Source organism: Equus caballus, chromosome 22 (assembly GCF_041296265.1).
Source record: "Equus caballus isolate H_3958 breed thoroughbred chromosome 22, TB-T2T, whole genome shotgun sequence".
Classification (NCBI taxonomy): Eukaryota; Metazoa; Chordata; class Mammalia; order Perissodactyla; family Equidae; genus Equus; species Equus caballus.
The window spans coordinates 34,631,502-34,746,857 of NC_091705.1; the positions used below are offsets into that span (position 1 = coordinate 34,631,502).

Here is a 115,356-nt window from a genome sequence, read left to right on the forward strand (position 1 = left end):
TATTTTTTCACAGTTCTGGAGGCTGGAAGTCTGAGATCAGGGTGCCAGCATAGTCAGACTCTGGTGGGGGCTCTCATCCTGGCTTGCAGACGCTGCCTTCTCACCACGTCCTCATACGGCAAAGAGTGTGTGTGAGCTTTCTCATGTCTCTTCTTATAAGGACACTAATTCTATCAGATCAGGAGCCCACCATTATGACCTCATTTAACCTCAAAGGCCCTATCTTCAAATATAATCACATCGGGGAGTGCAATTCAACTCCCCCATAGGGAGTTGAAGATAAGAATGTTCAGCCTTCAACATATGAATTTTGGGGGGATACAATTCACTTCGTAACAGTGAGTATGTTTGTGTATGTGTATAATTTCTGGAAATATATGTAAGAATTTGTTTAAAAGTTCAATAGAGTGAGATATGGAAACTAAAGTAGAAGGAAGGCTTATATTTCATTATATACTGTTTGTACAATTGTCATTTTTAACACGTGGAATGCATTACATCTTTGTTTACAAAAGTAGTTTGTGACACAACTAGAAGGACCCACAACTAAAATATATGCAACTATGTACTGGAGGGATTAGCGGAGAAAATGTAGGGGAAAAAAAAGTAGTTTAAAGCAAAAGGAAAGATCACATCACACAAAGTTAAAAAAGACTGACAACAAGTAGTAATGAGGATGTGGGGGAAATAGGAGCTTTCTCACCCTGCTGGCAGGAATGCAAAATGGCGTGACCACGTTGGACAACAGTGTGGGAGATTCTTATGAATTAAACATATACGTACCATATCAACCAGCAATTCCTTTCCTAGAAATTTAACCAAGAGAAATGAAAACATATGGCTACACGAGGACTTAATCCGTGAATATACATAACTACTTAATTCATAATAGTCCAAACTAGAGACAACCCAAATGTCCATCACTCGGTGAGCAGGGGAGCACATGGCAGTATATCCATTCAGTGGAATACTACTCAGCAAGAAAAAAGGACATGAACATGGATGAATGTCACAAACATCCTGAGCAAAAGGAACCAGGCACAGAAGAGTAAATGCTGTCTGATTCTGTTTATTTGACATTCTAGAAAAGACAAATCTAATCTAGAGTGACAGAAAGCAGACCAGGAGTGGCCTGGAGTGGGAGGTGCTGGGAGGAGTGACTACAGAGGAACAAGGGGAACTTTTGGAGGGTAATGGAAATGTTCAGTATCTTGATTAGGGTTATAGTTACATGGGCGTACACATTTGTCAAAACTCATAAAACTGTACACTTTAAAAGGGTCCATTTTGTTATATGTAAATTATACCTCAATAAAGTTGATTTTAAAAGTCTAAAGAGGGAGAGGTTGAATATACAGGAGAAATCACGCTTGGTCATGTGGGGCTCCTGAGCCGTGGGAAGAAGTAGAACGCAGACCCAGGTGGATCCGGACGAAAGGAGGGCGGCGAAGTGCAAATGCGGGTGAATTTGTGTGGGGAGTTGAAGCAGGTTCAGGTTTCAGGCTTCTGTTTTCTCTGTGAAGAAGTTAAAGTCCCATCCTGCTGAGGATGAGAATGGAAAAGCTTTGAGGGGAGAAAAGATTTGAAATGGATGTATGGAATACCAAAGCAAAGAGAAGCAGGGTCGAAGTTCTGGGCAGTGTGGAGGGATCCGTCAAAGCTGGTGATGGGGGATCCACGGTGGCCCCCGTCTCTCCCACTAAGTTACTTATTTTCCAGCAGTGATTGGCTGCTGGCATGTGGGCAGGGAGAAAGCAACATACTCAGGTTCATCCAGGCTTGGGTTTTTGTCAGGCGGTTAGAATGAAAGGAACTGAGAGAGAAGCAAGAGAGAAACTAAGATAATCGACTGTGGGCTTTAAACTGGGCAGAAGGAAAAGGAAGACAGGAAGCTTCAACAGGTAGGGAGAAAATAGAGGGAAGAGAGGACTGGAAACAACCCCATTGTCCATCAAGGGGACAGGAGGTCCCCTTGAGGTGGCTGAGCAAGCACAATGGGACAAGGGGACTATGGACAGAGAGGAATGTACCAATTAGCTATTTTAGAAGTGGAGCAAACTGTGAGGTAGGTGCTACTATAGGGAAATGAAATAATTTACCAAAAACCATACAGCAAGAAAATGGTGGAGCTCGGGTTTTCTGATTCTTCTGAGTCTCACGTTTTCCTGCTTCTCATTTGAGCTCTCTCTAACATGATGGAGACCTTGATCTCAGAATCCCAAATCAGGCCATGAGAGCCAACACTGGGACAAAAGAAGTGGGACTGCTCCCCAAAAAGCCAGGTGGTGGGCGTCTAGTATGCAAGACGCTTAAAACTCAGGAGGGCTCTGCATTCAGAGACCAGGATGCAGATTTCAGCAGTAGCTTGCATTCTGAATGGAGACGAGGACCAATGGGCCAGTGGAGGGAGCAGGCAGAGTGCCTTGGGCCCATTCGCCTGGACTCAGAACTGGTGTTTCTCCATCCGTCACAGCACTCACTAGTTTGTAATCATATCTTCGAATGATTATCTGATTAATTCCATCTCCTCCATTAGTCCACAAGTTCCGTGGGTGCAGGGATGATGTCTACTTTGCTCAATTCTATATCACTGGAGTCTAGCACAGGGCATGGTATACAGTAGGCACTCAGTAAATATATGTTAGATGAAGGGGAGATTGTGGTTGGTAATTCCAACTCCTCTGTGTACCAGCTGTGACTCTCCATGGAAGCAACTTCCCCCTGTGCGTCAATTTCCTCAGCTCAAGATTGAATTTAAGCATGACAATGCCTGTATGCAACTTCCAGCATCCAGTAGGCACTAAATAAATACAGTCCTCCACCCTCCTCCTTTTCTCCTCTACCACTCCCTGCTGCTTCATGCCACACCCATTCTTTGGAGCCATAAAACCCAACCCTGATTGGACTCTCACCTTCTCATCCCCTCCTGGCCAGTCCCCTCCCTCAAACGGAGAGGGGGGCTGGTGTCCCCAACATCTGGCTCCAGGTGCCCCCAACCCCAGAATGCAGGACTGGGGCCCAAGTGGACCTCGGGTCTGGCCAGGTCGCCATTGCCATGGCAACAGTGACAGTCCCCAGCCGCAGGTTCCCTAAGTGACTGGTTACTCTTTAACATATCCACCCACCTTAGGTGATTAGAAGAATCAATAAGATAACCGGGCGGTGGCAGCTGGCTGCACTCACTGCCTTCCTGGTGGACTGGCTCCCACTGCCACTGTGTGTGGGGCCCCGGCTCCTCCATGCCCCCGGGTCTCCGGCTGGGTGGGCTCAGCCATGGTCAGTATGAATGCACCCCTCAGCGCTCCAGTGGAGAGTCCTTATGGTGAGTGAGGCTAGCCGTCAAGGCTGGGGGAGGACTGACAGGGTGGGAGCACAAAAGTTTGGGAGACCCTTGGACACCCTCGCATGTGATCCAAGGGGACCAAAGACCCTCCAAGGGCTCCTCTAGAAGGGCAGGAAGCCCAGGCAAGGCATGGGATTTGCTTCATTAAGCTCCCAAATGGAGGCCTGGCGGATTTGGTATGGAAAGTGCTGGGAGGGGCTGTGGCAGTCCCAGGGTAGGGGCTGGGCTTATTTTGCCTGCCTGCAGAGCCCACTTTCCTGGAAATGCATCCCAGGGGTCTTTTCAAAATTCCACCAAAGGTGGAGCTGGAAGCATCATCCCCACTTTGCCTCAGGGGTCGGGGGTCGAACTGAAGCCCACAGAGAGCCTTGCTGGGCCTAGGTCTTTGAAATGGCTCATGGTCTATGTGCGATGGGACTCAGGGGAGAGCTGGCCGGCCCCTCTGTTGAGGGCTGTTAGCTCGGATAATGCAGCAGGGGGAAGCCATGTAAAGCAGCGCACCGTGTGGGGCGCTGGAAAATGAGAACGCTCTTGTGCTAGAAGTGTGAAACTTAGATGCAAAGCTAGAGAAGAGGGTGTCACTGACGGCGAAGGGCTCCGGCTCTGCCGCTCGGGGGACTCCAAAACGGGAAGGAACCCAAATGTCCCATAGTACAGGATGGGTAAACAAAGCACGATGAATCTTTAGGATGGAATGCTATCCTGCTGATGAAGGAGGAAAATGCAGATCTGTGCGCAGATAAAGACTTCTAAGTTACATCAAGTGAGAAAAGGAAGCAGAAGAACGGTGTGCAGCATCTTACATTCTGATAACAAAACGGATATATGCATGTGTATGTACACACGCTTGTGTTTGCATAGAACATAAGTGGAAGGCCACAAAGAAACTGCTATCAGAGTTTTGTTTCTGAGAAGAGAGGTTCAAGAGAATGTTTCTTTTACCTTTTTTGCACCTTTTGGATTTTTAAAGATTAGGTGTACTTTATGGACTGACTTAAATCACACACGTGCACAGAGCTTCCCTCTGGAATCCAGCGGATCTCGGCTCTAGTTCTGTGATTTTAGACAAATTACTCAACATTTCTGTGTCTCGGTTGCGTTCTCTCTGAAGTGGAGGTGGAGTGTCTTAGGGTCTTCTTGGAGGACTAAGGGAAAGCAAGGGGCCGAGCCCTTGCACCACGCAGATTGTAAGGACTCAAATATTACTTAATGTCATCATCAGCTGAGGATGGATGGCTCGAGGAATCAGGGACTGCTCTCCTGACTGGCCCAGGAGATCTTCTTTGAGCAACCATCAGGCAGGAGTATGTGATGCAGTGGGAACAGCAGAGGCTGAAGAACCAAAGACAGTGTGGGAACCCATCCCTCACTGAGCTGTGTGACCTTGGGCACGTCACTTCCCCTCTCAATCTATTTCCTCATCTGTAAATAGAACAGGACCTATCTCACAGAGGGTGGTGTGATTATCAGACAAGATAGCATTGCTAAAGGGCTGGGCCTGCCTTAGGTGCTTCTTCCAGGGTTAAAACACAATTGTAAGACTTGATTAACCCTGTGGCCAGAGAAAGACTCATTGTTTCCCAAAGGCGTCAGACAGTCAGCTTCTGGGAAAGGAAAGCCCTAGGCGACAAGCGTAGGCTGGGGTGAACAGAAGGCCCCATAGAGCTCCTCCCAAGGGATAATATAGTAATAATATAAGCAGACAGCCTTTCACGGTATCTTAGGTCTGTCCACTTTGTAGGATGTCCTCTCATGCTCCTTCATCCCAGCCTCTGTGCAGTACTCATCATATAGCAAGTATTCAACAAACATTTGTTGAATGGTTGGATGGAGAGATGATGGAAGGATGCATGGATAGTGGATGGATGAATGGTTAAATGGATGGATGGATGGATAGATCGATGGATGATTGGACGAATGGATATTCCATGCCTATTACTTCATTTAATTGTCACAATAGTAGTCTCAGATAAAGAACGTTTTTATCTCCACAGCTGGAAGAGAAAACTAAAGTCCAGGATTGTTAAAAAAAAAAAAAATCATCTGACTCCAGACCCGACACAGTCCATCTGTGCTGACTCTCTTGGCTAAGCTATGGTTATGGCTGGGCGGAGAAAGAAGAGCTCCCATGGCCAGATTTGCAGCACGTGTTAACAAAATAGCACACTCTTATCCTCAGAGAGTGGGGCCTTTGTTGTGTGTGTGTGTGTGAGAGAGAGAGAGAGAGTGAGAGAGTGGCTAAAAGACCCTGCCTTTTTTTTTTTTTGGAGGAAGATTTACCCTGAGCTAACATCTGCCGCCAATCCTCCTCTTTTTGCTGAGGGAGACTGGCCCTGAGGTAACATCTATGCCCATCTTCCTCTACTTTATATGTGGGACGCCTACCACAGCATGGCTTGCAAAGCAGTGCCTGTCCGCACGCGGGATCCAAACTGGTGAACCCCGGGCAGCCGAAGCAGAACGTGTAAACTTAACCATTGCGCCACCGGGCTAGCCCCAGACCCTGCCTTTTAAATAAAATAGATCTAGGTTAGCATCCTGGATCTTCCCTTTTTCTTTTTGGCTGTGTGGCCCACCGTCTCTGAGCCTCAGATGTTTTATCCGTAAAATGAACTAGGGAAGTCTGCTGGGAGGCTCTGGGAAAGATGCACTTTCTGATCAAAGAAACAAGGGCTTCGAGGAAATTCCCTTCTCCTGGAGTTCTCTAACAGGGATAACGAGCCTCCTAAGGTTGCAATCACAGAGGCAAGTTGCTGGGTAAGGAACATCGTACCTAGCGAGACTCAGGAGAGGCGATGGAGGGCCAGGTTGTGGTTGGGATCACACGAATTAATACACAAGTGCTTAGAACAGTGCCTGACACAGAGGAAACACGAAATACATCCCAGCTGCTGTCTCACGTTTCTGAGCCTTAGTGGGACAGTCTTTATGAGCTGATCTTGGTGGGGTGATACTGGGTGAACTCACCCATCCCTGGACTTGCAACGCATTCCTGGCAGCCTGGATTCTGCTTTGTAGTTTTCATCATTACTCTGATCAAATAGTTGATGTGCATCGTGGTGTCTGTCTCCCCCACTAGACTATAAACTCCGTGAGGCCAGGGATTTCAAGGGTTTGTTCAGCCTGGCGTGCCTCACCCAGGGACTGGCACAGAATAAATGCTCAGTAAGCATTTGTTGGATGAGTGGTTTGAGGGAGGTTTTAAGAAACAGCCAGGGGCCGGCCCAGTGGCGCAGCGGTTAAGTTTGCACGTTCCGCTTCTCAGCGGCCCAGGTTCGCCGGTTCGGATCCCGGGTGCAGACATGGCACCGCTTGGCATGCCATGCTGTGGTAGGCGTCCCACGTATAAAGTAGAGGAAGATGGGCACGATGTTAGCTCAGGGACAGGCTTCCTCGGCAAAAAGAAGAGGACTGGCAGTAGTTAGCTCAGGGCTAATCTTCCTCAAAAAAAAAAAAAACAAAAAAAGAAAGAAACAGCCATATGACAATGGTCAACAATGTCCGCCAGATCCATGCTCTTCCCTTCCTCTCTGCCATGCTCATTGGGTTGGCTTTTGGTTTTTGATATGCCCCATTACAGACAGCAGAAGGCATCATGTCTGCATGTAAGTGTCTGAAGCTGGAAGCGGTTTTCCTCAAAGCACTTGTTTCTTTTATCGAAAAGCAAAATTTTCCTGGAAACCTCCTAGCAGTCTTCCTCAGTTCAAGGAAAGCTGGGAAGTCAAGTAGCTAGAGGAAAGAAATGGAAAAGCCAGCCTAGACCAACCAGGTTCTTTTCCTGGGTCTGGCACAACGCTGCTCCAAACAAAATTGGGGTTCTCTTATGAGTTTCTCAACTTCGGCACTAATGATATATCGGCTTGGATAATTCTTAGTTGTAGGGGGCCTGTCCTGTGCATTGTAGGATGTTTAGCAGCTTTCCTGGCTTTGACTGACTAGGTGCACAACTCTCCATCAGTTGTGCCAACCAAGAATGTCTCCAGATTTTTCCAAATGTGCCCTGAGCACTACTGTTTTTTAAAGAAGCAGGAACAGCTGCTGGATAACGTCTGCTACAATTGAATATACTGTGACTCTTGTGTTGTAGTATTTGCTTTGGGTGCGGGGATCTAGCTCAGCACCAAATTTGGGGCTGCCCTTAGCAACTGTGAGGATAAGATGCTATGGTGTGCATGTCCATGTGCTAACCTGACTCCTGGCTTTATTTTCTTACCCTTGTTTTCCTTTCAACAAGCTTCTCTGGATTATTTATTTTGGTTCTTTGGGAGTCTGTTATTTTTATAAGCATCACAAATCTCTTTGAGGGCAAGGTCTGTATTTGTCTGACTCTTCTTGTTATACTCCAGGCTACCACAGGACCTGGCCCCATGTAGACTTTGATGGAAGTTTATTTAATGAATGAGTAAATGGGAAGATGGATGGATGAATGAATGAATGGATATCTCGGTGGGTGGATAGGTAGATAGTTTGATGAATGGATGTGATGGGTTTGTGGGTAGATGGATGAATGGATAGGAATGGAATGGAATCAATGGAAAGAGAGATGGATTGATGGGACAAATGGATGAAGGAGTAACTGAGAAGATGGGTAGGTGAGTGGATGGGTGGATGGATTAATGAATAGATGTGATGGGTGGATGGGTGGGTATGGTGGGTGGATGGATAAGTAGATGTATGGAATGGATAGAGAGATATGTGGATGGATGTCATAAGTGGATGAATAAGTAACTGGATAGATGAGTGGATGGATGGATGGATGGATGAATGAGGTGATGAGTGGGTGGGTAGATGAAAAGATGGATGGATGGATGGATGGATGGATGGATGAGATGGGTTGGGCTGGGCTAGGATAGCAGTACCTGCAGGTGCTCAGGACAAGTAAGGAGGCAAGGAATGATTGGTCACTGGTCAACAACCCTCCATCAGAGCAGGTATCTGTTGCTAAGTGCCAGATGAGCCTAATTTTCTCTGGGTACATAGGCCTAGTTCCTTCGACCAGTGGCATCAGCCTCAGGCCAGAGCAGAGACTGTTGTCAGAAGCAGTTTGGTTAAGTGGCTCTCCCACTTAAAGCTGTGTGATGGTGGGCACTTGGCTTCAGCTTTCTAATCCTCAATTTCTTCATGTATCAAATAAACCTTGGCTGATGTGAGGATTCCATGAGCTAATGAAGGAGAAAAGGTATCATAAAGTGCTTTGTCTCCCTGAAGGGTTGATGGACCTAAAGTTGCGTCGGAGCCCAGATGCTGGCCAGCTATGGGACCATGTCGGATATCAGGCATGACTGTTCCTACCCTTCATTCCCAAAACATAGTCTCCCCCACCCTTTTCCCCTTTCTCCTCCATCCACATCATCTTCCCATCCCACCTCAATTCTATTTCAGCCCCTATGGTTCAATGGTTCACAAACCTGGCTGCGTATGGGAAACTTTCTTAAACTGACATATTTTGGGGCCCCACCCCAGACCAGGTGAATCAGAATCTCCTGAACTGTGTTCCAAGCTTCAATTTTTCGTTAAGTTCCTTATGTGATTTTGGGGATCCACGTCAGCTGAAGCACAGAACCATTGCCTTATCTTGTCCCATTTTATAAAGGGAGGATATGGATACCCGGCATGCATCCTGCCTCCACCTGGAAGTCTCCTGCATTCATTAATTCCTTGTTGGCTTGTTCATTACTTCAACAAACGACTACAGGGGGCTTATGGTACACAAGGCATTCTACTAGGCACTGGGGGAATGTGGGAGAATAAAACTTGGCTTCAGATCTTGGAGAGCGCCCAATCTGCTGGGGAAGATGGACAAACCAGCAATAATCAAAGACAGAGAGCCACAATATGAGCAGATAGGGCACTATGGGAACACAAAGGACTTGGGAGGAGGGAAGGGGGTCAGGGACCTCTTGACCCTGGAGGAGTGGACTGATATCCAAGCTGAAACCTGAGAGTTTAGCAGGAGTCAGCCGGGAGAGGTGAGGGAGGGGAAACAGCATATGCAAAGGCCCAGAGCCTAGCCATAAACTGCACTGATTTTACTTAACGTTCGATTGCAGTTAACTCCATCCTTTATTGAAAGTTATCTTGGGACTTTTCTCATTGTTATATGAATGATTTATTTTGTTCCTAAAAAGATTATGCGGTGCTGAAGTGGAAGAACTGTGCCTTCCATATTTCCTGACTCACACACCTCTAGCATAAGGGTGGGCCTGGGAAGAGGAACGAAATTTGTTTCCATATAAGCTGCTTCTATGTAATGGGTAGGATGCTGGCTACTTTATGTTTTCCCCCTTTTAATCCTTACAATAACCCATCAAGCTGGGAAGTACTATCACCAGTTTATAAACGGGGAAATTGAGATTCAGAGTTGTTGAGTAAGTTTCCCTGCAGCACACAGCAAATGAATGATGAAAATTTAGTCTGTCTGACCAATCTTCACTTTTTTTAGCTACACTTGTTACCCCTTATTACAGCATCTGAGGGGCTGTATAATTTTGTGGTTAGCAGATTAGACTCTGGAGTCAGACTGCCTGGGCTCAAATTGCTACCTACTAGCTGTGTAAATTATTTAATTTTCTGTGCCTCAGTTTCTTTATCTGCCAAATAGGGTGATAATAATAGCGTCTACCTCGTAGGGTTGTGAGAATTAAATGAGGTCAGTATCTGTAAAGTGCTACCTATCTGGCACATAGAAAGTGCTATGTAAGTTGTAACTATTGCTGTTCTAGTATATCTAAATTTCAGCTGTTGTCGTTATTATCGTACCTGTAGAGTGTGCGCCTACTATGTGAAAGGGACTGCATGCTTACTAAGGGCTAGGCATGTTTTAGCTGTTGTGGAACAAACAGAAATGAACGAGGGATAGGTAACCGGTTGTTCCAGGATGCAACTGTCTGGCTGGAGAGTCAGGACAAAGCTTAGTCCGAAGCCTCTGACCCCTGGGGTCTGTTCTCTGGGGCGTGGTTCGAGAGTCTGGGCCTGCGTGGAGCAAATGGGAGCCATGGAACTGGAAGGAACAGACCTGCCCTGGCCACAGACCTGGAAAATGGCTCTGGCCCTGGGTGGCCATTGTGACTCATTCAAGTGCTTCTCCAGCTGGCTCTCCGCCTCCTCTTCTGAGAAACGGAGGCATGACCCTGGCTCAGTGGGCATCACATGATATTCACTGGCGCCCTAGGAGTCAGGAAAGAGGCCAGGGGTTCACTTTGAGGCCAATGGGGGGAGTTCAGATAGACCAGGCTCTTAGCCTCCCCCACCCCACAACTTCTGGTTCAACCGGAGAAGCTGCATTTTGACTTTTTATTTTATTTTTATTATTATTTTTTCTTCTTCTCCCCAAAGCCCCCCAGTACATAGTTGTATATTCTAGTTGTCGGTCCTTTTGGGTCTGCTATGTGGGACGCCGCCTCAGCATGGCTTGATGCCATGTCCATGCCCAGGATCCCAACCGGTGAAACCCTGGGCCACTGAAGCGAAGCCTGTGAACTTAACCACTCGGCCACAGGGCTGGCCCCTCCATTTTGACTTTTAAATGAAGCATTTAATGAAAGGACTCCACTGTTCAAAAAATGTTTGGAGAACCAGAGGACCAGACCAGCATGTTTCAAACTGCAATCTTGACCCATTGATGGGTCACACAATTTATTGGGTTGTATAAGTCAGGGCAATGCTGGCTGATGCAACAAACGAGCCCAAACTGTAGCTTAGAAGTTTATTTACCTCTGTCACATAGTCATCCAGGGGCCCCAGATGTGGCCCTGGCCCAGGGTGACATTTATCATTTCCACTCATATTCCATTGGTGAGAACTAGTCATATGGCCCTGGCCAAAAGCAAAGGAGTCTGGGATATGTGGTCCCTAGTGAAGCAGCTATTTTCCAGAAATAATTCTAAACTATGGAAGGCAGAGCATGAATTTGTTGCTACACAGTTGACCACCTCTGCCATGGGTCATGTACACACGCACACACACACACACACACACACAGAGTCAAATACATATAGCAAATATGAATACACGATCTTTTACATCAAATATTTCAATAAAAAGTGCACAGATAGATACACAGATAGCAACAAAGTGAACGTGACAGAAAGTTACCAACTGGTGAATGTAGATGAAAGGTGTGTCGCTGCTCACGGTACTGTTCGTTCAACTTTAGTAAGTTTGAAATTTTTCAAAGCAAAATGCAATTCTTAAAATTTGCTAGACTTATGAATAGAATAAAATAAGATATAAATAGAATAAAATTTAATTTAAGCTTAAGGGTTTGGAATTGTAACTTTCGTATAGGGGTTAGCAAGCTTTTCCTGTGAAAAGCCAGATAGTAAATATTTTAGGCTTTGCAGGCCAGATGCGATCTGTGGCAACCGCTCAGCTCTGCTCTTGTAGCACAAAAGCAGCCACAGACAATGAATACATGAAGGAGTGTGGCTGTGTTTCGATAAAACTTTATTTACAAAAATAGGCAGTGGGCCAGATTTGGCCCAGAGTTGTAGTTTTCTGCTTTAATATATTGCATGTTATTTTTTAAAAGCCTTTGAAGCACATAATTTTGGTTTTAAGCAGATATATTATTTCTAGAGTACAATTCAATAGTCTTCATTAGAAATTATGGATTGGCAGCGTCCAAGCTGTTGGGACCCCAAATTTGTTAATGTACCGCATCCCACAGCCTCACGATGCTGGCCAAGCAGCACATTTGCTGTTCACATAATCAACTGGTTTCCTTCATTTTCATTTCTTGCCTTTTCTTTGAATAAACGTGTTCTATTTTCTAAAATATTTTTGTTGAATCTAGTGTTCATATAGAAAAGAACATGAATTACAAATCACAATTAGTGAAATTTCACAGATGACATTGTGAATCTAGTGTTCATATAGAAAAGAACATGAATTACAAATCACAATTAGTGAAATTTCACAGATGACCATTTTTTTTTAATGAAGTGAAATAGAACAGAAAACACCCTAGTGTGTCTCATGGAGTAAGAGTAAATGTGTGTGTGAAATTTTCGTTTCATTTCTATGTTTATGGATGTCGGGGTGGGGGCGGGTTGTGATCATAGCAAAAATTTATAGAGCACTTTCCAGGGCTTTGCACATATTAACGCCTTCTCTTCACAGTGACCCTTCTCGGAGGTGCTGTTATTGTCATTCCCATTGTACAGATGAGGAAACGGAGGCACAGAGAGGATGAGGCACTCGGCGAAAGTGACATGGGCACTCAGAGGGGACGCTGAGTTTCCAGCCCAGGCACCTGGGCTCCCGAGTCTTTGTTTTGACTGCCACCCTTTATTGCCGCTGTATATAAAGTATGTGACATAAAATGTTTTCCTTACTGAGGGTCGTGCTCAAAAGGGTTTAAAAGCCACTGGGTAGAATGTTCCCAAAGGTCCTTTCCTCTTCTTCTTCTTCTTCCCAAAGCCCCCCGGTACATAGTTATGTATTCTAGCTGTGAGTGCCTCTGGTTGTGCTGTGTGGGATGCCACCTCAGCGTGGCCTAATGAGCGGTGCCATGTCCGCGCCCAAGGTTCGAACCGGTGAAACCCTGGGCCGTCAAAGTGGAGCGCGCGAACTTAACCACTCGGCCATGGGGCCGGCTCCACCAAAGGTTCTTTATAGACTTAAAAATAGCATACTTTTCCTCAGGTGTACCCACAGCGTAGAGGAGCTGATTTTAGGTAGTACATGGACAAACACTTTTAAATCTTATTGAATTCATTTTACTGCGTGTTAGAAAAATTTATAACTAGCATATTAAAGCAGTAATATAAAATATCCTTTAATAAATTAATGTATTCTTCAAAGGAAAGAAAAATATCAAGTAAATAACAACAGAAAATAAAGGTACGGGTAATAGGCAGATACAGGAAAAATTGTAAAGAGGAATGCAAATGTCCGGCGCTTTGGGCCAGATGCTTACATTGGCATCAGAAGGCCCGGATCAGGGTCCTGGCTCATTCATTTCCTAGCTCTGGTTTATTTGATCACTTACATAGGACTTACCACGGGCTAGATGCTGTTCTCGGCACTTTATAAAGATTACTTCTTTTAATCCTCACCATTGCCCATTGCAGTAGGTGCTGTCATCATATTCACTTCTCAGAAGAGGTAACAAAGGCCCAGAGAGGTTAAATAACTTACCCCAAACCACACAGCCTAGGAGAGGCAGAGCTAGGATTTGAACCCAAGCATTATGTTAGTAAGGGCAACACCAGTTGATGTAACAAACTAACCTAAAATGTAAGATAGGAGAGTTAATCTCCTTCACACAGGGACCCCAGCTCCTTCCACCTTGGCTGGAAGATGGGTTTTTTTTAACCACTGCACCCCACTGTGAGAGGTAGAATTTTCTTTGTCATACTGGGCTCCACGTCCTCCTCCGAAAATGGGGTTAATAATGCCAGTTCTGCTTGCCTCTCAGGATCTCTCTGCAGATCAAGGGGGTGGGTGCAAGGGTCTTCCGCAAACTGCCAACGGTTACACTGGATGCAAAGTGTTAGTGTGATTGTTATGTTGACCAACACTTACCGTATAGCGTGATTGTGAAGAGTAACTGAAATAACGCACGGAAAGGCCTTGGTTCCTATACAGCCCGTGTCAGCTGTGAATAACAGTAATAACAGTAATGTGCTTAGACAAATGGAAACAACAAGTATTGAGTTATCTCCGAATTGGGAAATAGTTATACAGGATCGTTCCTATTAGCAAGTTAACACATTCCATCTAAAACGGAGAAATCAAGAAGTAGCAGTATAACCATGATATTTAGAAATCCAGAGGAAAACCCCAGGGAGGGGAACAACCCAACTAAAACAGTTGTAAGTAGTTGCCTCTCATTGGTGGGAATCAGGTTCAGAAAAGCATGGGCAGGCGACTACTGCTATTTATCATCAGCTTCGTAAAAGTATTTGATTTTTGCTATTGCATATCCATACAGCTTTGACAAAACTTTTGAAAGAATTTTAAATTAAAATGGAAAAGGGAATAATTAAACACTATTTCAAACACCCTCAAATGTACTTAAGAACAAATTCCTGGGACAGAAAGCCAGAGAGGGAAAAAGCAGAGTTAAAGTTACAGGAGAAGTTCAGGATGCAATCACGTTTAAAATCTGTGCTGGACATCTTCTGACCACTGTGTGTCATACAGAAAAGAAAACCCCAGCTCTTTTCCCTAAAAGGCCCCATGGGATCCGACTCCTGTCTGCCTCTCTGTTGGGTCTCCTGTCTTTCTCCCTTTTGCTTGCTCCACTTCGGCCACACTGGCCTTTTTACTATTTTTCAATCAGGCCAAGCACATTCCTACCTCAGGGCCTTTGTACTTGCTGTTCCCTCTGCCAGGAACCTCGTTTTCCTAGCTCTTCCTATAACTGATTTCTTCTCATAGTTGGGGTCTTAACTCGAATGTTCCCCACTCGGAGCAGCCTTCCTTGACCACCCAAATCTAAGACTTCTCTGCCTCCACCCATCATTATGGGTCCTGTGATCCTCTGCAGCCCTGGAATTGTGCCTGCCTTGATCTGTTTATCATCCGTCTCCTCCACGCCAATGTAAGCTCCATTAGAGCAGGGAACCTGGCCACGGTGTTGCCTGCTAGAGCCTCAGCATGTAGGACGGCGCTTGGCACACAGTAGGCGCTCCATAAATATTTGTGGAATGAGCAAATACAGAGGGGGACGGCTGAGTCAGTACGCTGAGCAGCTGGATGGGCCGCTGGTTGGGGAGGAAGCTGCAGCCTCTGCTTGGGCCCTGCCCTGGGTAAACAGGCCTCCCCCTGCCCAGACGGCCGCTGTTTGACAACTGTCTGCCGTGGGACCGGCCAAGCCTGGGCCGCCGCATTGCCGAGGCCCAGGATCCTCTGGGACAAGCGGCAGAGGCAGCCACACCTCAGGGGGAGCTTGGGAAGGAACAGGTCAAAAAGTTATCCAAACAGGCGTGAGGAAGGGCGGAGCAGGTAGAGAGACGCAGAGAGAGCCCAGAGGAGCCGGAGGGGCCCTGGCACACCCAGCGGGCCGCTTCCCAGGCAGGCCCGGGCCTCCAGGACCTGCTTCTGGTCCCAGTTCTGGTCCTGACTTGTAGAGGGAACTCAGGCACTTGCCGCCTCTGGTCTGGGCCTCAGTTTCCTCTCCTGAGGGGCCATAAGCAGATCAGTGGTTTTCAAATTAAAAAAAAAAAACAACGGGAGCGGCGTTCTTTCTTCAAACAAAATCTTGCCTGGAAGCCAGTTCACAGGAACGATACAATGGAAGCGCTCCGCGGAAAGCAAGCATGGAGGTGAGGGACGCTGCCCACCCAGGCCCCGGGCGAACACAACCAGCTTCCTTGGTCTCTGAGGTTCTTCAGGGAGGGGGTAGCCAGAGGGAGCATCTAGAGTCTTATAATCAAACACAGACCCAGGTTCAAGCCCCATGGTGGGATCTTAGGCAATTTACTCCACCTCTCTGAGCCCTGGTTTCCCTCTCCAAAACCGGCATCATAAATAGTACTTCCTTCTTGGTGCCATATGTTCAGCACAGAACCTGGAACCTAGTAAATTCTCAATAAGAATAGTGAAAAAACAAATGGTTATTAGCAGAAGTAGCAGAAATGACCTGAAGATCCAGTTGTCTTTGCTGTGAGTTGAGAAAATATTTAACCACTCTGAACCTCAGTTTCCTCCTCTGTAAAACATGGTCAAGGGTTTAAAGGAGATCACAGTTTGCAATCCAGACCACTCAATTTTGTTTTTTAATAAAATTGGAATTAATTACTAACTTTTAAATATCCAGATTTCCAGCTTCCTTTCAAAAAAATGGGAAGCTGTAGCAACACTGATTCTCTATACCCGTGAGGCAAAAACTCCACTGGAGCTAATTTAGACTGTATGTGCTTTCTCTAATTTGCCACAGTCCCCACCATTCCTTAATGTCCTACACTGAAGTTATACTAATGAACATAAACCATTATGTTTGCTGCTTTGTCTTTCTTACAGGAAAGTGTGAAATTTGCTCCATATACTTATCTTGGTATTGTGGGCCCTTGAGTTTGGGACCCCTGATGGCTAAGACCAAGGGGAAGCTCATTATTTGTGAGAGCAATCTCCTCATTCATAGATTTACTATTGTTTAATGGGACTATCAGAACAGCTAAAATCACCTGTGTGGCTCACGTTATACTTCTGTTGGGCAGTGCTGCTGTAGCCCCTTGGTTTCGACAGCAGTGACCAAGCTCACGGCTACGTAGGCAAACTCCTGCCTCCCTTTCCCATTCTGAACAGACAACAGTTCTTGCCAAACCTCTCCGGCTTATGTCCCTCGCTGGGTCTTTGCGCGACCCCACTATTATCTCTGGTGTCCCCACCCTTGCTGCCTGTGTGTCTGTCGGGAGGACCCAGGCTCCAGAGCTCCAGGCCTGTCTTCTGGAACTCTCCACTTGGGAAATCTCACCTCCCAGCCCCCATCTGGCAGCCATTGTGTTTTCTTTATCAGATAGTCACATAAAACAATAGTCAAGTTGAAACTTTATTACATAGCCATTCTTCTGTCTCCAGCCCCTCAGAATTGACCCCAAATCCGGTGATTTGGGGGGTGGAGTTGAGGTGGAGAGAGGCTTATTTTTTCCCCTTTCTCCAAGCAAGTCATGGTTTTTCTAGAGATAACGTAGACTGACTCTCGAGGAGGGACATGGGTCCTTGTATGGTGAAGGGGCTCACTTTGTTTTCAGAAGAGAGAACGGCTACAGCTTCTCTGGGGAGATGAGAGAATACTGAAGGACTTAGGGAGCCAGGAGGAAAAGGAATCTTGACAGTGATGGAGACCCGGTTCAAATGGTGGGGCCTTTATGGCAGTGGCTGAGAACTTGTTTCGCAGAGCCAGGAAGATGTGGGTTAGAGCCACGCAAGTTCTGTGTTGTCGGACATGACTTTACCTCTCTGACCCTCAGTCTCTTCATCTGTAAAACAAAGATAAGACTAGAACTATACTAGCACAGTGCTTTGCACATAAGTGCTCCATAAATGCTAGCTATCACCATACCTGTGGGAAAAGGGCCCCCAGCGGCATGTGGAGTAAATTTAATTCTTTTTTATGTTGCTTCTGTGCATTTTGCTAATTCTTCTACCATGAACCTGCTTTAGTCTAATAAAAAGTTAATTGAGGGGCTGGCCCCGTGGCCGAGTGGTTAAGTTCGCGCGCTCCGTTGCAGGCGGCCCAGTGTTTCGTTGGTTCGAATCCTGGGCGCGGACATGGCACTGCTCGTCAGACCACGCTGAGGCAGCGTCCCACATGCCACAACTAGAAGGACCCACAACGAAGAATACACAACTATGCACCGGGGGGCTTTGGGGAGAAAAAGGAAAAAATAAAATCTTTAAAAAAAAAAAAAAGTTAATTGAGAGAGGAGATAAAAAATGAAGTGGAAATGTCATCCTTACACTGGGCTCCAACATGGGGTTTTAGAGCTGGAAAAAGGTAAGAGATCTTAGAGTCTCACCTTCACGCACCCATTTAATATCTTAATAAGCCAAGGACCCCAGAGGAACGATGATTTGGCCATCAGAGCCAGAACTAGAAAGGTGACCTTGAGAATCGGAAGGCACCTTGGGGGTCCTTCGGTCAGCCTCTCCCAAGGCAAGGCCACCCGGGACATGATTCTATTGTTAGATGTTTGAAAAATGCTGGATTAAAGAAAGCTCTGCAAATTCCGTTATCAGAGAACTTCTCAGAGCCCTTAACACATGACAGTGCCTTGGGCACTCCGAGAGAGGCTGCCCTCAGCCCACATCAGCTCGTCACAGAATGAAAACATTAGCACTGATTAAATGTCTCCCTGTCCTCAAAGAAATGCTACAGCTTAGATACAGTCCTAGAGTTAAAGAAAAAAAAAGTTTTATAGATATTTTAAAATTACATTACTGAATTGTCAGTTGCTGGAATATAGAAACACAGTAAATTTTTTTCATAATCTTTCTCCTTTTTTTTTTCTGTGAGGAAGATTGGCCTTGAGATAACATCTGTTGCCAATCTTCCTCTTTTTGCTTGAGGAAGATTGTCGCTGGGCTAACATCTGTGCCAGTTTTCCTCTATTTTATGTGGGATGCTACCACAGCATGGCTTCACGAGCGTTGCTAGGTCCACACCTGGGATCCAAACCTGTGAACCTTGGGCCAGCCCCTCTCCTTTTTTTTAAAAGTAGGAAAGGGGCCGTCCCTGTGGCTGAGTGGTTAAGTTGGCACGTTCTGCTGCGGTGGCCCAGGGTTTCACTGGTTCAGATTCTGGGCACAGACACGGCACCGCTCATTGGGCCACGCTGAGGCAGCATCCCATGTGCCACAACTAGAAGGACCTGCAACTAAGATATACATCTATGTACCGGGGGGATTTGGGGAGATAAAGCAGAAAAAAAATAAAAATAAAAGTAGGAAATACTACAAACATGCAGAAAAGTACAGAGAATAATACCGTGAACATTGATGTACCCACTGCGCACTTTTGCCAAATCCTACCACGTGACCCTATTTTCATCGGGTTCACTCTTTGTTTTAATGAGAAACGAAACATTACGCTTAGAGTTGAAGCCCCTCTGGACCCTTCCCTGATCCCACCGCCCTGCCACCCTTCTCGGAGGTGACCACTGTCAACATTTGCTGTTTATCGTCACCAGACATGTTTTGATACTTTTACTATATGTGGCTAGGTAAACAATATATAATATTATTTTGCATATCTGGAAAATTTATTCAAATGGTATGTCGCCCGTATCCTTCAGCACCTTCCTTTTATTCGCTCCTGTAACAGCTTGAGGCATCTTCCCAAGCTGGTTGCCGCAGCACCAGCTGAGTCATTGAAAATGCTGTGTCGGAATATCTCAAGTACATTTATTCTGGTTTTTGACAACGGACTTGTTGCCAGATTTTCACTATTTTAAACAATGCTACAAAGAACATTCTTACCCCCGTGAATGAGGGTTTCTCTGGGATGGCACATAGACGTGGAATTTCTGGAGTCTCGGGCAATGGGCATCTTCACTTGGATGATATCCCGGTAAGTGGCTCACTCCTGCCCACCAGCCACCACTGCCATCGGTGGTGTCTAGTTCTGGGTGCTCCACAGCCTCACCAGTGCTGGATTCAGAAATATGGTGAGGGGCCGGCCCGGTGGCACAGCACTTAAGTGTGCACGTTCCACTTCTCGGTGGCCCAGGGTTCGCCGGTTCAGATCCTGAGTGCGGACATGGCACAGCTTGGCACACCATGCTGTGTGGTAGGCATCCCACTTATAAAGTAGAGGAAGATCGGTGTAGATGTTAGCTCAGGGCCAGTCTTCCTCAGCAAAAAGAGGAGGATTGGCAGCAATTAGCTCAGGGCTAATCTTCCTCAAAAAAAAAAAAAAAGGAAATATGGTGAATGTCAAGTGAGAATTCGCATTTCCTCTCCTATTGGGTTTGTTCATATCCTTTGCCCATTTTTCTACTGCATTTTTTAATCAGTTATTTGATACAGAATTATTTATTCTTGATACAAATCCTTTTTTCAGTTATATTAGTGGAAAATATCTTTGATCAGCCTGTAGTTTCTCTTTTCACTCTCTTTGGAGTGTTCTTTGTTGTAGAGAAGTTTACAAGTGTGATACAGTTAAATTTCGGTTAAATGATAAATAAGGTCATTAAATTTAATGATCTTTTCTTTTATGGCTTGTGCTTTTCGTATCTTGGCTATAAAATCTTTCAGTGCCCTGATCACAAAGATATTACACTAAATATTTTCTATAAGTTTTAAAGTTTTATTTTTCATCTTTAGGTCTTTATTCCATAGGAATTGATTTGTGTGTGTGGCGTGAAATAGAGATGCCTTTGTACTTTTCTTCATATGGATAACAGGTTGACCCAGCACCATTTCTTGAATAGGGCATCCTTTCTTGACTGATATGCAAGGCCATCACTTTTGCCTCCCATTTTCAAATATAAGTAGATCTGTTTCTAGGCTGTCTATACGATTCCACTTATCTCTCTCTAGTAGTCACATTTAAAAAATTAAAAACAAAAAACTAAAACAGGTGCATGAATCTACAATTATACCCAAATAAAAAACTTAATTTTAAAAAAGTCCAAGGGCTGGCCCAGTGTGCAGCAGTTAAGTTTGCACATTCTACTTTGGCAGCCTGGGGTCTGCCAGTTTGGATCCCAGGTGTGGACCTATGCACCACTTGGCACACCATGCTGTGGCGGGCATCCCACATATAAAGTAGAGGAAGATGGGCACGGATGTTAGCTCAGGGCCAGTCTTCCTCAGCAAAAAAAGAGGAGGATTGGCAGCAGATGTTAGCTCAGGGCTAATCTTCCCCCCAAAAAAGAAAAAAGTCCAAAAAAGAAACAGTTAAAATTATTTAATAATATATATTATTTAACCCAATACATCTAAAATATTATCATTTCAACATCTAATGAATAAAAATAATTCATAAGATAGTTTTCTCTTTTTTTGTATTAGGTTTTCAAAATTTGATGCGCATTTTATGCTTACAGCACCTCAGTTTGAATTAGCCTCATTTCAAATGCTCAATGGCCTCATGTGGCTAGTGGCCACCATATTGGACAGTGCAGCTATAGCTTTACACACTATAGACCACGTCTTCCTGACAGTTGTTCTTTAGAATCATCTTGTCTATTCTCTTTGCTCACTCATCTAAATTTTAGGATGAGGTCAGACAGGACAGAACAGAGGTTGGAGACCAAAGGCATATCTGTCTCCTCCACTGGAATTCAATACAGACACCTACCATAGTTTGAGTGCTCGAAATTTGCAAGTATTGTGCTAAGTGGTTTTGTCTTGTTGAACTCTTAATTGAAATTTCATTGAATTTATTGATTATCTTGGGAAGAACTGACCTCTCTACCTAATGAATCTTTCAGTCATGAACACGATACATTTATATAGGTCTTTCTTTTATATAGTTCTGCTTTTATGTTTTTCAATAAAGTTTAGTAATTTTAATACATAAAAGTCTTTTGTTAGATTAATTTCTTGATAGGTTATTATTTTTATTGCTACCCTATTTTTTAATTGAATCTTCTCATTTGTTGATGTTAGTGTATACAAAACAAATGCTTTCCATATCTTGAAAATTTAACCACCAACCTTGCTAAATTCTCTTATTAGATTTGTTTTTAATTTCTTGTCTTATTGCATTGCTGGGGCCTCCAGTAAAATATCAAAGAGAAGCAGTAATAATGGGTATATCAGATAGGGTTTAGATTGTCTATGAGGAACTGAGACACCAAATAGCAATAGCTAAAATGAGATAGAAGATTATTCCTCAGTTATATAAAAATCCAGAGGCAGGCAATCTAAGAGTAGTATGGCCAGCTCTTCTCCTTAGCAGTCCTGAGGACCCAGGCTCCTCCAAGCCACTACTCTTCCATTCTCATGGTGGCTTCATCCTCATGGCACAAGACGGCTGCCAGAGCTCTAGCCATACATCCCTATTACAGGCAGAAGGATGGAGCAAGGGACAAAGAAGAAAAGGGAATAAAAGTCGTGTTCCAGCTATCTTTTAAGAAAAGTTCCTAGAAGTTGCCACAACTACATTTCTGAGTACATTTCATTGGCCAAAACATATTCATATGGTCTCACCTAGCTTCAAGGAAGGCTTGAGATAAGTCTTTTCGGGGGACATCCACGTGCCCAAATGAAAACTGGAGCTTCTATTACAGAGGAAGACAGGAAGGCTAGAGGACATGTGAGAACTCTCAGCCTCTGCCACTTTGGGCAACATTGTTTTACTAACTTTAAAGGAACACTTTGACCTTTTCAAGCATAACATCTGCTGTAGGGTTTTGGTAGGTAATATTATTAAGTTTTAAAAAGTTTCTTCTAAGTAAGCTAGAATTTTTGTTTATTTTTTAATCACAATTAATGTTGAATTGTCCTAATTGCTTTTTGAACATCTACTGAGATAATTACATTTTTTTCTCCTTTAGTCTTTGATTTTCTAATGTTAAATCATTCTTGCATTCCTGGAATAAACACAACTTGATCATGATGCCGCATATTTATTTCATACATTCCTGAAAATTTTTTAAATTGTAGTACGATATACATAACATAAAATTTACCATTTTAGCCACTTTTAAGGGTACAGTTCAGAGGCATTAAGTACATTCATTGTTATATAACCATCACCACCATCCGTCTCTTGAATTTTTTCATCTCCCCATACTGAATCTCTGTACCCATTAGAATATAACTCTCCACTCCCCCTCCCCCAGCCCCTGGCCACCACCATTTGACTTTCTGTCTCTGTGAATTTTTGTTTTTTTGAGGAAGATTAGCCCTGAGCTAACATCTGCTGCCAATCCTCCTCTTTTTGCTGAGGAAGACTGGCCCTGAGCTCACATCCATGCCCATCCTCCTCTACTTTATATGTGGGACACCTATCACAGCATGGCTTTTGCCAAGCAGTGCCATGTCCGCACCCGGGGTCCGCACCCGGGATCCGAACCGGTGAACCCCGGCCGCCGAAGCAGCAGGTGCACACTTAACTGCTGCGCCACCAGGCCAGCCCCTGTCTCTGTGAATTTGAGTGCTCTAGCTACCTCATATAAGTGGAATCATACAATATTTGTCCTTTTGTGACTGGCCTACTTCACTTAGCATAACGTCCTCAAGGTTCACCCATGTAGTAGCATGTATCTGAATTCCCTTCTTTTTTAAGGCTGAATGATATTCCATTGTGTGTACAGACCACGTTTTGTTTTTCTGTTCATCTGTCAGTTGACACTTGGGTTGCCTCTTCCTTTTGGCTATCGAGAATAATGTTGCTATGAAAAGGATGTAAAAATCTCTCTTCCAGATCCCGCTTTGAGTTCTTTTAGGTCTATACCCCAAAGTAGGATTGCTGGGTCATATGGTAATTCTCTTTGTTTTTTTAAGATTGGCACCTGAGCTAGCATCTGTTGCCAATCTTCTTTTTTTTTCTTCTTCTTCTTCTCCCCAAAGCCCCCCAGTACATAGCTGTATATTCTAGTTGTGAGTGCCTCTGGCTGTGCTATGTGGGACCCCGCCTCAGCATGGCCTGAGGAGCGGTGCCATGTCCGCGCCCAGGATCCGAACCAGTGAAACCCTGGACCGCTGAAGAGGAGCCCGTGAACTTAACCCCTCGGCCACAAGCCCCTCATATGGTAATTCCAGTTTTAATTTTTTAAGGAACTGCCATGCTGTTTTCCATAGTGGCTGCATTATTTTATGGCCCACCACAGTGCAAAGGGGTTCTGATTTCTCCATATCCTCCCCAACACTTGTTATTATCTGTTTGTTTGTTTTTTTAAAATAATATCCATCCTAATGGGTGTGAAGTGGTATCTCACTGTGGTTTTGATTGGCGTTTCCCTAATGATTAGTGATGTCGAGCATCTTTTCATGCCCTTCTTGGTCATTTGTATATTTTCTTTGAAGAAATCTCTATTTAAAGTCCATTTTAAAATCAGGTTGCTTATTTTTGTTGTTGTTGAGTTGTAGGAGTTCCTTTTATATTCCAGATATTAACCCCTTACCAGATAGACGATTTGCAAATATTTTCTCCCATTCCGTGGGTGCCTTTTTCACTCTGTTGACAGTGTGCTTTGGCACACAAAAGTTTTTAATTTCAACATAGTCCAGTTTATCTTTTTTCTTCTTTTGTTGCCTGTGCTTCTGGTGTCATATGCAAGAAATCATCACAAAGTCCAAGTCATGAATATTTTCCTCTTTGTTTTCTTCTAAGAGTTTTATAGCTTTAGCTCTTCTGTTTAGGTCTTCAGTCCATTTTGTGCTAATTTTTGTATATGGAGTAAACTCTGTCCCACTTCTTTCTTTCGCATGTGGATATCCCATTTTCCCAACTTGAGTTTGTTTCTGATCATATTTTACTTAAGACTTTTGCACCTGGGAGATGCTACTTTGATTCAGCCTCTGATCCACTGCTGGAATCCTCTCGCCATCCTCCCCGACTCTTAGCTTGAGCCTGACGCTTCCAGTGACAGGATGCTCACTACTTAAAGAAGCTTTTTTCCCGGTAGAACCACTGCATCCGACAGAAAAATCGTCCTCATTTTGAGCACAAACCTTCCTCCGTGTGGCATCCATCTGTTGGTCCTGGTGTGTCCTCCGGGGCTATAAGAATGGGTGACCGCTCTTTTCCAAAGGAAAGTACTTTGAATTCAGTAAGTAACAAAACTGCGTGCCTCATTTATAAGGTTTATCACATTTACCCCACAAAGCAATCTATGGAGAGGTCCTACGATTGATTCTTATTTTGCAGATAAAACAAAGAAGGCTTGAAGAACTTATAATTTTCACATAGTCAAACAGTTATGTAAATGACACCTTTGATATTTCAAAGGCAGTGGTCTTGACTGCTCTGCTCTGCTACTCTTTCTCTCTTCCCCAGCTGCCCACCCAGCACTCTTTCGGATCTTCAATTATTTTCCAAAGGGCATGGTGTTCTCATCCTGTCCCATCCCAGGAAGATTTTAAGTGTTCCTATTAAAATTGAAATCAAACACAAATGTCCATGAATGGTCCTTTAAGGCTGGAATACAGAGGGCTCCTTAGCTCCTTCGACCTGAGCACTACGTCCTCGCTATGGCTCAGGAGACTGGGTTAGAGGTTTGGCAGCTGCCACCAAGTAAAACTTCTAGAATTTGGTCATGTGTCCTGCTGCTAAGGCAGCTCTCCCCGTCCGCACTGTCCAGGTGACTTATTTTTAACATTTCTGCAAATCCACTTGGATCTTGATCCTGCTATAATTTTATAGCTAACACATGTCAGTTCTTTTTTTTCTTCTCTTTTCTTTTTGTGAGGAAGATTGGCCCGGAACTAACATCTGCTGCCGGATTTCCTCTTTTTGCTTGAGGAAGATTGTTGCTGAGCTAACATCTGTGCCAATCTTTCTCTATTTCATGTGGGACGCCTGCCACAGCAAGGCTTGACGAGTGGTGCTAGGTCTGTGCCCAGGATCCGAACCTGTGAACTCCAGGCCACCGAAGCGGAGTGTGCAAACTTAACCACTACACCACTGGGCTGACCCCACCTGTCAGTTCTAAGCCCTTTATATATATTAACACAAATAATCGCCACAACATCCCAATGACATACACATCATTACCATTCCTATCTTGCCAATGAGAAAATGGTCAAAGAGCAGTTAAGTAACCCACCCAAGGTCACACAGCTAGCCCATAGCAGAACCAGAATTCAACCCCAGAAAGTCAGGCTCCAGAATTTGTGCTCTCAGCCTCTATTCTGTGCCGCCTTCAAACATCTGACAATCTCAGCCAGCTTTTTGGGGTCCAAAAGGTTGACACACACTTAGGGATCTCCTTTTTTAACAAAGAGCGAGGAGACCAAGGGCCAAGAGCCTTTGAAAGGCAGCACTATTAAGTTGGGATATAAAATAACGGTTTATTTCGTTCTGTTTATTTTCCCATTGTTTTCTACTTGTGATACTGATGTTTCATTTGGTAGGAATAACATTTCCTTCTAAAACAAATTTAAGTAAAAATAAGTGAGTTGATGTAAGAAAAAAGACTAGCATAGATGTTTTTCAGATATGACAAAAATAGGGGCCAGCCCGGTGGCACAGCGGTTAAGTGTGCATGTTCCGCTTCGGCGGCCTGGGGTTCTCCAGTTCGGATCCTGGGTACAGACATGGCACCACTTGTCAAGCCATGCTGTAGTAGGCGTCCCACATATAAAGTAGAGGAAGATGGGCACAGAGGTTAGCTCAGGGCCAGTCTTCCTCAGCAAAAAGAGGAGGATTGGTGGCAGATGTTAGCTCAGGGCTAATCTTCCTCAAAAAAATAAAAAAGATATGGCAAAAATAATGGTCACAGGGACATCAGGGAAGCCTTGGAAAGACCACATTCAGTCAAGTGAGGTGACGCTATGCTGCGACGGCAAAGCAAGCCCCAAGTCCCAGCACCTAACACAGCAACGTTGATCGCTCACTTACAGAACGAGTCCGTCGTGGGGCGGCAGGGTGCTCGCCTCATCCAGGTGACCCCTCAGCTACACTTGCTTCCGCAACAGCCCCAGCGCCGGGTGGTGAAGCTTCCGCCCAGCTGTGACGCAGAAGGTTTCTGCTCACATTTCATTGGCCAAGACAAGTCACATGGTCACATCTAACTTCAAAGGAGGCAAGAAAGTGGGATCCGGCCACGTGCCTGAAAGGAGATAAGTGGAATAGCAGAACGGTCCACAGCTGGACCAGGAGCAAAGGGGCCTGAAGATGGGTCTGGAAAGGTAGACGGAGTCAAGACTCATTGGATTCGTCTGACCGTCTTTGACCACTATGACCAGAGAAGGGACTCTGGTCTCCAGAGGAGAAGGCAGTCTGACGTCACCATCCTGTTAAGCCGCTGTGTTTCCCAGGCAGCACCTCGGGGTTCCAGTGGTTGAGGTGTGTGTTTGTGTGTGTGTGTGGGGGGGGTGCTGTTATTTCATGAGTGGCTTCAGCTGAACTCTGCAGTCAGCTCTGGTTTATTCCCTGAAGGGAGAGGCAGCCATTTGGCCTTTGGCTGAGCTGGGAGTTGCTTCTGTCACTGCTTTGAAAAGCTGTCCGGGGAGGGGTACTTGAAAAGGAGAAGAATTCGAGGAGAGGGTCCCGGCAGGTCTGGTTATCAGGGAGGCTTCCTGGAGGAGTTTTCAAAGCGGGGTTGAGGGCTCTGTGCATCAGGAGCGCCTGGAAGCTCATTACACACGTGACATCAGGGCCTACTGTTGACCCTGGAGCCTGGAGGTGGGACCTGAGGCATCTGAATTTTTAGTAATGGCCGCAGATGCTTACTATGGACACTGAAAATCGAGAAACACTGAATTATAGGGAGAAAATTTCCGATGAGTCTAAAGGCCTAACACAGTGGTTCTCAGTGGGCCGATTTGAACCCCAAGGGACACTTGGCAATGTCTGGAGATGATCTTGGTTGTCATACCTTGCGGGGAGAGGCGGGTGCTACTGGCATCTAGTGGGTGGAGGCCAGAGATGCTGCTAAACGTCCTGCAATGCACAGAATGCCCCAGAACAGAGAACTACCCAGCCCAAAATGTCCACAGTGCCGAGTCGAGAAACCCTTGTTAACAATGAGAGTCTGAAGCCTGCCAAATGTAGCAGCATGTATGATTTTTAATCTGCTCTTTTTATTTTATTTTCCAAATTTTCTACTATAAGCATAAAATCATTTTCATCGAAAGCATAGTATGTACCAAGCACTTCATGTCCATTATATCAGTTTCTCCTCAAAAATCTTTTCAGGGCCGGCCCCAGTGGCCTAGTGGTTAAGTTCAGCGTACTCCACTTTGGCGGCCTGGGTTCAGTTCCCAGGTGTGGACCCATACAGCTCTGTTAGCAGCCGTGCTGTGCTGGCAGCCCATATACTGAAAAACGGAGGAAGACAGGCATGGATATTAGCCTAGGATGAATCCTCCTCAGGAAAAAAAAAATTTCAGTCATTCATCCAACAAATATCTTTTAAGCACCTATTATGAGTTTAATTTTAAACTGGTCAAGATGTCAGGTGTACCCTGGGGAATACAACAGATAAAGATCATCTCCTTAATGGGGGTGGAGGAGATAGATAATATACAAGTAATTCAACATATCTGTAATTTCAAGTTGTGATCAGCAGTAAGAAGAAAAAACAGGTACAGGGACAGAGAATAAAGGAGTGAGGGATGGGGAAAACCTGTATAAATTTGGTAGGAGAGGGGCCGGCCCCATGGCCAAGTGGTTAAGTTTGCACATTCCGCTTCTGTGGCCCAGGGTTTCGCCGGTTCGGATCCTGGGCAAGGAGTCGGCACCACTAATTAGGCCATGTTGAGGTAGCATCCCACATGCCACAACTAGAAGGACCCACAACTAAAATTATACAACTATGTACTGGGGGGATTGGGGGAGAAAAAGAAGATTGGCAACAGTTGTTAGCTCACGTGCCAATCTTTAAAAAAAAAATGTATATATATATATATATATATATATATATATATATATATATGGTAGGAGAGTCCTCCCAGACAAGGGGACAATCAAGCTGAGATCTGAAAGATCTTTTTTTGCTAGCCATACCAAGATGCAAGGAACTGCTTTCCAGGCAAAGATAAAAGAATGTGCAAAGGCCCTGAGACAAGAAAGAAAAACTAAGAAAAAGTCCAGAGTGGCTGCAGCCCCTGGGGCGGGGGTGAATGAAATGAAATGAGGATGGAGATGTAGGGATACAGAAACGAGGTCACGCAGGCCTCACGGTCCATGGGAGTTTTGAATTTTGAGTTTTATTATAATGCATAGAAAGCTGTAAAGGTTTAAGTAAGGGAGGGACTTGACCCAATCTATTTGTGCAAGATTCTCTCTGGCCCTGGGTGAAGAGTGGGTGGTCCGGGAGCCAGTGCAGCAGAAGAGAAGTGAAAAGACTTCCATAGACTTCGAGAGGTGATGGTGGTGCGGACAAGGTTGGCTGTGGGGGAGATGAAAAGATGATGAAAATTTGAGATGCTGTTGGAGGTGGCGAGAACTGGACTTTCTGATGAGTTGGGAGCGATGGGAGGAAGGACACAAAGATAGTGACTCCCAGGATTTGGGCTAGAATAACTGAGACGGGGGTGGGGTGATGGAATATGACGACATAGGTATTATCGGTATTATTATCACTCTCTTTTAAAGACTGAGGGATGGGAAGCGAATGCTCCTACTTCACAAGGCTAGTAAGTGGACTGTAATTCAGGTGTGTCTAACTCCAAAGGTCATACTTCCCCACACATTAACTTTTATAATGAGGGGAGGATATTTAATGATATTACTCTCATTAAACATTAAGATAACATAAATGGCCCCGAACGCAAACGTGGGCCTCCACATGGAGCCAGCACAAAACCTGGGACCCTCTTCAGAGGGACCTGCACGCTGGGCTCGGGCGTCGGAATATAAATTTCTTAGACGGTGGAATGGGAGCGAGGTACCCGCCTCTGGGAACCTGTTTGAAAATCCTGCGTTCTGATTGGTGCAGCGGCCACGTACTGGCATGTGATTGGAGGGAAGTGAGCCCGCCGGTAACTCAGCCCAGCGAGTTGCGGCTGGTGACGGCGCGGGGCGGTCCTCTCGGGCCTGGAGAGGCGTGGTCCGTCCGGGCCTGTGATTGGTGAGATCGTAATACGACCTCCGCCGTGATTGGTGGAGCCCGTGCGGTCATTTAGAAGTTTCCGAGCGCCAGTTCCCGCCTTGGCCACTAGGAGGAGCCCGGGACGCGCAAAGCGAGGCGCTCTGGGGCGTCTGGACCGCTTCCTCCAGGACGCCCTCGGACTCTGCGCGCAGCGCTGGTTGTGCCCTGCGCCCTAGGGCAGCCGCGGGGACGGGGGTTGGGGTGAGAGAGGGACGGTGTCAGGGCTCCAAGCTCCGGCCCTGGTGGCCACGCTTCTCTGCACAGCCCCTTTGGCCCCTTCCTCTGGCTCCCAGCCCCGCGGAAAACATTGGCTGACCGAGGGGTGGGGCTGCGGGTTCGCGAAGGTTTGTGACGGCCCAGATCCAAATTGCAAAATTGTGGAATCTCTCAAGCGAGACTCAGCAGCCCCCTCCCCCAGCGGCGCCCTCTGCCCGCCTTGGAGCCCTTCTCTCCAGTTTTACAGCCTCCACCGCGCCCTTTAAGATCCTCAAAGGACTTTTACAAATTCACATCTCACTGGAGCTTAGAACTGTTCCATGCAGGTGAAGGCCACCAGCTCGGAGTTCACCCTATCCAAGGACGCCCCCTACCATCCCCAGGCGCTACCACATCGTGCTGTTTCACTGTCTTCACTGCACTTAACCACTATTTGAAATTTGTTTCTATTTTATTCATGAATGTCTGTCTCCACTGTGCCTCCCCACCAAAATATAAGCTCTGAGGAAGGGAATAGGTGGCCAGATCCAATACAGAGCGCCCAGTTACATTTGAATTTGAGATAACAAGTGTTTTTTTAAGTATAATTGTGTCCCATGAGTTATTTGGTACATATACTAAAAAAAAAAAAAATTCATCGTTTATCCAAAATTGAAATGTAATTGGACATCCTGTATTTTGATTTGCTAAAACTGCAACTCTGTAGAGGGAAGATCTTGCCTATTGTCTTCCTTCCTCCATCTCCAGCACCCACAACCGTGCATGTGGAAGGTGTGAATAAATGTTGAATGATGGGTTGGGTGAGTTCATTCCGTGCCAGTCAGGTCCTGGGAATAGAAGGGTCAACAGGACACAGTCCAGTGGAGGAGGCAGCCCGATAGCCGGTCACCACCGTTGGACTAAACCGTGATGATGTAAAGTGCTGTGAGGTGGGGGAGCCCCGACCCTGCCTGAGCCTCAGGGCCACCTGGCGGAAGATGACAAAGATGGGACTTGAAGGATGAGGAGGCGGAGGGGGAGGTGGGACAGCTGCTCTGGGCAGAAGCCTGTGCAAGGCGAGAGACAAGGGAGAGGCTGTGGTCCTCTGAAAGCTGCGGTGGCTGGAGGACCGTGTGGCCGGGCCGTCAGAAAGAGGCGAGAAGGAGACTCACATGCACTGAGCACCAGCACCCCCAGTCAGACAGCAGTGACGCCAGGGTGGTGTTATCGTGCCCGTTGTAGAGATCAGGAAACGGAGGCTCAGAGAAGTGAAACCTCGGGCCCGGGTTTACGGTCTGAGTGGGAAAAGCTGAGCTTCACACTCAGGTCTGGCAGACTCTGATGCCTGCACGCTCCTAGGAGAGCTCCTGGTTAAGGGTTATCACCCCAGTGGGAGGATGAAGATACCGAGGCTCAGAAAGGAGGCGGCTCTCCCTGCGGATGTGGCTCTGTCCAGTTTAACAGAACACTGAGGCAGTGCAAGGGTATGGTTTGTCACAAGCCCTCAGGGGAGACGACGGGAGGCCAGAGCAGGACCCAGGAGTCCAGGCTACTGTGTCCCCCATTTCTGTTTGGGTTGGGGCTCTAGGACCCCCTTGCTGAGCCCTGTGGCTAATTCTTTGCATGGGTCCTGCTCGAGTTCGCTGTTTCCATGGAGACCGCCTCCCACCATCCCTGAAATCTCATTGTGACCAGTATTAAGAGATTAACTCTGCCGGCAGCCCTTGCCGGGTCTTGGGTGCCAGTGTGGCAGCAGGAGCTCCCTCAAGGATGAAGAGCTTGCCCACTGTGCGGGACCCCATAGCACCAGGAGGAGGATGTCAGACTGGGGCCAGGGCTTCCCCCAGGACCCCCCAGGTATGGTCCTGACTCCGCATCTACCACGAGAGGAGGACGGGGTGGTGGAAGAGAGACACAGGACCAAGGGGAGGAGTCCAGATTTTGGAGCAGTGTAGAGACTTTGTCCCCCCAGCCCCCGACCCAGGAAGGCCCAGGGCCCTGGCAGGCAGATGCCATTCTGACCAAGGCAGGATCCAGACCTCAACAAGGTCAGGGGAGCCCACAGAGTCTTTCAGGGGTGCTCCGAGTAAACCTAAAGATCCGCTACCTAATCTCCTTCATTTTACAGTTGGGGAAACTGAGGCACAGAGAGGGAAAGTGACTTGCCCAAAGTCAGTGAGTCAGTGAACTGAAGCAGGTTGAGAGTCCAGAGGGAGGCCTGAGGTGGCCTGAGCAGGACACATTTGGTTAAACTGTCATTGCCACGTTGGCCTTGAATTCCACATCCTCCTCCCTGACCTCCAGGAGTGAGGTCCCCTCCATCTTCCCTCCTGGGCCTGTCCTGCCCACCCTGCTTCCCCTGCTCCCCACCCCCCCACCACCCCGCCCTCCCCTGCCGCCCGCACAGCCTGAGGCTGGCAGAGAGTTCCTGGCAGGCTCCACTCTGCTGGAGGGCATGGCCACCAGGCCCTAACTGTTCCATCCAAGGGACGTCCTCTTACTGGGTCACTATCTGGATGACTTTGGACAGTTTTTATTCCACGCTTCAGCCCCTCTGTGACTTCGGGGCCTGGACGCAGTGGGCACCCTGACAACCCCTCCACCCCACTCCTGCCAGGCTTGCCCTGCAGAGCATTAGGCCGGGCTCCAAAGCTCACTGGGCCAGGCTTCCTGGAAGGCCACCCTGGGGCAGGGGACAAACACGGGCTGTGGAGCCAGGTCGAGAGAGTTCAAACGCCATTGACTCAGCACTCAGAGCCTCAGTTTCCTCGCCTTTGAAGGGGCCGCATCCCCTCCTTCCTCGAAGCTCTCAACTCAGTGTAATAATCTGCAGGCCATGCTATTCAACGAACAGAGCAAGGCGTGCAGCAGTGGGCGGGGAGGGGCTGGTCAGACAGCATCCTCTGTGCTGCTGGGCACGGAGAGAAACCTTGGCAAGCATACGAGAAAGTCAGAGAAGTGCTTCCCTGTGGTGGAGGAGACCGGGTGGCACAAGCCTGCTGACAGCGCGCCTTTTCTATAGTTTTGATTTTTGAACCATGGGAATGCAGTACCAATCCAAAAATAAATTTAAAATTTTTAGCAAATTAGATAAAAAATCTAATAATAATAATCATTGCACATACCTCTATAATACGACAGGTATATAGCCAAGATTGAGAGCCACGTACTAGAACTTGACTCAGGAACAGAGAAACCCTGGCTCTGCGACTGAATCCTTGACCCGGAAACGCCCTTTATTTTAGGCCAAGCTCATTTTGCCAATAGCAAAAGAATAGTCATGGGTACCAAGAACCAGGGGCTGCCAGCACGCTGGCCACAGTGCCGAGCACTTTCAGAATACCGTCTCCTTGAATCGGCATTCTGACCTCACGCAGAAGCCATCACTGTTCCCATTCTACAGATGGGGAAACCGAGCCTTGCTCAAGTTGTGACTAGGAAGTTGTTGAACTTGGGTGCACATCTAGGCCTTTCCCGCTCCGCATTTCAAGCCCTCCTCCAGTGGGTCTCAGTCTTAGCTGCACATCAGGGTCACCTGGGAACTTTGAAAAATACGGATGCCCAGCCAGCACCCGCCCAGCCCTCTGCCCAGATTTAGTCATGGGTCTGTGATAGGGCCTGGGCACCTGTATTTTTTAAAGGTCCCAGGTGATTCTAATTCACTGTCTGGGTTGGACCTCTGCTTCAGCCTAGACAACTTTTTAGATGGGAAACCAAGGCTGGGGGAGGGGTGGGGAATGACCTTGCCCAAGGTCACACAGTGGCTGGAAGCAGAGCTAGGGCAGGTCTCACCTGGAGCTTTTGTGAAAATGAGTAAAAAGCGCCCCGCTCTGGGCAGGCAAATCTCCATAGGTGCTTGGCTGGGTAAGTGGAACAGAGATGGATTTCCGCCTCCACCTGCCCTCTTGGCCAGAGAACCTTTGTGCAGTGAGCCACCTGTACAATTGTATGCAGTGACCCTGGCCTGAGTCTCAGGACTCCCAGACACTTCACCTCAGTGATGTCCAGGCAAGTCCCTGGGGCCCTTCAGAACAAGGGTGGTTCCCGGGATGTGGGTTCACCCCTCACCCCAAGACCAGGGTCTGGGCCAGGCAGAGACTCTCCATCCTCCCTCAGGCCCCACAGGGGCTGAGCAGGCTCCATCTATCTCCCAAGGTCACTTCTGCAGATAAGGTCGGGAACATAACCGGGAGGGGGGAACATAAACAGGAGGACAACAGCCTCAGCCCAGAAGTCACAAGCCAGCTGACAGGAGGCAGTGCACAGGGAGGCCCCGCCCACGCAGGCCCAAGTCCTCCTGGCTTCCTTCCTGCTCATTCTCCAGACCATCCTCTCTACCCTACCTCTTGAGCCTTGTGGTCAGCATCTCCCACAATGCTCTGCTCTCCAGCCAGAGAGGCTTCCATGCCCTTCCTCCATCACCCACTGTGTTCTCCACTTCTGGACGTTCCCTCTGTCCAGGATGCCACCTGCCACCTCCTCCAGGAGTCCATCCCTGGTCATTCTGGCTCAGAGGCATGTCTTCCTTCTTGAGCCTTCTCCAGCCCTCACAGACCACACACAAAGCCCACATGTGCCTTGGGATGGAGCATATTTTGTCAGCAGACTGGCCAGCTTGCATCGAGCACTGACTGTGTCTCGGCCCTGGAAGGGCAGGGAAGCCTCAGGGTTAGAGTACAGGCTCTGGAGCCAAGCTGCTCAGGTTTGAATCCCAGCTCTTGTTTCTTGTAGGCTGTGTGAGCTTGGGCATATGACTCAACCTCTGTGTGCCTCGGGTCTATAAAATGGTGATGACAACATTGCCTGCCTCACAGAGTGGCTGTGAGGATCAATGAGTTGACACACGTAAGGCCCCAAAACTGCCTTATAAACATTGGTCATGGTCATCCTGCCATGTCCCTCACTCCATTTCATCCTCATGACAACCCTCTGAGTTAGGTATTGTTATTCCCAATTTACAGGTGAGGAAACTGAGGCTCCAAGAGGCGAGAGAGTCAGGGTTGGGCACTGCATCTTCCTCTACGGCCTGATGCCTCCAGAGAGAGGATGCAGCTGACACGGGTTACAACGGGAGCCTCTGGTTTGCAGCTCGTGGCTGCTCCTCAGAGGGCCCACAGGACACAGGCCAGGTGAATTCCTATGACTTGGGCCTTCCAGTGGCTCTCAGGCACCTCTCTGCCCCCAGCAGCCCTGGGAGGGAGGGTGGACGGTAGAGGAGGGCGTTCTGGTGCTGTCCTGTTCACTAATGTCCCGAACACGTCGCGGAGTCCCAGAGAGAGCCCCTGTCCTCCCCAGCCTCCCTGGAGACCCAGGACACCTTGGTGACCTCCTGTCCCTGGAGGAGTCACACCCCACCCCCCAATCTCCCCATCTGTACAGTGAGTGAGGGGAGGAAGCTGGACCAGTTCGCCTCATCAGCTGCTGGCCCCGCCTTTCAAAGGAAACATTGAAGAAGAGCACATCTGAGAGGCAGACACGGGGTGACAGGGTCCGGGTATGCGCTCACTTGGCTCCTGGAATCCTCAGGACCCGGTTTGAGAGGCCCTCCCGGCTCTGACACTGCAGGATTCTAGAATCCCAAACTCAAAGCTGCCGCTTCGCATCCCTGTTTGGAGAGCTCTGCCCCCAGCTGCCTTTATCTCTCTTTGGTCACAGAGCAAATTTGCTCAGGACCCGGAGCAGGGGAACAAGCCGACTGTTGACTCTTGAGCAAAACCTGCGCGCTTTGGAGAGCAGAGGAGGAGGCCTGGACGTGCGTGGGGAGGCCAGCGGCCTCTTGCATAACCCGGCGGCCTCCTGCGCACCCGGGCCTTTTCGGGGTTAGGGGTGAGGCAAACCGCAAACTCATGCCCGGTTAATTTTTTAAGGCAAAATCAACAGGCTCAGCAATGATTAGCAGGCAGGTAAGTTCGTCTTAATCATGCCGAGGAGAGAGAGGAAGGAGGTTTCTGGGAGCCCAAGGATGAGGCTCAGTTATCAGTTAACCACATGAATGTTCTTTCCTTCCAAACCCACTGGCCTTCAGCCCCGAGCTCCCTCATCTTCCTCTCGGAAGTGCTTCCGTGGCAACCAGGGGCTGTCAGTCATTGAAACAAACACTGCACCATCCGGGGTCTGTAGAAGGCACTGCCAGCATCCTCGAGGGCTGCGTTGGAGCAGAGGGGTCCTCACAGAGCTGCGGTCTTCTTGTTCAAAGAAAGCTTCCCTAGCTACTGCTGCATGGCCTTCAGCATGTCCCTTCCACCCTCTGGGGCTCAGTGAGGGGCCCCGGGTCTATGCCGCAGGTTCAACCCGCAGCCAGCTGCCACTCCCCTGGGGCCCGCAGTGTCTGCATCCACCAAATGGCTGGGTTGGCTGAGACACCCTTTCCAGTCTTGAAGTTCTGCGAGGTCGTGATTGAATTAAGCCAACATGGCTAGTGCCCAGGGTAAGGAGGGTGGTATGAGCAGCATTTTAGGAGTTCAAGGGGGAGAAAAGATGCCCAGGACACAGAGGAGGCCTACCTGGTGTCTTCCGTCGGTACCAGCAAGCGTCAGATCCCAGCTCCAGGAGGAGGGCTGCCCTCTCGGGAGGCAGGGGGCCCTGTGGGGTGGGATGGGGCTGCAGCGATGGCCTGGCAGACCCCACTTGGCCCAGGACCCTTCCCCCTGGAACTTGAAAGCTGCCAAGGGAAGCAGCCGACCCCGCCAGCCCCAGGCCTGCTGGCTGTCTGGACTGGAGTTTGGTCAGTGGTTGGGGACCTATATTGTGGGAAAGTTAGGACTTTGTCCACAAACTGGAATTTGAAATTTCAAAGGGGCGAAACTGAAGGGCCCTACCCCAGAGTGGAGATGGCTCTTGGCTTCTTTCCCCCACGACTTTTGTTCTTTGTCTTGATAAGTCCCGGGTTCCTGCACCGCTCCCCGGTGGGGGGCGGGGGGAGAGATACCGGCTGCTGAGCACCCAGGGAAGTGGAGAGGCCGGGCAGCCAGGGGAGCCGGTGTCTGGAGGATGCCTCTGAACTTGCATGTGGCCAGGGCCAGGCTCTGGTGCGTCTCAGAGCCCTGAGATCTCCGGCAGGAACGTGCTGGTGAACCGCCAGCCCGGTGCTCCAGAATTCTGAGGTTTTGTCTGGGATTCTGGAAGGGAGGCAGCGTCTAGGGGGTGAAGGCCTCAAGCTCGGGAGTCAGACTCGGGTTAGGTTACAGCCCCTACTTTAGGATCTGTACTGCCTTAGGCAAGTCGCTTCACCTCTCTGAGCCTCAGTTTTGTCATCTGAAAAGTGGGGCAGATGAACTGAGAAGAGTGGAAGGTTCTTAGCACTGGGCCTCGCACAGACTCTCTCGAGAAACATTAGCCATTATTCTAGTTTAAAAGAAAAACGATGTGGTCCAGGGGGCAGCTCCCTTCGCCACTGTCCACACCAGAGGCTTGAGTGCCCTGCCCACAGCTGGATCCTTGGCAGCCCCTCCCCAACCCCTGGCTGCCCAGGACAGTGCTGTCAAGACACGCTCCTCTTCCCTTCTCAAGGCCGCCTCCATCTACAACACGGAGGAGCCAGACCTCTAGGTGAGGTTGTCTGTCATCCCCTGGGAGCTGTCACATGTTAAGCTGGGGTCTGACAGCCCAAGGGGGTGGGGAAAAGAGAGAGAAAGGCCGCTGAGTTGATGGCACAGAGGCCAGGGTTTGTTCATGGCTGGGCAGGCCGTCCCTAGGAGCTCTCCTGTGCGCAGGCCCTGATTCCAATGGACAATGTGGCCAGTGGGTCAAGGAGTCAACCACCAATGACAATAATCATTGCTGTTGCATGGTATGCCTACACTCTGTCATTTAATGCCCTCACTGTCCCTGTCAGGAAGGTATCAACCCATTTATCTGATGCCAAAACTGAGGCTGAGAGAGGTTGAAACCTGAGGTCACAGAGTCTGGGAAGTTGAGAGTGCCTGGAGTTTGACGCAGGTCTTTCTGATCTCAAGGTCTATGGTTTATTGTCTCGGGGAGGGAGGGGGATACTGAGAACCTTACAGTATTATCTCATTTAATCTTCACAACAAAGTACAGGTTAGACCCGTTTTGCAGAAGGAGAAAGCAAGGCTCTGAAATAATACCTTGCCTGAGACCACAGGGCTGGTAGACCTTACAAGTGATGGGTCATTTATAGGAGGGCGTGTATCTAGAACATACTATCTGGGGTCGGCTATAGGGGGATAATAGATGGTGTATGTAACAGGTTATGCAAGTTATAATTCATGGGGGATAGATTTACTTATGGGGTAGGTTGTGATGGGTGGGACACAGATGGGGTATGGGCTTCTGGAACGTGCCTCATAGGTGGTGGGTCATGCATGTTGTGTCTTTGGCAAAGCATGTATGTCATGGTTGGGGTATTTAGTAGCTCATTGTGTGCAGACTGTCCACCTGGTAGCTCTTGTATGTAACGGGTCGTGTATGTGGCACGGCATGGCTGACCACAGTTGATCTCAGACCTTATTTGATTCTATCTAAGACATCCTCTACAGAGGCTGAAAAATTGTCATTTTCATTACTCATGAAATGTTGATATGCCAAAGATCACCCTCCACTTTTGGAAATGGGGAAGTGTGCCTCTGAGAATCCATGAGACCCCGTGTGTGTAGGCCAGGCTGTTGCTGGACCATGAGAGGAGTAGCTGTGCGTGGCCTGTCACAGATGCCAGGCAGGTGGCAGGACCTGGAATCAGTCCTTCGAGGCCCTTCGCAGAGCTGCCCCGCCTTCTCCTCTGCGTTTCTCCCTTAGTCGGGCCTCTGCCTGGCTCCGCACAGCCCCCAAGGCCCCTGGAGCCGCATCACACGTCCCTGGGGTGGGCCACAGGAGGAACCCGCCAGTCGTTGGAGTCTGCTCCTTCAGGTCCTTAGCAAATCCCAGGGTGTGGGCTGTGGGGGGGCTCTCCCTTCCTCCCTCCCTTGGGGTGTTGTCGTGACCAACAAACAGCTGGGCCAGGATCTTCCCCCCATTTGACAGATGGGGAGAGTGCGGCCCTGAGGGAGCTGCGATTTAAACAGTATCCAGGTAGTGACAGAGCTGGCTCCTATACCCAGGTCTCCTGGCGCCAAATCCGGCCCCTCTTCTCCTCCAGAACAATCGCTCCCCCTACCCCGGCCCCAGTTATCTGAGCTCCGGGAGGAAGATGGAGCGGGCAGAACAGAGCTCTGCAGGCAGAGAAAGGGCTTCAAATAACTGGAAGAATACACACCCTTCAAACACATCTCCTCTCCCGCTGACTGCCCACTCATTAATTCACCCACCCACTTACTCACTCACTCATTAATTCCCTGTTTCACTAATTCACCCGCTCACGACTCACTATCTCACTGATTCTCCCACTCATGCTCCCCGGTCTTATCAAATCCTTCCATCCAGCCCTTGCAGCCGGCAGAGGAGCACAGGCTCCCAGGCCTCCCAGGCCTCGGGTCCTCTGCCTCTGCCTTCAATTTCTACCTTCTACATTGCGACCTTAGCTCCCCAGCTAGACTGGGGGCTCTTAAAATTGTCTGCCTAGAGGACACTGAGGGCTGCAGGGTGCGAGAAGAAAAGGGTGAGCCGTGAGCTGAAGGCAGGCAGGACCGGCGGCATAATTTTCAGGGCCCAGTCCAAAATGAAAATGCAGGGCCTGTTGTGCAGAAATCATTACGAATTTATGCAAGTGCAAAGCCTTAAACCAAGCAAGGGGCCCTGCGTTTGGGGCTCTGTGCGCCTGCTCAGGGGGCACACCCATGGACCCCTCTGAAGCGAGCAGGTGGGTAGAGAGAAACAGGGATTCAGAAAGGGACCCAAGGGGGCTCAGGGAGGAGAAGGGTGGCACTGCCAGGCCCTGCTTGATGTTTTACTCGTGCCATCCCTTTTAATACTCAAGCCGCCCTTTGAGGTTGATTGTGCATTCTACAGAGGAGGAAACTGAGGCTCAGAGAGGAGAATCATTTACCCAAAGTCACGATTAGTAGGTGGTAGGCGCCTGGACATAAATCCACGTCTGTAGGGCTGCAGCCTTGTCTCCGCCCATCCTATGAGGGAGGGAGGGAAGCAGGCTGATGTGATGGGAAATGGGAGATGGAGTCTGTCTGGGCCTGAGCAGCTGGGCACTGTAGGGGCCGGTGGGGGCCATGATGGGGCCTTGGGGAGGAGGGGAGGGGAAGTGGAGGTGAGTCTGGCCCTCCCAGGGGAGGTGGGAAACTGGAAGGGAACTCGCAGAATGAGGATGCAGAAGATTGCTGTCTGGGGCCTGGGATTCAGGCTTTTAGTTCAGGAGCCATGAGGCAGCTTTATCTCTGCAAGAGCATTGAGGCTAGAAGTCAATGATTTGGGAAGTTACTGAATCAGGGCATCTTGGAGGTGGGCCATCAGCGTCTGCATGTCCCAGTTAGAATGCCTGACTTGGGGTTGCCATGACTTGGAGGGTGGCTGAGTCAGGGGTCCAATGAGCGCTGGTGAGTTGGCGTGCCTGCCTTACAGAATCCATACCAAACATAGGGGAGTCAGGGCCCCAACAGTTGTAATAGCACCCCGGGTGTCCGCCAGAAACCAACAAACAGCCAAATCCCGGTGGCCCCGCCCAGCCTATCCTGCAGTGGGGGAGCCGATTAACCATTAACCCCCACCCCTCCCCGGCAGAGCCTCCACCCCTTCTCAGAGGCTAGGCCAAGACTCCCGGCACATCCTCCCAGAGGACGGTTTGAAACGCAGGAAGGCAGAGAGGGCACCTGGGAGGAGGCAGTGGGAGGGCGGAGGGCGGGGGCCGGGGCTCGGCCCAGAGCCTTTGGGGTGGGCATCCTGGGCAGGGCAAGTGGCTGAGGTGTGGAGGGGGAGGATGCGCCTCTCCAAAACCCTCGTCGACATGGACATGGCTGACTACAGTGCTGCGCTGGACCCAGCCTACACCACCCTGGAGTTTGAGAATGTGCAGGTGTTGACGATGGGCAATGGTAGGTGGGGGCAGGTGTGCCAGTTGGGGACAGGTATGCCCAGGGTCTAGGAGTGGGACTTTGGCACTCAATTTTGGGTTGGGAGTAGAATGATAGAAAATGGCAGGTTGGGCCTATAGGTGAGCACAGTGTCGCCAGGTGAAGCAGATGTGCCCAGGTACAGCGCCCAGAGGTATTCTGGGGGAGGGGAGGCCTGCAAGGGCAAATCTGCAGCAAAAGTAGGTCCCAGGTATTCCTGCCAGGTCCTTGCGGTCCCTCAAAGCTGTTCCTGCTAAGCGTGTCACTGGGAGCGGGAACATGATGGTGAGCTCCCTCTTGTCATCCAGCTCCAGTAACTGGGCCCCACATGGCCAATGGGGCCCCTTCTTGAACCCCTTGGGCCTGGGTCCAGAGAGATGGAAATGTGTGTTCTGTCCCTGGAGACGGTGGGTGGAGGGGCAGCTGTGTTTCAGGGTGTCTTTGGGACTCTTCTGGGATGAACGCCCCACTTGGAGAAAGTGGAGCTCTCAGGGAAGTTTTGCTAAATGGGACGCCAATCAGCAGCGTGTGTGTTGTGTGTGTGTGTCGGTGTGTGATGGCGACCTAGAGTGCGTGCGTGAGTTTCCGTGTAAGCGTGCAGATGGGTGGTGCGCTGTGTTGCAAACAAGGGCCCCCTGGGACTATTTGCATGTTTGTGTTCATTTGTGTGTGCCAGTTCTGTGTCTGCTTCCGTTTGCATTTGTTCACTGAGTGGGTGTGTGTTTGCTGGTGTCTCTGGGGTGTGTGTGTTTGTCTTGCTCGTGCATGTAAGCAGCAGGGAGTGTGTGTGCCTGTGGATGCGGATTTGTCGGTGCGCCCTGGGCATTCTCTCTCGTGCCCTGTTTGTACCCGTGTGCACAACCCTGCGCTGGGGGTCAGGGCTCTCTGGGGTGCATGATTCTGCAGACACAATGTGCAGGTTCTTTGACGATGCCATTCGCTGAATGAGATTCCCGTCAGCGGAACGTCTGCTGTCTCTGAGCAGATTTGTCACTTGTGTGTATCTCCCGCAGGTTTATACATCTGCTCCCACATCACCCAGAGCACCTCTGAAGGGGGGTGTCTCCTCCACAGGGAGGTGGGGGAGGGAGGAGACCTGGAAGCCAGGAAGCTTCTAGAGAGGAAGGGCCCTAACTGGTCGCAGGCCAGCCTCAGAGGAGAGGTGGGTGGCAGCTGGCCGAGGTCAGCCTGCCACCTGCCTTCCTTCCATGGCCCTGCAGCATCAATCAAGGGCTGCGAAGCTTGTGTTCAGTTGGGCTCAGCCAGAAAGAGGTGAGTGCCCTGCCCGTGGTCAGTGGGCGCTGCTCGTGGGCAGTCTCACCAGCTGCCCACCTGCCGCTGCCGTCCACTCACTGGGTGACTTTGGGCACATCACCTCCCCTTTCCTGGCCTCTGTGTCTTCTACAAAATGGGCTTACTCACCCAAGGCCTGCTGGCCAGCCGGCTTTTAGGAGTGTCTGGGGGGTCACGTGAGAGAACGAAGAAGAAAACACACAGGAAATGGTAAACAAGGAGCTGCTGCCCTAGGCGGAGTGTCGTGTGACCCCACAGGGACACTGTGTGCTGTCACATTTCTGGCCACCGCCCAGCCCCAGACTGCTCCATCACCCCTTCGGAGCCCGCACCTCCAGCTTCGAGGAATCACATGCACCAAGGCAGAGGCCACGACTAGGTGTCCCAAAGACAGGACAGCCTCCAGCTCTGGAGCCAGAAAGATCTGGGCTCAATTCTGGCTTAGATGCTTCCTACCCGTGGGAACTCGGCAAGCCATTTTCCTCTCTGAGCTTCTGCTTCCTCCTCTGTAAAATGGGCATAAATAATAGCACCTGCCTCCCGGGGCCGACCAGAGGATTAAGGTAACAGTGCCTGAGTGCTCAGCACTGGTACCTGGTCCTGGCCCTCCGTGGGTCATCTCAAGAACTCCGAGCATCTGTGAGAAAGGTCTGCATCCCCGCTGGAGTTTGAAGTGGTCTGAGAGTTGGGGTTATGTTTTGCGTACATCCTGGGCTGGTGGCTTGAAGGCCCCCAAGGAGAGCTCCCCACCCATCCTCTGTCCCCAATTCAGAAGCAGCAGCAGTGTCCTTGTTTATCAGAGGCCCCAGCAGACACCCCAACAAGGGCAGCACTGGCCAGAGTCATCCAGCACACCTGGGCGGTAAAGCTAGCTCCTCTACCTAACAGCAGTGTGATGATCCTAGGCAAGTCCCTTGTCCTCTCTGAGCCTCGGTGTTCTCACCCGGAGAGTGGGGCCAATCAGCTGACACCAGGAGTGAGATGATACACTTGGCAGCACCCAGCCCATGCTGCCCAGGGAGCCCCTTCCCCCCACCTCCACTTGAATGGCCCGGAGTTGTGGGGTCAGCTCTCCCCAGGGGTCGAGGGAGGCGAGGCTGAGGGAGAAAGGGCACCAATGCAGCTTAACAATTATCCTCGTCTCCAGGAATAATTCACCAAGTGGAGGGGGCCATGCTCCTGCGCGCCCTGGGGAGTCTAGGAGATGTTCAGCCAGGTGATGGCAGAAATGAGATGCGGAGGTGTCCACATGTGCGTGGAGACTGGAAGTCACCTGCTCCAAGAGCTTTCTTCTGCAGAAAAGTTTTTATTTCACAAACGCTGATATAGTGCTTATTCTGTGCCAGGCACCTCACACATATTGACTCACTGAATCCTCATAACAGTCCTAGGGAATCATTATGCTCCCCGTTTGACAAGTGAGGGAATGAAGGAGTGGAGAAGTAAACTAACCCAGCCAGTGTCACGTGGCGAAGAAGTGGACAAGCCGGGCTTTACCCCTGACAGAAAGGCTACAGAGCGTGTGCTCTTAAGTACAGCGCTAGCCCCTCTCCAGTTCTTAGCTGGATGTTCCCTAAGAATTCAAGGTCAGGTTCAGGGTGTCCGTGAAAAAACGTGTGTGTGGATGACTTTGTGCAGTGTGCATAGGCATGCATTTTTCTGGGGAGATGGTCCAAAGTGGTTATCATCTTCTCCATGAGGTCGTGCAAGATTTGCATCCAAAAATGGGTTCAGCTGCTGAGATTAAAAACAAAAAAATTAAAAAGAACCCGACCAGTTGAACTCCCCAGTTTCACAGTTAGAGAAACCGAGGCCCAGGGAAAATTGAAGCTAGGAAAAGGAACTTGCCCAAAGTCACAGGCGAGTGACTAGCACCCAGGACTCCCCAGCTCCCGGTTCCAGATCTTTGCCACCTGCCTCTTGTCTCCCTCCTCAGGTATATATACATGCGGTAGCTTTTGCCTCTGGGACAGGAAGTGTTTGAGAAGTGCCCTTACCATGACCCTCCTAGGAGGGCAAATGGCCACTGTCCTTGGTGCAGTCTTCTCATTCCCTGGGAGAGTTTGCAGAGCCCCTGGGTACCAAGCTGAGACCCATTTAGCCCTGGTCACTCAGTGAGAAATGGGAGACGGGACCTGGTTCTGGGCAGACACTGGGGGAGTATTCCTCCCTTCCATGCCCCCTCTGCCTAGTCAATCAGGGTCTATAAGGGTTGGATGAATTCTAGGAGGTGATCAGGTTTTCATCACTTCCCAGAGAAAGCTGGGGCTAGCAGTCTCCACCACAGGGAGAAGCAGACCTCCACCAGTGACTCTGTGAAGTCAGTATCACAACCATCCCTAAGATATAGATGCAGAATGGAGGTTCCAACATGCCAAGGGACCTGCCCAAGGTCACTGAGGGAGTGGGAATGGCACCCAGGTCTGGCTGAGGCTGAAGCCCTGGGGAGATCCCCAAAACACTCATATTGGTTCCTGAATCTAAACCACCAGGAGAGGGGGGCTTCTGGGAGGTGACTTCCCGCCCCTCCCGAGTCCTCACTCTTTTTCCTTCTGGTGCAGACACATCACCATCAGAAGGTACCAACCTCAGTGCACCCAACAGCCTGGGTGTCAGCGCCCTGTGTGCCATCTGTGGGGACCGGGCCACAGGCAAACACTATGGCGCCTCGAGCTGTGATGGCTGCAAGGGTTTCTTCCGGAGGAGCGTGAGAAAGAACCACATGTACTCCTGCAGGTGAGGAGCCCCTGCTGGGGGCCTTGATTTCTCCAGCTGGGAAATGGGCCCACTTAAGCTAATGTTCCCCAGGATCTGTCTTCTCCCTGACTGGGTCCCAGAGGCATCTGCCCTTCAAGGCCTTCAAGCCTCCTCTGGTTTCTTAGGCCATGTGGATTCAGATGGGAGCAGTTATTCTAGGAACCTCATTGACTGATCATAAAACTATTGGCTGCTCTTTATTGAGCACTTACTATATGCCAGGCACCATACGAAGTCTTCACGTATATTTCACTGTCCTTACAAGCCCACCATTATTTTTCCCCTTAAGCAAATGAGGATCCATGAGGCATAGGACCAAGCCTCCTCTGAAGCCTCAGAGGATGGAGTCCATACCCCAACCTGGTGCTTTTTCTGGGGCAAATAGAAGATTGGCTCCAGGCCCTTCACCTATTCTAAGAGCTTCCCGCGGCCTTGGGATCCCTCCTTCGAGAGCATCTCCCTTTCTGAGTAACAACAATAATAAAAAAGCAGCAGTTGTCAGTTATGAGGACTTGCTGTGCTCAGACACTGTGCCCAGCCCCATCGTGTGTCAGCTCGTTTTCACCTGTCAACCCCCCTTGAGGTGGTTACTATTATTCCTGTTTTATAGATGAGGAAGCTGTGGCTTGGAGAGGGCTAGGAATTTGCCCAAGGTCACGCAGCTTGAATCAATGGCAGAGCCCAAGCTGACACTCAGGGCTCCACCCATAACCACTGAGGAGCACTACCTCTACTTATATCCACCTCTAGAGAGTGGCTTATGTGGACCAAGTACTGACTCCAGGCCATAACCCAATGCCGACTGTGGGCTCTGAGCTTTTATAGGACCTGGTGGAAACAGCAGGGCCCTGGGACTCAAGGGGCAAGGATTCCCAATTCAGCTCTCCCACCAGGCTGAGTAATCCAGGGGTGCATGTCGCCTCTCGGAGCCTGTTTATCAGGACTGAGTTGGACTCTTGGAGAGTCCGTGGCGCCTTTCTCATGGTTAGCATGAAAACTCCTGGGATGAAGCATTAGAGCAAGGAAGCTGGTGACCAGCCAGATGGCAGGGGTTCTAGTCTGGTCCTGGGACAGGGAGGGCTGTCCCTTCTCCATCTAACCATCCCAAGCCCTCCCCAGATTTAGTCGGCAGTGCGTGGTGGACAAAGACAAAAGGAACCAGTGCCGCTACTGCAGGCTCAAGAAGTGCTTCCGGGCTGGCATGAAGAAGGAAGGTGAGCCTCCGCCCCCACCCTCACCGTCCCGTGGCCCCACCTGCACCCACGGCTCCCCAACAGGCAGTCATTTACAACTGTGGCCACGACTTTATGACTCGGTGACTGGCTAATGGCTGAGAGGAGGGAGGGCCTGGAAATCTGACCATAGGGAGGGGCTGGGCTTGGTCTTGAGAAAGATTCAAAGAGATAAGCTCCCACTCTCAGCTACTCGGGTTCCCAGCAACCACCACCCCCACCTGCCTTTGCCACTACGAGGCAGCCAAGGCGGGGTTTTTTTTCTTAGCATATATTTCAAACCTTAGAAAGAGTGTGGAAAATGACATTACAAATGTCCATGTACCCGCCCCCCAAGGCTCAGCAAACGTGGTTGGAGGGGGGCAGCCCTATTCCTGAGCTTCCTGTCCTGAGGCAAGTGCCCACTTCCTCAGTCTTTATTCTCCAGTATGAGGTGATCCAAAGTGTTCATGTCCTAGGGAATGGGAACAAGGCATCAGCCTCATCCTGAGGGGAGCAGAAGGGGAACACTGGAGCACAGCACACACTGAGGTCTGGCGCGGCCTCCTGCTGCCAGCAGATAACAGTCATTGCACTGGGCTTTTCCACCACTGATAGCTCCTTTCATCCCCATGACAACCCTATGTGGCTGGCAGTACGGTTATTATTCCTCTTTTCATGGATGGGGGAACTGAGGCCCAGAATGGTTCAGCAACCTGCCTAAGGCCGCACAGCTGGTCAATGCAAGATCTGAGGTTTGAACCCAGAGCTTTGCATTCGAGTTCAGTGCTGTGTAGATGATACCTCAACGCTGCCTACATTACACCCTGCAAAGCTTAGGAACACTTAAAATTTTCCCAGTCCAAGCTCAGGAAGCAAAAATCCTTCAACTGCTACTTGAGTAACTTGAGTTCATTCTCAGATCTCTTCATCTCCCTCTCCCCTAAACTCAGCCTGCCCAGCTCTGGGCAGGTCTCGCCCCTAGACCTTCACTTCTCGCCCGCAGCTGTGGCACACCAGCCAAACCCTTGGTCTGCTACTGTACAAACACACACACACACTCCCTACTCCACCCCACAGCAGGAACCTGGGACCCAGCCCCCTAGCCACCGGAGGAGGAACTCGCCTTGGGCAGCCTCTGCTCCCCTGTCTCTGCCTCTGAGCCCCCATTTTCTCTGCCCCCTCCCTAGGGAATGTCTTCTGTGTCTGGTCCCTACGGGGCCTGGGTTTGAGTTCATGAGGCCTGATGGGAGACCTGGGCCCGCTGATCCGGATGAAGCACGGAGTGCTCTCCAAGGCCCTCTCCTGCTCTCGGCACAATTCCAGCATCCAGACCTCAGTGGTTCTCAAAGTGGGGAGGGGCTTTCTCAAAGGGCAAGTGTCCCCACCTCTCACCCAGTTTTCAGTGGGCTGGGGCCTCTCTTACCCCTTCTCACCTCCAAGTTGGGAGAAATGTTAGGAATGGCAGTGTGACACTTGCATGAACATGGGAGGCAAGACAAAGATTGAGACCTGCGGTCCGAGGCCCTGACAGTAGATGGTTCTAATAGTCAGTCACTCTGTTACCCCAACAGCCTGTGACTTTAGGTTCAAGACAATGAATCTCTCACGTTAAAATTGCAGGCCTTGTGACAGGCGGGTGGGAGAAGGGTTGGCAGCACCCCCCTGAGCAGATGGCTGCCTTCCTGGGCTGTATGCGGCCTGATCCTGCACCTGGTCAGTCTTTGTAATGTTTCTCGTTAAACACCGAGAGTCATTTTCACGTGTGTCACTTCAGGGAAGTTTCTGCCACTTCTGGACTCCAGTGTTCCCATCCATAAAATGAGGGGGTTGATAATGACCCCTTCCAGTGCTGCGAGTCTAGCTATGTACTCTCTGGTCTCCCTGCACGAGTACACGCTGCCCAGCAGGACACGTGTGTTCGCCCCCTGGTCCTTCCCCTGAGCTGCCAAGGAGGCAGCAGGCCCGCATCCCAGCTCCTGGGAGGGGAGAGAGAGTCCCAGGCCCTTCTGCCTCAGCTCAGCTTTGAAAATAGCCATTGCTTCTTGGCTCGGGGAAGGTGGCATTATGCCAGGAGGATGGGAGAACTGGCTGAGGGCGGGCGAGTGCGGGCTGGTAAATGTTGGTGCTTATGTACATGCCTGGGTTAACCGGGAGTTCATGACACGTGCAGTCACCTGGTTGCTTTGAGAGTAGGCCAGGGGAGCAATTGCCACTGTGGTCAAGGCTTGGGAAGCAAGGGTCTGGCTAGTTCTCCCTGAGTCTTGCAGTCCCAGCACCCTCCTCAGCCTGGCGGGAAGTTCCCAAAGCCAAGAGAGATGCTCATGGAAGCTTCAGTGATCAGGAGAGTTGGAAGGAGTTTTTCATTTCTCGTCCTCAATGGCCTTAGGAGGATTTGGGAATTGAAACCCAAAAGTTGCCCCTGAGGACAGGAAGTCATGGGCTACAAACGTAGGATTTGCAGACCAGCCGGGTGTATACAAGGTCATCAAATCCACCCCTTCCTACTTTACAGATGGGGAAATTGAGGCCAGAGAGGGAACACGATTGGGTCAAGGGTGGAATCAGGACTAGACTCAGACTCCCCAGAGCTGAGCAGACCCCAGGCTCCCTGGATTGAACCCGGGACTGATAAGCTTAGGAGGCATCCTCTCTGGTCTAGATTCCTGAAACTTCCTCTTGACCACAGGCAAGGGCTCCAGATCTCACAGGCCTCTAAGTCTTGGCCGCAGGATATTCTATAGTGTCCACAAGTGGGTTCCCTGAAGGGACAAAGACTCTGGAGAGAAAGCTGGGGGTCAGCGGCCCAAAAGTAGGTCGCAAATTCCTTCCTATAACAGGAGACCAGGAAGAGAGCCAGACCCAGGACCAATGTCCGGCTCCTGCCATCAGAAACCCAGCCCAGGAAGCAGGGCCGGGGTGCAGGAGGTGTGGGGTGGTGGGGGGCCAGGGGCCGCCCACCTGATGGGCCCTTCCTCAGAATCTGGCCCAGCCCCCTGCAGGCCCCCATCCTGGGTTCTCTGGGAAGACAGGCTCATCCTCCTCTCCGCCTCTGCCTGGGTCGGTTAATGTTCAATAGAAGTTACATTAGGTCCCCGACCCTGCTAATACTGAGCAAACATTTGGAAAACATCATTCCGTGACTGAGCTCGCGCCGCGCTGATAAGGCCGTCCTAACCTTGAGGAGCCCAATCCGCGGCTGCTGACAGCAGCCCTTTCATTCGGCCCGCCTCTGCCGGCGCCGGCAGGGTGCGGGGAGGGTGCGGGCCCGCGGGCGGGCGGGGCTGGGAGCTGGCCCGTCCAGGGGGGTGGGACTCAGGAGAGGAGACAGCTTGCCTGGGACTTCTTTATATGCCACCAACTCCGGGGCTCTGTTTCGACGATTTGACTTTCATTCTCTGATTTCAACAATGCGTGAAATCAAGAGAAAGTTGAACGGCTGGGATGTCAATGTCCCATGGAGACATAGAGCTTCCGCCTCCTAAGAAGCGGTGCTCTGTCCAGCACCTTCTTTCATTCACTCGATAAGGATTTATTGAGCACCGACTGTGTGCTGGGCTCTGTTCTACCAGAGGAACAAAGTTCTGGCTCTGGATCTTTCCTTCTCCTAGAGAGACAGAGAGTTAAGGAAGGAACAAAGAATTCTACAGTAAGTGCCAAGAAGAAAAATAAAGCAGGATAAAAGGCAGCGCTTAGGGAGGAAATGCCACACCAGACAGGGTGGTCAGAGAGGGCGTCTCTGAGAAGGTGGAGATGGGAGTGAGGTGGAGGAGAAGCTAAGCCGTTTGAGAGAGACAATTCCAGGCAGTGGAGCAGTGGCAGCCAAGCCCCTGAGGGAGAGCGGCCGGGTGCGTCCACGGAACGCTGGTTTGGGGCACTGGAGGGGTCTGACCTGAGGTCAGTTTCAGCCAATCCCTTTGTCCTCTGAGAGGCGCACAGACTGTACGGACAAGGCCAGAAGGACAGAGACCAGTGAGGAGGGCCCGGACCACTCCAGGGGAGAGACAGCAGGGCCCAGACCAGAGTGGGAGCCATGGATCGACTTTGTAAGGATTCCTGACCATTTGGGGTGCGAGAAAGGGAAGGATAGCAGATTCCTGTCCCTGAGATGCAAGAGGCTCCCAAGGAGCAGGTTTGGGAGGGAAAAGCTTAGAGATGGGGAAACTGAGGCCCAGAGAGAGGATGTGATTCCTACCAGCAACCACCGACAGGGAGCAGCAAGTTCCAGAGAGGAGCCCACCTCTCCTGCCACCTCGTCCTCCCTCCTTCCAGCATCAACAAAGCCTCATTCCACAGTGAGACCTCTTGGATTTTAAGGGACGAGGCTGGGGCAGCAGAAAGTCCGTCTCACATCTTAGGCCAGGACTCACCCAGATGGCGACACACAGCGGGGTGTGGGGCCCTGGTGGACAGAGGCCCCGGGTCTCTGAGTTCCTGGGACAGAGCCCGGCAGTGGGGCAAGAGGGAGACAGAGCTTTCCCTTGTTGTCCTGAGAAGGTTAGTCTGGAACATGCAGCTCCTGCTGATGGACGAGACCACCAGGGCGGGTGGGGGCCTCCAGATCTCCTTGTCCAGGCCTCTTCTTCAGAGTGCGGGAAGCCCTGGGCCATCTCCACGTCACCCAGAGCAATGCATTTTACTTACTTTACACACTTTCTTCTGGAAGAATAGGGACCCTTTTCTAAAACAGAGCTTGAAAATCTGTCATCTGGACAGATCCCCTCTTCAGTATGAGTATTGACCCACCCTAAGCCCTCTGCCAAGTCATCACCACTTTGCATGCCTCCAGTGACAGGTGGATCACTCCTGCAGCCACCCCATTGTGTTGGGGGCAGTTCTGTTGCTTGGAAAGTTGTTCCACAAGCTGGGTTGGAATCCATCTTTCCTCATTCCCACATGCTGATCTGGGCTCTGCCCCCGGCCACCCCCCTCCTACTCCCACCTCCAAGTGTGTTTTTTGCTCCAGGACAGGCCTGCCGTCTCTCTTTCTGGGTTGAACGCTCTCCCCTGGCCCCTTACCCACTCCTCATCATTGTAGGACAGCCCTCCCCCGGCGTCATCCCTGCCCTCTCTCCTCACCTCTCTCTGCCTCCTCACAGCCGTCCAAAATGAGCGGGACCGGATCAGCACTCGCAGGTCGAGCTATGAGGACAGCAGCCTTCCCTCCATCAATGCGCTCCTACAGGCCGAGGTCCTGTCCCAGCAGGTACCAGGGTGACCCCACCCACCTGGGGCAAGAGGACCCTCACGCCGAAGAGGAGTCTCACCTCCACCCCTGTCTTCCCCAGCCAGGCCCTGGAGCAGCAGCTGGACGGACCCTTCTCTATCACAGAAGGGAAACTGAGTCCAGTGTCATGCAACCAGTTTAGTAGCAAAGACAGAACTTGAATCCAGGTCTGGCACTCTGGGGCACTTTCTAGTTTATCCCGCTGCCTGCATTCTGCAGGCCAAGCAGAGTCTTGGCTCTCACTGAGGGCCTGAGATCAGCTTAGCCCCGAGGAAACAGCGTAGTGGACAGAGTAGCAAATGGGCCTCAGCCAACCCCTTGCTGTGTGACCCTGGGCAAGTCACAACACCTCTCTGGGCTGTGCTTTCTTCACCTGTCAGATGAGGATGATGATTTTTGCCCTGCTTCTCCTCGAGGGCCAAGGAGTTCCTTGGGGTTCTAAGGCGTTGATGGAGGAGGAGGTGGGGAGCAGGTGAAGGCCCAGAGGGAATGAGCCCTCTTCCCTCACATCTGCCTTCTTCAGCATCCTCCCTTCTGTCTGTTTCCGCTGAGCTTCCTCCAGAGCTGAGAAGGGACTCACAGCCCATCCCCCCTTCTCCAGACAGGGAAGCTCTCTGGGGAGGGGGCTCTGTGCGGGAGACAGAGAGTGTAGGCAGGGCCCAGCCATCCCCAGCATTTTCTTTCCTCTCCCCCAGATCACCTCCCCGGTCTCAGGGATCAACGGAGACATTCGGGCCAAGAAGATCGCCAGCATCGCAGACGTGTGCGAGTCCATGAAGGAGCAGCTGCTGGTGCTCGTCGAGTGGGCCAAGTACATCCCGGCTTTCTGTGAGCTCCCCCTGGACGACCAGGTGAGGGCGGACCTGGGCTGTGGGCAGTGCGGGCCCTGGGCAGGTGGGTCCCGCTGGCCCACCTGGGGTGTAGCCTTGGACTGGTTTGATTTTGTTTAACAAAACACACATACTGCTCCTGTGTGCCTGCAGCTGTTTAAATCACTGTACAAATATTAACTCCTTTAATCCCTCCAACAACCCTATCAGGTAGATATATTATTATTCCCATCTTATAGGCGAGGAAACTGGGGCACAGAGAGGTTAAGTAACTTGCTCAAGGTCACACAGCTAGTATCCAGAACAACTGGGATTAGAACCAGGCAGGCATGCTCCAAAGTCCAGGCTCCCGGCCTCTGTACCACAGCACCAGACGGCTCTCCCGGGGGTATGTTGACAGGGGCCCAGGGCCAGGGATCAGGAGCTCTGGGCTTGAGCCCTGGCTCTAAGACTGGTTCTCTGTGTGATCTTGGACAAATTCCTTCCTCTCGCTGAGCCTCAGTTTTCTCATTTGTAATGTGGGAATTATAATATCAGCTTCAGGAAGTTGTTGGGAGAACTGAGGACATTACCATTTGAAAAGCATAAATCGAGTCATGGAGTGGCTCCACAGAGCCAGGCCACTGCTGCCTTCCTGAATGTCAGTTTCTTCCTTGTGTCCCAGCAAGATGGTTTAACCTAGCATTTTTTTTCCCTAAAGTACCTTCTTTGGAGTACCCAAGTTGTCCCAGGGGGAGAAAAGGGGCTGGGCAGAGGGGTCTGATGACAGGCAAGTGTCTACATACTGCAAATGGCAGCTCCTGCCCAGGGCGCGGGTATTTTTGCTGTCTGGGAAAGGAGAGCTGGACTGGCCACCTTCTCAGCTCTGAGGGAGCCTCGGGGCCACCAACGGACAATTCCCCTGACATCAGCTCCTGGTGCGTTTGCTTCTCTGCTTTGCACATTTGTGCAGAAGACTGGTAATGCACGTCAGCGTGTTAAAATTTCTGAGAAGTCCCGCAGGCAAGGCAGCTTCGAACTCTGTGGACCCCGGGCTCCTCAGACTCCTCTGATGCCTAGACTCTCTGGGAGCACCAATCAGTATGCCACAGTGGGACACGCTGTGAAGACACTGGATCGGCTGGCCCTCACCCTCACACCCGGGACTGGATGGGAGGCCCTCTCACATGGCTGCCTCCCCGCTTTGGGAGGGATGACGGGGCAGGGACCTTGGCTGAGCTGCACCCGCTTTCTCCCCTGCCCCTCATGTTCTGGCCCTGGTCCCCTCTCCTGGAGAGTCTGCATTAATGTTTAATCTCTTCTGTTCCTTCTCAGGGGCTCAGCAGGGCAGCAAGATACCCCCAAGCTGAGCAATTGTTAACCTCGATTTCCCACCTGAACCTCCCTGGCTGGGGCTCAGAGCATTCTCAGAGAGCAGTGATGGGTGGCCAATAACACGGGACAATCATTAACACCCCCCACCTGCCCACCCCCAGAACAGCCGCCATGTCAGGGGGCTGGACCTGCGGCCAGGAGGGTTGCCAGCTCCCCATTCATGGTGTAGAAGGAGCCCCTCTTGCCTGAGACACAGGGGGCACACCTGGGAGAAGTGGGAGCGTGGGCCTCCAGAGGACCCCCCAAATCTGCCGACATTGCCCAAGCAACCACCCTCCAAGATTGTTTGCTTCTTGATTTGTTTTGGACATCAATCCATTGAAACCTGGAAGGCTGGGTAGCATTGGCTAAGGGGACTGAGGCCTAGAGAGGGAAAGCCATTTGTCCAAGGTCACAGGGCAAGGCAGCCACAGAGTTGGGATTTGATTCCAGGTCTTCTGCCTCTTGGTTTGAGAGCCACTGGGGTAAGTGACGAAAGCCCTGCACAGTGCCTGGCATACAGGAAGTGCTCAGTGACAGGCGTCCTTGGGCCTCTCCTGTCCTGGTCGTGCAAAGTCGACCTTTACTTCCAAGGCTGTTGGCCATCTCTGCTCTTTCCTGGTCATCCTCACAAAGTTTAACCACGGGGGAATAGACCAATACTTATTGAGGGCTTACTATGTACCAGGTGTCTTCCATGCCTTAGAACAAGTTCGCTTCCTTGGAGAGGCCTCCTCTGACCTCCCATCTAATAACAGTCGCTCTGGCCCCATCGCTCTTTGTCACATAACCCTCACCTTCCTTTCTTCCTCTCTCCCTCCCTCCCTCCCTCTCTTCCCTCCTTCCTTCCTCCCTCTCTCCCTCACTCCCCTTGCCTCTTTCTCTCTCACTCTCTCTCTTTCTTTCCCTTCCTCCCTCCCTTCTTTCCTTTTCTTTCACTGTTGTGTCCCCACTGTCTAAAAAATATCTGTCACTTAGTAGGCACTTAACATTTGATGGCTGAAAGAATGAACAATCAAAAGAATTAATGAACAAAAGCATTTTACTTCCTAGTTTAGCCTGCTAAAAACTCTCCAAACTCCCTAACCTGACCTTGCAGATAAGATCCTTGAGGCCACCAGCCTGCTGCTGTTTTTACTGGCCCGTCCTTTGGTCCTCATGCAAGCACTAAAGCAGACGGTTCTGAAAGGGCAGGTGATGTCCTCCTGTGAGCTGCCTGGGTCCCTGCCTCGGGCTTCAGTCTTCAAAGGCTGCTTTGTCCTCTCTGGAGGGAAGGGGTCTGTCAAGCTCATCCCTGCCAAGAACCAGTGCTCATACCTTTGCCTTGGGAACCAACATCCAAGTCCAAATTCTTGTCGCTCACTCTCAGAATCCTAGAATCTTGCAATGTTAAGTGGGCAGATGCCCTGGGGATCTTCCGGAGCAGTGATTTTGCAAACACAACCGCACATCAGAATCAACTTGGGGGCTTGTTAAATACGGATCCTTGGCCCACCCCATACATACAGAATCAGAATCTCTCGTCATAGGGCCTAAGAATCTGCATTTTTATAAAATGCCCTTCCTAATCTTCTATAGCTGTTCCATGGGTAGGAATTCAGGACCCACAGTTTCAGAACTTTTTGGGTCCTAGATCCTCTTGATAGTCTGATGAGAGCCTTTGAGCCTTTGCTGAAAAAAACACAGCCAGAATATTGTTAGTTTCTCCAGGCACACACACGAGGTCCAGAGGGGAGCGACAACTTGCCCAAGGACACAGCAGTTCAAGCACAGAGTCAGCCTTTGGTTTCCTGGCTCTGAGCATGTGTTTCCCATCTTCCAGGTTCCTACCGAATCTTTTCCAGGTCCCTGGTTTTATCCGTACGGGAGGGAGGCAGCAGTTTTCTGGTGCCCATTTTGTAGTCCGGGCAGGTAAAGGCAAGGGAAGCATGAAGCTGCCTTGCCTGGGTCCGTGGGTTGGCTGGGAGCAGCCTTTCTGGGGTGCAGATGCCTTCCCAGGGGTGCAGACTCCAGACACCATCCCTTCTCTTTCAGGTGGCCCTGCTCAGAGCCCACGCCGGTGAGCACCTGCTGCTCGGAGCCACCAAGCGATCCATGGTGTTCAAGGACGTTCTGCTTCTAGGTGAGGAGGCCACCTGCCCAGCCAGGGCTCTGTGGAGAACATGCACAGTGCGGAACGCACCCAGGCACAGGGGCTTCCCATGGTGGCAGGCAGGGGCGGGGGAGACGGATGAACAATGGCATTGTCCTTGGAGTTCTCAGCTGGAAACTCCACTCAGGTGCAAGGAAATATGGATACAAGGAATTAAAGCTCCCAGCATGAAAGTGAGAGCACATTCAGGGTTATGCCTGGGATTGCCGGTGTAGTCCGTGCTTTCTGTAGTAGGAGCAAGAGGCGGCCAGGAATGGCGCGCCTCCCCAGCCTGTCTCACCCATGCCCTCACGCACTTTTATTTAAATATTTATTCATCTTATTAATTTATTTTTTAATTTTATTTAAATATTTGTGTAAATACTTATATAGATCACTCTATGGGCCAGATGTTAGTCTGAGTACTTTGCAAACATGAACTCCTTTAACGCAACAACCCTGAGGTAAGCGCTATTATCTCCATTTTACAGGCAAAATAACTGAGGCACAGAAAGTAACTTATCCAAATATATCTGGCTAGTTAGTGGTAAAACCGGAATTCAACATGGTCCGTCTAGTTTCAGAATCTTGGCCCTTCACCTTGATGCTTCGGTGCCTCCCCCATGGCCCTTGAGTGTCATCAGTCTTGTGGGTCGTGTTGGAGAATGGAGCTTGGGTGATGCGAAAGGGTCCTAGAAAGCCAGGCTCCAGGCCCAGTCCAATAACTCTGAACAACTCATTCCTCTAATCTGGCCCTCAGTTTCCTTGTCTGTAAAATGGGCATGACAATCTCCATGGGGCCCTCCTCCCATGGGCACCAGCTGCACTGCAACTGCAAAGGGCAGGGTCTGTCCAAAGCTAGGGGAGAGGGTACACCCAAGGTGGCTCCCCCATCCCCTCTCCTTCCCAACCCACGCAGGAAATGACTACATCGTCCCTCGACACTGCCCAGAGCTGGCAGAGATGAGCCGGGTGTCCATGCGCATCCTTGACGAGCTGGTGCTACCCTTCCAGGAGCTGCAGATCGATGACAATGAGTACGCCTGCCTCAAAGCCATCATCTTCTTTGACCCAGGTACAGTCCACACCTCCCACCCACCCCACTACTCCAGACCCTATGTCACATGTCTCCTACTGCGTTACGTCCCCTGAGTTCACAACCTCATCTCTTTAGGACAACAACCTGGAGAGGTCATTTTTATTAGCTCGCTTTAACAGATAAGGAAAATCAAGGCTCAAAGGGTTGATGTGACTGGACAGGACACACTGACTCCGGAGGCTTGGCCTTTTTCTTCCCTTCCTTTTTCTTCTTTCCCTTCCTCCCTCCTTCCTTCCCTCTCCTTCCCTCCTAGCTTCCTTCTTTTCTTTCCTTTCATCTTTTCTTTTTTTCCTTATGTTATCAAAATAATACCTGCCCTTACTTAAAATGCAGACAGTCCTCCCCACCCCAAGGTTCCTGCTAAGACCTCATCCCCAGGGGAACCATTCCTGGTTCCTTTACCTGTTTCTTCTGGCAGTTACCTCTACAGCTCTAAATAAAATGCTAAGCCTTCTCTTTCTTGATTGATCCATCCTGGATCATATTTCCCCTCCTTTGCTAGTTGAGGATTTCACTCTTCTCTATCACCATCCCATCTTTTCTCCCCCATCCTCTTCATATATTTTTATTGCTGCTTTGGTGTCTCTATGGACTGCCTTTATAACGCTGAGTTATGCGCTTGTGCCTTTATTTCTTGTCCTATCCACTGTAGACAGTATCTCCTAACCCTTCGTTAGCAGGATGAAGACACTGCATCCCCATCTTTCCCTTCGGCTCTCAACTCTCCTCTCTCCTTTCCATCTACTGACTCTACCTGCATGTTACACAACATCTTTGTGCAAAGCTGATTGCATTTCACAATATCAAGATGCCTGGGTTCTAAAGGCTTGCTTGCTTCCTTCCCCCCCTTACATGTTAGCGAGGACCTACTGTGTGCCAGGCAGTGTCCTTAGTGCCAGGCCCCACCTGCATGGAGATCACCTGTAGTAATAATAGTAATGAAGAGGGAGATGACCGCCATTTATGGAGCTGAGCGCTCTACTAAGGCACCATTCTGAACATTTTATGGGGATTATCTCACTTATTATTTGCAACGTGGTACCTGTGAGACAGGAATTGTTATCATCCCCATGTTGCAGATAAGAAAACTGAGGCATAGGGATATTGATTAACTGGGCCAAGGTCACACAACCAGGAAATGGCAGAGCTTGGGTTTGAACTTCAGGCAATCCAGCTCTCAAGCCCACTTCTTAGCTACCGCACACTATTTCTCATTTCCTGAAGGCTAAGACTTGCAGTTCTGGTTTCCACAAGAGCCTGGCCCGGCCCGTATCCCCTGTGGTCCTCCGCACAGGGCTGCACAGATAGTAGCTGCTAGGTAAAATGGGCGGGACTAGTGATGCTGAGGCAAGGTCAGCAACCTGGCCTGGAGGGCGGGTGACCTAGTACAGCACCTGTCATGTCAGTGGTGCTCAGTAAATGTTTGTTGACTGAATAAAAAAATGCACAAATGTGGCTCAGTAGAGAGAACCCTGGAATGGAAGTGTGGGTGAAATTCTCTTTCTGCCACTTACTTTATCCATAAAAGAGGAAGTTAATGCATAACCTCCGTAAAGGCTGAGATTAAGTGCAGGGTGACCGCTTACGTCCCCTTCTAGGTTAAGGATCTAGAATTTATCCATTGATTTTTTTTTTCATTCATTCATCCTTCCATCCATCTACCCACCCCTTCATCTAGTTACCTATTCAACAAATATTAATTAGGCGTGGTGCTAGCTGGTGGATTTAAAACACCAAGAGAGACATACGCCTGCCCGCACATGGTCACAGTCTAGCGGAAGAGACAGTTACCTCCTGTGGGATCAGTAGTGATGAAAGAGCCACAGAAATTTGGGGACATGATGGACACTCATAATACAGACTTGGGAGGGCGGAATGGAGAAGGCTTCCTGGAAGAGGTGAAGCCTAAGCTGAGACCCCAAGATGACACAGGCAAGGGAGCAGGCAAGCGGGGAGACGCTATTCTAGGGCAGCAGAAGCAGCGTGTGCCGAGGTCTGCAGAGTGAGACCTCAACCATGAGTCAGGAGCCCCAAGTCCACATCATGGATCTGCTAACGACTGGATGTGTGACCTGGGCCAACTCCTTTCCCTACTCTGTGCCTCAGTTTCCCCATGTGTATTGAGGAGGTTACTAGGTGCCCTCTGGAGTATGTTCCTAAAGTCCTGCCTTCCGTCCCCTACTCCCCGCTCCCAGTTCCGCATTGTAGGAAATGTGACAGAAACACTTTACTTCCTGATACCAGAAAGCTACAATTTGCGTTAGTGTACTCTGGTTCTTGAGGACCCTGAATCCTTGTCCCGACACTGCTGAGGATGCCTTGTGTGACCTTGAACCACTAGGCCCCCTATCAGGGCCCCATGAGTCAGGGGAGATCCGGGTCCTGACTCCCCAGATGCTCCAGCTGGGCCCCGCTGCCCTCCTTTGGCCGCCCCTTCCTGTTGCAGATGCCAAGGGGCTGAGCGACCCGGGCAAGATCAAGCGGCTGCGTTCCCAGGTGCAGGTGAGCCTGGAGGACTACATCAACGACCGCCAGTACGACTCGCGCGGCCGCTTCGGCGAGCTCCTGCTGCTGCTGCCCACCCTGCAGAGCATCACCTGGCAGATGATTGAGCAGATCCAGTTCATCAAGCTCTTCGGCATGGCCAAGATCGACAACCTGCTGCAGGAGATGCTGCTGGGAGGTCCGTGCCGGGTCCAGGAGGGACTGAGAGGTGGGCGGGGGCTGGGGGGGGGGCCCTCTTCAAGAGGCAAGCCTCACGCAGACCTAGGCTCACCTCTCAGCTCCATCACTTCCTCACTCTATGGCTTTGGGCAAATCCCGTAATCTAGCCAAGTCTCAGTTTCCTCATCAGGAAAATGGCAACAGTGGTCCATTGATTCAAGAGCATAGCATGTGCCAGTCACTATCAAAAGTGCTGGAGATTCAGCAGAGAACAAGATCTCTGCCCTCCTGGAGGTTGTCTGTGAGTGTGTGTGCATGTGTGTGTACATGCGTGTGTGTATTAAGGCTCATGGGATCAGACAGTAATCAAGTATAAAAGAAAGAGAGTTTCTACAGATTTTGAAATTACCAGGTAATAGATAGAGTGTATTGGTTGGCCAAGGGAGACATCTCTGCAGTGGTGACTTTTGTGCTAAGACCTGATGGATGAAAGGAAATAGAACATTTAAAAGTCAAGAGAAAAACACTCTAGGCAGAAGTAACTAATGCAAAAGCCCTGAGACAGGAGAGGTTTGTGTGTTTGAGAAAGAAGGATAAGGTTGTGACATGGGGGTCATTGTATGAGATGAAGATGGAGAGACCATTTTGGGCAGAAACCAAATCGTAAGCATTTGGTCTTGGAGGCCATGGTCAGAAATTTGGATTTTATTCTCATTTCAACTATTGTGAGAAGAGTGAAAGTCAAACTAATGTTTTAAACAAACTACTCTGATTGTTGGGTAGAAAGTGAATTTCAGGCAAGCAAAGTGGAGGCGGGAGACCCCTGAGAATGTTGTTGTCTCCAATTAGGGGGAGGATGATAGAAGCATGGACCAGGGCATGACTGGAAATTTAGCAGCAGAGAAAAACTTGATCCTCTATTTGAAGGAGGAACCCACAGGATTTGCCGATTGATCATATGTGGGGAGTGAGAGGGAGGGACTGAGTCAAAGATGAAATTTTTGCTTTAAGTAACGAGAGTGATGGTGAAGTATAGTCACGTGACACAGAACATTTTGGTCAACGACGGACCACATATACGATGTGGTCCCATAGGATTGGTACCATGTAGCCTAGGTGTGTGGTAGGCTATACCACCTAGGTTTGTGTAAATACACTCTATGATGTTCACAAATGACAAAATCACCTAACGTCACATTTCTCAGAACGTATCCCTGTCATTAAACGACACATGACTGTAATTTACTGAGATGGGAAAGACTGAGAAAAAACAGTTTGAGGCTGGGTGTGGCGATGGTGGTGAGGGATGAACCACGAGATCTCAATGAAGTTGAGATGACTGTCAGATATCCAAGCTGAGTTATTAATGAGACAGTTGCATGTTTGAGTCTGTTGCTGAAACACAAGCGCAAAGCTCAGGATGAAATGGAGCTCCATGGTCCTCTAGTGATTAGGTACCACGGAAGGAGATGGAGAAAGACTAGCCAGGGAAAAAGGAGAAAAGCCGGAGAAATGCCAAAATTCAAGAGAAGGGTGTGTTTTAAGGACAGCGTTTAGTGGTATTAAATTCTAAAGGACAATGAGGGAGGCGTCCATCGGCTTGGCAACATGGAGGCGCTTGGTGACTGTGTTGAGAGCAGTGTCAGAGGCCATGGGAAAAGAAACCGGATTTGGGGGGGGGGGTGTTACAGATTGAGTGAGTGGGAAAGTGAAGAAGCAGAGGGGGGGAGAGTAGACGACCCTTTGAAAATGTTTTACTACAAAGGGGAGCTATGAGGGAGTGAAGGATGATTGCAAGGGCATGATTATAATGACGGGCGATGGAATCTTGGCTGGACTAAAAGAGAAATAAATATGGGGTGGGGGCCAGTGAATTGGAAGCCTCGAGAGGGTTGAAGAAGTTTTGCAGGGAAGGTACTAGATGAAGTGAGCTGGAAAAATAGGAGAGAGGATCTAAGTGAGGAAGCTTGGACTCGAGATTTTGGAGGTGATGCAGTTCCTGGTGATGTCATGGCCAAGGGCAAGGTTTCTCCATCTCAGCACTTGATAGTTAGGACTGGATAATTCTTTGTTGTGGGGGCTTTTGTGTGCGCTCTTTACCCATATCCCTGGCCTCTAACCACGGGATGCCAGTAGCACTTCTCCAGTGGTGACAACCAAAAGTGTCTTCAGATGTTGTCGAATGTCCCCCAGAAGGGCCCAAATCATCCCCAGTTGAGAACCACTGTCACATGGTAACTCATTTCATTCTCACTTCGACCCTATGAATATGGAGTTATTATGAATCCGGTGTCATTGAGGTCAGGACCAGGAAGGAGCTTGTGCTCTGTTACCAGATAAACTTGGGTAAAATAATTAGTCTCTCTGGGCCCCGTAATCTCATCTGTAGACTGGGATAATAATGGTACCCACCCTATAGAAGTGTTGTGAAGGTTAAATCATGTCAAACATGAAAAGTGCTATAAAACAGTACCTGACACACAATAGGTACTCAATAATTGATAGCTATTATGGAAACAGGTGTACTTTAGAGGCTTCTGGCAAGCCCTAAGATTCCATCATCTTCATATTAGTGACCATGGCCTATTATGAAACCACATCCTATATGGTACTATCACTCTCTGACACATTTTTTGAAGCAGTGACTGTGCTCCAGACACATTGCTAGCCCCTCAAAGAGAGAAGAAAAATATGCCTGTAAGTGTGATGCTCACAGACACAAGTGGTTATTCCCAAAAGATGGGGTACAGATAAATTACGACGGGAATTACCAGGAAGAAGAAGTTTACTTCTTACTGGAGTGGGGAGAATCAGGAGAGGCTTCCCGATGGAGGAAATAGCTGAGCCAGAATTTGGACTTGTGGACCTGGGAAGGGTAGAGAAGCCATCTCCAGTGGAAGCAACACACGAGCAGAAGTATAGAGAGAGGGAAGTACAGGAAAAGTAGATGATATAAGTAGGTCTATTTGGCTGAAGCTGCCATGTCGGGGACGAGACTGAAAGGTGAGTTGCATCCAAATGGTTGAAGGATTTGTGTGCCAAGGAGCTTTGAGAGCCATTGGTTAAATCCATTATATTAACATGCATTCAATACACTACTCATTATAATATTTAAATGATCTCAGAGCTTCCTTATATGTACCTTGTTTCTTTCAAATCACTTTTGTTCTCTTAGTTTGTTGGGTCCTCTCAATACCCTCATGAAGCCTATGGATAGGAATGGTAAGCCCAGTTTACTAACCTAGGAATAGGTACCCAATGGGTACTGTCAATATTGCGTGGGCAGTTTGATTGGGCACACCTGAGGAAGATGGTCCCTTAAGACCCCGTGGTCCTTATTCCAAACTCTCCATCCTGATTGAGTCCCCTCTCTACCTGCAGGGTCCTCCAGTGATGCACCTCATGCCCATCACCCCCTGCACCCTCACCTGATGCAGGAACACATGGGCACCAATGTCATTGTTGCCAACACAATGCCCTCTCACCTCAGCAACGGACAGATGTGTGAGTGGCCCCGACCTAGGGGGCAGGCAGGTGGGCAACGTGGGCTCTACGGAGGAAGGGGTGAGGTTGGGGCCTAAGAGGGGAGTGAAGAGAAGGTTGGGTCTGGAAGATGGGAACTGGGATACCACAGTTCTCTGTGCTCCAGGGTAGGGAATGAGGGGTGAGACTGTCCATTTGTTCAGGCTGTTTATTCAATGAGGTGATTGACAGCCTCCTCTGAATGAGGCTGTCCTTGGGATGAGGCAGTCCTCTGGATGAGGTCACCTACTGGGTGAGGATGTCCATTGGGGTGAGAATTCCATTAGGTGATGTTGTCCATTGGGTAAAATTGGTTGTTGCAGTAAGCTGCCCACTGGGTAAGACTATCCATTAGACGATTGGGTGAGACTATTCATTGGGTGGGGATGTCCATGGGCTAGACTGTCCTCTGAGGTGAAATCTCACAAGAATGTTTGTCATTGGGCGAAGTTCTTCAAAGGGTAAGATTATGATTGGGATGAGACGGTCCACCGAAATAAGATTGCATTTCATTCAGATTATTCTTTGGGAAAGGTGGCCGTTGAATAAAGTTGGCTAAGTGGGTCATGGTCAAAATTACCTTCCAAACCTGTGATGGAAATGGGACCAATGAGTTTCCATTACTTGTCTTCTTAAATATGGAAGAAATGGTATTTTTTGAGCCAGTTAGCTAGACTCTTGGGTCTCATCAACTGCTGCTCTTTCTCTCCAAGAAAGGGTATTCCTGACACATGTCCCGTTATCACTGGGGAGAGTCAGACTTGGACTCTGGTTTGGGAGAAGCCGCCCAATCTCCACGTCAAATTGTGGAGGAGGGGTAGTTGATAGGACCTGAGCACAAGGCTCTAACCACAGAACCTGGCCCAGCCGCAGCTTTCCAGACCTCACGGAACTTAGACTTTAGGATTGAGGACTCAGAAGGTTTGAGCTGTAAGAGACCTTAGACATCATCTAGTTTAATTCTCTCATTTTATAGAAGAGGAAACTAAGTCTCAGAGAGGGGAAGAACTTCCCCAGGGCTCTTTGTTTACTCCCCAAAGGGCTGGAATTCTGAGCAACTCCTGTGTGTCTCTCTGTCCCTCCAGCCACCCCCGAGACTCCACAGCCCTCACCGCCAGGTGGCTCAGGGTCTGAGCCCTACAAGCTCCTGCCAGGAGCCATCACCACAATTGTGAAGCCCCCCTCCGCCATTCCCCAGCCGACCATCACCAAGCAGGAAGTCATCTAGCAAGCTGCTGGGGGTCGGGGATTCTGCTGGCCCCCCAGCCCCCTCAGAGAGCCCCGGTGGTCACTTGTCCCAATGAAGGAAGCTGTGACAACAGGGCAGTCCCAGAGCAGGAACGGAAATAGCAAAGAACCCAAGAACTTGGGCTGCGGGTCGCATCCCATTGCCGCCCTGCATCCCCTGCTCTGGATGACGGGGCTTTGACTTGGAGAGACCCCCGGTGGAAAAATCCTCTGCTGCCTTGGACAACCTTTCTCTTGCCGAAGCCACTGCCTTCCCCTTCCTCCATATCTACCCCCAACTTCTTCACCCCCAAAGGACAGCTGCCTGGAGACGACGTGGGACCTTGCTTAAACATAGCTCCCTTCCCCTCAGATCAGTACTTCTTCTCTCCTAGTGCTGTCACAGTGTCCAGATGCAGAGCCCTTTAAGGCTGGGTCAGATCTTGGCACCTCACCCCTCCCTGTTCTGCTGCCCCGACCTCCGGTGCTCCTCTCCTCCCACCCCTGTCACCTTGCTCAGCCGTCCTAGTTTCTCCACAGCCGCCTCCCAGAGGCTGAGGAAGACTTGGAAACGATTCCCCCAGTCATCCTAGGGACATTTTTGAAGTACTGACTGTTGAGAAGGAAGACACACAGCTCTTCCCTTCTTCGGGGACTGGGGTGGAACCCTTCAGGGACCCTTGGTGGGACCTTAGGTTGGAGTTCACGCAGCTGCAGGGCTTCAACAATGCAAGAACAATCCAAGGTGGACAGCAGGGGCTTGGAGGGAGCTGCCATGGTCAGAGAAAGCATCCGGAAAGGGGCAGACTATGCGCCAGGCCTTTAGGGATGGGTTGGATTCCAACTGGTGGAGCAGGTGAGACAGGACATGCCAAGGAGGGCAAACAGCCTGGGCAAGGTGTAGAGGTCAGAATAAGGGTGTAGGAGCGAGGTGATGAAAGACAGGGTTTTCTGGAGCAGAGTGGGCACGCTGGGCAGCATGGGAGCCTTGAATGCCAAGCTGAGGCATTGAGATTTGGGCTCCAAGGCTGTGAGAAGCGGAGGAGGGATTTGCAGTGAGCCAAGCCTCAGAAGCTGAAGCCAGCATTGCGACAGAGGTTGGAAGGTTGGGGGAGAGCAGGGAGATCAGATGGGGGCCAGTGATGCAATCCAGGTGAGAGTGATGAGGCTTAGACATGGAGAAGATGGGTGGAAGAATCCTCAGGTCGGAGTGACATCAAGGAAGAATTATCCCCCGGGGCCTGTCTCAAGCTCTTCCTTATTCCCGGCACTGTCTTAAGGCACTTGACATGCGTCATCTCCTTTCATCCTCCCTATTACCCTGGGGTTGTTACAGAAGATGAAATTGAGACCTAAGAGGTTAAGTGATTTTTCTGGAGGTCACACAGGTAGTAAGTGACCAAGTCAGGACTTGATCCCAGGTCTGCCTGGATCAGAACAAGAGCTCTTAACCACGGTGGCTGAACATCTTCTCTGAAAGGACCCCTCTGTCCTCACTGCGATCAAGCTGAGGGACTTCTCGCCCCCTTCACCAACCTCAGAAGCCAAAGCCTCATTCTTCTCAGGAGCCCTGCCCACACCTAGGACAAAGATTGGCCTGGGGATGCGCTGAAGTCCAGTTAGGGTCCAGAATCCTGTGTGCTGATAAACAAGGAGAATTCCTAGTCCTTGGACCCCCTTTCTCTCTTTACTCCCCAAGTCTGTGGGAAGGGGCATCAGGGGTCTGGTTCATGGGAGACACACCAGTGTGGCCTGGCATTCTGGGGTGGGACAGTTTGGGGGGGAGGGCAGGAGAGAGGTAAGAAGGCCTAAGTTTGAGACCTGCTCTGGGGAGAACACTCAAAGTACATTCTGGAACCATTAAACCCCAGGATGGAACAGCCAGCATCTCATCCAAGCAGAATCTTGGTGGCTTTGGGGAAATTCTGGAAAATGCCACTTGCCAGTGTGAATTAAAGGGATGTGTCCTGAGACTAGAGCTGTGCTACATAGGAGGGTGAACAGTTAGACCGGTTACCCCTCCTATGCAGGGCTGACCCTGCTGAGTGGATGGGGGCAGCACCCCAGTGCCCCCAGATTCCATCATTGGTGAGTGTTCTTTTTCACCAAAGAGGCATGAAGGGTATTTGGGCAGTATGGCTAAGAGAAATCTCTAAATCTCCAGTGCTGTCAGGATGGGCCTTCCCACCGCACCAAGCCAAGTCCAGTCCCAGGAGAGACTGTCCCCTGTTCAGAGCTCTCAAGCCTTCCTCAGCCACACCTCATTCCAGTTCCCCAGAAATCCCAGCCTGGGGGCTCAAACTGGTCTGGAGCAAGGTAGGCAAGCTGGAATTGGTCCTCATGGTCCTTCCCAATCTTTGCTACTCCGTGCCCCAGTGTCGTTCAGGCCTCTGTCATGGGAGCAGTGTTGAGATAAGAATTTCCCATGGGGTGGAGTAGGGTAACAGTGTCTTTAACAATAGCAATCTTCTGGGTCAGGGGGTCAGTCCTCTGCCCAAATCAACCCTTCATGGAGGACATCCATTCCACTTTAATCATTTTGTTGCAATGCAGGAAACAAAATGAAGAGAAGTTGACTTTTCTGATTCTAAACTGAGAACACCACATTGGAAAATCTTGTTTTGTTTTGTTTTGCTACCTGAGTTGAGATCCTAAAACATAAAATCTGATGGACTTGAAAAGCACAAGCCCTAAAATTCCTCCACTGAGACAACCCCCTCTCTAGGCGGCTCTCAGAAGCTTCCAGAATCTACGTGGCTTTTCTGGGAGTGGACGGAGGAGAAGGAGGGTTGGAAATGGATGCTCCTAGATTTCTTGTGATGACCAACCCAATTACTTCTGCCAAATTGCTCTGTGATTTGCCCTGATTGGGATGAATTGTGAAATTCACGTCAAGCAATTCTGGAAGTGGTCTGCATCCCGTCAGCCTCTACCTGTAGGTGTGAATGTCATTAGGTCCCCTGCTGACCCCTGAGCTCCCGTCACTGCTGCCCAATGGGGCAAAGAAGCAAAAAACATTTCTTACTCTTATGTGTTTTAACAAAAGTTTATAAAGCAAAATAAATGGCGCCTATGTTTTCTAAGTCCTTGGATGAGTGTCTTTTCTTCCTTTCGAGTAATAGAAATAAGAATGAGAATAGTCAGCTGGGCCTTTACAGTGTGCAAAATGCTTTCGTATCCGTTATTGTGTGTTAGTCTTCACATCAAGAGGTAAGCAGCTTAGACATTATTATTACCCCCCCACACACACTTTCTAGATGAAACTGAGGCTCAGAGGAGGTGGTTTTTCCTTGAGAGGCTGAGGTGAGAATCTAACTGTGATCTCCTGATTCTAAATACTCAGTATGGGGCCAGCCCAGTGGCAAAGCAGTTAAGTTCGCACGTTCTGCTTCCGCGGCCTGGGGTTCGCCAGTTCAGATGCCGGGTGTGGACCTCTGCACCGCTTGTCAGGCCATGCTGTGTCAGGCGTCCCACATATAAAGTAGAGGAAGATGGGCATGGATGTTAGCTCAAGGCCAGTCTTCCTCAGCAAAAAGAGGAGGATTTGTGGCAGATGTTAGCTCAGGGCTAATCTTCCTCAAAAAAATAAAATAAATAAATACTCAGTACGTAGTGAGAGTGAAAGTCAATCCTCCCTCTTGAAGGCAGGAGGATAAGAGGCGGTGGTGGGAAGATCTGGAAAACTGGCAAGAGGGTCTAAAGGTCTGTCATCTACCATCAGGGTCCAAGAGCCCTGTTCTAGGTCCCTTCCAGGGACCTGGGTCAACCTGCCAGCAAGGGGGGATAAGTAGGCATAGGGAAATTTCATAAAAGCAAGTGTTGTTTAAAGAAAGAATAAAAGCAAGGGATGCATTTGGGAATTTCCAGCCTGGTCTGCAGCTACCTTGGTCCTTTCCCCTGATAAACTAGGTGGGTGGCCTCGTGCCTTGGCTGCCACAGACCACAGCCTCACGTTCACTCAGGGGTGTGCTGGAGCTGGTCTGTGAGAGCCGATTGTTACCCTCCCTTCCCAACTCTCTGTTGGACAGTGTCACATTGACAGTGGCAGCGGGAGCATTTACACCACAAGAACTGGCAAACGCTGCAAATCAAGGCTTTTTCCCTGGAGAGCCAGTTGTTAAGCATTCACCAGCACACCACAGCACTCAGCGATGGGTGGTTCGGGGCAGACTGACGGCTGGACTGTGGGACGCCTAGGTGTGGTGACAGTCGAGGATGGGGGTGGAGCAGGGTGACCTCTTTAGCTTCCCAAAGGGAAGAGACAACAGTTCTGGTCTGGGAGTCACAGATCTTGGTGATCAATGTAACCTTGGTCAGATCACTCCATCGCTCCGAGCACCGTCTGTAAAACGGGAATGATACCTCCCTGCAGGGGCTTTGTCAGGATTCAACTGAATGAGCTAATAGTAACCGTAAGAGCTGCCGTGTATGCAAGGTGTTCCCAGTGCCCACCTCTGGGGGCTTGGAGTACGAACTCTTCAGCCAGGCCCTTTCTAGGGAGAGGAAACCATTAAGTTCTCCAGCCTAAGAGCACCCATTAGCTGCCTGCCTGGTCCCTGAGGCCACTCCCACCTTCCCCTGTCCCTTTCCTCCACTCACAAGCACCAGGAAATGTTTCCATAACGTTGCAACAGAAGCCTGTCCATGCCGCTGGCAGCACGGACATGGCGGGCGGGGGCCAGAGCAGGCTATTGCAGTCCTAGAGTGTGCTTAATAAATCCATATCAAAACCATAAACCCTGGGCTGCCATAAATTCCTCTGCCCTTGGCTCCTCCACCTCATCAGCCCTTTGCCCCAGTTAATCTCAAATCTCAGCGTGGGCGGCCAGAGCTTCAAGTTTGATTTCCATTTCAGTTGCAAAACAACATCAGTTTGGGTGACAAACAGCAAATCCCATTATCCCCATTTTAGAGGTGATGAAACCGAGGTTCAGAGAGGTGAAGGAACTTGTCCAAGGCACACAGCTCATGAGCAGTTGAACCAGGACTTGAACCCACACTTCTTCTACCAACCCATGTGGCCTCATTGAGCGTTGGGAGTTCAGTCCCCCTACAAAGGTTGCTTCCCCAGCAGTGATACTGGAAGCTTCTTACCGCATTATCCCAAATGGAGCCCCATTGCTCAAAGAACGGGAATGAGAACTGGAAGGGACTCTGGGTGACAGGCTGCTTGAGGATCCAAAGGAAGTTCCATCAGTGTGAAGGACCTGTCATCCCAAATTGGTGGGATTGCCCTACTTCCTCTTTTGTAGGATCCAGATCGCCTTTGATCTACATTTCTCCAATTGATTCGTCATTTGTAAATTCTAAGACGTGATCTAAGAGACCTGAATCAGAGGATCCCAGGCAGCTGTTTGATGATGGTGGAGCTAAAACCCAAATCCTGTTGCCAAGGACAACATTTATGGACCTCTTCCTCTTTACCAAACATGGCTGGACCTAATTTAATCCCCACAACAACCCCCTGAATCACGTATTCTTGTTGTTCTGTTTTACAAATGAGGAAGGGACTTGCCAAAGATCCATAGCTGGTGTGACAGCCAAGATTCAAACGCCTATGTCTGACTCCAGGGGCCACCATGGTGGAATCGAGGAGGACACTGAGGACTCAGCCACTGCGTGGTGGGCACAGAAGTAGTGTGAGCCATGGAAAGTTACTCGTTTGACAAATGTCCATGGGCAAAGCCCCGAGCCAAGCATCCTGGGGGTGGTAAAGACCCAGTCCCACAGTGCCTCCCTCTTGGAGCTTATAATTTTTAATTGTAGAGGGAAAAATAACAAGCAGTTGAACATTAAGAGCCAAAGGAATGAGAGTGACAGCTGGTGAGATGGTAGAGTGAGGGAGGAAGAGAGCCTTCGGTCTGGGAAAGGCAGTGGTGTGCACTCACCTCAGAAGGATTCAGAGAACAGCAAAGAAGAGACAGAAGTGCATTCGAGGCTGAGGAGAGAGAAGGAGCACAAGTTGGCAGGCAGCAGGAGGCACAGCCCGTGGATGGGAGGGAGGACGGACACCAGTTTCCCAGCCTGCAGTCATGCACACGCCACCTTGATCCTCTCCATACCCAAGGACCACTGTATCTTCCCTCACTGAATATTTTTCTTTAAATCAATTTGTAATCATTCTCTTTACACGGACCACTGACATAAATGAGAAACCAGTACCATTTGTTGTAAATATGAGGCAATTGCAAAATTAAAGTGAAAAGAAAGCAATGTTCTTAAGGTGGAGCTGGATAGGATTGTCCAGGAAAAACTCTGCTCTGTCTTTTTGAAATGGGGTATTGACAAGTGTTTAGAGAGATGTTAAAGGCATCTGCTATCTAGTGGAGATTTTCTCCTTCGAGTTTTCAGAAGTAAGTAAGACCTGTAAAGAGACAGACTTTAGGGGTAGTGTCACTTAATGCCATCCTTTTATATCTCTAAAATCATTCAGCCAGCCACTGAAGGTCCTTATCCCACATCTGGAAGCACAGTATGGTGGTTGGTTGGGGCCAAGTGGTGGGGGCCTCAAAACACTGAGCCACTGGAATTTCTTCTGGGGAAACAGGAACCAACAGGAGATTTGAGATCGGGGGAAGGCTATGGCCGGATCTGTATGTTTAAAGGCTCATTCTGGTAGCTTCGTGGAGGACAGATTGAAAGGGGTGTGACTTTAAGTAGGGAGACCCGTGAAGATGCTCAAGTGCTGGACCAGGTGAGAGGTGGTGAGCTCTACACTGAGATGGTGGCAGCAAAGGTGTAGCGGAGGGAACCAATCCGAAAGACTTACATGCATTCGTTCACTCGCTCAGCAACTACTGGGAGGGTGCCCACCGTGTGCTGTGCACCTTTCGAGGCGTGAGGGGACACGTGAGCAAAACAAAGTCCCTGACTTCAGGAAGTTTATCTTCTGGAGAGAGCAGGCGGACAATGTTTGAGTAAAGAAGTAAAGGTAATTTCAAATAGTCAAGTGCTGTCAAGCTGTCAAACAGTCAAGTGTTTTACAAATAATACAAGTTACCGTGAAAGTGTGAGTGAAATAAAAATAAGAAAAGGGGGTAATTTGAGAGGACTGGGGATGGGATAACATCAGATTGGGGGGTCAAGGAGGGCCTCCCTGAGGATGTGGATTTAGGCTGAGATCTGGAGGATGAGGGAGGCCAGCCACACTGAGCTCTGGGGGAAGCACCCAGGTGGAGGGACCGGCGAGTGTAAAAGCCCAGAGCAGGGACAAGCTGAGCATAAGGGAGGACGAGCAAAAAGGTCAGTGTGGCTGGAGCAGAGTGGATGGAGATGACCTCTGAGAGGTGGGCAGGGGCAGGACCAGATGGGGCCCTCTAGGCCGTGAGAAAGGTCTTGCATTTTATTTTAGGTGCAGTGGAAAGCTCTTAGAAGTTTCTGAACAGGGAGGTGATGCGATCTGACTCACGTCCCTAAAAGGTTGCTCTCTGCTGCATAGAGACCAGATGACATGGAAGAAGAGTGGAAACCAAGAAGCCCAGAGGCAGTCTGTGCAGTCCCCAGGGGAGGGATAATGGCAGCTTGGACTAGAGTCGGGTAGGGGGCAGAATTCTCAGGTGGCCCCAAGACTCCTGCCCTCTGGTCTATACACACCTTCTCCCAATTATTCACACACTGTCTGCTGGTGCTGCTGGGAAGGGATTTTGCAGATGTAATGAAGGCCCCAAACCAGCTGACTTTGTGATGGGGAGAGTGTCGTGGTGGGCCTGACATAATCAGTGAGCCCTGAAAGGGGGCTGGGCTCTTTGGCAAATGAAATTCGAAGGATGAGAGGGATTCAGTGTGAGGGAGATTCTCCGTGGCTGGCTTTGAAGATGGAGGGGGTCACATGGCAAGGAATGCAGGTGGTCTCTAGAAGCTGAGGGCAACCCCCAGCTGACAGCCAGCTAGGAAACTGTGACCTCAGTCCTACAATCAAAAGGAACTGAATTCAGGCAACAATGTGAACAAGCTTGGAAGTGGATCCTTCCTCAGACCCTTCAGGTAGGAACACAGCCCGGCCGACACCTTGATTTCAGCTATAAGACTCCAGGCAGAGAACCCCATCACACCATGCCTGGACTTCCACCAGAAACTGCGATAACAATTGGGTGTTGTTTTAAACCACTATGTTTGGGGCAATTTGTTATGCAGCCCTGGAAACGAAGACAGGTTGGGGCGGGGAGAGGCGGTCAGATTGGCATGTTTTGGATGTCGTACCACCAAGAACTTGCTAACGGATTGAATATGGGGAGGAAAGAAGAGAAGCAACCGTGGGGCTGGAGGTGCTGATTATTGACATGTGGAAGCCTGGAGGAGCTGTAGATTCGGGTTAGAAAGCAGAGTTCCCTTGGGAAAGGTTTGTTAGAGATGCCAATTAAACATCCAAGGACTCATTGGATATACAAGCCTAGAGCTCAGGGAAAAGTTGAGCTGGAGAGAAGAAGTCCAAGTCATAGCATAGATGTGAGTTAAAAGCCAAATGAGAACACTGCTCAACAAGAAAAAGGAGCGAGCTACTGATACAAGCCACCTGGGTCTCAAATGCACCATTCTGAGGGCAGGAGGTCAGACCCAAAGGCCACATACGATGTGATTCCATCTATATGATATCCTGGAAAAGGCAAACTCTAGGGGCAGAAACTGTGGCTGCCAGAGGCTGGGGCTGGGAAGGGGGGTTTGAACACAAAGGGGCAGAGGGGAAGGGGCTCGGGGGGTGTGGAAATGTTGTGTGTCTTGACTGCGGTGTGACTACCTGGCTGTATACATTTGCCAAAACTTGCAGAACTATACACTTACTAGGGTGAGTTTTACTGGATGGAAATTATATCTTAATAAAAAAATATGAAAGAAAAAAAAAAAAAAACCAAGTAGTTGCACGAGCTCATTGAAAGAGGGAGGGTGGCCAGCAGAAAGATGCTGGTGGGGACCTCACCGCAGACCTCTCCACCACCCAGGCCGGAAAGAGAAAGAGGAGCTAAGAACAGGTAAGACGGACGTCGACGTGAGGGAGAGGGATTCGAGCAGCGTGGGTTGCAGTCCTACAGTGGGCTAAGTGCGCTGGCACGCTCGCTGTCTTGCGTAGCCGCTCAGTGAAGCTGTGAAGCAGGTCAAGCGAACTGTCCTTGTTTTACAGATGAGAAGAAGCGAGTTGTCCTGGGTCCACACGGACCATGATAGCGGCAAACTGAGAAGATCCGTACTGGTGTGCCCTGCCCCCTAGTCCCTGTTTGTCGAATGAATGAATGAACAAATGAATTTCCCTGTGCTCCAGGTGCTGAGGTTGCACCAGCAGATTCGAGCCGAGGATATGAGAACGTGGTATTTTAGAGAAGTTGGGGCCATAAAACTTGTTCTATTTTCCGACTTGTGCAACGCCCAGCCCCTCCCCCTGCGGCTCTGAAATTGCTCCCCGGCCTTGGGAAGGGCTCCCCAGGCTTATCTCGGGGGAGAGAGAAACTGTAAAAGCCTTTATAGCTTTGAGATCATGTCTGGCAGGGGCAGCGATTGTTGCCATAAACCCGAGCGGGCCCTGCGAGGGCGATGTCCCAGGCCAGGAGAGTCAGGGGACAGGTGAGCAATGCCAAGGGGTGGCCCCTGCTGAGTTGGGCACTTTGGGGCCTCTAGTCAGGGCCCCAGGTCACAGATTTATATCATTCCATCTTCGCGTAAACCGCAGGAGACAGCAGTTATTGCGACATTTTAAAAATTCAGTGACGTACCTTTTTCCACACTGTGGTATGTCTGAATTTAGGATGTGTCTTTAAATCAACGACATCCTACGGCGCTGCTGGTCAGATCAGGTGTCGGTCATGACCTGGTTGGTTCTCGCCATCATTTCCGTGGCCTGACTGGACTTCTGCACCCCTGTCTATTTCATCACAAACGGCTTAAGGATCATTTGAAGGAGGGACATGAATCCTGGTTGTTTCCCAAAAACCCTCTGTTGACACCTCCTGATAAAAGCAAGAAGGCGCCAGAGTCAGACCTGCAGAAGAGGAGGAAGCGGTGGGAGGAAAATCCCAGAGACCGTAGTGGAGCGTTCTCCCAGGAAATGCTGTGTGATCAAAGCGTTTGACGGTATGGAGGACAACAGTGTGTGAACAAACATGGACAAGGAAGGTTCTGAGTGGGACAGTGGTCTTAAGTGAGCTGAGTGCTGACCGTGGAGAAGTTTTAGGAGTTCCTTAACTAGTTTATTTCATTTATAGTTTCCTTTATACTTATGCACAAGAGTGGTGTATGATTTTAAAAAGTGTCAGAGCTCTTTAATAGCTATAAAATAAAAACTCAAAGTGCTAAGAAAGCATTATGTCATGATTGAATTATCAATGTGTTCTCTCTCTTAGTGGTACACAAAATGCTAGTGCCTCTTACAACTGAAGCCTCTTAGTTAGATTCTACCCAATTCATAGATGAGAAAACCGAGGACACAGAGGGCATGGGGCAAATAAGTGGCAGAGTCGGGCTTCTCTCTGACAAAGATCTTATGCTCTTTCTAATACCCAAGGCTGACTTGGACATGGATGCTGACATTCCCGTCTACCTCAAAGGTCTAGCCCCGAGCCAAACAACTCTAGTCTGCCATCCCAGGGAGTTCCGGGAGGCAGCAAGCTGCCCTGTTGTTTGAAATTCAAGCAGGAGAGGGTTGGCAGGACACCTTCTGCCCAATGAACCAATCACCCCTATTTCCCGTCACCCAAGTCAGCAACCCCAGCCTGGCCAAGCTACCCCAAGCTGGGCTGTCACATGTCCTTCGATCTCTCCCTAGGACCGGGGTATATGTGCCCAGCACAACCCCACCTTTAATCATCTTGCCTTGGACCAAGCAGACTGGACTCTCACCTCCCTTTACAGATGAGGAAACTGGCCCAGAGAGGTTGCCTGACTCTCTCAAGGTCACAGATGAGTCGGTGTCAGGGAAGAGTTTGGAATCCAGGGCTCCAAATCCAGTGCTCTCCCCAACTTCACAGATTCCCTAGATCTAGAAGAGGGAAGCTTCTTGCCTAGAGGAAGGGAGAGCAAGGGACTCAAAGTGGGTCAAACGAAAGGGCTTTCTGGCAAGAGGGATCGCCGAGTTCTGAACACGTAGTCGAGAGATGATGCTGAAGATCTTGCCTGGGTCTTCTCAAGACCAACAAGTTCTGGGACAGCTGTGCTTAGAGGGATAGCTGAGGCACTGTCCTGCTCAGAGGACAGGACCAGACTACACCAGCATGTCTCCCATCCCCATCAGATCCTACCTCTCCCTCTTAAAACACTCCAGTGGCTTCCCATCACCCTAGAACAAACTCAAACCCATCACCAGGGCCCCAAGGCGGCCCTGATCACTTCTCCGAGGTCATCTCCTACCATTCTGCCCCTTTGGTCACTCCATCCCAGCCCCCTTGGCCTCCTCCCTGTTCCTCAACACACCAGTGCTGTTCTCATTTCTCAAATTTTACCCTTATGGTCCCTTTTTATGGAACATTCTTTCCCCAACTCTTTTGGTGGCTGCTTCTGTCTAACCATTCAGGTCTCTGCCAAAATGTTGCCTCTCAGAGAGGCCTTCCCTAACCAACTTAGCTAAGTATAGGATGTTTGCAGGCTCTATGGTCTCTGTTGCAACCATTTAAATCTGCTGTTATAGCGTGAAAGCAGCCGCAAACAATATGTGAGTGAATGGGCATGACTGAGTTCCAATAAAACTTTATTTACAAAAGCAGGCAGCAGGCCAGATTTGGCCAATGACCATAGTTTGCTGACCGCTGCTCTAATTTATTGTCTTGTTTGATTGTCTTCATTGCACTTATCACTATCTGAAATTATCTATTTATTTGTATATCAATGAACTGTCTTCCTCTAGCCCTCAGGCTGTTCACTCTAAGAGCCGGGACCTTGTCAGTCTTGTTCAATGCTGCTGCAGTAGCCACCTTCCCAGAGGGCCCCCAACGAGCCCCACTTCCTGGTATTCACATCATTATGTAGCCCTCTCCCAACTGAATAGGGTGTCCTGTATAATCACTAGAATGCTGTGGAAATGAAGAAGTGTGACTTTCAAGGCTAAGTCGTAAAAGGCATTGTGGCTTCCATCTTGCCCAAATCTTGGATCGCTTGCTCTGAGGAAGCCAGCAGCCATGTTGTAAGGATGCTCAAGCAGCCTTGGGGGGTGAGGTCCACATGCAGAGGCGCTGAGGTCTCCTGTCAACTGCCGGCCATGTGAACGAGCCATCTGGGAAGTGCATCTTCCAGCCCCGGTCAAGCCTTCAGGTGATCATGGCCTTGGCTGACGCTGTAACTACAACCTCATGAGAGACCCTAAGCCGACCATCCAGCCAAGCCATTCCTTAAGTCCTACCACACACAAACCATGAGATAATAAACGTTTGCTGTTTTCAATCGAGATCATTTGTTATGCAGCCATAGATAAAATACGGTTGTCCAGCACAGTGTCTGGTACATAGTATGTGCTCAACAAACATTGGTTAATAAATAAGTTAGATGCTCAATAAATATTATAGAAGGACACATGATAAAAATAAATATTTCAGAGACATTAATGTAATATTATATAAATACATGTAAAACCAGAAATTAAGTAAGAGAAAGGGCACAATTGAGACTTTTTCTAATCTACTAACGGTCCTTGGACAAGATGTCTGTACAAGAATTCTTCCAACCTTGAGATCCCAAGCTTCTGGGAGTCTCAGTTTCTGTTTCTAATACTCTGTAAATCTATAATTCTATGATTCTGAGATTTTAGGCTTCTGTTTCACCAAGTCCTTCTGTGAGCAGAAATGGCTTCCCAGAGGAGACAGGAAGAGAGAGAGAATATCCGAACCAGAAAAAGGGGTGCTGGTGTACACCATGTTCCAAGTGGAGAGAACAGCAAGTGCAAAGGTCCAGGGGTTAGAGAGAGGGAGAGAGAGTGCATGGCATATCTGATGAACTAAAAAGAGGTCCGTATGAGTTGGTGTAGAGTTGGGGAGGGGGTGCTGGAGAGAATCAGAATGGCAAGAGACTGGCTAGTGACAGAGGACCTAGTAAACCGTGTCAAGGAGTTTGAACTTTATCCTAAGGGCAAAGGGGAGCCCGTGGAGGGTTTTTAGGGGAAGAGTAACACAGTCTGCTTAGAGTTTGGAAAGACGCCTCTGGCTGCTGCATGCAGGTTTGGAAGGAGGAGAGATCAGAGAGGAGGCTGAAACCAGACCCCAGGTGAGAGAAGAGGCCTGAATGGATGGGAGACGGGCCCAAGAGAGAGGTTTCATCCACGGCCTGGTGAACAGACAGGGGTGTGGATTATACTGGTCACCTGTGGGTCTGCGACTTCTGGGCTTTGTGATTCTGAGATTCTCTGATTCTCTGCTTAACACGCCATAATTCTTTGACACGAACGCCCGTGGTTGTCGGTGTATGTTTATAATCCCCGATCTCATGCTGCCTTGCACCCCTCCTTCCCGAGCCTCAGTTTTCCTTGTTTGCAAAGTGGGAATCACCAACTCCTTTCCCGCCAAGCCGCCGGAGGGGTGAGAGCTGGTGTATGGTCAGCACTGCACACAGCGGGTTGCCCATGGGTGGTGAGCGCGTTTCCCCTAAGTGCTGGACACACGGGCATTGTCAGGAAAGAACTGGCTCTTGAGAGAACAAGAGAGATCAGGATGGAAGAGCCTTGCTTTCGTCTGCTCCTGGCAACCTGGGTTACTCCGGCTTCTGGGCTTCCGGCTGGGCATCTGGTGCCCAGATTTGATTGTTTGCTCCTAGGCACCGTCAGGTTTACCAGTTGGCTGTGGGGCTCCTTATATCTGTGGCCTGCTGGCCTTCACAGCTCCTCCTTCTGCTCTTAAACTCCTCAAATGCTGCGGACGCCAGCTGTGGTAGCCAGGCAGATCTGGTCTCCCCTGGGCCAAGTGCCACCCAGTTAGTGGGACCCAACCTGCTCCCAATCCAGCCCACCCTCGAGGCCATACTATAGCACTCCTTCCTAGGCAACTGTTCTGTGGGCTCAGACACGAGCAGGTTTTTGGAGACAGAAACCTCACTCGTCTCCCCAAAACGGCAACATGCGGTCTCCAGAACCACACCCAAGGCTTATGTGTGCTCCCGTGTTGCAATTTCTTTCTTGCCAGTGGTTCAGCTTTAATTCAGTTTAATCCCCAAAACGTCAGTTGAACAACGCAGCTGTGGGCAAGCTCCACAGAGCTGGAAGGACCCTTGAAGACTCACTCCTTGCTTGGAGGAGGAAATGAGGAGGTGAGAGCGGCGTGCCTACAACTACACCATGTTTAGGGAAGGGCCGGGATTAGAGGCCAAGGCCAGAGCTCTCAGTCCATTTCTTTGCGCAAGTAGGGGTTCCACAAACATCAGTGAAATTAAGTCAAATTAGGAGTTTGAGTGACACACATCACATACATTTACCAGTTAGCATTTGCATTGACTCTTTCTAGAAGGTGATAAGAGACAGGAGAGAAAAGTGGCCTCTGAGGAGGTGACCTGGGCAGCTGGGGTCAGCGGTGGGAGGAAGAGCTACTTTTCATTATGCCCTTTTGTACCTTTTGAATGTTTTATTTTCACCAAGTGGACATGGACCAGAGTCAATCAATCAAACAAACAATCATAATGAAATAAACAGTTAGGCGATCCAGGCTCTTTTGTAACTCCATGCCTCTGTACGTGCTGTTCTCTCTGGCTGAAATACCCTTTCCCGTTTTCTCCACTTGGAAAACTCTCACGCAAGTTACAAGACTGACCTCAAATGTCCAGGGTCCGGGTTCCGTTGCTGCCTCCCTGTGATGGTTATTCCCCGCTCGTGCACCACCTCCACATGCCCTTGCATACCCTGCTCTATGCACCCATGCCTCCTGACTTCCATTGGATTCCATCAAAGGGAGGAGTCAGCGGGAGATTAAAAGGCAGGATGAGGGATAAGTGGGGTGTTTATGCCACCCGCCCTGTCCCTGTTTTGCCTTAATGTTGGCAGGGCCGTGTTTTTGCACGGCCTCACCTCCTGTCCTGGCCTCACTTCCACAGCTTCAGCTGGCTCCAGGAGCAGGAACGCTGCTGTCCCTCTTGCCCCCTCAGGCCTTGGGGTGATAACAGCTCCCCGCTGTGCCTTGTCCCTGGTGCCTCACTCTTCCTTGGCATTTCCCGTCGCCTGCTCACGCCTCTGTAGACATTCCCTCCATTACATTTGCTTCGGTTAAGCCAGTGGTTCTCACCCTGGGATGAGTGTCCCCTCCGGTGACATTTGGCAATGTCTGGAGACATTTTTGTTGTCATGACTGGCGTGGGGGTGCTACTGGCATCTAGCAGGTGGAGGCCAGGGATACCGCTAAACATCCTAGAATGCACAGGACAGCCCCGCCACAGAGAGTAATTCGGCCCCAGATGTCGATGGCGCTGACATGAGAAACCGTGGCTTAACCCTTTGAGATGCCAGCTGCTCCCTGCCTGCACCCTGACAGTTCACGGCTGACAGCTCTGAAAGCCTGCTGCCCTCCCTGCACTGTGGTGTGATCCTCTCGTTTACACGCCTGCTGTTGGCCTCTTCTTAATGGCACAGAGAGGAAAAGACCCAGTCTTTCATTTGGGTCTTGATGATGGCCACCCACCGTGCAATGGGGGAGAGACCCTGATGAACTGGGGCCCCCACCAGAGTTGAGTCCTTGAAGGCAGGATCTGTGTGTCATTCACCACGTAGCCCCAGCAGTAGGAGCTCAGCAGATATTTGCTGATTGAGCCAAAAAAAGTCCTTCGACAATGTCTTAAGACAGACTGCGGAAGACAAGGGACTAGACTCAGCAACGAAATAAGACCCAGGGAGCCTGGGGGATGTTGCCTGGAACAGGAGTTCGAAGGAAACCACAGTCGGGCAAGTATAGAATGAATGAATATGGGGATATGGGTAGGATGGAAGGCAAGAAGGAGGTGTCATCTCTCAAACGGGTATCACAGTAGAGCCACCGCCTAAGATGATTGTGAGAATCATTAACGGAAAGCATTTAGTGTGCTACTTAGGACCTGGTTAGCACCAAAGGAGCAGTATCCATCAGCTATCTGGAGGGAGTGATGGGGGAGAAGCATCAAGGTGGGGGCCGGGGAAGAACTCTGCTGCCAACAGGGGGCTGCTTTGCACTCCTGGGCCTCAGTTGCCCAATCTGTAAAATGGGTAAGATGTAGGCAAGATTGGTGCTTTGCAGAAACTATATCATAGGGGATATTCTAGGGATTCCACAACATGGGATTCAAATATTATTTTTAATAAAATTTAATAAAAGTAAAAGTCCAGTCCGTCAAGTTACGGTGAGAAATAACTGTCAGGCAGGCCGAGGGTGCCCAATTCATCCTATTTTGCCCAGGATTTTTCTAGTTTTAGCAGTGAAAGTCCTGTATCCTGAAAACTCCTTCAGTCTTGGGCAAACTGGGATGGTTGGTCACCCCAGCAGGTCAGATGGTCAGCGTGCCCACAATAATTTTAAAAATCATAAATAGCTAACATACGTTGAATATTGTGCCAGAAGCTTTTCTAACGACTTTATGAGTATTAGCTCATTTAATCTTCATAAGAATCCAGTAAGGTAAATAATATTAGCCTCCCCCTTGTACAGTGGCACAGAGAGTTTCCATAATTACCTGAGGTCACACAGTTGCTGAGTGGCAGAGGCAGAATTTGACTCCAGGCCATCTGGGTCCAAAGCACCCACATTTAACCATGACCTCTACTGCACATTTGAATAGATTTTAAAACATCTTTTGAAGTGGTAGCAGTAATAATAATAGTGAAAATACATTTTAAGACATTTTTTTGAAATAGTAATAATGATAAATTTTTTGAGCACTCAAACATGAATTCCAAAGTTTAACCCAGTGGAGACAACTTATATTCTATCTTGGGCTGCCAGATCTATCCGTTGTTGTGTAGACCTCAGAATAAAATATTTGGGGCCACTTCTGATGAATTAAAGCTGGAGTGGAAGACTCACGTATTTACAGGGCCAGGTGGGCAATATTAGTGAGTGAGGTGGCCTAGTTGTAGTACAACAGGGGGTGGTGGAGACTGTGGCAAAAAGGGAATGGAATATATGTACTGAGGAGGGGCAGCCAGGACTCATCTCCAGGCACTTGGGATTGGGGGCCCTGCCATGACAGATCCTCTAAGAGAAGCCAGACATCCATCTTTAACAGCAACTAATTCAGTGAAAACAAAACAAAAACACCAGGTGCGTAAAATAAAACTTATCTGTGATCCAAACCCAGTCCCTGCCCCCATCCACCCACCCCCACCAGTGAGATGTTAAAAAAAAAGCCATCAGTATCTGAAATTGTGATATATTCACGCAGTGGAACACTGTGCAGCAAGGAGAATGAATGCACTCAAGCTATTACAAATATGAATGACTCTCACAAATGAATACACCCTGTGCGTTCCATTTCTATAATTTTCAACAATAGACAAGACTAGTCTAGGAAGTTAGGAGGCAGGATTGTGGTTACTCTTGAGAGGGGTAGGTAGTGAGTGACTAGGAGAAGGCACAGGGAGGGCTGTGGGGGGCTGGCGGGTTCTCTCTCTTCATCTGGATGACAGTGACACGGTGGTGTTGTTTTTGTGATGATTCCTGAGCTGTCCACTTAGGCTTTGTGCATCTTCAAAATTTATGTTATTCTAAATTATATAAACCTATTGAAACATACACACAGACGGTTCTCATTTGGAAATATTTCTCTGGTTGAAGCAGGATTGCATTTGGATGCAAATGAAACTAGAGGCTGTCGTTGGACGTGGAGCCTGGCTTCCCTGCAGGAAGCCACCGATGGCTCTTTCTTGGATAAATGAAAAGAATGCGATTGTCAGGTGTGCCCCAGGGCGACACTGAGGGGTTTAACAAAGCAGCCCGCTCTTCTCCATGAGCTTTGTACAATATTATCTATGTTGAGAATTGCATCTGTATTGCTCACCTTTTACCCAAGTTCTTAGGTATTTGAAGTTATAAAATAACTTTCTATATATTTTTTATATCAGGCTTTCATGGGAAAAGGGTTTCTGAGCTGAGAAAATACGAGAACCTTCGGGTTGAGGTTCTAACATGCTGCCGATCAGAAGCAGGCTCCGCATGGCGGGATGATTTGGGGGTGATTCGCAGGCGCAGACGGTGGAGGGGAGCGCCCACGCCGGGGGAGGCGGGAGCACGGAGGAGGCTGCTGGGCCGTTTCTCAAGGGGCGTGTCTCCACTTACAAAGGGCCTTTTCATCTTTTAGTCACCTCTTCAGCAAACACGTCCCAAGTGCCCACTCCGCGCCAGGTTACAAGGGCGCAAGGTGAATCCAATAACCACCAAGACGGAACTAACAGCGGGAAGATGTCATGAGAGCGTGTGGACCCGCGCTGGTCTCCACCCGCCTCCCACTCAACCCACATTGACCGCTTCCCCCGGCCCCTCACTCCCGCATTCTGGCCCTGGTTTTCACCATCCCCAACGCAACAGCTGCCATCTCGCTGGTCTCCCTGTCCCACCTGGACCCCTAAATCCATTCTCCACAGTGTTTATATAAAACACAGATCAGAATACGCTCATCTCTACCCCACGCCCAACTCGAAAGCGGTACCCAAGCCACAGAGAGTAACATCCAAACTCCTTCCCACGGCCCACAGGCCCCATATCAGAGGCTCTGATCGCCTCTGCCCTCCTGGTTCTCTCGGGCTCGGGCCTCAGGGCCTTTGCTCTGGCTGTTCCCTCTGCCTGGACTCCTCTTCTCCCACACCTTTAAACCGCTGCTGCTGCTTGTGGTTCAGATTGACTAGAACTGTCACTCATCCACAAGAAACTGACAAACAGCGGCCTCTTTGGAAGGAGAATACAAAGCTGGTGACCGGGGTAGGGGGCGATGGCAGGGAGAAGCACTTTCAACTGGGCGACATTGCTCGAATTTTGCACCATGTGCATATTCAAATAAATGATTAATTCAAACGGAAGTGTCTCCTCGGAGAGGCCTTTCTAGAAAGCAGCCTTCCCCATTTGCTTCCTCTTCCGGGGCTGCAGTTTTCCCCTATGAAGGGCTTGACACAGTCTGTAATTGCCTTGGGGTTTTTTGCTTTGCTTTTCACGTCTTTTTGGTTCATTGTCTATCTCCCCTTCGTGAGCACAGGGACTTGGCTGGTCTCATCCACCACCTAGCACAGTCCTGGCACATAGTAGGGGCTCAATAAACATTTGTTGAACAAGTGAAGAAAAGAAGGGAGGGAGGGAACGAAGGCCTTCTGGGATGATTATGGAGATTAACCAGGCAAAGCCGGAGGCAAAAGGTTGCCCTTGGTTCCAAGTAGAGGGAACAGTCGGTGATTTGAGGACCTCAAGAAGGCCAAGCTGATGGGACTGGAGATGAGCGAGCCAGAGTGTGGGGCAGGCAAGACAATGTCCATTTCACAGATAAGGAATCTGAGGCTCAGAGAGGGCAAGAGACTTGCCCAAGTCGTCTAGCAGGCCCAGGTCTGAGTTGGGGATCCAGGTTCTAACTCAAAGTTAAATAGAACCTCTCAGTTACTGAGCACCTGTGGGTACTAACTTAGGAGGTGGGTCCTAGTATTACTTCCTCATTTGACTGATGAAGAAACTGAGGCACAGAGAGGCCGAGTGACTTGCCCTAGGTCACCCAGCTCCAAAGTAGCCGAGCCTAACACTCCTGATGATTCCCAATTTCCACTCCCAATTCTCCCAAAGCCTCTGGCCTCACACGGAGCACCAGCATGGACCCCCAAGGGGCTGTGCGTTCAAACCCGGAGACTCTCTGGAGCTTTGGACAAAGCCAGGAAATTCTCCAAAACCCTCCATGGGCTGGGTTCCCCCAACTCCAAACCGAAAGAGAGCAAAACTAGCCCTGCTTGCAAGGCTGCTGTGAGAAAAAAGTGATAAAAAATAATTACAGGACTGGTAAGTGATAAAAATAATTGTAGGGCTCCTGGCAAACAGCCTGAGCTGTAGAGATGCTGTCTGATGATAGCAGGAATTTATGGCCCTGCGGGCCCAGCCTTTTCGAGGCTGGGTGATAGGAGCAGGAGTCACGAGTGGGGTCACGGGCAGAAAACTCCCAGCAGCCCCATTCCTGGGGTGAGGCCTGAACCCTTCTCCTACCAGCCCGGGCATTGATTTCCGGGACTCTCCGATGGCCATACCCACCCCCGACTCGCAGCCCACGGGCACCACTAATCATCCATCTGGTAGGGTCTTGTGTCTCTTGCCACTTAGCTTTCTAATAACCTGAAACTATTAGCACTTTACAGTGACTTATTCATCCATTAATTCTCGGGGCCCCAGGGGAAGGCAAGGAGCGGATTTTGGTGGCTGAGGTGGGGCAAGACCCAGAGGGCACAGTGATTCATTCCTCCTCTAGCCGGTGGACATTTACTGAGGGCCTATTCTGTGCCAGGGGCCTTGCTGGGAGAAAGGTGGTGCCTGGACACTGTGACTCACCCAGAGTCACAGAGCGCCCTGGGGTGGGGGGATGACAGGGCAGGACCCTGGGTCCCCAACTCCACGGACCATGGTCTCACGACCACAAAAGAGACTGGGAGTGGCTTGTCCCTATGAGTGTTCACAGCCAATTCTTAAAGGCATCAAAATCCCACCTTAGAACCCTAGTGTATTGTTGTTTTTACAAAACAAAACCTACGTATCACAAAAGCTCAAATAATGCAGAGAAGTACAAAGAAGAAAGTTCCAAACATCGGAATTTTACCACCCAGAGAAAAACCACCCTTCACAGAGGAGCTGAACTAAGAGGTCAAGAGCACAGCCTTTGAGGCCAAAGTGCCCATGTCCACGTGACAGCTCGCACACAAGCTAGCTGTGCGACATTGATAGTGTTAACGCTCCTCTGCCTCAGTTTCTCCACTTGCAAAATTGTCTACTGGCGGCACCTGCCACACAGGGCTATTAGGAGCGTCAATGAGTTACTATTTACAGACACTTAGGACTATGATCATTCAGTGTGTCTTTCTCAGACATGCTTTGTACATACGTGCACTCCTGCTTGTGGTTTAGAACCTGATTTTTAAATAAACTCAGCAAGATATTCCAGGCATCTTTCCATGGCTATAAGCTTGTTTCAGTAAGGTTTTGATTTAAAGGCTGAGCATATTCAGGAGCCCCCTCCCCACTCTGGATCCACACTAGTGCCGCTTTGGAGGCTCTTTATTTTCTCCTGGCTCTGCACCCAGAGCTTTCCGCAGATCCCCAAGGCAATCCTGTGAGCCTCCATCCATCCCACAGGGGTAGAAACTAGGGCTCACAGACTGCGAATATCTTGCCCAAGGTCACAAAGACAGGACTTGAACTTCAAAATCTGGACTCCAGAGCTTCACCCTCAAGCTGTAGCCACCCTGCCATCAGGACTGAAAAACAGCACTGAGAAATCCAAGGGGGTTTTGGCGTCAAGTGCACCTGACTGTGCATTCCTGTTCCCCCAGTACTAGCCGTGTCAGCGTGGGCCGATTCCTTAACCTTCCTGAGCATCAGTTTTCTCATCTGTAAAATGGAGCCGCTGATACCCATCACACAACGTTGCTGCAGAGACGGCTGCTTTCTGGCTGACGGCTGTTGTTTCTGGAGCAGGAATGCCTGTGCGGCTCCACGCTGAGAGCTCTTTTGACAACATCTCCAACATCTCTTTTAGTTAATGAGAAGCACATAAAGAGCCTGGCAGACCAACAGCGGTGTTCGCTGCCTAGACTTTATATTTCACGAAGGCAGGGGCTTTGCGCATCGTGTGACTTCAAGACCTAAACAGTGCCTGGCACAGAGGAGATGCTCAAAAACATTTGTTGAATGAATGAATGACTCTAATTTAGCCAATATCAATGACAAACGCGCTCTGTTACTTACTAGGTATGTGACTTTGAGCTAGTTTTTTCACTCCTCTGAACTTTAATTTTCTCCTAGGTCTAATGGGTACAGTGATACTGGCAACATTTACTGAGTGCTAACTCTGTGCTGGGGCCCTGTGCTAAGTGTTTTATGTGTGATATCCCCTTTAAACTTTACAACACCCTCTGAGGTACTATTATTAGCCCATATTAAAGTTAAACTAGCTGAGGCACAGGAAAATTAATTCACCTGGCTAAGCCTTCACAAGTATTAAGAGGTGGAGCCAGGATTCAAACCCTCAGGCCTCTGACTCCAGAGTGCACCGCTTAACATTAGTCTTTAGTGCCTACCTAAGAGTAACCCACCCTTCTCCATCAACAGTAGACGGAGTAAATATTTTGCGGTACATTTGTGGGGTGGAATACCACACAGCAATGAAAAAGAGTAAGTTACTCATAGCCACAACAACATAGGGGAGCCAGGCACAAAAGATTACTAGAGTAGCAAGAGAAAATATAGGATGCCCAGGTAAATTTGAACTTCAGATAAACAATGAAATTTTTTTAGTGCAAATATGTCCCCCGGGAAATTCAAATTTAACTGGCATCCTGGATTTTTATGTGCTAAACCTGGCAACCCTAAATATTACGTATGTATGATTCCATTTATATGAAGTTCAAAAACAAGCAAAACAAATAAATAATAGAAGTCAGGATAGTGGTTGTCTTGGGCAGGGGCGGGGTGAGTGGAAAGGGTGTTAAAAAGTTATATATCCTGCTCCAGGTGGGAGTTACCAGTGTGTGTATGCTTGTAACAACTCACCAAGCTGCACACTTATTATTGGTACATTTTACAAGATTTGTGAATTGTGACTCCATTATAAAAAATGTTTTAAAATTCTAAAGAGCAATACACACTGTCTATAAAATCTTTAGTAATAGTATCTAAAATAAAGTTTGTGACTCTCTTAGCACATTTTAGGAGCTCATAGTAAGAACCCATCGTTTTACTTATAGTAAAAACCCTATGAGGGGGCCGGCCCGTGGTCGAATGGTTAAGTTCACACGCTCCGCTTTGGCGGCCCGGGGTTTCACCAGTTCAGATCCTGGGCGCGGACATGGCACCACTCATGAGGCCATGCTGAGGCAGTGTCCCACATGCCACAACTAGAAGGACCCACAACTAAAATATACAACTAGTTACCAGGGGGCCTTGGGGAGAAAAAGGAAAAATAAAATCTTTAAAAAAAAAAAGACCCTATGAATAGAAGCATAGCATTAGCTGATGTAGTGCCAGAAGGTAAGAGGATGGCGCAAAAAGACCGGGCAGGGCTCCGCTCTGCTGGCCACAGGGTCGCTAGCAGTAGGACTCAACGGCACAAACAGCAAACAAGTAAAAACTCAATAAATGGAAGCCATTGTTAAATGTAACAGCAGCATTCATGTCATCATCGTTATCATCACCGCCTTCTGAGACGCTCTCTACTGCAGGCTGATTGGAGTGCCCTCAAGTGCCTGCATTTTGTCACAGCACTTCAGTTACTGCAAAGAATATGGTTTATCCAGGCCTGGAGTCTCCATTCCAAAGGGCAAGGCTTTGCTTTTGCTCCAAGACCGCATAAGAAAGTACCAGAATCCACATGAGACTAATGGGTCCCAAGTCCAACTCCAGCCCTGCCCGTGACAGCCCCCTGAGCTGCGTCAGAAGGAAGGCAGAGGGAATGCGCAGGTCTGCCTCTCTCTGTTTCACTGTCGAATCGCAATTGCAAACATTATCTCGTTTCGCAGGAACTCACATGGTATATTTGAAAGTAGTACTCGATGGGCTACAAATGCTTTCACACTAAGAACAACCACACCAGCTTTCAGTGAGCGCTTGCTGTGTGCTGGCACTGTGCTAAGAGATGGACGTCTGTTTTTTCCTTTAATCCTTAAAATGACCTGTGAGGCATTCTGAGCCTGCTTTTTTCCCCTCACAAGTACGCTTTGGGCATCTTTCCATGTCAATAAATATAGCCGTGGCGGTAAGTACTTGATTCAAAGGCTGAGAAACTTAAACAGTCAGCAGCCGCTGCCCAGGTGAAGATCAGTAATAGTTAACATTTATTGAATGTTTATTACACACCAGGCCCTACACTAATTGTTTAATATGAACTATCTCTTATTTGATCCTTGAGGCAATCTCCAAGTAGCTTCTACTATTATTCAGATGATTCCAAGGTCAGGCAGCTGGTGTAAATGGCAGAGCTGAGATTCAAACTCAGGTTGGTCTGATTCTGACACTGGGCTCTCAGTCAGCATATCTGAAGGACAATATGGGGAGGGAAGGTCCCCAAGTAGAGAAAGGAGCCACTGACAAATCCTAAAGGCAGGCAGAAGGGTGGTGTGGGCCAAGGCCACGGGGGAGGCAATTTCTGAAAAGCCACAGTCTGCCACGGAGGGGACAAGAAGGCTTCCGGGAGGTGGCACCATTTGGACCGACTGTGTCTCCAGCCAAAGAAAGGAGAGCTTTTAATAACTTACCATCTCCTGAAGGGTTTCACATCAGGCACACGTGGGTCCAAATCCTAATCGTGCCACTCTCTAGTTTCTTTTTTAAAAACAGCATGATTGAGGTATAATTAATGTACAATAAACGACACCTATTTAAACTGCGTAATTTGATGAGTTTTGGCATACGTACATATCCCATGAACCCGTCACCACAATCGTGATGATGCACGTTTCCATCACCCCAGGTTTCCTCGTGCCCCTTTATAAGCCATCTTATCGCACCCCCCATTCCCAGGCAACCACGGTCTCTGTAGATTACTTTCTTTCACTATAGAGTACTTTCAACTTTCTGGAATTTTATAGAAATAGAATCATACAATTTGTACTCTTGTCTGACATTTCATTGAGCATAATTATTTTGAGATTCATCCATGTTGTTGCATACATCAATAGTTTGTTCCTTTTTATTGCTAAATCGTATACACGTGTGTGTGTAGGTATATACAGTTTCCCCCATTCCCCTATGCATGGACATTTTCCCGCCAGTTTTTGGCTATTATAAATAAAGCTGCTAAGAACATTCACGTACTGTCTTTGAATGGACAAATGCTTTCATCACTCTTGGGTAAATACCCAGCAGTGTGATTGCCGGGTCATATAAGTATATGTTTAACTTTTTAAGAAACTGCTGCAAACTATTTTCCAAAGTAGTTGTACCACCTTGCATTCCCACCAGCAGTCGCTAGGGAGAGTCCTTTTAATTTTAGCCATTCTAGATGAACCACTGTTTTTAACCTGTGGACCCCACTGATGGTTCCTTAGCCTTTCTGAGCCTCAGTTTCCTCATGTGTAAAGTGGAGATAGTCATACCAACTCTGAAAGGTAGTGAAGACATGGTGAACCAGCGCATAGGCAACATATAGTATAGAGACTAGCACATAGTAGGTGTTTCATAAAAGGTGGCTCTTTTATTACAATTGAACCCCAGCCATCCCGTGATCTGGAGACTTACCCCAGGACACAGCATCTTCAACTAGAGGGCCCTAGTAACTCCTTCCTCAGTCCTTAGGAATCTGACATCCAACTTTAGCTTCTCGCTGCCGCCATCCAGCTCTGCCCCTCCATTAGGCTTTGTGGGACAGGGCCCAAGCTGAGCCCTTGTAGGTGTTTTCTGCCCAGGCTGGTCCCTGGGAAACACTCAAGCAGCCTTTGTCCTGAGGCACCGGGGAGTATGGGCTGACCTCAGCACACCCTCTCTCTGGCTCCCTCACTAGTGTAGTGGGGCAGCCCAGCTCTCCCAGTTTCTAGATGTCCCTGCCCACATCAGACCATTGGACCCCCATATAGGGGTCACATGTTAAGCTCTCCAATTAGTCCCCCCAGAGGAGCCCTCCGTACCTCATTCCACCCTTCTAAGAAGATGGCCACCAAAAGATTCCTTGCCCCCTCTTCCCTCATAAGAGCACTGTGGGTGAATGTGGGGAGAATAATCCATAGGGGGTTCTGAGTGGTCGTGGACAAATTTTAGCAGCTGTGGGCTTTGGACTGTGCTCTTGAAAGATGATTGCTGGCTGTCACAGCAGAGCTTTCGAGTAGCATTGTACAAGTCATGTCCACCCTCTGAGGCTCAGTTTTCTCACATCTTCATGGAGGGGACACAACCCAACAGGGTTGTTGGGAGGGCTGAGTGACACGATGAATCTACAGACCGTTGCCGGATCTGCCTCTCCGGGATTCCACGATCCTGGACCTGCAGCTCCATCTTCATGTGACTGTTTCCCGGTGAGTTTCCTCTCTGGGCCTCAGCGTTCTCACCTGTCAAATGGTACTCTGCCTGATAACATCTCCAACAGGCTGGTCGGGTGAATACATATAAAGTGCTGGCGTTTGGTAAGAACTCGGTCCTGCTGGGTGTTAATAATACAGTGGAGGGTAGGCTGAGTGGGCTCTTAGGCTGGTAGTGGTGGGGTAGGGGGTATGGAGTCTCTACCCCTCCTTGTCCCCTACCATTCTAGGCCTTGTTTTGGAAATGCTCCAGCCAGACTGGGATCTAGGGAACGGAGAGGACGCTCTGTACCTCCAAGCAGCCGTGCTGAATCAGGTTAGAAAATCAATGTGTGACCAGAAAACACAGCTGGGCTCTCACCTCTTCTGGGAAATCCGCACAGCCAGACCCGCGCATGTCTTTATCTCCCGCTTAGAGAGGTAGCCAGCTCTCTTCTGAGTCCTGATTCCGAGGCTTGTGAGCAAAAGGCTGGCACACACAGTGACAGAAGGTTCTGGCTCCTTGAAGCACACCAGGCTCATGGGTCACAAGCTTCACACGACCCCCGGGTAGTGGTCAGGTTTGTCCGGCACTTGCCAAGCTGCTGACTTCTCCCAGCCCTAGTCTGGACGCTTCTCAAGCCAAGTCAGGCTCTGGACGGCTGGTTGGGCAACTCATGACCTCAGACTGGGTCAGATCCATCAGGTGAGCATCTGTTTAAGAGTATGGAACATTTTGTCCTTTAGAATCCCAAGGGCCAAAGACTATGAACCTTCCCCATGCACAATTCAAACTCCTGACACTGCCTTTTACTTTGGGCAAGTTCCCTTACCTCTCTGAGTTCCAGTTTTCCCATCTTGTTTTCATGTACTAGTTGTAATAATTTTATACGAAGATTTTCTCTTTTTTTTTAAAGACTATTTTTCCTTTTTCTTCCAAAGTCCCCCAATACATAATAGTTGTGTATTTTTAGTCGTGGGTCCTTCTAGTTGTGGCATGTGGGATGCCGCCTCAGCGTGGCCTGATGAGCAGTGCCATGTCCAGGATTCGAACCCTGGGCGGCTGAAGTGGAGCGAGCAAACTTAACCAGTTGGCCACGGGGCTGGCCCCAGAGATTTTTTCTTAATCTGTTATTTGGTTACCAAGTGGTACAATTCATATAGGAAAGGTGAGCTAAATACTGGATTCTTTCCTTTTATTTACCTAGTTTTCAAGAATATAATTTGTTTCCATGCCATCTTTAGAAGGTGATCAATTAGTGTTTTCGATGATGAATTCAGTGATTAAAACATATTTGATGAGTTTCAATCAATTGCAATTACTATCTTTGTGGCAGCTGAAATTGTATCACCTTCAGGTTGGTTTCCAAGTCCCTTTGATAGCTTTCTACTTATCTGGTATGACAAGATGTTACAGGCTCATCTTGTATACTTCCTGCTACAAATCTGGAAACAGCAATTTCTCCAAGAGGTCCCTTTATTTTTTTGAACAGAAAATGGCGTTTCAGGACTACAATCTGAGTGCTAGGTAAACTCACTGGTGCTATATTGGTCATTGTTTCTAGGCCTTTTTAGTGAATAGAAGTAGGAATTTTATATATAGATAGAGATTTTATCATATATATATATAAATAATATATATTAGACATTTTTGTTTTCAAGAACGCAGGAGATGATAAAATTGAAAGATTCTACAATTAGTGATTTCCTTTAGCCCACTTTACACAGACAACAGTCTCAGAATAACAGCAGGAAAGCTACTACAACCAATTAGAAGACTGAAAATGGATACAAAAATTTTTGCATACACTGTGTCCGTTCTCCACCAGGATGGGGGCTGCACTATAGCTACATTGTTAGAACATAGATGAATTTTATTACCTTTCAACCATCACTTAGTCTTAGTTCTACAAGTAAACATATATTGAATGCTTCCCACCAGTTCTTATGTCAGCATCTCTCTAGTCACGTTGTTGGTCTGATTCTCGTTCTCCAGTAGACTCCTCAGGAGGAACTTACGGAAAAAAATACTCCCCAAGTGCTCACAAGTTGATAATAGCTATTTAGAGAAGGTCAGTTTTGCTGAAGATAAAATCCTTGGCTCGTCCTTTCTTTCTTCGAGCGTCTTAAAGGATGCCATTTTCTTCTGGCACTCGCATAAAGCATTGCTGTTGAAGAGTCTGATGACAATCTCATTTTCTTTCTTTTTGCCTGGATACCCAAGATGCCTAAAGATTTTTTTTCTTTCTCTTTATAAACCAGTAATTTTATCAAATGATGTCTTGATATTGGTTATTCTGGGTCAATGATGTATTCCTGTGCTTTGTTTTATTTTTTTCCTTCAGTGACTCCTATTATTGACGTGTTGGATTTTCATTGCCCATCTTCTTATTGATCAATTTCTCTGAAATTCTTTTAGGTCTGTTTAATTTTCATTTTTAAAAATTGCTCCCTTTTCACTTTCTATTTATCTCAAAACTCTATTTGTTGATTTTATTTTTTCATTTGCTCTTATATTCCATTTAGTTTACTTTTCATTAAAAATTTTTTTCTTTTATCTCTAGTTCTATCAAGAGTTCTGACACCTCATTTCTGAATTTTTATAATTCTAATTTATGTTCTTTTTTGTCTTATATAATCTTGTTGGCGTCTTTTAACTTGTTCTCATCTTTTTTTTAAAAGAAAAGTCTTCCTGGAATGCTTTCACTGTCTGTAGGGATATTATTCTGCTCCTTATTCTCTCTCTCTCTCTCCCTCCCTCTGTCATAGTCATTTTATTTTCCCAGGATTTAACTTTGATACTTTTCCATTGCTCATTTTTATGTGAGATTAATTTTTTCTGAACATTTAGAAGGAAGCTCGCTTAAGATAGTTTTTTTATCTTCACAGAGCTCTCCCTTCTGTTGTTTCTGCATATTGTTAAAAATATATATACGTGGCTTGCTTTCTGAGGATTTCTGGCTCTGTTCCCCACCCCTACTTTTATCCTGCCCTTCTCTTTCCTTTATTTCTGCTTTCCCTATCCTGCCCAATTTTGATTCCTTTCTCAGTAATTTCTCCTCATTATGAGGCTTGTCCTGGAAAGAAGACTTGGTGGTCAAGAATTCACAGGGATTGAACTCTGTTAGCCGATGGACCCTATGGCAGACCCCTTGCGCTCACCGGCTACTGGCATTAACAAAACCCTCCCCAGTTTCAGCTACAGTTCTCAGATGGCCCCGCCATGGTTTCCCATGAATACAGGTTGCAATTTTGGGATTCTCCAGTTGTGTGGTTTCCCAGACACCTGTTACTTCCCTTTTATTTCTCCTACGCAGAGGCCCCAGTGGCACACAGGCCTTGTAGCTATTGCTGATTTGTCCTCACCCACTTGTTTTTTTTTAATTTGTGAAGATACCTATCACCTAGTTTTGTTGTAAATGTCTTTCTGGAATTTTGTTTCTGTTTTTATGTGGGGTTGTGGGAGGAATCACACCTCTGCAGGGTGTCACTGCTTCATCTTACCAGAATTCCCCAAGGGCTATCATTTTTATAAACGAGGAAACTGAGCCCCAGGGAGGTGATTTGCCTAAGATCACACAGCTAGTGACAGAGGATAAATGTCTGTGAGAGCACCTGCTGTCCTGCCTGGCACAGAGAAGATGCCTAATGTACACAACTCCGTCCCTGTCTCCTCTCCATCTTCCTCTCTGCTTCCACCTGTCAGTGTCTTTTCAGGATTCTGTTACTGACAATTAAATGAGATTATCCAGGCAAAGAGCTCATCACACTCCCAACGAAAAGCATTCAATAAACGGTAGCTGCGCATATAGAATTTATGGCTGAAGAAACCAAGGGTTACAGATGTAAGCAATTGCTCCAAGTTAACTCTCTGGTTAGTGACACAGAGAGGACTTGGCCTCAGGTCTGTCTGACCAGATGCCGACTTTCTTTCTCCTATACCAATGGTTCTCAACTGGGGGCAATTTTGTCCTGCGGGGGTTATTTGGCAATGTCTGGAGACATTTTTGGTTTTCACCACTGTGAGCGTAGGGTGCTACTGTCATCCAGTGGGTAGAAGCCAGGGATGCCATTAAACACCCTACAATGTACAGGACAGCCTAATCCCCCCCCCCCCCAACAAAAACCTGCCTAGCCCCAAATGTCTATAGTGCCAAGGCTGAGAGACTCCGCCCTCCACCACGGTGCTATCCTAAACAAGCCTTACCTTAGAATCGCACTAAGGCTGCTCCAGGAGATTGTCTAACTCAGTATCACACGCCTTGAAAACAGAGATAGCTCAGGCATTTCCGGCCTCCTCCACACATACCCAATGCCCAGATTTCTTTTTTCAGAGACGAGATGAAGCTAGGAAGGCAAGATATTTGTATCCCTCCAACCAAGACATGGGGCAAGCTACCCTTCCTCTGGTGACCTTTCTGCCCCCAAGTGGGGTGGTCATAACCAATCAACAGACATCTCATGATACAACGTACCAGAACTCTGTGCATGCCATCCCACTGTATCTTCCTAAGGACCCCCTAAACAGGAGGCACCATCCCCCATTTTACACATGAAGAAATGGGTCTTTCAAGGGGTAGTTCAGAGTCTGTTACTTCCGAGTGTGCAAGGCAGGGATGTAGAAGATAGAAACTCAAATCCCGGCTCAACCACAGAGCCATCAAGTGACCGCAGGCAAGTTCTTCTTCTCTGAGCCTGTTTCCCAACCTGGAAGAACAAAAGGGCAGGATCACATGACCTCTAAGGCAAAGCAAAATTTGGAGCTGTGGTGTCATACAGACTTGGGTTCAAATCTCACCCTTTCACTGACTATCTTGAGTCCCCAGGCAAGTGACTTTTCCTCTCTGGGTTCAGTTTCCTCATCTGCAGAGGAGACAATCCTAGCTTTCTGTTCACAGCATTTTAGTAAGTCATAACTGAAATCATACAAGCGAACTGTTTAGCACAGTGCCTGGCGTATATGATTCCTCAAGTAATTGGACCTCTTTTTGTTGTCATTGTTGTTTATCTGAGACTCTTCCAATCCTGAGCTAACTTGGTTCTAGATAACACCAGGAGGAACCAAAAATAATGGCCCTCAATTGAGGGATGGAACAGGGACTTCTGGGGCATCTCTGAATCTCCTCCCAGCCCTTCCCTGCCCTTAGACCAGGCTCTGGACCTATGTTCCTCTCCTCCTGCTGGCAGAATGTGGGATTGCAACCCGGACTCTAGGTACCACCAGTGGATCCTGGGTCTGGGCTGAGGCGTTTATTCCAACGCCTAGGACAGCATGGTTTGGACACGGTCATCCCTCACCCTTTGCCACAAGAGCTACCATTTCTAAAACACTTACCGTTTGCCTGGCATGGGGCAAGGTGTTTCCTCTTATGAGCTCATTTAATCAGCTTTTTGCCCATGAGGAACTAGAGGCTTTTGGAAGTTTGAGTGACCTGGCCAAGGTCACATAGCTGGAATTAGCGTTGCCAGACTGCGGTAGGCTGAATAACAGCACCCCAAAGACATCCTCGTCCTGATCTCTGGAACCTGCGAATATCTTACCTTGTATTTTTTTTTTTTTAAGATTTTATTTTTCCTTTTTCTCCCCAACCCCCCCAGTACATAGTTGTATATTTTTAGTTGTGGGTCCTTCTAGTTGTAGCATGTGGGACGCCACCTCAGCATGGCCTGATGAGCGGTGCCATGTCCACGCCCAGGATCCGAACCAGTGAAACCCTGGGCTGCCAAAGCGGAGAGCGTGAACTTAACCACTCGGCCACGGGGCCGGCCTCCTTACCTTGTATAGTGAAAGGAACTTTGCAGGTGTGATTAAATTAAGGATCTTGAGGGGGCTGGCCCCGTGGCCGAGTGGTTAAGTTCACGCACTCCGCTGCAGGCAGCCCAGTGTTTCGTTGGTTCGAATCCTGGGTGCGGACATGGCACTGCTCATCAAACCACGCTGAGGCAGCGTCCCACATGCCACAACTAGAAGGACTCACAACGAAGAATATACAACTATGTACCGGGGGGCTTTGGGGAGAAAAGGAAAAAATAAAATCTTTAAAAAATTAATTAATTAATTAATTAAGGATCTTGAGATAGGAGACTATCCTAGATTGTCTGAGTGGGTCTAATGTAATGACAAGAGTCCTTGTAGGAGGGAGGCAGGACACACTGTATCTCTAGTCAACACTAATGTATTGTACACTTAAAAGTTTGTGAAGAGGGGCTGGCCCTGTGGCCAAGTGGTTGAGTTCGCATGCTCCGCTTCAGTGGCCCGGGGTTTCGCAGGTTCGGATACTGGGCATGGACATGGCACCGCTCATCAGGCCATGCTGAGGCAGCATCCCACATGCCACAACTAGAAGGACCCACAACTAAGAATATACAGCTATGTACCAGGGGGCTTTGGGGAGAAAAAGGAAAAAATAAAATCTTTTAAAAAAAATTTAAAAAAAATTTGTGAAGAGAGTAGAGCTCATGTTAAGTGTTCTTAGCACAAGAAAATAAAAAGGTTTTCTGAAAAGGGAGTCAGGAGGATCAGAGTTAGTGGCAGATGTGACAACAGAAGAGGTTGAAATGATTTGAGGAAGGGGCCACGAATCATGGAAGTCAGGTGGCCTCCAGAAGCTGAAAAGGCAAAGAGATGGATTTTCCCCTGAAGTCCCAGAGAGAATTCATCCCTGCCAACACCCTGATTTTAGACTTCTGACCTGCAGAATTGTAAGAGGACAAATGTGTGTTTTTTCAAGCCACTAGGTTTGTAGTAATTTGTTATAACAGCCACAGGAAACTAATACACAGATTTAGCAAAAATAAAAATAAAAAAACAGGATGCCCAGTCAAACTTGAATTTCTGATAGACAATTTTTTTAGTATAAGTATTTCTCAAACGTTGCATGAGACATACTTAAAAACAAATTGTTGTTTATCTGAAATTCAAATGTAATTGAGTGTTCTGTATTTTATCTGGCAGCTCTAGAAATGGTAGAGCTGAGAGCAGAAGCCAAAACTCATGACTCCCTGGCACCCCCCTCCCCTCCTCCACTCCCCCTGCACAATCTAGCATCTGGCACAAACTGCCATGTTCCCGTGGCCTTCCTGGGTCAGTCCCCACCTCCCTCTTGTCACTGGGGTAAGGAAAGGAAGAGATTGTTTAAGGTCATCTCTTGGATATTCCTTTGGGCTCTGAGTCCTCCTGGACTACAGAATTTCTCTCTAGAAATGGTTTAGCTTCTTAATTTTGCCAGAAAAAGGGACCTAGGGGATTTGTCTCAAAGTTGTAGTTGCACAAAATGTGGGGGGGGGGGGGGGGGAGTTGGGGGTTTTAATAGACTAGGGGTGGGGGCTAGTAAAGCCTTTTTCAAGCTACCACTTTCTGAAGGGGACTTCAAGAACCCCAAAGCAGGAAACAATTATTGAATCAGGAGTTTAGGGCAAGAATCGTTACATATTAGGAAACTGAAGCCCAAGGGTGAAATGGGGACTTGCCCAAGGCCACTCAGCTAACGACAGACACAGATGTGCTCGGGAGCGGAATCTCCCCCTTTGAAGCAGCCAGTCCTGACGGCAGCTATGGCGGGAAGAATCCTGGAATGCTAATCCCGAGGTCTAGGTCCGAAACCCTTTACTTTATCGATTGACAGTTTCCCTTTCATGAAATAGGAGAATTCCATAAATACAAGGATTTAATGAAATAACGGATAAAAAACACCAGGTACATGGCAGTATGTTCTCGGAAAGCGGCAGCTTCTTCTTTCCTTCTCTGGGCCTCAGTTTCCCCTTCCATACTATCTAATCCTGCTCGCGCCCCCTGTTCCACCCCGCCCCTCCCAGGCTCAGATCCCAGAGCGCAGAGGCCCGGCCGCCAGGGGGGGACAGAGGGCTGGCACTGCGGCGAGACGTCGCACATGCGCACTCACGGGCGGCGCCCCGCCTTCCCACGCCCTGTGCACGTCACTTCCGGCGCGAGGGGCCGGGCCGGCCGGGCAGGGAGTGCGGGTCGCTTCTGCGCGCGCTGCCGGACGAGGCTCCCGCCGCCCATTGACCCGCGCTCCGCCCCGTAGCCGGGCCGGTGAGTGCCCGCGATCCCCTCCGTGTGCCTCGGGGGCCGGGGAGAGGGGCCCCTGAGAGGGAGGGATAACCGGAAGTGGGAGACCCGAGGAGAAAGAGAGACCCCAGGAAATGGGGACACCTGGGGAAGGGGTGACAACCAGAAATGAGGGGCCTCGGAAGGCTGTCGACGGGACGTGGGGTCTCTGGGGCTCCAGGAGCCGTGGCTTCCTGACCTCTCCTTCTTGGGGTGGGGTGGGGAAGAAGGTGATGCTCTCCAACTGATGGGTTCCAGGTGAGGAAGATGCCCGGCTTCTCCCTAACAAATGGTGTTTGCACCCATCCCTCTACCGCCGCATCAGTTCGTTCACCAGACTGTCACTGAGTCCTGCACTGTGCTTGACACTGCCGAGGCCCTAGAGATTAAACAGGAAGCTGCAGGTGGGGTGTAGAGCCCACTCTGGGGCTAGACGCATCCCCGCTCGGCCTCACCAGGTGTGTACCTTTGGGCACACATCATCCGCTAAGATTTACTGAGCACATCACGTGGCAGGCACTGGGGATAGCAGTGAAGGTGGCAGGCGAGTTGTCTGTCCTCGTGGGGTTTACATTCTAGTGGGCAGTTTCCTCCTTTGTAAAATAAGTACAGTAATGGTGCTCTCACCAAATATCGTGAAGGTTAAAGGAGAGGTATAAAGTGCTTATCACGATTCTTGATACTTGGTAAAATGCTGGAGCACATATCTCTTTTCATCCTTCCACTGTGAGTTAAACTTCGTAAGGCAAAGAATTACATTGTTCACTGTTGTTTTCTTGGTGCTTGTGAGCACAGAGCCTGACATGTATGGTAGCTGATCAGTAATTTGATAAACGAATGGGTGGTGAAACTGCCTTTAAGGAGTTTCATGACACTGGATGGCAATTTCTGAGAGAAAAATAGGAACCCAGTGCTGTGGAAAACTGGAAGGAATCACGCTGGGGGAGTCAGAGAAGGCTTCACAGAGGAGGTGACATTGAAGCTAGGCCTGGAAGGTGATGAGTTGTCTGGTTGGGAATAAACAAAGAGAGGAAGTTCCAGGCAGAGGTGTCAGAAATGCACGAGGTGTTTCGAAAGTGGTGGGTCATTTATTTGTTTTGGCTGGCATTTAATGTGCATTGAGATGGAAGGTGGGAGAGAGGCTAGGCCTGTAGCCCATGGACACTACAGTCTGCCTTCCAGATAAGCACTGGATTGGGATTAGAGGCATGTGTTGGTGACTCCCATGGAAACACCCTAGGGTGGGTCCCATGAGCCATGATTGTTGTTCTCTTCCTCACTCAGGATACCTCTGCCAAGCAAATTAAACTCATTCAACAAATATTTATGGAGTGCAGACTATGTGTCTGATACCCTGTTAGGTGCTGAATTTAAGGTGATGAACAAGGCAGATGTAGTCTACAAATTACCTTACCGACAGTTACAAGAGTAGGAGGGGCTATGCCAAGGAGCTCCTGTTGGGGAGGCTCCTAACCTGGCCTGAACTCAGAGGAGGCTTCCTGCTTCAAGCACCATCATCTCTTGCTTAGATTACTTGCAAGAGCCTCTAAATGGTCTTGTCACTTCTGTCCTTATCCTCCTACAGTCCACTCACAAAACAGCCGAGTGATCCTTTTAAGATACAAATCAGATTGTGTCACTGTAAACCCTCCAGAGCTCCCACCAACCTCAGTAAAAGTCAAAGTTCTTACTGGCCTGCCAATCCCTGTACCAGTGCGGCCCCAGCACCTCTCTAAATTCATCTGCTCATACTCTCTGCCGTGCTCATTTGCCTCTAGCCACACTCACCTCTTTGCTGTTCCTTGAAAAAGCCAGGAATGTTCCTGCTTGAGGCTTTGCACTTGCTCTTCTCCCAGATGTCTGCATGACATGCTGCCTCATCTTCATCTTTGCTCAAATGTCACTCAAGTGAGGCCTTCCCTGCCCACCCTACTTAAAATTGCACCTCCCATCCCCAGATACATCCAGCCCCCTTCCCTGCTCTGTTTCTCTCCCCGGCACTTACCCTCTTCTAGTAGACTGTATAGTTTATTTTGCTTATAGTCTCCTCCACTAGAATCTAAGCTCAATAAAGGCAAGATTTTTCATTTGTTCACTGTTCTATCCCCAGTGCCTGGAAGAGAGCTTGGTCTGTACTAAGTGCTCAATATTTGTTGAGTGGATGAAGTAGCATCTAATTGGACTTGAGGGTGAATCAGTCAGATGAAGAACCGGAGGAAGAGCATGCTAGTGGGAGGAAACAGGATGTGCACAAGACAAGAAAACACATCTTTGGGAGGAAGTGAAAGAAGCTGGGTGGGGCTGGAGGTTAGAATGCAAGGAATGAAGTGGGCAGACCTAAGATTGAGAGGCAATGACCTGGTCTCTCTGGCTGGGGGGAGACTGGCAATGTGCAAAGACCCCAAGATGGTCCCTGCCTTCCTGGCTGAGCTCAGAGTGGGGGATCATCGACAGCCCATGGACGGGAGCTTGGGCTTTGGAACTGGGCTGCCCTGCTGCTACCTTATTCCTGGGATATCTAAGGCAATTGCTTTGTTTTTGTTTTTCCTTCAGTAAGTGTGTTGGTTCACTTCTTCTAAGAAGCAGACACTAGGATGCGATTAGCCGTGCAAGACATTTATTGGAGGCAATGCCTGTGAAGCATAAAAGGAAGGGGAGCTGGAGAAGTCAGGGAGAATCTTCAGGCAGCCGTGCGAGTCTGGCCCCTGTGAAGGAGGTTTGGGCAGGAAGTCTCAGACTGGAGTGCATTTCCATGAAAGGTTCAGCCAGGCCAGGCTGGTAGGGCATCCTCTAGGCGAAGTTGCCTGTTAGAGGAGGCGTGGGTCTCCCTCAGTCACTGGCTGGGGGCAGTCTGGAAAATATAGCATCCACTGGATGATGGATCCAGAGGGACAGCAGCTGAGGCCATCCGCCAGTTATGCTCCACCCCAACAGAAGATCTGATCAGCTCAGTTTCGTGGCCATGATAAGTCACATGTGTATGGTAAAAAATTAAAACAGCAGTGAAAAGTCTCTCTCCCACCTTAAATGTCCAATTGCCCAGTTCAGTTCCCTGGGAACACTGGTAACAGTTTCTTTTTATCTCCTTCCAGAAATTTTAGGTGCATTCATAAGTGTATATGTGTATATATTTAAAAAACATAAATGTGATTATTTTATGCACACTGTTCTGCAGTTTACTTTTTCCTTAATATGTCAATTCATAAAGATCTGCCTAAATTCCTTTTCATAACTGAATGGTATCCCATTCATATGGTAATACTATTTAATCAGTCTTCAACTGGTATGCAATTAAAGTGTTTCCAGTCTTTTGCCATTATAATCAATATTTGTAATCATCATCTTTGTGTATGCGTTTTGCGTACACTTACAGGTATAGGTCCTAGAAGTGGAATGCTGAGCCAAAGGGTATGTGGTTTTAAATTTGGTAGATACTGACAAGCTGCCTTCTAAAGAGGCTGTGCCAATTTATTCTCCCACCCGCAGCAAGCATATCAGAGTAATTGTTTTGTATTTTTGGCAATCTGAATTTCAAAGTTGTTTTAATTCACATTTCTTTAATTATGAGTTAAGTTGAGCACCTGTTCATACATCTGTAAGCAAGGCCGTGGTGTCTGCTGAGGAGTGTGTCTCTCCTGCCCTAGCTGCCTGGGTGCCTCCATGGAGATTCTAACTTCATTCGGCCTGGGGTTGCACCTGGGTGCCTGGTTCAGCTCCAGTTCATTCTCCTGCTTGAGAACCACTGCTCTGAAGTTACTTGGCTTGACAAAAACATTCGTCTGCCTACATCATGATGTCCTGGGGTTTGAAATGAGCATCGCTGGGCTTTATTAACTCCACTTGGGGCTTTTGTTTTGGCAGGAATCCTGGTAGCTAATGTCAGAAGAAAGTGACTCTCTGAGAACCAGCCCTTCTGCGGCCTCTCTTTCTGAAAATGAGCTGCCGGCACCGCCCGAGCCTCCTGGCTATGTGTGCACTCTGTCAGAAGAACTGGTCACCAAAGCCAGGGAAGAGCTGCAGGAGAAGCCGGAATGGAGACTTCGAGATGTCCAGGCCCTCCGTGACATGGTGCGGAAGGAGTACCCGAACCTGAGCACCTCTCTCGACGACGCCTTCCTGCTGCGCTTCCTCCGAGCCCGCAAATTTGATTATGACCGGGCCCTGCAGCTCCTCATTAACTACCACAGCTGCAGGAGAAGCTGGCCCGAAGTCTTCAATAACCTGAAGCCGTCGGCCTTAAAAGATGTCCTTGCTTCTGGATTCCTCACCGTGCTGCCCCACACCGACCCCCGGGGCTGCCATATCCTCTGCATCCGCCCAGGTATTGCCCTAGGCTGTTCCAGGGGGTGTGTGTACAGTTTGGGACATGTCTGTCCAGCATCCTCTCTCCCTTTCCTATTCCCTTTTGTCCCCTCTCTGTCTTACTCAAGGCTCTTTTGATGGCAGATGACAAAAACCTGCTCAACCAGGCTTAAGAAAAAAGATAGGATATAGTCTAAGGAGACAGGAGCATCTCACAGAACCAGAGAGCTCTCATAGGCCCTGGAACCGAGAACCAGAATCTGGTTCATTCCCCCATCAGGAACTAAGACAAAGACAGCCTTTCTCCCTGTCTCTGCTTCTGTGTCTCAGTCTGTGCATCTCTCTGGGCCACACGTTTCTGCTGCCCTTTGCATATCTCCTTCACACTTCTCTCTATAGACTGGCTTTTGCTGCCTCTGTGTACATGGCTAGCTCTGGCACCCCTCAGCTCCTAGGTTTACCTGGCCACCCAACTAAGTTCCTTCAATGCAAATTCCAGATTTCTAGGGTTGAGAATCTGGCAGGCTGAGAAAGCTGCCCTGGTCATAGGATACAGGTGGGGCTGCCAGGACCCCTGCCCTCCACGACTTCCCTCCTTTGTGAGTAGGTCAGGTACAGACATCAGTGAAATGGTGTGGGCTGGGCAGACGCCTGGAAAGATGTCTGTGTACCATGTGCCTCCTCCAACTTTTCTCTCCTTTCTTCTACTTTGTTAAGCCATTGAAAGGGCTCACAGATTCACCTTTTGATCTGAGCACTTCATGAGGGTAATCAGGACACCTTATGTTTCTTTGGCACAGTAGTTTTCAGTTGGGGACAGCTCCCCACCCACAAAAAGTATTTGGAAATGTGTAGGGACATTTCTTGGTTGACACAATGACTAGGGGATGCTAGAACTCAAGCTTTCTGATTCTTCTTCCTCTTCTCTTCCGTGACACTAGATGCATTATAATCTCAGGACGCTTCTCCACTCCACCCCTGGCCTCAATGTTGTCCATCAGACAGAGCTGAGACAAAATTTGAAAGTAAGATTTCAGTGTTCTTCCCAGCCAAGCCAGGAAAATGAGAACGTGCCGATAGCCCTCCTTCGCGCGTGCGTACAGACTCCTCCTGGAGGGAAGCCTGACGGGGCAGGGAGGACGGCGTGCACCTTCCTCTGCCTTTGAGCCCCACATCGCCCTTGCCTTTAGCCACTTACCAAACCCTCTCTGGGGCCTAAACCGTGCTCTTGATCCTTTACTGTGTACCAGGCACAGTGTTAACTGCATTACCTGCTGTTTTGGGCACTTTCCAATATTAGAGGTGCTTATTTTAAAATCAGCAATGCCGTGGAGATTTCAGGGCACCAGGAGACCTAGAAACCATTTGACGAGTGTTTCTGCTGCTCCTCTGCACTCAACACATAAGACTATTACAAAACAGATATTACCACGCTGGTTTCAACCCTTTGCTTGTGAGATGAATTTTTTCCCCTTGTCTCTGGAGCAGATCTAGACCCCTCCCCACCGTCTCAACCTTTTAGGAGGGGGCATACACCGAAGGTTTTGTTTCCACTGGGTGTGGGCTTTGCCTTCTTCTAAGTGCTTTTGAGACATATGTGATTGAAAGGATGACATCCAGTTATGTAGAAGCAGGTTTAATTGGCAGCAAGATTAGACAGCAAGCTGGCACAATTTTTGGACAAGGATTTTTTTCATAGGAATTTTGCACATTACATATCCCATTGGTGGAAATTATGTGGAGTTTTATCTTTCTAAGAAAGGGACAGACAGATCTTGGTGGGATTTTCTTGAGAATAGTGGTTAATGGTCAAAAGTGGTCATTTTCATGTTTTTCCCAAAGAGAGGGAAGACTCCTTAAATATATGGGGAGTATTAAAGGAGCATCCAGCCTGGAAAGGGGAGTTTGCTCAACCTACAGCATTGGGAAGCCGTCTCCATCTCTGCTGTCCTCAGCATGGCTTTTCTCAGGCCAGCTCCTGCCTCATGGCGCCCCTGAGTCTCAGGCTCCCAGCCTCACCACTACAAGAGGGAAGAGATCTTCTCCTTTCAAAGGGCTAGGGTCCCAGGATTGAGTCCCCTTGGCTCTGCTTGACCTGGCTTGGATCACACACTGTGCCCAGGAGGATGTAATACCCAGATTGGCCAAGCCCACCTCTGGAGCCAGGAGCTAAGTCAATTTTACCCAAACTACATGGCTAGCGTGGGAAGAGGTGGTTCCCTAGGGAAAATCAGGGTGGTGTTATGAAATAAAGGGGCATATCTGATGGCAGAGGCACAGATGTCCATTAAGGGAAGTATTATTATGCCATTCTACTTATGAGGAGATGTAGGCTCAGAGTGAGGAAGTAACTTGCCTAAGGTCACACAGCTGTTACCATTCAAACCCCAGGTTGTCTGACTCCATAGCACATACTTTTAACCTCAACACTCGGTTGCATTTCCATTTCAGAATGTGATGCTCTGTTTGGAGTTAAGAAACATTAGCTGCTGCTTAAAGGGGCCCCTTTACTAACCTAAGTAGAGTCATGCTAGTAGAATATCTTTCTCTTCCATTTTTAAACGACAGTTTTAACAAAGAGATAAATCTTAGCCTGTCTGATTACTTGTTTGTATTCATTTCTGTAATATACTGTTCATTTCTTATGACCTTAGACAGATGGATACCGAGCAACTATCCAATTACGGAAAACATCCGAGCCATATATTTGACCTTAGAAAAACTCATTCAGTCTGAAGAAACCCAGGTGAATGGAATTGTAATTCTTGCAGACTACAAAGGAGTGAGCTTATCAAAAGCATCTCATTTTGGCCCTTTTATAGCCAAAAAGGTGATTGGCATCCTTCAGGTATGGCCCGTATTTGTCACACGCCTGTTCTGTGCTTGTTTTGGCTTTCCCTGGGGCCCTGTCCTTTTGCTTCAGATTCTGCATGATACACAAACCCCACTTCCCACTGCTACAATCAGAAGAGTACAGAAGCGTCATGGGGAAAAAGGTAAAAGTCCTCTTTACCCCTCATTCTCATCAGGGTCCAGTAGTTTTTGAGGTGCCTTCAGTCTGGACAAGACCAGCTTTAGGGCGGGAGTCCAAACACCAGAGAAATGCTTTCTGCATTTTTGTGTGTGTGTCCAGGAGACAGAGGAGAAACTCTCCTAACAGATGACACTGAGCAATTGTGCTTCTGCCCGAGGCGATCGAGCCTCCTGCCCTTTGTGGGACCTGGCGGCATGGAGCACTGTTGGCCAGATGCTTTCATACCTCACGTCCTGTGCTTTAGCCGGAAAGTTCCTTACCTACCTTCACAGTATTTAACGGTTTGCAGAGCTCTTTTACAGTCATTGTAACCCATTTGGTCCTTCAAGGAATCCTCTGAGACACACAAGGCAAGAATTATTTTTCCTTTTTGACAGATTGGGAAGCTGAGGCCCAGAGGATATAGCCTGGCCCAAGCTCACAGCTCAAACAGGTTGACTCCTCCTTCATTCTGACCCAGCCACAGGGGTGCTGTCTCTTGTCACCTGTGGGGCACCAGAGATAACAACAGTTCTCCTCATTGAATTCCACAGTGTGTTTGGGCCCCTACTGTGCACAGGCTGATTATTTAAACATCAATGTCACATTAGGTCATTATCGGAAATTTGAATTCTGGCTTTGAGCCAATACTCTGGCTTTCCTCAGCTTCCACTCTTCTTTTGGTGCCCCTGCTAAATACTGTGCAGATTCAAGTGTCAGGATAACGAGTTTGGATCAGTGTTTTTCTAGTCCTGTAAGATGACCTGGGGGACAAAAAAAAGTTCCAAGGTTAAATAAGTTTGGGCAGTGTGGGATAAGAAGTCTTTCTTGTGAATTTCGCAATAAACATTTGCTTATTGAAAGCTCTGAACAGTCCTGCAGTTAAGGAAACCTGTTTGACTATGTTAGTCTCCTCTTTCTCAAACTTAGTTATCTACCATAGAACCCTTTTTTGCATCACACCTAGTAACACCCAGGGAAATACACTTTGGGCAACACTGATCCAGAAGGTTTCCTATTTGCTCGATCCATCCATACAGACTCAGACCGTTTTTGCTACAAGAAGAGCAGCTCTCCATTTGTTTGCCTAACTCTGTTCTAACCCAGCTCTGGGTCCCAAGAGGCTCTTCCCCTGAGGCCTGTCTTCCTGTTTCGCCCCGACGTGGGCTGTCATTGAGGAGGCCGTGAGAATCAGACCAGACTGATGTTGGGGCCTAAAATGAAGAAGATTTAAGTGGGGAGGCAGGCTGTGGAAACACAGTTTGCAGATACTCCACATCTTCTAACGTTCCCTTCCCTTTCCCCACAGGATGGTTTCCCCATTCGGATAAAAGCAGTCCATGTAGTGAATGAACCTCGAATATTTAAAGGCATTTTTGCCATCATCAAACCATTTTTGAAGGAGAAAATTGCAAATAGAGTAAGTGATGATCCTATTGACTTAAGATACTTTTTTTTTTGCTCCTTTATTCGTGACAAGTATCTATAAATTTATTGTGACATCAGTAAACTAATCTTAGTTTATTATTTTTGCCCTGGGACTACTAATTTGGAAAGAACGGGATTACAGAAAAAATAAATGAACAATCCTTTCTGTGAGAGGAAGATGAAATTAATAAGAATATAATATATGACAGTAGAGAGAGCAGAGGCAGGATTGTTATCATAAGAGCTCCCTTGCTCTGTCATCCTTTAGACTTTTTCATATCCTGGCCTGGGCATTGGGAGCCAACACTGCATTTTATGTTCAAGAGGACGTGGAGGAGGGTAGTCATTGGGCAGATAGTTCAGAAGAGTTCTGGCGATTTCTTACCACAGCTCCCTGGGATTTAAAAATGCTATTTAAGCCTTTGCACTTACATAATTTCTTGTCTCTCTGTATAAAGTTTGTGGAATAATTCAAGTTTATGAAATATGTGAGTTTTTTAGCTTAACTTGTATTTAAGAAAGGATAGATGACACTTTAAAAGATGGTCTTCCTTGGGGCCAGCCCTGTGGCTGAGTGGTTAGGTTCGCGCGCTCCGCTGCAGGTGGCCCAGTGTTTCGTTGGTTCGAATCCTGGGCGCGGACATGCCACTGCTCATCAGACCACGCTGAGGCGGCCTCCCACATGCCACAACTAGAAGGACCCACAACGAAATATACAACTATGTACCGGGGAGCTTTGGGGAGAAAAAGGAGAAAAATAAAATCTTTAAAAAAAAAAAAAAAAAAAAAGATGGTCTTCCTTTCTGACCCAGAAGAGCCAGTTCTCTTTTAACCTTTCCCAGTACCAAAATGAAATGGGGTGGGTGGTATTTTTCTCCTGCTTTCCTGGCCCTAGGAACATTGTGGTCATTCGATGACTCAAGACTCAGTCTTGAATTTTGTGCTCTCTTTCAGAGAGGAAACAGAGAATCTCAAGGTTGCAAGGGAGGGAACTTAAAATCCAGATCCAGATTCCCAGACCCTTTGCCTGGAGATTTTAGCTCAGCAGTTCAGGAGTAGAGCCCAGGAATCTGTGCTTTTAAAATCTCCTTAAGTGATCCTGATGCGCAGTTAGGTTTGAGAATCACTAATTTAGTGGCCTCCCTGCCTGGGTTTGAACCCATGTTGGTTCCTGGAGATCCTGTTAGGAGCCTGCTTTCATCAAAGCAGCCTTTGGACCAGGTCCTTTATATCTGTGGAATGACCTTATTTGTGGCGCATAATCTTGTTCATTTGGTCCTTCCTACATTCGTTCATTCATTTAAAAATATTTATACTATGTGCACCTATGTTGTAGATGAACAAAATAGACCAAAGTCTCTGCCCCAGAAGCTGACATTGTAGAGAAAGGCACAGACAATGGATTATGTATGTTTTCTGGTATTAGAATGTGCTAAGTGCTATGGAGAGAAAGAAAGCAGAGAAAGCGGATGGTGAGTGCAGGGAGGGGAAAGCTTGCCATATTCAGTAGGGTGGTTAGAGGTGGCATCACTGACAAGTCGGCATTGGAGCAAAGACTTGAAAGAGCGGAGTAGTGAGCCTGACAGATCTCTGGGGGACCAGCAACAGCACAACCGTGAGGTGGGAGCATGCCCGGCATGCTGGAGGAGCAGCAGGGTGAAGTGGGAGGAGGGGGAGGCAGAGAAGGAACAGGGGCAGACTGTGACAGGCTCTGTGGGCCACTGTTGGACTTTGGCTCTTAGTCTGTGTGAGCTAGGAGCACTGGAAGGTTGTACATAGAGGAGTGATGTGACCTGACTGACATGAAAAGAGCTTAGATTGTGGTGGGACAAGGGTGTGAGCAGGGACACCAGGTAGGAGGCCAGTGTGGGAATCTAGGTGAGATGTGAGGGTGGCATGGTACCATTAGGGGGCAGCGCAGTGGTTGGATTCTGGATATATTTTGAAGGACCAGCCAACGGGCCACAGGGTATAAGAAGAGAATCAAGGATCCCTAAGCTTTTTGAGGAACTAGAAGGGCCAAGTTGCCATCAACTGTTCCTTTATTCATTCAACACATAGTTATTTGAGCACCTAGCACAAAGGAGGTTACGAATTACTGATTAACCTAAGGACATGTGTGTTTTCATCTCATTCCCCTTTAGTTTTTCCTCCATGGGTCTGACCTGAATTCTCTCCACACAAACCTTCCAAGAAGCATTCTCCCCAAAGAGTACGGGGGCACGGCCGGAGAGCTGGACATCACTGCCTGGAACGCGGTGCTGCTGGCCTCTGAGGAGGACTTTGTGAGAGAGTTCTGCCCACCTGACCCCGCCTGCGACAACATCCTGGGCCAGGCCCTGCTGCCCGAGGGGGTGACCTCAGATGCGCAGTGTGATGACTCCATGAGGGCTGTGAAATCACAGCTGTACTCCTGCTATTAGCCAGGTCCCTGTGGGTCTCACCATCTTTAGATCCTTTCCTTTTTTCCCTGGAGGGGCACAAGGAGAATCTAAGGTGCCATGGATTCGATCCTGCTCCCTGTAATTAAACTGCAGCATGGAGGAAAAGCCTGGAGAGCTCTGAGGGTGAGCCGTGGGGTAAGCCCTTGGTTACTTGAATTACTCTGTGTAAGACATGGAAAATGTCCCCTCGTGATTCCCAAACATTTGGAATCCCAGTTTACAACCATTAATCTGGAAGCTGTATCTGGTTCTTACACATCTCAAAGCCAGAAGAATCAGGACTAAAGTCACTTTGATCCTACGTCCCAGGAGAAAACCACCTGATTGGCCAGGCGGCACACTCCCCTGAAACAGTTTGGCCAAGCCTGCAAGGTGGCCACACGTGAGACTCGGGGAGTCTGGCGTCTTTCACATGAACCCTAAGTACAGACCCCTGTTGCTCATCCGGAAACTTCAAGTTGGAGGTACGGGTCCCAGTTGCCATCACTGGGTTTGAAAAGCACCTTAACTGAATCATACAAGCATCAAGACATAAGCAGCACTTCTAGATCCAATTCGGGAACCGGAGACTTCAAGCACCTCTGGGATTCGTTGGTTGAATCTTGCAATAGAAACAAGTTTTCCCAAACCCATAAGCCTTAGCCTTGGTTCTCAATAGAATCATACGGGGCCCTAGAAGTATGTGATTTTACTCGTCCTAAAATACTAGAAGCCAAGCCTATGTTGCTAAAAGAATTCTGGCTTAAGAATTAAGAGAGCTGGGCTCCAGCCTCAGATACGTGACTGTGGCCAAGGCATGGGCTTCTGCAGGCCTCAGCTTTCTCATCTGTAAAAAGAGGCTGGATGAAATGATGCCCAGGGCCCTTCTGGCTGCTGAGGTTCTGAGATTTGGTTTAGTTATTGAATGTTAGACGTCGGTTTTCTGCAAGATGACTCTCTAGATGCAAGTGGTTGGATCCTGTTTTTTGTGGGCCTTTCCAAGAGGGATGTGTCTCCATTTGGCCCTGCCTTTAAAGAAACCAGTATGCATATTCTTGGGACCCAGCGATACCAACTTCCTTTTCATAGTGAGGGTTAAATTTGAAAAGGATGGCTTTTGTGAGGGCAGGTGAGATGACCAGGATCTTGTATGAATTCCTTCCATCCCTGAGACTCTGGCAGTATTTTGTAACCCTGGCAATGGGGAATGGTCAAAGTACTTGGGATTCTTAAATTTTGGTCTCTGGAAATGAAGGCAAGGGCAGGTTATTGCTGAGTCACTTCTGGAGCCCCTGCCCTCCGAAACCCACCTGAGTTTTTCTCTCTGTGTGGGTGAACAAACTAGTCTGTCCAGACTGAATGTTAGTTCTGCATTTCAGCACTTTAGACCCTTCCTATTGAGAATTTAGCCTTAGCCCAAGCATCAAATTAGGTGGTTCATCTGGTGGCTTGACCTATTGCCTCTCATATTCATTCCATGCAAATTATGGTGTTAAAAAGTGACAAGTACTGTGTTGTGTATATACCTTCTCCGTGCACTTGTCAGACCACCAGGCAAGGTGGACAGCTCAGTTAGGAAGAGAACTGTGCTCTGAAATTCAAGGGCCAGCCTGTTGTTAATAAGCTGTTCATCTTTATAGCACTTTTTAAAATATTTGGAGAAGCTGGTGGTGGGAGTTACCTCATTAGTGCCAATTCTGAGGAAAGCCCTTTTCACCAGAGATGCTAACCCTGGATCCCCTAGGAACCTGGCTGAACTGGAAGTGCCAAAACGCACAGCATACCCCTGGCTGCCTCTAGTTTCATCTGACAATGACAGTATGACCAGCATTGCTGAACAGATCTAAGCAGAATGGCTAAAGTAGAGAGTTCAGAACCAACTGCCTACATGGGAGAACTGGTTAGAGGCTTTCTTGGGTTCCAAAGAGGAAAGAAAGATTAAAAATCAAAAAAAGGCTAAACAAATAAATCACTCAGCCCCACCAAGTTTCCAAGGTTTAAATTCTGCATTGCATTCCTGGCCAATTGCCTTTGTCTATGGACAACATAGAGATGGCGAAGCTCAGAGAAATATCTCAAAGACCAGGAAGGATGTTGCTCAGGCCTTTCCAGTTGGACCAAGCAGCCGTTTCATTCAGCTTCTGGAAGGATCCAGAGCCAAGGTTTGTTTGCCTCCCAGAGCTGCTGTGCTTTGTTTTGACTCCAAAGAGAGATCAAATAGTTTGGACCCTAGGAAGTTTGAACCAAGCTGTGAAAGCAGGACCTCCCCTGGGTGAGAATCAAGGCAAGTCTCTGCGTGGCTGCACCAGGCGACTGTATAAAGTTGCCCCAGCCGGGTGGGGGGTGGCCAAGGGAGCACAGTGAGCGGTCCTCAGTAGCGGGCACAGTGACAGAGCACACCAGTGAACATCAGAACTGGGACTGTTTTCCTGCAGAGAAAAGCTCTGGCCCATTTCACAAACACCTCAAATTTAACTTTTCCCTAAATTCAGGCTAGTATCGTGTAGGGAAGCGAAGGGAATAGTAAATTAGGAGACCTGAGTTCCAGCTTTACCTTGCTGTGTGGCCTTGGATGAGGCACTGAACACCCTTGAGTCATCATATGATAAAGAGGACCTAAACGCTGAGCTCTGAACCCTCTGTTCCTGGCATCAATTGGCTTCACTGCCACAGGGACACTGTCCCACATCTCTTAAAGTCCCCCCTCCCCCTGAGTTATTTTTTTTTTTTAAAGCTTGGCACCTGAGCTAACATCTGTTGCCAATCTTTTTTTCCCCCTTCTTCTTCTTCTCCCAAAGCCCCCCAGTACATAGTTGTATATTCTAGTTGTAGGTCCCTCTGGTTGTGCTCTGTGGGACACCACCTCAGCATGGCCTGATGAGCGGTGCCACGTCCACGCCCTGGATCTAAACCGCTGAAACCCTGGGCCGCTGAAGTGGAGCACGCGAACTTAACCGCTCGGCCACAGAGCCGGCCCCTGGGTTATTATTTAGGAAATTTAGGTCTGAATGAATTAACACCTAAAGCTTCCAAATGAATCCGTAAGCTTAGGTAATATGGAGGTTTTCTTCCTCCTCTTCTCCTACATAGAATTCTAGAAAATTGTGCCTCTTCCTGGAATCCTGTTCTACTTTCCCAGGGAAAGGCTGCAAGAAATCTACAGAAACAGTCAGAAGTGCAACCCTGGCTTCCGGTCTTGAGCTCCTTCTTTGCCCTTGGCGAAGGTGGCTTTAGCTCCCTCATACTCCATCCTGCTTTCACGAGGAGCCACCTGTCCTTAGAGGTTTACAAAAACTTCAGCTCACAAGATACTCCAGTTTTGCCAGAAAGAGTTAGGGCAATCAGGCATTTCCCTGAATTCCTGAGAGAGTGCGCCTTTCAGAATTATCCTAGATGGGCAGTTTCTTGAAATCCCATTTGATTCTCAGATCAGTCGTGGGATTACTTTTTCATTTGGTTAGGCAAAAGCTGTTGTACTGTTGTGGCATTAGAATAATACCTCATTTTGAAGTTTTCAGCTTTTAAGGTTTTCCTTTGAAACTTTCACTTAGGAAGTGAAATGAGAGCTAATGGTACAGGTGTGGCTGTCCCATGGCATGAGAGGTGTGGAGGTACCAAACAGAAACATATTGACAGTTTAGGAAAGATGTGAGCTCTGGTAATGCCTCTCAGTTTTGGGATCTGTTAATTTTGTAAATCTAAAGTGAATTCCTTTCTGCTCTCCTGACTCAGAAATGGTTTGCTTGAAATGCCAGTAACAGGCATCAGAGTCAAATATTCCCCCACAGAACTTACTCCATGGGAAGACCCAGTGGATCCGTGGATGAGAAGCCAGTGACGAATTTACTGTTTGCCAGCTTGCTGCTCTTCCTTTCATCCCGCTGGGTGGCAAGTTTAGCCGGGCACAGCTGCCCCGGAGGAATCTTGTGGATATGCCTCCGTCTCTTGGCCTATCAGTGGGGACCTGTTACAGGTGAAATACTTGGAACCTCTCTGGGGCCACGAGCCTCTGCCACCACTCTGATGGGGGGGAGGTGGGCTAATCTTCTGTCCAGACTTTGGGGTACCATTTCAGCCACTGGTCACATTCCTCGCTTCAAACTGAAATTCAGTTTGGCTTTGACTATAGGGACACGTGATGGTGATTCATCTACTTCAGTGTTTGTTTCGACCAAAAGTTTATTTTTCTAGTGCATTTTCTAAGTCAAAGTGGTGAAAACATGTAATTTTAGTATGCATGACTGAGTCTTAAACAATAAAAATCCCTGTAAGGTTGAGTGTGTTGAGTTCTTCTGTGACAATGAGTTTGAGGTCTTATCATTCCAGGTCGGATGGCCTGGGCAGTGCCTCCCTCCAGGTGAGCCCTCCAGGGAGGGGCACTGGGGCAGCACAGTGCATTCTGCAGATGGTGGGCTGGCTGCCTCTGAAGATCACGTGCAATGAGAAGACACCAGGGTGGAGAAAGAAGAACGGCGCCAGATGCACACGGTGGTAGAGATGATATGCATGTCCTTCCTGGACCTAACAGTTCCTGAGTGCTCATGTGAGCCGGGCGTTGATTAAGTGCTTCACATACAGAATCTCATTTAATCTGCAAGCACACTTAAAGAAGTAGTGGTATTGCCTTTGTGGGGAAAGTGAGGCAGAGAAAAGTTAAGCAGCTTGCCCAATGACACACAGCTTCAAGTAGTAGAGCTGGGATTCAAAGCCAGGCAGTCTGACTGGAGCCCACGATTTCCTCCTGATGGTTGGAGCGAGGCTGTGCTCTTATTGCTATTAGCCCATAGACAGAGCATAGAGGGAAAGAAGGGAGGAATTTTTTATAGAGTGAGACAGCGTCAGTCTAAAAATTGGCTTGTTTTCTAGCTTCTCAGAAAATATAAAGTAGAGGTTCTTAACCTCTGAATCTGAACCCAAGTTTGAATGGAACATTTTTCAAGAAGTACATGTAAGTCAACTCAGACTCCCTGAGGGGTTACTAGGGTGTGGCTTGATCAACTCTGCTCCCAGGCACACTTAGCTTTTTCTCTACTTGCCCTGTTCCTTTCTACAGAGGAGCATGTACTCTGCCCCAGAGGAGACAAAAGCTGGGTCCCCATGGTGGGTCTGGTGTGTGGCAATGGGTCAGTTGAAGAAATACTCTCATGTAGGATGTCCACACTTACTGCTGGCTTTTGATGATGCAACAGGTAAGTACTTACATTTGCAACATACCAGCTCTTCAGGTCAGACTCTCCCTGAGGAGGCTGTGGAACTTAGGCTCGGTCTGTTTCTCACATTTGGAAAGATAGAGCTGATAGCTCCAATCCTTTCTACCGTAGAGGTGTTATGAGGATCAACTGAGGCGCTTTATATACCATGGGAATTATTTTCCAGGTTATGAGTCAGCACTTTCTGGTTTCTTTTCCAAAATACCTCTTAGTTTGCTCCAATGCCCACTGCTCACATAGTACTGGTTTGGCAGGCCTATAAACAGTGGCAGCAAATGTTTCATGTTACTGCATTTAGAGCTGGTGAGTAATAAATTCCTTTAGTAACAAAATCCTCTTTCTGAAGAAAAAAATTTTCAACCAAATGCTCACCCTCTTACCTGATAAGGTAGCAGCCATTAGGGATACAGTGACCTGGTAAGATACTAGTTACTGTCTTCAGGGAGTTCCTAACTCCTTCCGTTAGTGATAAGTGGTTTAGAAAGCCAGCTGACTCCCCTACTTGGCTCCAAGCAGTTTCTAGTTTATATTGTCTCCTGTATCCTTAAGTGCCGAGACGATGGGGTCTAATTGAAAAAAGAACTGTTAAGCCCTGGGTTTGTTTCTCTGCTTCGCCTCTTACTGAGCAACTGTGGGCAAGTCACTTTCTCCAAACCTGAGTTTGACCCGTAAAAGGGGGCGAATAATCACTACCTTACAGGGGTGTAGACAAGGTCTGTTCACTGGGACATGTAGCTATTTCTGTGATAGCTAAGTCTTCACCTGGGGATCTGAGCATCGTCTGGCTTGAGTCACCCAGCAGTAATTAGGACACCACTGAGTGGGCTGCCTGATTTAGGCTCCTAGGTAACAGGATGGATGGACCATTACAAAAGGAG

The 115,356-nt window shown here is 48.8% G+C and overlaps 2 protein-coding genes and 1 long non-coding RNA gene across 24 annotated transcripts; 2 read left to right on the forward strand and 1 right to left on the reverse strand.

The window, feature by feature from the left end:
* Positions 1-3,188: 3,188 nt before the first annotated feature.
* HNF4A (hepatocyte nuclear factor 4 alpha) lies at positions 3,189-67,049 on the forward strand. Of its 7 annotated transcripts, none has more exons than XM_070247730.1 (10): positions 3,189-3,322; positions 44,507-44,681; positions 45,822-45,916; positions 51,013-51,119; positions 51,836-51,991; positions 55,358-55,445; positions 56,374-56,529; positions 59,000-59,266; positions 62,599-62,751; positions 63,825-67,049. In XM_070247730.1, the coding sequence occupies exons 1-10, from the start codon at positions 3,274-3,276 to the stop codon at positions 63,965-63,967; spliced, it is 1,389 nt and encodes a 462-aa protein (XP_070103831.1). In that variant the 5' UTR covers positions 3,189-3,273; the 3' UTR covers positions 63,968-67,049. The 7 variants fall into 7 exon arrangements, with proteins under 7 accessions (XP_070103831.1, XP_070103832.1, XP_070103833.1 ...); XM_070247731.1 differs by having other exon boundaries at positions 59,000-59,236; XM_070247732.1 differs by having other exon boundaries at positions 59,000-59,236; positions 62,599-62,721.
* LOC106782409 (uncharacterized) lies at positions 13,134-36,427 on the reverse strand. 2 transcript variants are annotated; one of them, XR_001379478.3, is made up of 3 exons: positions 36,201-36,414; positions 26,307-26,517; positions 13,134-17,271 (listed from the first exon to the last, which is right to left on the reverse strand). It is a non-coding gene; the product is annotated as an uncharacterized lncRNA (long non-coding RNA). The 2 variants fall into 2 exon arrangements; XR_011431020.1 differs by lacking the exon at positions 13,134-17,271 and adding an exon at positions 19,179-19,688 and having other exon boundaries at positions 36,201-36,427.
* A 9,831-nt stretch (positions 67,050-76,880) lies between the features above and the next one.
* Positions 76,881-113,545, forward strand: TTPAL (alpha tocopherol transfer protein like). Of its 15 annotated transcripts, none has more exons than XR_011430680.1 (6): positions 76,881-77,139; positions 101,964-102,423; positions 105,059-105,252; positions 106,727-106,837; positions 108,990-111,430; positions 113,057-113,545. XR_011430680.1 is itself a non-coding variant. In XM_014735170.3 (5 exons), exons 2-5 carry the CDS (start codon positions 101,979-101,981, stop codon positions 109,266-109,268), a joined length of 1,029 nt encoding a protein of 342 aa, XP_014590656.1. In that variant the 5' UTR covers positions 76,881-77,139; positions 101,964-101,978; the 3' UTR covers positions 109,269-113,545. The 15 variants fall into 15 exon arrangements, 8 of the variants coding, with proteins under 8 accessions (XP_014590656.1, XP_070103144.1, XP_014590655.1 ...); XR_011430684.1 differs by having other exon boundaries at positions 105,059-105,150; XR_001379480.3 differs by lacking the exon at positions 76,881-77,139 and adding an exon at positions 97,958-98,087.
* The last annotated feature ends 1,811 nt before the right edge of the window (positions 113,546-115,356 follow it).

Excerpts from the sequence above, each read along its gene's own strand:
- HNF4A (XM_014735167.2), top strand. The coding sequence starts at position 40,520 with ATGCGCCTCTCCAAAACCCTCGTCGACATGGACATGGCTGACTACAGT. Across the intron at positions 55,446-56,373 it reads CAAGGACGTTCTGCTTCTAG|GAAATGACTACATCGTCCCT; the intron begins GTGAGGAGGCCA and ends CAACCCACGCAG. Across the intron at positions 56,530-58,999 it reads CATCATCTTCTTTGACCCAG|ATGCCAAGGGGCTGAGCGAC; the intron begins GTACAGTCCACA and ends TTCCTGTTGCAG.
- TTPAL (XM_014735170.3), top strand. The coding sequence starts at position 101,979 with ATGTCAGAAGAAAGTGACTCTCTGAGAACCAGCCCTTCTGCGGCCTCT. Across the intron at positions 102,424-105,058 it reads TATCCTCTGCATCCGCCCAG|ACAGATGGATACCGAGCAAC; the intron begins GTATTGCCCTAG and ends TTATGACCTTAG. Across the intron at positions 106,838-108,989 it reads AGGAGAAAATTGCAAATAGA|TTTTTCCTCCATGGGTCTGA; the intron begins GTAAGTGATGAT and ends ATTCCCCTTTAG.